The sequence below is a fragment of the Natator depressus genome, chromosome 1 (assembly GCF_965152275.1).
Source record: "Natator depressus isolate rNatDep1 chromosome 1, rNatDep2.hap1, whole genome shotgun sequence".
Classification (NCBI taxonomy): domain Eukaryota; kingdom Metazoa; phylum Chordata; order Testudines; family Cheloniidae; genus Natator; species Natator depressus.
Genome location: NC_134234.1, coordinates 656,646 through 796,118, shown reverse-complemented (window position 1 = coordinate 796,118; position 139,473 = coordinate 656,646). Strand labels below are relative to the sequence as shown.

Here is a 139,473-nt window from a genome sequence, read left to right as displayed (position 1 = left end):
TGTTTTCCAACCAGCCTGGACGCACTAATCTGACTGTCCACCGGGTGCAGACAGGGTCGCACCCGCCGATAAGATGCTCCCCCTTCCGAGTCACAGGGAAAACTGCTCAGGACCTGGAAAGAGAGGTCCGGGACATGCTGGCTTTGGGGGTGATCCAGCCATCGGCCAGCCCTTGGGCCTCGCCGGTGGTGCTGGTCCCCAAAAAGGATGGGTCAGTCCGGTTCTGTGTGGACTATCGGAAGCTCAATGCCATCACTGTATCGGATGCCTACCCCATGCCCAGGCCGGACGAGCTCCTAGACAAGCTGGGAGGAGCTCGGTACCTTACCACCATGGACCTTACAAAGGGCTACTGGCAAGTGCCGCTGGATGCAGATGCCCGGCTGAAATCGGCCTTTATCACCCCTCTGGGGCTCTATGAGTTTCTGACCCTGCCTTTCGGCCTCAAGGGAGCGCCGGCCACCTTCCAGCGCCTGGTGGACCAGCTCCTGAGGGGGATGGAGAGTTTTGCCGTGGCGTATATTGACGACATCTGTGTCTTTAGCCAGACCTGGGAGGACCACGTGTCCCAGGTTAGACAAGTGCTGGACCGACTCCAGGGGGCTGGGCTGACTGTCAAAGCGGAGAAGTGCAAGGTGGGGATGGCTGAAGTATCTTACCTGGGCCATCGGGTGGGGAGCGGCCGCCTAAAGCCGGAACCGGCCAAGGTGGAGGTGATCAGAGACTGGCCCGCTCCCCACACCAAAAAGCAGGTCCAAGCCTTTATTGGGATGGCAGGATACTACCGAAGATTTGTGCCCCACTTTAGCGCCATAGCCACCCCCATCACTGAGCTATGCAAGAAGGGGAAGCCAGACAAGGTGGTCTGGACCGAGCAGTGCCAGGAGGCTTTCCGGGCGCTGAAGGAGGCTCTGGTCAGTGGCCCAGTTCTAGCAAACCCAGACTTTGACAAGCCCTTTGTGGTGTTCACCGACGCCTCCGACACGGGACTGGGGGCGGTGTTAATGCAGGAGGATGAAAAGGGGGAGAGACACCCCATCGTGTACCTGAGCAAGAAGTTGCTACCCCGGGAGCAACACTACGCGGCCATCGAGAAGGAGTGCCTGGCCATGGTGTGGGCCCTCAAGAAACTAGAGCCCTATCTCTTCGGGCGACACTTCACCGTCTACACCGACCACTCTCCCCTGACCTGGCTGCACCAGATGAAAGGAGCCAACGCCAAGCTCCTGAGGTGGAGCCTGCTCCTGCAGGATTACGACATGGACGTGGTCCATGTGAAGGGAAGTGCCAACCTGATAGCGGATGCGCTGTCCCGGAGAGGGGGCCCCGAACTTCCCCAGGTCACTGGTCACAGTGACCCCGCTCAGTTCAGTCTCGAAGGGGGGAGAGATGTGACGATGTGACGCAGCAGGGAGGGGGGAGTGTTGACCTGGGAATGTGCCCTGGGGACGGGAGACCTGAGAGCCTGTCACCTGAGCCGGGAGGGGGAGGGGGAGGTGACACCTCTGCCCAGGAATGTGGATGGAGGCTGCAGCAGGGAACCTGCTGGGTGGGTTTAGTTTCAGTTTGGGGCTGGGTGGAGGAACACAGGGAACCCCAGGGCTGGGGTCTAAGCTCCCTGCTCCCCCAGAAGGACTTCACTGAGGGGTCCTGGGTGTACCCACAAGCTCTGTTTTGGACTGTGTTCCTGTTGTCCAATAAACCTTCTGTTTTACTGGCTGGCTGAGAGTCTCAGTGAATCCCAGGAAGAGGGGTGCAGGGCCTGGACTCCCCCACACTCCGTGAAAACCTCACGGCCATATACAAGTTCAAATGGGGAAAACCCTAAACTGGGGTGTGGTACAGCTCTGTAGGCAAAGAGCAACTGCTGCAACACTAGGTCCCAATCATTGGAGTGCTCATTTACGAATTTACCTATCATGGCCCCCAAAGTTCCATTAAACTCCTCCACCATGCCATTTGTTTGATGGTGGTAAGGAATGGCAACCAAGTGATTTACCCCATGAGCTTCCCAAAGGTTTTTCATAGTTCCTGCCAGGAAATTAGTCCCTGCATCTGTGAGGATGTCGGAGGGCCAACCTACCCTGGCAAAAATGTCTGCTAGTGCCTGGCACACACTGTTAGCCCTGGTGTTGCTTAGAGCTACTGCTTCCGGCCATCGGGTGGCAAAATCCATGAAAGTCAGTATGTACTGCTTTCCTCTGGGTGTCTTTTTCGGAAAAGGACCCAGAATATCCACAGCTACTCGCTGAAATGGAACTTCAATGATGGGGAGTGGCTGGAGAGGGGCTTTGACCTGGTCTTGGGGCTTTCCCACTCTTTGGCACACCTCACAAGACTGGACATAGGTAGAAACATCCTTGCCCATTCCCTCCCAGTGGAATGACCCCCCAAACGGTCTTTGGTCCTGTTCACCCCAGCATGGCCACTAGGGTGATCATGGGCTAAGCTCAAAAGCTTGGCCCGGTATTTAGTTGGAACTACCAACTGTCTCTGAGGATGCCAGTCTTCCTGGTGTCCACCAGAAAGAGTTTCCTTGTATAAAAGTCCTCTTTCTACAACAAACCTGGATCGATTAGAAGAGCTGAGAGGCGGTGGGTTGCTCCGTGCCGCCGTCTAAGCTCTCTGGAGGCTTTCATCTACTTCCTGTTCGATCTGGAACTGTTCCCTTGATGCTGGAGACATCAGTTCCTCATTGGATTGTGGACCTAGGCTTGGTCCCTCTGGAAGCGATATAGGGGATGGAGCTGTTTCTGTTGACTGTGAACCGCTCTCCGCTGGTGCACTATGTTGGGGTTCAGGCTCCGGCTGAGCCTCTTGTGTCGGGTTATCGGCTGCTGCCAGTTCAGGGTCGGTGGGGCCCTCTGGTGTTGAGGTTGCAAGTACTGGATTCAGTGCTGGCAATGGGTCTGGTGTTGGTTGTTCGGCTGGTTCCGGTTCTGGGACTGGTTCCGTCTGGGTCTCTGGGACTGGATCCACTACTGCTGTTGCAGACATTGGTCTGGGGTCCGGGTCCATCACCTCTGACCGGGTCCTGATAGAAGTTTTCGGAACAGAGCTAGGCCTCACGGCTTGTTTAGCCTGGCTGCGGGTGACCGTTCCCACCCTCTTGGCCTGCTTCACATGATTGGCCAAGTCTTCCCCCAACAGCCTGGGGATGGGATAATCATCATAGACTGCAAAAGTCCATGTTCCGAACCAGCCCTTGTACTGGACAGGCAACTTGGCTGTAGGCAAATCGAAAGAGTTGGACTTGAAGGGTTGAATCGTCACTTGGATCTCTGGGTTGATTAAATTGGGGTCCACTAAGGAAGCATGGATAGCTGACACTTGTGCTCCGGTGTCCCTCCACGCGGTGACCTTCTTCCCGCCCACACTCACAGTTTCCCTCCGCTCCAAGGGTATCTGGGAGGTATCTGGGCCTGTGGACCTCTGGTGTGATTCCGGTGCAATGAACTGTAATCTGTTGGGGTTCTTGGGGCAGTTGGCCTTTACACGCCCCAGCTCGTTACATTTAAAACATCGTCCAGCTGATGGGTCACTGGGGCGAGGAGGGTTGCTGGAGAACGGGGTGGTGGGACGATAAGGGGTCTGGAGGGTTCTTTGGGAGGTAGGTGGGGCTTTGGGCGGCCCCCGGTAATAGGGTGTGGTCTGGGGTTGTCCCTTCTGGTCTCCGCTCCAACTGCGACCAGTTTTTTTCTTCTCTGCCACCTCCACCCATCTGGCTCCAATCTCTCCTGCCTCGATTACAGTTTTGGGCTTCCCATCTAGGATGTATCTTTCTATTTCCTCAGGAACACCCTCTAAGAACTGTTCCATTTGCATTAGGAAGGGCACATCTACTGGAGATTCAACACTTGCTCCTGATATCCAGGCATCCCAATGTTTCACAATGTGGTAGGCATGTCGGGTAAATGACACGTCTGGTTTCCACCTTAGGGCTCTGAACCTCCGACGAGAATGCTCGGGTGTTATCCCCATTCTGACTCTCGCCTTGGATTTAAACAGTTCATACTCATTCATGTGTTCTCTAGGCATTTCAGCCGCCACCTCAGCTAAGGGTCCACTGAGCTGTGGCCTCAGCTCTACCATGTATTGGTCGGTAGAGATGCCGTACCCAAGGCAGGCCCTTTCGAAGTTTTCTAAGAAGGCCTCAGTATCATCACCTGCCTTGTAGGTGGGGAACTTTCTGGGATGGGAAGTGGTACCTGGAGAAGGATTGTTAGGGTTTGTTGGTATATTCTGCTGAGCCTTTATCTTCTCTACCTCCTCCACATGCTTCCTCTCTTTTTCCTTCTCCTCCTCCACATGCTTCCTTGCCTCCATTTCCCTCTTGTGGGCAGCCTCCTGTACCTCCTTCTCCAGCCGCATGAGTTCTATCTGTCTTTCATGTTCCCTTTGTTTTTCCTCAGCCTGAAATTTGGCTAATTCCAGCTGTAGTCTAGCCGCAGATTTTGTCATTCTAACCTCTCTGTTTTTAACTAACTTTACACCCGAGGTTTAGAAATAAACAAACAAAACTTGGCTGTAAAATTTTGCTGTGCTGGAATAGAATACCTATTCTCTGATAGTGATTGTCAGCCTACAGAAAAAGACAATTCCCTTGTCTCTGCTCTGGGCCCAAATCAAAGCAAAAACTTCCAACTACTTGGAAACCTGTTTACCCAGCCCAAAGAAAAAACAAGTTTCCTTTTTAAACTTGTGCTCCTTGTAAAAAATCAAAATCCAAAAAAAAAAAAACCCTGCCACTTTTGTCTCCAGGCAAATGGGTAGAACACCCCTCCTTCTATTTACTTTTAGGGAAACAAAAAACTCTGGGTTGGAAGACTCTGAATTTCCCTGCAGGAGTTAAGTACCCTGCCTCCAGGCAAAGAAAACCTGCAATTCACAAAGATAATCCCCTTTTGTCTCTGCTTGGCCACAAAGCAGAGAAAAACAAGCTGCTTTCAGTTTCAGCTGCTTCTGGACTTCCTTTTTTTTTAAAATCTGTATTTCTAGTTCAAAAAAATCTCAACTGGATCTCAAAATGATTTCAGGTTAATCCCACCACTCTGCCACCATGTCAAGGTTCCTCCCCCACTCTGAACTCTAGGGTACAGATGTGGGGACCTGCATGAAAAACCTCCTAAGCTTATCTTTACCAGCTTAGGTCAAAACTTCCCCAAGGTACAAAATATTCCACCCTTTTGTCCTTGGATTGGCCGCTACCACCACCAAACAAATACTGGTTACTGGGGAAGAGCTGTTTGGACACGTCTTTCCCCCCAAAATACTTCCCAAAACCTTGCACCCCACTTCCTGGACAAGGTTTGGTAAAAAGCCTCACCAATTTGCCTAGGTGACTACAGACCCAGACCCTTGGATCTTAAGAACAATGAACAATCCTCCCAACACTTGCACCCCCCCTTTCCTGGGAATTGTTGGATAAAAAGCCTCACCAATTTGCATAGGTGACCACAGACCCAAACCCCTGGATCTGAGAACAATGAAAAAGCATTCAGTTTTCTTACAAGAAGACTTTTAATAAAAATAGAATTAGAAATAAGAAATCCCCCCTGTAAAATCAGGATGGTAAATACCTTACAGGGTAATTAGATTCAAAACATAGAGAACCCCTCTAGGCAAAAACCTTAAGTTACAAAAAAGATACACAGACAGAAATAGTTATTCTATTCAGCACAATTCTTTTCTCAGCCATTTAAAGAAATCATAATCTAACACATACCTAGCTAGATTACTTACTAAAAGTTCTAAGGCTTCATTCCTGGTCTATCCCCGGCAAAGACAAAATGTAGACAGACACACAAACCCTTTGTTTCTCTCCCTCCTACCAGCTTTTGAAAGTATCTTGTCTCCTCATTGGTCATTGTGGTCAGGTGCCAGCGAGGTTACCTTTAGCTTCTTAACCCTTTACAGGTGAGAGGAGATTTCCTCTGGCCAGGAGGGATTTTAAAGGGGTTTACCCTTCCCTTTCTATTTATGACAGAGGTGTACAGCCGAATGACAGGGGCGGAGGCAGGGGACTATGAACTGTTCAAACAGGCCCTGCTCTGTGAGTTTGGGCTGACCCCCGAGATGTACCGGAGAAGGTTCCGGAGTCAGCGTAAAATGCCTGAGGTCACCTACTTACAACTGGTCAACCGGATGCAGGGATATGCCCACAAGTGGACAGCGGGGGCCCAAGCTAAAGAGGACCTGCTTGACCTGTTTGTACTGGAGCACCTGTATGAACAGTGCCCTTCCGACCTGAGGCTGTGGCTGGTGGACAAAAAGCTCGCGAACCCCCAGCATGCAGGGCAGCTGGCCGACGAGTTTGTGAACAGTCGGTCAGGGGGTAGCGGGGAGGAGTCCCAAAAGAACAGGCTCCCCCCGATGCAGAGAGAGAGTCACCATGGGGCCTCCCAGCGGGGAAATAGGGAGAACCCCCTCCAAAGGGGAACGCCTGGTGTCGGGCCCCTCCGACCCGTTCGAGGGGACCAACGTGACCTGAGCTGCTATCACTGTGGCCAGAGAGGCCACGTACGGACCCAGTGCCCCGGGCTCAGGGACAAACTGAGCAGACCCAACTTACCCAGGGTTAACTGGGTAGGGACTCAGCTGGACGAGGGGCAGACGACCCAGGAAAGGGGGGCTACCAGTTTACCACCTGCGCAGGAGGGAAGAGTACCCCCGGCCAGCTCCGCCAGAGGGCTGGGTGCTCTGGACTCAGGGTGCTCGGTTTACAGGGTGGGTGCGGGGCTGTCCCTCCGGAGAGAGTGCCTTGTTCCCCTGGAGGTGGATGGGAGGAAGGTCAATGGATACTGGGATACGGGCGCGGAGGTGACGCTGGCCCAGCCCGAGATGGTGGCCCCAGATCGGGTGGTGCCCAACACCTACCTGACCCTGACGGGGGTGGGCGGGACCCCATTTAAGGTGCCCGTGGCAAGGGTACACCTGAAATGGGGGGCCAAGGAGGGCCCCAAGGATGTGGGGGTACACCACCATTTGCCCACTGAGGTTTTGATGGGGGGAGACCTAGAGGACTGGCCAAGCAAGCCCCAGACCGCCCTGGTTGTGACCCGTAGCCAGAGCCGGCGAGGGGCACTGCGCCCTGACCTTGGGGAGGGTACCACACCGGAGGCGCGAGACCCTACTCTGGTGGGGAGGGAGCGCCGAGGGGCACGGCTCAGAGAGGCTGAGGCCTCAGACCTGACCACTGAGGGGGAACCGGGCCCCATCCCTTCCCCAGCCTCTGACTTCCAGGCCGAGTTGAGGAAAGATCCCTCCTTGCGGAAGCTCAGGGACCTGGCCGACCTCAGTGTGGGACGGACCATGAGGAGAGGCTGCCAGGAGAGGTTCCTGTGGGAGAAGGGGTTCCTGTACCGAGAATGGGCTCCCCCAGGGGAAGGGGAGTCCTGTGGGATCAGGAGGCAGCTGGGGGTCCCCCAGAAGTATTGCCGCAAGCTCCTGTCCCTGGCCCATGACATCCCCCTCGCAGGGCACCAGGGAATCCGGCGCACCCGGCAGAGGTTGCTACAGAACTTTTACTAGCCCGGGGTCTTTACCACCGTCCGGCAGTATTGCCGATCCTGCGACCCCTGTCAGAGGGTGGGGAAGGCCCGGGGCAAGGAGAAAGCGGCTTTGAGACCTTTGCCCATCATAGAGGAGCCTTTCCAGAAGGTGGCCATGGACATCGTGGGGCCTCTCAGCAAGACGACCCGGTCGGGGAAGAAATACATTCTGGGGGTGGTAGATTTCGCCACCCGCTACCCCGAGGCAGTGCCCTTAGCTTCCATTGAAGCAGACACCGTGGCAGATGCGCTCCTGACCATTTTCAGCCGAGTGGGGTTCCCCAGGGAAGTCTTGACAGACCAAGGCTCCAACTTCATGTCGGCCCTGCTCCGGTGCTTGTGGGAGAAATGTGGGGTCCGGCATGACTGGGCCTCAGCGTATCACCCCCAGTCCAATGGGCTGGTGGAGAGGTTTAACGGGACGCTAAAGATGATGCTGAAAACCTTTATGAACCAGCACCCGCAGGATTGGGACAAGTACTTACCTCACCTGCTGTTCGCGTACAGGGAGGTGCCCCAGGAGTCTACCGGATTTTCGCCTTTCGAACTGTTATATGGAAGGAGGGTGAGGGGCCCCCTGGACCTGATGAGAGACGAGTGGGAGGGGAAGGCCACTCCCGATGGAGAGTCAGTGGTGGAGTATGTCCTGACCTTCCGAGAGAGACTGGCTGAACTCATGGGCCTGGCCAGGGAGAATCTGGCCAGAGCCCAGAGGAAGCAGAAGGTCTGGTATGACCGCACGGCGCGGGCCCGTGCCTACGCCACCGGGGATCAGGTGATGGTTCTCATCCCTGTGAGAAAGAACAAACTACAGGCCGCCTGGGAGGGCCCGTTCAAGGTCGTCAAGCAGCTCAATGAGGTAAACTATGTGGTGGAGCTGTCGAACCGGGCCCACCACCGCCGGGTGTACCATGTGAATATGATGAAGCCATATTATGCCAGGGGGAATGTGGTGTTAGCTGTGTGTGGTCAGTGGGAGGAGCAGGGAGATGACCCTTTAGTAGATCTATTCCCTGGGACCAGAGCTGGTTCCCCCCTGGAAACAATCCCCCTCTCGGATCAGCTCACCCCTGCCCAGCAAGCTGAGGTCAGGGGGGTGCTGCATCCGTACCGACAGCTGTTTTCCAACCAGCCTGGACGCACTAATCTGACTGTCCACCGGGTGCAGACAGGGTCGCACCCGCCGATAAGATGCTCCCCCTTCCGAGTCACAGGGAAAACTGCTCAGGACCTGGAAAGAGAGGTCCGGGACATGCTGGCTTTGGGGGTGATCCAGCCATCGGCCAGCCCTTGGGCCTCGCCGGTGGTGCTGGTCCCCAAAAAGGATGGGTCGGTCCGGTTCTGTGTGGACGATCGGAAGCTCAATGCCATCACTGTATCTGATGCCTACCCCATGCCCAGGCCGGACGAGCTCCTAGACAAGCTGGGAGGAGCTCGGTACCTTACCACCATGGACCTTACAAAGGGCTACTGGCAAGTGCCGCTGGATGCAGATGCCCGGCTGAAATCGGCCTTTATCACCCCTCTGGGGCTCTATGAGTTTCTGACCCTGCCTTTCGGCCTCAAGGGAGCGCCGGCCACCTTCCAGCGTCTGGTGGACCAGCTCCTGAGGGGGATGGAGAGTTTTGCCGTGGCGTATATTGACGACATCTGTGTCTTTAGCCAGACCTGGGAGGACCACGTGTCCCAGGTTAGACAAGTGCTGGACCGACTCCAGGGGGCTGGGCTGACTGTCAAAGCGGAGAAGTGCAAGGTGGGGATGGCTGAAGTATCTTACCTGGGCCATCGGGTGGGGAGCGGCCGCCTAAAGCCGGAACCGGCCAAGGTGGAGGTGATCAGAGACTGGCCCGCTCCCCACACCAAAAAGCAGGTCCAAGCCTTTATTGGGATGGCAGGATACTACCGAAGATTTGTGCCCCACTTTAGCGCCATAGCCACCCCCATCACTGAGCTATGCAAGAAGGGGAAGCCAGACAAGGTGGTCTGGACCGAGCAGTGCCAGGAGGCTTTCCGGGCGCTGAAGGAGGCTCTGGTCAGTGGCCCAGTTCTGGCAAACCCAGACTTTGACAAGCCCTTTATGGTGTTCACCGACGCCTCCGACACGGGACTGGGGGCGGTGTTAATGCAGGAGGATGAAAAGGGGGAGAGACACCCCATCGTGTACGTGAGCAAGAAGTTGCTTCCCCGGGAGCAACACTGCGTGGCCATCGAGAAGGAGTGCCTGGCCATGGTGTGGGCCCTCAAGAAACTAGAGCCCTATCTCTTCGGGCGACACTTCACCGTGTACACCGACCACTCTCCCCTGACCTGGCTGCACCAGATGAAAGGAGCCAATGCCAAGCTCCTGAGGTGGAGCCTGCTCCTGCAGGATTACGACATGGACGTGGTCCACGTGAAGGGAAGTGCCAACCTGATAGCGGATGCGCTGTCCCGGAGAGGGGGCCCCGAACTTCCCCAGGTCACTGGTCACAGTGACCCCGCTCAGTTCAGTCTCGAAGGGGGGAGAGATGTGACGATGTGAGGCAGCAGGGAGGGGGGAGTGTTGACCTGGGACTGTGCCCTGGGGATGGGAGACCTGAGAGCCTGTCACCTGAGCCAGGAGGGGGAGGGGGAGGTGACACCTCTGCCCAGGAATGTGGACGGAGGCTGCAGGAGGGAGCCTGCTGGGGGGGCTTAGTTTCAGTTTGGGGCTGGGTGGAGGAACGCAGGGAACCCCAGGGCTGGGGTCTAAGCTCCCTGCTCCCCCAGAAGGACTTCACTGAGGGGTCCTGGGTGTACCCACAAGCTCTGTTTTGGACTGTGTTCCTGTTGTCCAATAAACCTTCTGTTTTACTGGCTGGCTGAGAGTCTCCGTGAATCCCAGGAAGAGGGGTGCAGGGCCTGGACTCCCCCACACTCCGTGACACATATCTAGGGGTAAAAGCAAAGAAACAGTGAAAGCATATGGCAGTAAAGATTGTCTTTCAAGTTGCTTATTTGTGTTTTAAGGCAGGCATTGGTCCCTGGGAAAGGGAGGTGGGAGGAGGCCACATCATATACTGACATGCTTGGACCTTTCATAAACTCAAGGTTGGACGTGTGGGAAGAACGTCTCCCTACCGAAGAAACTAACACAACAGAAACAGGGCTTCTTTGTTCTATTTGCAACTTTGAATAAGACACAATTATTGCCCCCAACATCTGGCGTTTTGCTGACCAGGCATATCTTAGCAAAAGCAAGGATATCTTTGGTTATTCTGCTTTCTCTTAGCTAATCCCTATTTGCTAGGCCTCTGACCTCTTGACCAAACTCTGGATTTTGGGCCTGTACACAAATCCATATACCAGGTTGTTACACCAGCAATCAATTTTAACCCTTCACCTCAGTGCAGGACTCTGCACTTGTCCTTGTTGAACCTCATCAGATTTCTTTTGGCCCAATCCTCCAATTTGTCTAGGGCCCTCTGTATCCTATCCCTACCTGCCACTGTATCTACCTCTCCTGCCACTTTAGTGTCCTCTGCAAACTTGCTGAGGGTGCAATCCACACCATCCTCCAGATCATTAATGAAGATATTGAACAAAACCGGCCCCAGGACTGACCCCTGGGGCACTCCACTTGACACCGGCTGCCAACTAGACATGGAGCCATTGATCACTACCCGTTCAGCCCGACAATCTAGCCACCTTTCTATCCACCTTATAGTCCATTTATCCAGCCCATACTTCTTTAACTTACTGGCAAGAATACTGTGGGAAACTGTGTCAAAAGCTTTGCTAAAGTCAAGCTATATCACGTCCACCACTTTCCCCTCATCAACAGAGCCAGTTATCTCATCATAGAAGGCAATTAGATTAGTCAGGCATGACTTGCTGTCATAAATATATAGGGAAGGGTAAACACCTTTAAAATCCCTCCTGGCCAGAGGAAAAGCCCTTTCACCTGTAAAGGGTTAAGAAGCTAAGATAACCTCGCTGGCACCTGACCACAATGACCAATGAGGAGACAAGATACTTTCAAAGCTGGAGTGGGGGGAGAAACAAAGGGTCTGGATCTGTCTGTGTGATGCTTTTGCCAGGGACAGAACAGGAATGGAGTCTTAGAACTTAGTAGGTAATCTAGCTAGATATGGATTAGATTCTGATTCCTTTAAATGGCTGAGAAAATAAGCTGTGCTGAATAGAATGGATATTCCTGTCTGTGTGTCTTTTTGTAACTTAAGGTTTTGCCTAGAGGGATTCTCTATGTTTTGAATCTAATTACCCTGTAAGGTATTTACCATCCTGATTTTACACGGGTGATTCTTTTACTTTTTCTTCTATTAAAATTCTTCTTTTAAGAACCTGATTGCTTTTTCATTGTTCTTAAGATCCAAGGGTTTGGGTCTGTGGCCACCTATGCAAATTGGTGAGGATTTTTATCAAACCTTCCCCAGGAAGGGGGTGCAAGGTTTTGGTGAGAATTTTGGGGGGAAAGACGTTTCCAAACAACGCTTTCTCAAAAATAAACCCGGTTAGACGTTTGGTGGTGGCAGCGAAAGTCCAAGGGCAAAGGGTAAAATAGTTTGTACCTTGGGGAAGTTTTAACCTAAGCTGGTAAAAGTAAGCTTAGGAGGGTTTCATGCAGGTCCCCACATCTGTACCCTAGAGTTCAGAGTGGGGAAGGAACCTTGACATGGTGGCAGAGCGGTGGGATTAACTTGAAATCATTTTGAGATCAATTTGAGATTTTTTGAACCAGAAACACAGATTGTAAAAGATTTTAAACTGAAAGCAGTTAGAGTTTTTTTGTCTCTGCTTGGGGGCCACAGCAGAGACAAAAGGGAATTATCTTTTGTGAGCTGGAGTTTTCTCTACCTAAAGGCAGGGTAGTTAACCTCCTGCAGGGAAATTCACAAGTCTTCACAGACCTGAAGTTTTTTGTTTTTTTTTCTTCTCCAAAAAGCAACTAGAGGGGTTTTCTGTCTATTTGCCTGGAGACAAAGGTGTTAGGGGTTTTTTTTAGGATTTCTCTGTAGGCTGACAATCATTATCAGAGAACATAATTGTGACGATGTGACACAGCAGGGAGGGGGGAGTGTTGACCTGGGAATGTGCCCTGGGGACAGGAGACCTGAGAGCCTGTCACCTGAGCCAGGAGGGGGAGGGGGAGGTGACACCTCTGCCCAGGAATGTGGACGGAGGCTGCAGCAGGGAACCTGCTCGGTGGGTTTAGTTTCAGTTTGGGGCTGGGTGGAGGAACACAGGGAACCCCAGGGCTGGGGTCTACGCTCCCTGCTCCCCCAGAAGGACTTCACTGAGGGGTCCTGGGTGTACCCACAAGCTCTGTTTTGGACTGTGTTCCTGTTGTCCAATAAACCTTCTGTTTTACTGGCTGGCTGAGAGTCTCAGTGAATCCCAGGAAGAGGGGTGCAGGGCCTGGACTCCCCCACACTCCGTGACAACTGGTGGCAGTGGTGGGATCTACTGCACCCCGTGAACGGCGCTTCCTGCAGTAAGTGACTGGGGAACAGTAAAACGAAGGGGGATTGACGGGGACCAGGCGTGCTGAAGATTCAGAGAGAGACGGTTTCAGGGGGCGGTTAACCCCTGGGAGTGTGTGACCAGAGAGAAGGACTTTTGCAGTAACAGGGTCCCCCGGGGGATTGCAGCGAGCGGTCCCAGGGGCGGAGGAGTCTGCAGCTCGACCCTGGCAAAGAGGTGGTGACCTCAAGAAGGACTGGCACACTAGGGGCTTTTCCTGGAAACCGTGGACAGCTGCCCGGCCTGCGAGTGGCCAGCCGGGAGATGTACGCTAAACGCCTTAAGAGCGACCTGGTGGAGCTGTGCAGGCAGAGGGGGCTGCGCGTCGGGAGGTCCACCAAGGAACAGCTGATTGCCCAGCTGGAGGAGAGGGATCGCTTGGATGACCCGATCCCTGTCCCTGAGGGAAGCCGCCCGGCGGACGCAGCGTGGGCCCTGGGGCCTGACCAGGCTGGGAGGGGTCAGACTGCTGCCCAGGACACCCCGAGACCCTTCCTACCTATGCCTGGGGGAGGGGTTGTGGGAAGCCCAGCGAATACCGAGGGCCCCCTGACCCCAGCAGCCAGCAGGGGATCCTCCCAGCGGAGCTCCCCATCCCTGGAGCGGATGCGGCTGGAATGGGAGAGGGAGAGGAAAATGAGGGAGCTGGAGGATCATGAAAAACAACGTCAACATGAGGAGAAACAACGTCAACATGAGCAGGCGGAGAAGGAGAAACAACGTCAACATGAGCAGGAGGAGAAGGAGAGGGAGCGTCAGGAGAAGGAGAGGGAACGTCAGGAGAAGGAGAGGGAGCGTCAGGAGAAGGAGAGGGAACGTCAACATGAGCAGCAGGAGAAGGAGAAACAAAGACAGCATGAACTGGAGCTGGCCAGGCTGAGGAGCAGTGGGGCCCCGGCTGCGGTGAGTGAGGGGGGACCCAAGACTGCAAGGAGCTTTGATAAGTGCTTCCTGGCCCAGCGGAAGGAGGGGGAGGACATGGATAGCTTCCTGACGGCCTTTGAGAATGCCTGCGAGCTGCACAGGGTTGACCCTGCAGACAGGCTCCAGTTCCTCACCCCCTTACTGGACCCCAAAGCCGTGGAGGTCTACAGCCGGATGACAGGGGCAGAGGCAGGGGACTATGAACTGTTCAAACAGGCCCTGCTCCGTGAGTTTGGGCTGACCCCCGAGATGTACCGGAGAAGGTTCCGGAGTCAGCGTAAAACGCCTGAGGTCACCTACCTACAACTGGTCAACAGGATGCAGGGATATGCCCGCAAGTGGACAGCGGGGGCCCAAACTAAAGAGGACCTGCTTGACCTGTTTGTACTGGAGCACCTGTATGAACAGTGCCCTTCCGACCTGAGGCTGTGGCTGGTGGACAAAAAGCTCGCGAACGCCCAGCATGCAGGGCAGCTGGCCGACGAGTTTGTGAACAGTCGGTCAGGGGGTAGTCGGGAGGAGTCCCAAAAGAACAGGCCCCCCCCGATGCAGAGAGAGAGTCACCATGGGGCCTCCCAGCGGGGAAATAGGGAGAACCCCCCCCAAAGGGGAACGCCTGGTGTCGGGCCCCTCCGACCCGTTCGAGGGGACCAACGTGACCTGAGCTGCTATCACTGTGGCCAGAGAGGCCACGTACGGGCCCAGTGCCCCGGGCTCAGGGACAAACTGAGCAGACCCAACCTACCCAGGGTTAACTGGGTAGGGACTCAGCTGGACGAGGGGCAGGCGACCCAGGAAAGGGGGGCTACCAGTTTGCCACCTGCTCAGGAGGGAAGAGTACCCCCAGCCAGCCCCGCCAGAGGGCTGGAGGCTCTGGACTCAGGGTGCTCGGTTTACAGGGTGGGTGCGGGGCTGTCCCTCCGGAGAGAGTGCCTTGTTCCCCTGGAGGTGGATGGGAGGAAGGTCAATGGATACTGGGATACGGGCGCGGAGGTGACGCTGGCCCGGCCCGAGGTGGTGGCCCCAGATCGGGTGGTGCCCAACACCTACCTGACCCTGACGGGGGTGGGCGGGACCCCATTTAAGGTGCCCGTGGCAAGGGTACACCTGAAATGGGGGACCAAGGAGGGCCCCAAGGATGTGGGGGTACACCACCATTTGCCCACTGAAGTTTTGATGGGGGGGGACCTAGAGGACTGGCCAAGCGACCCCCAGACCGCCCTGGTTGTGACCCGTAGCCAGAGCCGGCGAGGGGCACTGCGACCTGACCCTGGGGAGGGTACCACACTGGAGGCGCGAGACCCTACTCGGGTGGGGAGGGAGCGCCGAGGGGCACGGCTCAGAGAGGCTGCGGCCTCAGACCTGGCCACGGAGGGGGAACCGGGCCCCATCCCTTCCCCAGCCGCTGAGTTCCAGGCCGAGTTGAGGAAAGATCCCTCCTTGCAGAAGCTCAGGGACCTGGCCGACCTCAGTGAGGGACGGACCATGAGGAGAGGCTGCCAGGAGAGGTTCCTGTGGGAGAAGGGGTTCCTGTACCGAGAATGGGCTCCCCCAGGGGAAGGGGAGTCCTGTGGGATCAGGAGGCAGCTGGTGGTCCCCCAGAAGTACCGCCGCAAGCTCCTGTCCCTGGCCCATGACATCCCCCTCGCAGGGCACCAGGGAATCCGGCGCACCCGGCAGAGGTTGCTACAGAACTTTTACTGGCCCGGGGTCTTTACCACCGTCCGGCAGTATTGCCGATCCTGTGACCCCTGTCAGAGGGTGGGGAAGGCCCGGGACAAGGGGAAAGCGGCGTTGAGACCTTTGCCCATCATAGAGGAGCCTTTCCAGAAGGTGGCCATGGACATCGTGGGGCCTCTCAGCAAGACGACCCGGTCGGGGAAGAAATACATTCTGGGGGTGGTAGATTTCGCCACCCGCTACCCCGAGGCAGTGCCCTTAGCTTCCATTGAAGCAGACACCGTGGCAGATGCGCTCCTGACCATTTTCAGCCGAGTGGGGTTCCCCAGGGAAGTCTTGACAGACCAAGGCTCCAACTTCATGTCGGCCCTGCTCCGGTGCTTGTGGGAGAAATGTGGGGTCCGGCATGACTGGGCCTCAGCGTATCACCCCCAGTCCAATGGGCTGGTGGAGAGGTTTAACGGGACGCTAAAGATGATGCTGAAAACCTTTATGAACCAGCACCCGCAGGATTGGGACAAGTACTTACCTCACCTGCTGTTCGCGTACAGGGAGGTGCCCCAGGAGTCTACCGGATTTTCGCCTTTCGAACTGTTATATGGAAGGAGGGTGGGGGCCCCCTGGACCTGATGAGAGACGAGTGGGAGGGGAAGGCCACTCCCGATGGAGAGTCAGTGGTGGAGTATGTCCTGACCTTCCGAGAGAGACTGGCTGAACTCATGGGCCTGGCCAGGGAGAATCTGGCCAGAGCCCAGAGGAAGCAGAAGGTCTGGTATGACCGCACGGCGCGGGCCCGTGCCTACGCCACCGGGGATCAGGTGATGGTTCTCATCCCCGTGAGAAAGAACAAACTACAGGCCGCCTGGGAGGGCCCGTTCAAGGTCGTCAAGCAGCTCAATGAGGTAAACTATGTGGTGGAGCTGTCGAACCGGGCCCACCACCGCCGGGTGTACCATGTGAATATGATGAAGCCATATTATGCCAGGGGGAATGTGGTGTTAGCTGTGTGTGGTCAGTGGGAGGAGCAGGGAGATGACCCTTTAGCAGATCTATTCCCTGGGACCAGAGCTGGTTCCTCCCTGGAAACAATCCCCCTCTCGGATCAGCTCACCCCTGCCCAGCAAGCTGAGGTCAGGGGGGTGCTGCATCCGTACCGACAGCTGTTTTCCAACCAGCCTGGACGCACTAATCTGACTGTCCACCGGGTGCAGACAAGGTTGCACCCGCCGATAAGATGCTCCCCCTTCCGAGTCACAGGGAAAACTGCTCAGGACCTGGAAAGAGAGGTCCGGGACATGCTGGCTTTGGGGGTGATCCAGCCATCGGCCAGCCCTTGGGCCTCGCCGGTGGTGCTGGTCCCCAAAAAGGATGGGTCAGTCCGGTTCTGTGTGGACTATCGGAAGCTCAATGCCATCACTGTATCGGATGCCTACCCCATGCCCAGGCCGGACGAGCTCCTAGACAAGCTGGGAGGTGCTCGGTACCTTACCACCATGGACCTTACAAAGGGCTACTGGCAGGTGCCGCTGGATGCAGATGCCCGGCTGAAATCGGCCTTTATCACCCCTCTGGGGCTCTATGAGTTTCTGACCCTGCCTTTCGGCCTCAAGGGAGCGCCGGCCACCTTCCAGCGCCTGGTGGACCAGCTCCTGAGGGGGATGGAGAGTTTTGCCATGGCGTATATTGACGACATCTGTGTCTTTAGCCAGACCTGGGAGGACCACGTGTCCCAGGTTAGACAAGTGCTGGACCGACTCCAGGGGGCTGGGCTGACTGTCAAAGCGGAGAAGTGCAAGGTGGGGATGGCTGAAGTATCTTACCTGGGCCATCGGGTGGGGAGCGGCCGCCTAAAGCCAGAACCGGCCAAGGTGGAGGTGATCAGAGACTGGCCCGCTCCCCACACCAAAAAGCAGGTCCAAGCCTTTATTGGGATGGCAGGATACTACCGAAGATTTGTGCCCCACTTTAGCGCCATAGCCACCCCCATCACTGAGCTATGCAAGAAGGGGAAGCCAGACAAGGTGGTCTGGACCGAGCAGTGCCAGGAGGCTTTCCGGGCGCTGAAGGAGGCTCTGGTCAGTGGCCCAGTTCTAGCAAACCCAGACTTTGACAAGCCCTTTGTGGTGTTCACCGACGCCTCCGACACGGGACTGGGGGCGGTGTTAATGCAGGAGGATGAAAAGGGGGAGAGACACCCCATCGTGTACCTGAGCAAGAAGTTGCTACCCCGGGAGCAACACTACGCGGCCATCGAGAAGGAGTGCCTGGCCATGGTGTGGGCCCTCAAGAAACTAGAGCCCTATCACTTCGGGCGACACTTCACCGTCTACACCGACCACTCTCCCCTGACCTGGCTGCACCAGATGAAAGGAGCCAGCGCCAAGCTCCTGAGGTGGAGCCTGCTCCTGCAGGATTACGACATGGATGTGGTCCATGTGAAGGGAAGTGCCAACCTGATAGCGGATGCGCTGTCCCGGAGAGGGGGCCCCGAACTTCCCCAGGTCACTGGTCACAGTGACCCCGCTCAGTTCAGTCTCGAAGGGGGGAGAGATGTGACGATGTGACGCAGCAGGGAGGGGGGAGTGTTGACCTGGGAATGTGCCCTGGGGACGGGAGACCTGAGAGCCTGTCACCTGAGCCAGGAGGGGGAGGGGGAGGTGACACCTCTGCCCAGGAATGTGGACGGAGGCTGCAGCAGGGAACCTGCTCGGTGGGTTTAGTTTCAGTTTGGGGCTGGGTGGAGGAACACAGGGAACCCCAGGGCTGGGGTCTACGCTCCCTGCTCCCCCAGAAGGACTTCACTGAGGGGTCCTGGGTGTACCCACAAGCTCTGTTTTGGACTGTGTTCCTGTTGTCCAATAAACCTTCTGTTTTACTGGCTGGCTGAGAGTCTCAGTGAATCCCAGGAAGAGGGGTGCAGGGCCTGGACTCCCCCACACTCCGTGACAATAATATCCGGACAGCACAGCAAAATTTTACAAGCCAAGCTTTTTTGTTTTGGTTTTCTTTCTAACTCTCGGGTGTAAAGTTAGTTAAAAACAGAGAGCTTAGGATGACAGACTCCACGGTTCAACAAAAGCTGGAATTAGCCAGATTTGAGGCTGAGGAAAAACAAAAGGAATATGAAAGACAGATAGAACTCATACGGAAAGAAATGGAGACAAGGGAAAAAGAAATGGAGGAGAAAGAAAAAGAGAGGAAGCACGTGGAGGAAGAGAAGGAAAAAGAGAGGAAGCATGCACTGGAGATGGACAAGGCAAAGGCTCAGCAGAATATACCAACAAACCCTAGCAATCCTTCTCCAGGTACCACTTCCCATCCCAGAAAGTTCCCCACCTACAAGGCAGGCGATGATACTGAGGCCTTCTTAGAAAACTTTGAAAGGGCCTGCCTTGGGTACAGCATCTCTACCGACCAATACATGGTAGAGCTGAGGCCGCAGCTCAGTGGACCCTTAGCTGAGGTGGCGGCTGAAATGCCTAAGGACCACATGAACGAGAATGAACTGTTTAAAACCAAGGTGAGAGTCAGAATGGGGCTAACACCCGAGCATTCCCGTCGGCGATTCAGAGCCCTAAGGTGGAAACCAGATGTGTCATTTGCCCGACATGCCAACCACATTGTGAAACATTGGGATGTCTGGATATCAGGAGCAAGTGTTAAATCTCTGGAAGATTTGCCCTTCCTAATGCAAATAGAGCAGTTCTTAGAGGGTGTTCCTGAGGAAATAGAAAGATACATCTTAGATGGGAAGCCCAAAACTGTAATCGAGGCAGGGGAGATTGGAGCCAAATGGGTGGAGGTAGCAGAGAAGAAAAAAACTGGTCGCAGTGGGAGCGGATACCAGAAGGGACAACCTCAGATCACACCCTACTACCGGGGGCAGCCCAAGGCCCCACCTACCCCCTAAGGAACCCTCCAGCCATCTTATCGTCCCACCACCCCATTCTCCAGCAACCCCCCTCACCCCAGTGACCCGTCAGCTGGATGATGTTTTAAATGTAACAAGTCGGGGCATGTAAAGGCCAACTGCCCCAAGAACCCCAATAGATTACAGTTCATTGCACCGGAATCACCCCAGAGGTCCTCAGGCCCAGATACCTCCCAGATACCCTTGGAGCGGAGGGAAACTGTGAGTGTGGGCGGGAAGAAGGTCACCGTGTGGAGGGACACCGGAGCACAAGTGTCAGCTGTCCATGCTTCCTTAGTGGACCCCAACTTAATCAACCCAGAGGCCCAAGTGACGATTCAACCCTTCAAGTCCAACTCTTTCGATTTGCCTACAGCTAAGTTGCCTGTCCAGTACAAGGGCTGGTCAGGAACGTGGACTTTTGCAGTCTATGATGATTATCCCATCCCCATGCTGTTGGGGGAAGACTTGGCCAATCAGGTGAAGCGGGCCAAGAGGGTGGGAATGGTCACTCGCAGCCAGGCTAAGCAAGCCGTCAGGCCTACCTCTGTTCCGGAAACTTCTACCAGGACCCGGTCAGAGGTGATGGACCCGGACCCCAGGCCAATGTCTGCAACAGCAGTAGTGGATCCAGTCCCAGAGACCCAGACGGAACCAGTCCCAGAACCGGAACCAGCCGAACAACCAACACCAGACCCATTGCCAGCACTGAATCCAGTACTTGCAACCCCAACACCAGAGGCCCCCACCGAACCTGAACCGGCAGCAGCCGATAACCCAACACAAGAGGCTCAGCTGGAGCCTGAACCCCAACATAGTGCACCAGCGAGAGCAGTTCACAGTCAACAGAAACAGCCCTGATAAAGAAAAGAACCAGAAAACAACCCTATAATCATGCAAAGCTAGGCTTCTGTCTGTTTTTCTATGCTTATCTGTCCTTTCCCTATGTTTATGGGTAGAAAGAATTTGAACTATGTGTAACCTGTACTCCCCGTTTGGGGAAAGAATTCCTTATACGGATGGGCCTCCATGTTCATACCTCAGGACTCAGACCAAGAGGGGTTGACCGGTTTGAACTGGAAGAGATATCACAAAGTATGTTGAACCAAACTATAAAAGCTCTACCTTGTTCTTTGTTCTGGGCTTCGCCATTTTCCTCTGTGTAGGAATTGGTGAGCCCTTCAGCTGTCGTACTTGCTAGCATTAAAGTGCCTCATTTTATCTAAGAGTCCTGACTCTGTGTGTGTTTGGCTAATACAGAAGTCCAGGGAAGGCTACCCTCCCAACCCTAGATGGGAGGGAAACCCTTTTTCCCTAACATTTTTTGGGGGCTCATCCAGGATTGCTGCTTCTCCGGACCAGTGGACGGTCGGGACTCTGAATCCTTCTTGCTGGCACCTGGGTTGCTTTAACCCTGAAGACTTCCCGTCTCGCCTCCACCCGCCGTTTCAGCAAAATAAGGCGTCCCTCAAGGCACTAGGGTCCAGACCTATTGGTGAACACCGGCCGGTGGGAACTTGGTGAGTTCTGAATTTTTCTTTTGTGATTGTCTAGACAACAGTCAGGGGTTCTGTCTTTGGGAAAAGATGGGAGGGGGGTCCAGTAGAACTGTCAATCCTTCTACGCCCCTGGGCTATGTGTTAAAACATTATGATAGGGATATCAAGGCCTTACAATCGGATAGCAACAAAGCTGTGTATAAGTTTATATTTTTGTGTCAAGGTCCCTGGGTGGGAATGACGCAAGACGACCCGGAGCCAGGAAATCGCTGGCCGGGGGAAGGAACATTTGAGTTACATACTGTTGTTCAATTACGGAAAGCACTGTATGATTTGAAACCGCGGCACCTTACGTATTCTGATGTATGGATAAGAGAGGCCGAACGGCGCAAAAGCACCAGTGTAACGACTAGTTTACGAATTGAGGTAGAAAAACTTAAAGCCGTGCGGCCTCCACCCTATAATCCAGGATCCAGTGATGCTGACCGGAAGCCAAAAACACCAAAGTCTATTTATCCCCAACTCCCATTGAAAGAAGCAGGGGATCCTATACCATTGGAAGAATGTACCTGGCTATGGGGTGGGTACCGCCGCCCGGCCCCGACGCACCCACGTCCCCGGAGAGTGACCGGGCGCGCTACAGGGAGAGGAGCGGCCCCGCTCTCCCGCTAGCTACTCATGCACCCACATCCGACACAGAGCAGGGGGATGCTCAGGAGGCTGGCACCTCTACAAGGGAGGTGACACGTCTTGATCCGCGACATCCCAGTGACACGACGCCCGCTAAAACCCGCTCTCAAGACACACCTCAGGCAAAAGTTATTGGTGCTGTGATGGCTAGTGCAGTCCAAATGCCTATGCGACAACTACCAAGTGGTAGGGGGGAACGCAAATGGTGTATGTCCCTTTTACCAGCACGGATCTAATGAATTGGTCAGCTACTTTCCCCCATTTTGAAAGTGTCCGGAAGAATTTATTAAAAAGTTGAAGGGTATTTTCACAATGTATAATTGTAACTATGATGATGTGGAGATAGTTTTGAATCAAGTGCTAAGTGAGGGTGAGAAGGCAACGGTGTATAAGAAAGCCAAAGAGACGGTACAAGGCAAGGAGGCTTATCCGCAAGAGAAACCTGAAATGGATTGGGATGTTCCAGAAAATGTTCATATGTGGGATAATATGAGAAAGCGATTTTTAGAAGCATTAGAGGCGATATCTAAGCCTGTTTATGATTGGGGAAAGGTGGATGCATGTGTTCAGAAGCACAATGAACACCCAGGGGAATTTTTCCACCACCTGTGTAAGGTTTTGAAAAACCATGGCGGCTTAGATCCAACCTCCCCTGTAGCAAAAACACAAGTGTTCGGCCAGTATGTAGAAAACTTATTGTCATTCGCTCGGAATCATAGAATCATAGAATATCAGGGTTGGAAGGGACCTCAGGAGGTCATCTAGTCCAAACCCCTGTTCAAAGCAGGACCAATCCCCAATCAAATCATCCCAGCCAGGGCTTTGTCAAGCCTGACCTTAAAAACTTCTAAGGAAGGAGATTCTACCACCTCCCTAGGTAACACATTCCAGTGTTTCACCACCCTCATAGTGAAAAAGTTTTTCCTAATATCCAACCTAAACCTCCCCCACTGCAACTTGAGACCATTACTCCTTGTCCTGTCCTCTTCTACCACTGAGAACAGTCTAGAACCATCCTCTTTGGAACCACCTCTCAGGTAGTTGAAAGCAGCTATCAAATCCCCCCTCGTTCTTCTCTTCCACGGACTAAACAATCCCAGTTCCCTCAGCCTCTCCTCATAAGTCATGTGTTCCAGTCCCCTAATCATTTTTGTTGCCCTCCGCTGGACGTTTTCCAATTTTTCCACCTCCTTCTTGTAGTGTGGGGCCCAAAACTGGACACAGTACTCCAGATGAGGCCTCACCAATGTCGAATAGAGGGGAACGATCACGTCCCTCGATCTGCTCGCTATGCCCCTACTTATACATCCCAAAATGCCATTGGCCTTCTTGGCAACAAGGGCACACTGCTGACTCATATCCAGCTTCTTGTCCACTGTCACCCTGAGGTCCTTTTCCGCAGAACTGCTGCTGAGCCATTCGGTCCCTAGTCTGTAGCTGTGCATTGGGTTCTTCCATCCTCAGTGCAGGACCCTGCATTTATCCTTATTGAACCTCATCAGGTTTCTTTTGGCCCAATCCTCCAATTTGTCTAGGTCCCTCTGTATCCTATCCCTGCCCTCCAGCGTATCTACCACTCCTCCCAGTTTAGTATCATCCGCAAATTTGCTGAGAGTGCAATCCACACCATCCTCCAGATCATTTATGAAGACATTGAACAAAATTGGCCTTCTTGGCAACAAGGGCACACTGTTGACTCATATCCAGCTTCTCGTCCACTGTCACCCCTAGGTCCTTTTCTGCAGAATTGCTGCCGAGCCATTCGGTCCCTAGTCTGTAGCGGTGCATGGGATTCTTCCGTCCTAAGTGCAGGAAGTATGTGTGTAGTCAACCAGGTTATGAAAACAAAACGCTGGAGGAGGTGGTGGGTTTAGCAGCCCATGCTTGGAGGAATAGAAAGGAATTAGACACTAGGAGGTCCGAAAAGCTTCTTAATCTGCAGTTGCAAGGGCTCCAAGACGGCTCTCGGGGACGAGACGCCAGCTGTAGGAGGGGAGGCTTTCGGGGACGAGGCGGAAGGGAAGGCAGCTCTACCCAGGGATGGGAACCACAAGGTCAGAACTTCCAGCCACGGCCCGGGAGGGCAGGGCCAGATGAGTGCCGGCGGTGCCGGCAAAAGGGACACTGGGCTGCCCAGTGTCCGAATTACCCCCCCCCCAGTCAGCTGACCCTCTTATGCAAGCCTACCAGAGGGTTCAGGAAAGGGGGCAAGAAGAAGGAGGTACTGATTGAAAGCTAGCCGCCCACAATGCCTCGCTCCCCCCGCCAGAAACCCCCTCCACTTCTTGGACAGTGCAGCTGGATGCAAACCGTCCGGAACTTCCCGCTGTGGTGGGAGGAAAAACTTATTCGATGTTAGTTGACGCCGGAGCAGACAGAAGCACTCGACAGGACCCCAACCATCCTACCGCTGCTGCAAAGGCTATAGGTGCTGATGGCACCGTGTGCGCCCGTCCTCTAACTGCGGAGCAAACCGTCCAGCTTGGCCCGTTATCGGAGGACCATAGCTTTTTAATTGCAACCTCCTGTCCTGCGAATCTACTAGGCAGAGACTTGCTAGGTAAACTACGAGCAACTGTCTTTTGCAGCCCGGATGGGCTATCCCTCTCAGTCCCTACTTCTGTCCCTGAAGCACGGTAATGGCATTGTTAGCTACCACAACTGCCCCACTGCCCCTGTGGAGTTATCTGATATTCCTGAAGCCTTGTGGGCCACAACTTCCACTGGAACTGGACTTCTAAAGTCAGCGGAAGCAGTTTATATCACTTACCATACAGACATCCCTCTGCCCCGAAAGATGCAATATCCATTACCCAAAGCGGCCATAGAGGGCATTCGGCCAGCCTTACAACAGCTTTTAACCCAAGGAATCGTTAAAGAAACTACCAGCTCCTGTAATACACCGATCCTTCCTCTTAGGAAACCCAAGCCTGGCCCTGATGGCAAGCCGGTTTACCGCTTCGTGCATGACCTCCACTTGATTAATGCTATTGTGATTCCGAGAGCTCCGGTTGTTCCCAATCCTGCAACTGTTTTGACTGCTATTCCCCCAGGAGCTACTTATTTCACCGTGATTGATCTGTCTTCAGCATTTTTCAGCATCCCTGTGCACCCAGACTCGCAGTTCCTATTTGCCTTTACCTTTGACGGACGTCAATATGTGTGGACCCGCCTCCCCCAGGGATACAGGGAGAGCCCTACCATCTTCAGCCAGTATTTAAAACGAGATCTGGACTCTATTTCATTGGCTATGGGTTCTACTTTGATACAATATGTTGATGATCTGCTATTATGCTCTACAGCCAAGGATGCCTGTGCACAAGACACTTGAATCCTTCTCTTTGCATTGGCCAAAAAAGGTCACAAGGTGGCGCTTTCCAACCTACAGTTTGCCCAACTGGAGGTGGAATATTTAGGGCACCGTATTTCTTATGCCTCTACTGGGCTCACTCAAGACAGGATTGACGCGTTCTGGGCATGTCTAGGCCTACCACAAAAAAACAACCCCGCCAGTTACTAGGGGCAAGTGGCTATCGTAGAGCCTGGATTCCGGCTTATGCGGAGATAGGGCACCCCCTCACCGGTTTGCTGCTGGATTCCGTTCCCGAGCCCCTGCCATGGACGGCTCTACATGACAATGCCCTCACAGCCCTCAAACAAGCATTAACTTCTGCACCAGCTCTGGGCAGACCGGATTACGCGAAGCCTTTAACCTTATTCTGCCATGAACGAGATGGCACGGCGTCTGGAGTGCTAACTCAGCCCTTTGGACCTGGCCAGTGACCGGTGGCTTATTTTTTGGTCCTTCTTGACCCAGTTGCTCAGGGTCTTCCGCCTTGTCTCCGCGCTGTTGCGGCTGCCGCCGTGTTGGTTGAAAAATCTTCGGGGCTTACCTTGGGTCACCCTCTTCTAGTTCCGGTGCCTCACGCCGTTGCAGCGCTTCTCAATCGTGGATCCACGCAGCACCTCACAGCAGCCAGGTTGGCCAAGGACGAGTTGGCCTTGCTCGCCAATCAGACTGTCACCTTACGCCGCTGCGAAGTCCTGAATCCTGCAACCCTCTTGCCTCTGCCTGAGGACGGGGAACCTCATAATTGCCTGCACTTGGTGGATTTGATCTCCACGCCCCGTCCCGATCTCCCAGACGTTCCATGGCAGAATCCTGACCTCCAACTGGTTTGTGATGGATCTGCCCGTCGGGACAAGTTTGGAGCCGTACAAGTTGCTATGCAATTGTTACCCTGACGACCACGCTGAAGCACATTCCTCACCTACTCGTGGCCCTTGTGCGAGCCCACCAATTAGCTGAAACCAGGCCTGTGGCCGTCTACACCGATTCTAAATATGCCTTTTCAGAGGGCCACTCTACTGGACAACTTTGGAAACATCGTGGGTTCCTGACTTCCTGTGGTTCCCAGATCTCCCATGCCGCCCTGATCTCTGCCTTGTTAGAGGCTATTCAGCTTCCTGCGGCTGTTTCAGTTACGCACTGTAAGGGCCACTCCCGCGCGCCAGATGAGGGTTCCAAGGGAAATGCTGCAGCCGATTCGGCGGCCCGTATGCTGCCCTCCACGGGGTTCCAGCCCCTTTCCCCTTTTTGGCCCCCCCTGCTACTGCAACCAGTGACGCCAGCTGTTTTACTCTCTGCCCAGCAGACAACACCCCTGGCCGAAGTTAGCCGTTGGAAGTCCATTGGATGCCACCGGAATGAGAACAACCTCTATGTCAGCCCGGATGGTTGTCCGGTTCTTCCAAGACAACTCCTCCCTCAGGTTTCCCCGGCACTCCATTCAGCCTCACACCTGGGAAAGGGGGGATTGGTGGCTCAGATGGAGAAACTGTTTTTTGCTCCGGGGGTCCATGCAGCTGCGAAGGCCGTCACAGCACAGTGTGGGCTGTGTCAACGATATAATCATCAGGGAGCAATCAAACCACAAGTTATGGGACATTGCAAACTACCTGAGTACCCATTTGCTGTGGTCCAGATGGACTTCATGGATTTACCACCAGTGACAGGACTAAAACACTTGCTTGTCCTGGTTGACCTTTTTTCAGGATGGGTTGAGGCATTCCCCACTCGAAAAGCAGATGCAATATCCGTAGCAAAGTGTCTCCTCAAGGATATTATTCCCCGCTTTGGAGTAATGACTCGTTTGGAAAGTGACCAAGAATCCCATTTCACTTCCCAAATTATTCCACACTTAGCGAAGGCCCTAGGCATAAAACAGGCCTTGCATACCCCCTATCATCCACAAAGTTCAGGAAAAGTGGAAAGGGTGAATGGGCTGATAAAAACCCAATTAGCAAAGCTATGTGAGCAGACTGGATTACAGTGGCCTGAAGTGTTACCTATAGTGTTAACCAACCTGCGTAATACACCCCATTGGAAACACTCATTGACACCGTTCGAAATTCTATTTGGCCGACCCTTGCCAATCCCCCTAACCAGTACAAACGGGTTTGTTCCAGCGAAAACTTCATTAATGGCGGGACAAGATAAGTTGGCAGGTTACTGTCGCATGTTGCAAGATGTGTTGCGTGATGCGTGGGCCAAAGTAAGGGATGCCCAAACTTTACCACTTGATACTTGTGCACGCTCTCTTTTTCCAGGTAACTTTGTCTGTGTTAAAATCCATCGAAGGAAGCATTGCCTGGAACCACGGTGGTCAGCCCCTGCTCAAGTCCTTCTGACTACTCCGACTGCGGTAAAGATTGAGGGCATTGATAGATGGGTGCGCTGCAGCCACTGTAAAAGGGTTCCTGCTCCAACGTCTCCAACGACTGCCATCGCAACCGCCGCTCCTACATGAACTGTGTACCGGTCGGTCAGCGGGATCAGAAGCAGGTACAGAATTCTGGGGCATTGGTTTTGTTTGTAGTTGTTAGTGTTTACAATGTATATATGGTTATGGGCATTAACCTGGAACCTTGCCCTAGGGGGTTGGGATAAAAATATGTTTTTACAATTAGCCCAAAATCTAACCAACTCCTGGAATGTTAGTGATTGTTGGGTGTGTTCCCACTTCTCCTCGCATTCATTGCAAGGGTTCCCCATTTTGCCGGTTCCAGTACTCCTTGATTCTTGGCAAAATGGTTTGGCATGGTACGGCCAAAAGGGAAAAAGGGGCAGGGGACCCATGGATTTTAGGAAGTGGATCCCAAACCATCGCCCAGACTTGCTTGTTAAGGCCCCCTTGTGCGTAGAGAAAAGGTCACTGCACTCTCAAGGTAAAACCACTCTGGGAAAATACCCAAAAGCCCCCACTCTGGGAAAATACCCAAAAGCCCAATGTGAGAAAATTCTACTTTGGGGAACGAATGCAAGTACTACCCTCTTGCAGTATCCCAATGGTACTGAGGTGACCAACTATAACCAAGCTGGTGGCTATGTGGGGTACATCCTCCGAGAAAATACGACCCAGTTCACCAACCTTACATTGTGGAATCAGGGAGGCATAGGAACCAATCATGATGATGCTTCGTCCCTGATAGGACGATTGCAGGACGTTTCTCAGAACTCAGGGGGCAAGAAAGGCAACTATAGCATAGTATTAGGAGATCACCATTTATGGTGGGTATGTGGCACCTGGGCAGGAAAAACCTTGCCCCCAAATTGGTTAGGAAGATGCATGGTGGCCTTTGCCTGGCCAGGAGGGATGCATCGTAGAAATTTAATGAACATCAAAGACACAACTCGAAGAACCCGTCGAGATACCAGTTATAATCCTATTGTCGAGGAAGGCAGTGCAGGCATGCGAGCCTTCCGTATTCTTTTTCCGTGGGTGGGGGTGGGCCAACTTGAATATGCTCTAAAAAATATGGTCAGCTGAAATGGAAATATTTGCGAACGCCACTCGAGATGCACTCCAAGCTCTGCAAGAAGAAATAAACTCACTAGCTCGCTACAGTATGCAGAATAGGTTGGCCCTGGATCAACTTTTAAGTGCGCAGGGAGGGGCGTGCACATTTCTCAATGCCTCATGCGCCTTTATGTGAATCAAAGCGGACGCATAGTCACGGATACAAATATAATTGCAAACGTGTCAGCCTTCTTCCATAAGCAGGCCTATATTTCTCCCAGTGTGGGCATTGATTTATGGGGCTGGCTTACCAGCTGGTTGCCTAACTTTGGATGGCTAGAAACCTTGTTTGTGTATGGAATGGGATTCCTGATGATTGTGGGTCTGCTGTTCTGCTGTGTGTCCAGTTGTTGTGCCCTCTTCCACCAGGTATGTACCAAAGCCATGAGCCCAGTGAAAATATTATATGTAAGGAAGGGTGGCGTTAACCAAGATGAAAAGCATATGAACATGTTAAACAATGAATAATGAGCCATGTAAGATAATTATGTTTAGGCTCAAAGGGGGCAACTGATAAAGAAAAGAACCAGAAAACAACCCTATAATCATGCAAAGCTAGGCTTCTGTCTGTTTTTCTATGCTTATCTGTCCTTTCCCTATGTTTATGGGTAGAAAGAATTTGAACTATGTGTAACCTGTACTCCCCGTTTGGGGAAAGAATTCCTTATACGGATGGGCCTCCATGTTCATACCTCAGGACTCAGACCAAGAGGGGTTGACCGGTTTGAACTGGAAGAGATATCACAAAGTATGTTGAACCAAACTATAAAAGCTCTACCTTGTTCTTTGTTCTGGGCTTCGCCATTTTCCTCTGTGTAGGAATTGGTGAGCCCTTCAGCTGTCGTACTTGCTAGCATTAAAGTGCCTCATTTTATCTAAGAGTCCTGACTCTGTGTGTGTTTGGCTAATACAGAAGTCCAGGGAAGGCTACCCTCCCAACCCTAGACGGGAGGGAAACCCTTTTTCCCTAACAGCCCCATCCCCTACATCACTTCCAGAGGGACCAAGCCCAGGTCCACAATCCAATGAGGAACTGATGTCTCCAGCATCAAGGGAACAGTTCCAGATCAAACAGGAAGCAGATGAAAGCCTCCAGAGAGCTTGGACGGCGGCACGGAGCAACCCACCGCCTCTCAGCTCTTCTAATCGATCCAGGTTTGTTGTAGAAAAAGGACTTTTATACAAGGAAACTCTTTCAGGTGGACACCAGGAAGACTGGCATAGAATCATAGAATAGAATCATAGAATATCAGGGTTGGAAGGGACCTCAGGAGGTCATCTAGTCCAACTCCCTGCTCAAAGCAGGACCAATCCCCAATTAAATCATCCCAGCCAGGGCTTTGTCAAGCCTGACCTTAAAAACTTCTAAGGAAGGAGATTCTACCACCTCCCTAAGTAACGCATTCCAGTGTTTCACCACCCTCCTAGTGAAAAAGTTTTTCCTAATATCCAACCTAAACCTCCCCCACTGCAACTTGAGACCATTACTCCTTGTCCTGTCCTATTCTACCACTGAGAATAGGCTAGAACCATCCTCTCTGGAACCACCTCTCAGGTAGTTGAAAGCAGCTATCAAATCCCCCCTCATTCTTCTCTTCTGCAGACTAAACAACCCCAGTTCCCTCAGCCTCTCCTCAGAAGTCATGTGTTCCAGACCCCTAATAATTTTTGTTGCCCTTCGCTGGACTCTCTCCAATTTATCCACATCCTTCTTGTGGTGTGGGGCCCAAAACTGGACACAGTACTCCAGATGAGGCCTCACCAATGTCGAATAGAGGGGAACGATCACGTCCCTCGATCTGCTCGCTATGCCCCTACTTATACATCCCAAAATGCCATTGGCCTTCTTGGCAACAAGGGCACACTGCAGACTCATATCCAGCTTCTTGTCCACTGTCACCCCTAGGTCCTTTTCCGCAGAACTGCTGCCTAGCCATTCGGTCCCTAGTCTGTAGCTGTGCATTGGGTTCTTCCGTCCTAAGTGCAGGACCCTGCACTTATCCTTATTGAACCTCATCAGATTTCTTTTGGCCCAATCCTCCAATTTGTCTAGGTCCCCCTGTATCCTATCTCTGCCCTCCAGCGTATCTACCACTCCTCCTAGTTTAGTATCATCCGCAAATTTGCTGAGAGTGCAATCCACACCATCCTCCAGATCATTTATGAAGATACTGAACAAAATATCCTCAGAGACAGTTGGTAGTTCCAACTAAATACCAGGCCAAGCTCTTGAGCTTAGCCAACGATCATCCTAGTGGCCATGCTGGGGTGAACAGGACCAAAGACCGTTTGGGGGGGTCATTCCACTGGGAGGGAATGGGCAAGGATGTTTCTACCTATGTCCAGTCTTGTGAGGTATGCCAAAGAGTGGGAAAGCCCCAAGACCAGGTCAAAGCCCCTCTCCAGCCACTCCCCATCATTGAAGTTCCATTTCAGCGAGTAGCTGTGGATATTCTGGGTCCTTTTCCGAAAAAGGCACCCAGAGGAAAGCAGTACATACTGACTTCCATGGATTTTGCCACCCGATGGCCGGAAGCAGTAGCTCAAAGCAACCCCAGGGCTAAAAGTGTGTGCCAGGCACTAGCAGACATTTTTGCCAGGGTAGGTTGGCCCTCCGACATCCTCACAGATGCAGGAACTAATTTCCTGGCAGGAACTATGGAAAACCTTTGGGAAGCTCATGGGGTAAATCACTTGGTTGCCATTCCTTACCACCATCAAACAAATGGCATGGTGGAGGAGTTTAATGGAACTTTGGGGGCCATGATAGGTAAATTCGTAAATGAGCACTCCAATGATTGGGACCTAGTGTTGCAGCAGTTGCTCTTTGCCTACAGAGCTGTACAACTCCCCAGTTTAGGGTTTTCCCCATTTGAACTTGTATATGGCCACGAGGTTAAGGGGCCATTACAGCTGGTGAAGCAGCAATGGGAGGGATTTACACCTTCTCCAGGAACTAACATTCTGGACTTTGTAACCAACCTACAAAACACCCTCCGAACCTCTTTAGCCCTTGCTAAAGAAAACCTACAGGATGCTCAAAAAAAGCAAAAAGCCTGGTATGATAAACATGCCAGAGAGCGTTCCTTCAAAGTAGGGGACCAGGTCATGGTCTTAAAGGCGCTCCAGGCTCATAAAATGGAAGAGTCATGGGAAGGGCCATTCACGGTCCAGGAGCGCCTGGGAGCTGTTAATTATCTCCTAGCATCCCCCACCTCAAACCAAAAGCCTAAGGCGTACCATATTAATTCTCTAAAGCCCTTTTATTCCAGAGAATTAAAGGTTTGTCAGTTTACAGCCCAGGGAGGAGAGGACGCTGAGTGGCCTGAAGGTGTCTACTACGAAGGGAAAAGTGGTGGTGGCTTGGAAGAGGTGAACCTCTCCATGACCCTTGGGCGTATGCAGCGACAGCAGATCCAGGAGCTGTGCACTAGCTACGCGCCAACGTTCTCAGCCACCCCAGGACTGACTGAACGGGCGTACCACTCCATTGACACAGGTAATGCTCGCCCAATTAGAGTCCAACCTTACCGGGTGTCTCCTCAAGCTAAAACTGCTATAGAACGGGAGATCCAGGATATGTTACAGATGGGGGTAATCCGCCCCTCTGAAAGTGCATGGGCATCTCCAGTGGTTCTAGTTCCCAAACCAGATGGGGAGATACGTTTTTGCGTGGACTACCGTAAGCTAAATGCTGTAACTCGCCCAGACAACTATCCAATGCCACGCACAGATGAACAATGAGAGAAACTGGGATGGGCCCAGTTCATCTCTACCTTGGACTTAACCAAGGGGTACTGGAAGGTACTGCTAGATGGATCTGCCAAGGAAAGGTCAGCCTTCACCACACAGGTCGGGCTGTCTGAATTTAATGTACTCCCTTTCGGGCTACGGAATGCACCCGCCACCTTCCAAAGACTTGTAGATGGTCTCCTAGTGGGATTAGGAGAATATGCAGTCGCCTACCTTGACGATGTGGGCATATTTTTGGATTCCTGGGCAGAACACCTGGAGCATCTACAAAAAGTCTTTGAGTGCATAAGGGAGGCAGGACTAACTGTTAAGGCTAAGAAGTGTCAAATAGGCCTAAACAGAGTGACTTACCTTGGACACCAGGTGGGTCAAGGAACTATCAGCCCCCTACAGGCCAAAGTGGATGCTATCCAAAAGTGGCCTGTCCCAAAGTCAAAGAAACAGGTTCAATCCTCCTTAGGCTTGGCCGGTTATTACAGACGATTTGTACCACAATACAGCCAAATCACCGCCCCACTGACAGACCTAACCAAAAAGAAACAGCCAAATGCCGTTCAGTGGACAGAAGCGTGTCAGAAGGCCTTTAACCAGCTTAAAGCGACACTCATGTCTGACCCTGTACTAAGGGCCCCAGACTTTGACAAACTGTTCCTAGTAACCACAGATGCGTCCGAGCGTGGCATGGGAGCAGTTTTAATGCAGGAAGGACCGGATCAAGAATTCCACCCTGTTGTGTTTCTCAGCAAGAAGCTGTCTGAGAGGGAAAGCCACTGGTCAGTCAGTGAAAAAGAATGTTACGCCATTGTCTACGCTCTGGAAAAGCTACGCCCATATGTTTGGGGACGGTGTTTCTACCTGCAAACCAACCATGCTGCGCTACAGTGGCTTCATACCGCCATGGGAAATAACAAAAAACTTATTCGGTGGAGTTTAGCTCTCCAAGATTTTGATTTCAACATCCTACACATCTCAGGAGCTCCTTACGAAGTGGCTGATGCACTCTCCCGTGAAAGTTTCCCAGAATCAACTGGTTAAAATCGTCCTTGAGATGTGGAAAATATTGTTAGTCTTTATGTACTTGGTAGTATATTTAGAGGTGGATGTGTCTTATTAACTCTGTTTTTTCCTAGAGCTCCAGGGAAGAAATCCCAGCCAGCGTTTCACCCTAGCTGAGATTTGGGGGGCGTGTCATAAATTTAAAGGGAAGGGTAAACCCCTTTAAAATCCCTCCTGGCCAGAGGAAAAACCCCTCTCACCTGTAAAGAGTTAAGAAGCTAAAGGTAACCTCGCTGGCACCTGACCTAAAATGACCAATGAGGAGACAAGATACTTTCAAAGCTGGAGTGGGGGGAGAAACAAAGGGTCTGGGTCTGTCTGTGTGATGCTTTTGCCAGGGACAGAACAGGAATGGAGTCTTAGAACTTAGTAGGTAATCTAGCTAGAGATGTGTTAGATTCTGATTCCTTTAAATAGCTGAGAAAATAAGCTGTGCTGAATGGAATGGATATTCCTGTTTTTGTGTCTTTTTGTAACTTAAGGTTTTGCCTAGAGGGATTCTCTATGTTTTGAATCTAATTACCCTGTAAGGTGTTTACCATCCTGATTTTACAGGGGTGATTCTTTTACTTTTTCTTCTATTAAAAATCTTCTTTTATGAACCTGATTGCTTTTTCATCGTTCTTAAGATCCAAGGGTTTGGGTCTGTGGTCGCCTATGCAAATTGGTGAGGATTTTTATCAAACCTTCCCCGGAAAGGGGGTGTAAAGGTAAGGGAGGATTTTTGGGGAAAGACGTTTTCAAATGGACCCTTTCCTAGTAATATACTGGTTAGATGTTTGGTGGTGGCAGCGAAAGTCCAAGGGCAAAGAGTAAAATAGTTTGTACCTTGGGGAAGTTTTAACCTAAGCTGGTAAAAGTAAGCTTAGGAGGTTTTCATGCAGGTCCCAACATCTGTACCCTAGAGTTCAGAGTGGGGGAGGAACCTTGACACTTGCCCTTGGTGAATCCATGCTGACTGTTCCTCATCACTTTCCTCTCCTCTAAGTGCTTCAGGATTGATTCCTTGAGGACCTGCTCCATGATTTTTCCAGGGACTGAGGTGATGCTGACTGGCATGTAGTTCCCAGGATCCTCCTTCTTCCCTTTTTTAAAGATTGGCACTACATTAGCCTTTTCCAGTCGTCCGGGACTTCCCCGCATCGCCATGAGTTTTCAAAGATAATGGCCAATGGCTCTGCAATTACATCCGCCAACTCCTTTAGCACTCTCGGATGCAGCGCATCCGGCCCGATGGACTTGTGCTCGTCCACCTTTTCTAAATAGTCCCAAACCACTTCTTTCTTCACAGAGGGCTGGTCCCCTCCTCTCCATGCCATGCTGCCCAGTGCAGCAGTCTGGGAGCTGACCTTGTCACTAGGTTGCCTCCCTCATTCAGTAAGGGGCCCACACTTTCCTTGACTTTCTTCTTGTTGCTAACATACCTGAAGAAACCCTTCTTGTTACTCTTAACATCTCTTGCTAGCTGCAACTCCAGGTGTGATTTGGCCTTCCTGATTTCACTCTTGCATGCCCGAGCAATATTTTTATACTCTTCCCTGGTCATTTGTCCAATCTTCCACTTCTTGTAAGCCTCTTTTTTGTATTTAAGACCAGCAAGGATTTCACTGTTAAGCCAAGCTGGTCGCCTGCCATATTTATTATTCTTTCTACACATCGGGATGGTTTGTCCCTGCAACCTCAATAAGGATTCTTTAAAATACAGCCAGCTCTCCTGGACTCCTTTCCCCCTCATGTTATTCTCCCAGGGGATCCTACCCATCAGTTCCCTGAGGGAGTCTAAGTCTGCTTTTCTGAAGTCCAGAATATTTTTTATGAATAAACCTTTAGATTTTAGATTCGAAAGGATTGGCAACAGCGTGATTTGGGGGTAAGATCTGATTTGTATATTGACCTGCGTCTGGGGCTTGGTCCTTTGGGATTGTGAGAACCTTTTTCCTTTTACTGGGGTATTGGTTTTCATAACCATCTGTCCCCATAACGAGGAGCCCTGGTGGGGATACTGGGAAACTGGAGTGTCTAAGGGAATTGCTTGTGCGACTTGTGGTTAGCCAGTGGGGTAAAACCAAAGTCTTCTCTGTCTGGCTGGTTTGGTTTGCCTTGGTGTGCACAGAAACCCCAGCCTGGGGCTGTAACTGCCCTGCTTGAAGCAATCTGTCCTGAATTGGCGCTCTAAGCTGGGTCCCGCCAGAACCAGCCTCATTACAACCTTCAACTTGCACCTTTGCAGGGGGAAGGGCCAGGCCCTCAGTGGCCAGGAGACAGGGTGTCGGCCATTCTCTGTGCAGACACCATTACACTGGCCCTCTAGGGCTCTGCGACAATCACACCCCCTTATCCCCCCACCTAGAGACTTAAGAAACGCACAGGGGAAACTGAGGCACCCACCCAGTATTTGGAGAAAACATTAAGGACAGTCCCGCTTCCTCACAGGCTGTGACCCCAGGGCCCACCGGGGAGGGGAGTTGGGTCCCTCAGGCCCAGAGAGCCCACGAGAAGCGGGAGCCCAAACTGCTGCAGGTAACAGAGCACCTGGTAGAAGCAAATCCCAGGCTGGGATTCAATGAGACACTACAGCCCCCACAATGCCCCTCGGTGCCCCCCCAGTGACCCCCACAATGCCCCTCGGTGCCCCCCCAGTGACCCCCACAGCCCCACAATGCCTCTCGGTACCCCCCCAGTGACCCCCACAGCCCCCACAATGCCCCTCGGTGCCCCCCCAGTGACCCTTCAGCCCCCACAATGCCCTGCGGAACCCCCCCCGTGACACCAGACCCCCCAAAATGCCCCTCGGTGCCCCCTTGTGACACTACAGCCCCCACAATGCCCTGCGCTGCCCCCCCAGTGACACTACAGCCCCCACAATGCCCTGCGCTGCCCCCCCGTGACACTACAGCCCCCACAATGCCCTGCGCTGCCCCCCGTGACACTACAGCCCCCACAATGCCCTGCGCTGCCCCCCCGTGACACTACAGCCCCCACAATGCCCTGCGCTGCCCCCCAGTGACACTACAGCCCCCACAATGCCCTGCGCTGCCCCCCCGTGACACTACAGCCCCCACAATGCCCTGCGCTGCCCCCCCACTGACACTACAGCCCCCACAATGCCCTGCGCTGCCCCCCCACTGACACTACAGCCCCCACAATGCCCTGCGCTGCCCCCCCGTGACACTACAGCCCCCACAATGCCCTGCGCTGCCCCCCCAGTGACACTACAGCCCCCACAATGCCCTGCGCTGCCCCCACCTGACACTACAGCCCCCACAATGCCCTGCGCTGCCCCCCCGTGACACTACAGCCCCCACAATGCCCTGCGCTGCCCCCCGTGACACTACAGCCCCCACAATCCCCTGCGCTGCCCCCCAGTGACACTACAGCCCCCACAATGCCCTGCGCTGCCCCCCCAGTGACACTACAGCCCCCACAATGCCCTGCGCTGCCCCCCAGTGACACTACAGCCCCCACAATGCCCTGCGCTGCCCCCCCGTGACACTACAGCCCCCACAATCCCCTGCGCTGCCCCCCGTGACACTACAGCCCCCACAATGCCCTGCGCTGCCCCCCGTGACACTACAGCCCCCACAATGCCCTGCGCTGCCCCCCCAGTGACACTACAGCCCCCACAATGCCCTGCGCTGCCCCCCCAGTGACACTACAGCCCCCACAATGCCCTGCGCTGCCCCCCCACTGACACTACAGCCCCCACAATGCCCTGCGCTGCCCCCCGTGACACTACAGCCCCCACAATGCCCTGCGCTGCCCCCCGTGACACTACAGCCCCCACAATCCCCTGCGCTGCCCCCCAGTGACACTACAGCCCCCACAATGCCCTGCGCTGCCCCCCCACTGACACTACAGCCCCCACAATGCCCTCCGCTGCCCCCCCACTGACACTACAGCCCCCACAATGCCCTGCGCTGCCCCCCCGTGACACTACAGCCCCCACAATGCCCTGCGCTGCCCCCCCAGTGACACTACAGCCCCCACAATGCCCTGCGCTGCCCCCCAGTGACACTACAGCCCCCACAATGCCCTGCGCTGCCCCCCCAGTGACACTACAGCCCCCACAATGCCCTGCGCTGCCCCCCCGTGACACTACAGCCCCCACAATGCCCTGCGCTGCCCCCCCACTGACACTACAGCCCCCACAATGCCCTCCGCTGCCCCCCCACTGACACTACAGCCCCCACAATGCCCTGCGCTGCCCCCCCGTGACACTACAGCCCCCACAATGCCCTGCGCTGCCCCCCCAGTGACACTACAGCCCCCACAATGCCCTGCGCTGCCCCCCAGTGACACTACAGCCCCCACAATGCCCTGCGCTGCCCCCCCAGTGACACTACAGCCCCCACAATGCCCTGCGCTGCCCCCCCGTGACACTACAGCCCCCACAATGCCCTCCGCTGCCCCCCCACTGACACTACAGCCCCCACAATGCCCTGCGCTGCCCCCCCAGTGACACTACAGCCCCCACAATGCCCTGCGCTGCCCCCCAGTGACACTACAGCCCCCACAATGCCCTGCGCTGCCCCCCCAGTGACACTACAGCCCCCACAATGCCCTGCGCTGCCCCCCCGTGACACTACAGCCCCCACAATGCCCTGCGCTGCCCCCCCGTGACACTACAGCCCCCACAATGCCCTGCGCTGCCCCCCCAGTGACACTACAGCCCCCACAATGCCCTGCGCTGCCCCCCCAGTGACACTACAGCCCCCACAATGCCCTGCGCTGCCCCCCCGTGACACTACAGCCCCCACAATGCCCTGCGCTGCCCCCCCAGTGACACTACAGCCCCCACAATGCCCTGCGCTGCCCCCCCGTGACACTACAGCCCCCACAATGCCCTGCGCTGCCCCCCCAGTGACACTACAGCCCCCACAATGCCCTGCGCTGCCCCCCCCGTGACACTACAGCCCCCACAATGCCCTGCGCTGCCCCCCCGTGACACTACAGCCCCCACAATGCCCTGCGCTGCCCCCCCGTGACACTACAGCCCCCACAATGCCCTGCGCTGCCCCCCGTGACACTACAGCCCCCACAATGCCCTGCGCTGCCCCCCCGTGACACTACAGCCCCCACAATGCCCTGCGCTGCCCCCACCTGACACTACAGCCCCCACAATGCCCTGCGCTGCCCCCCCAGTGACACTACAGCCCCCACAATGCCCTGCGCTGCCCCCCCGTGACACTACAGCCCCCACAATGCCCTGCGCTGCCCCCCCGTGACACTACAGCCCCCACAATGCCCTGCGCTGCCCCCCCGTGACACTACAGCCCCCACAATGCCCTGCGCTGCCCCCCCGTGACACTACAGCCCCCACAATGCCCTGCGCTGCCCCCCCAGTGACACTACAGCCCCCACAATGCCCTGCGCTGCCCCCCCGTGACACTACAGCCCCCACAATGCCCTGCGCTGCCCCCCCGTGACACTACAGCCCCCACAATGCCCTGCGCTGCCCCCCCGTGACACTACAGCCCCCACAATGCCCTGCGCTGCCCCCCCGTGACACTACAGCCCCCACAATGCCCTGCGCTGCCCCCCAGTGACACTACAGCCCCCACAATGCCCTGCGCTGCCCCCCGTGACACTACAGCCCCCACAATGCCCTGCGCTGCCCCCCCGTGACACTACAGCCCCCACAATGCCCTGCGCTGCCCCCCCGTGACACTACAGCCCCCACAATGCCCTGCGCTGCCCCCCCGTGACACTACAGCCCCCACAATGCCCTGCGCTGCCCCCCCAGTGACACTACAGCCCCCACAATGCCCTGCGCTGCCCCCCCGTGACACTACAGCCCCCACAATGCCCTGCGCTGCCCCCCCCGTGACACTACAGCCCCCACAATGCCCTGCGCTGCCCCCCCGTGACACTACAGCCCCCACAATGCCCTGCGCTGCCCCCCCAGTGACACTACAGCCCCCACAATGCCCTGCGCTGCCCCCCCGTGACACTACAGCCCCCACAATGCCCTGCGCTGCCCCCCCGTGACACTACAGCCCCCACAATGCCCTGCGCTGCCCCCCCCTGACACTACAGCCCCCACAATGCCCTGCGCTGCCCCCCCCGTGACACTACAGCCCCCACAATGCCCTGCGCTGCCCCATGCCCTGCCTGCCCCCCCGTGACACTACAGCCCCCACAATGCCCTGCGCTGCCCCCCCGTGACACTACAGCCCCCACAATGCCCTGCGCTGCCCCCCCAGTGACACTACAGCCCCCACAATGCCCTGCGCTGCCCCCCCGTGACCTACAGCCCCCCACAATGCCCTGCGCTGCCCCCCCGTGACACTACAGCCCCCACAATGCCCTGCGCTGCCCCCCCGTGACACTACAGCCCCCACAATGCCCTGCGCTGCCCCCCCCGTGACACTACAGCCCCCACAATGCCCCTGCGCTGCCCCCCCAGTGACACTACAGCCCCCACAATGCCCTGCGCTGCCCCCCCGTGACACTACAGCCCCCACAATGCCCTGCGCTGCCCCCCCCGTGACACTACAGCCCCCACAATGCCCTGCGCTGCCCCCCCGTGACACTACAGCCCCCACAATGCCCTGCGCTGCCCCCCCGTGACACTACAGCCCCCACAATGCCCTGCCTGCCCCCCCCGTGACACTACAGCCCTCCACAATGCCCTGCGCCGCCCCCGTGACACTACAGCCCCCACAATGCCCTGCGCTGCCCCCCCCAGTGACACTACAGCCCCCACAATGCCCTGCGCTGCCCCCCCGTGACACTACAGCCCCCACAATGCCCTGCGCTGCCCCCCCGTGACACTACAGCCCCCACAATGCCCTGCGCTGCCCCCCCGTGACACTACAGCCCCCACAATGCCCTGCGCTGCCCCCCCAGTGACACTACAGCCCCCACAATGCCCTGCGCTGCCCCCCCGTGACACTACAGCCCCCACAATGCCCTGCGCTGCCCCCCCAGTGACACTACAGCCCCCACAATGCCCTGCGCTGCCCCCCCGTGACACTACAGCCCCCACAATGCCCTGCGCTGCCCCCCCGTGACACTACAGCCCCCACAATGCCCTGCGCTGCCCCCCCGTGACACTACAGCCCCCACAATGCCCTGCGCTGCCCCCCCGTGACACTACAGCCCCCACAATGCCCTGCGCTGCCCCCCCGTGACACTACAGCCCCCACAATGCCCCTGCGCTGCCCCCCCGTGACACTACAGCCCCCACAATGCCCTGCGCTGCCCCCCCGTGACACTACAGCCCCCACAATGCCCTGCGCTGCCCCCCCCGTGACACTACAGCCCCCACAATGCCCTGCGCTGCCCCCCGTGACACTACAGCCCCCACAATGCCCTGCGCTGCCCCCCCGTGACACTACAGCCCCCACAATGCCCTGCGCTGCCCCCCGTGACACTACAGCCCCCACAATGCCCTGCGCTGCCCCCCACGTGACACTACAGCCCCCACAATGCCCTGCGCTGCCCCCACCGGGACACTACAGCCCCCACAATGCCCTGCGCTGCCCCCCCGTGACACTACAGCCCCCACAATGCCCTGCGCTGCCCCCCCGTGACACTACAGCCCCCACAATGCCCTGCGCTGCCCCCCCGTGACACTACAGCCCCCACAATGCCCTGCGCTGCCCCCCGTGACACTACAGCCCCCACAATGCCCTGCGCTGCCCCCCCGTGACACTACAGCCCCCACAATGCCCTGCGCTGCCCCCCCAGTGACACTACAGCCCCCACAATGCCCTGCGCTGCCCCCCCAGTGACACTACAGCCCCCACAATGCCCTGCGCTGCCCCCCCAGTGACACTACAGCCCCCACAATGCCCTGCGCTGCCCCCCCCGTGACACTACAGCCCCCACAATGCCCTGCGCTGCCCCCCCGTGACACTACAGCCCCCACAATGCCCTGCGCTGCCCCCCCGTGACACTACAGCCCCCACAATGCCCTGCGGCTGCCCCCCCGTGACACTACAGCCCCCACAATGCCCTGCGCTGAGCCCCCCCCGTGACACTACAGCCCCCACAATGCCCTGCGCTCACAATGCCCTGCGCTGCCCCCCCGTGACACTACAGCCCCCACAATGCCCTGCGCTGCCCCCCCAGTGACACTACAGCCCCCACAATGCCCTGCGCTGCCCCCCCGTGACACTACAGCCCCCACAATGCCCTGCGCTGCCCCCCCGTGACACTACAGCCCCCACAATGCCCTGCGCTGCCCCCCCGTGACACTACAGCCCCCACAATGCCCTGCGCTGCCCCCCCGTGACACTACAGCCCCCACAATGCCCTGCGCTGCCCCCCCGTGACACTACAGCCCCCACAATGCCCTGCGCTGCCCCCCCGTGACACTACAGCCCCCACAATGCCCTGCGCTGCCCCCCCCGTGACCCCACAGCCCCCACAATGCCCTGCGCTGCCCCCCCCGTGACACTACAGCCCCCACAATGCCCTGCGCTGCCCCCCCCGTGACACTACAGCCCCCACAATGCCCTGCGCTGCCCCCCCGTGACACTACAGCCCCCACAATGCCCTGCGCTGCCCCCCCCCGTGACACTACAGCCCCCACAATGCCCTGCGCTGCCCCCCCGTGACACTACAGCCCCCACAATGCCCTGCGCTGCCCCCCCGTGACACTACAGCCCCCACAATGCCCTGCGCTGCCCCCCCGTGACACTACAGCCCCCACAATGCCCTGCGCTGCCCCCCCGTGACACTACAGCCCCCACAATGCCCTGCGCTCCCCCCCCGTGACACTACAGCCCCCACAATGCCCTGCGCTGCCCCCCCAGTGACACTACAGCCCCCACAATGCCCTGCGCTGCCCCCCAGTGACACTACAGCCCCCACAATGCCCTGCGCTGCCCCCCCAGTGACACTACAGCCCCCACAATGCCCTGCGCTGCCCCCCCCGTGACACTACAGCCCCCACAATGCCCTGCGCTGCCCCCCCCGTGACACTACAGCCCCCACAATGCCCTGCGCTGCCCCCCCCGTGACACTACAGCCCCCACAATGCCCTGCGCTGCCCCCCCGTGACACTACAGCCCCCACAATGCCCTGCGCTGCCCCCCCAGTGACACTACAGCCCCCACAATGCCCTGCGCTGCCCCCCCGTGACACTACAGCCCCCACAATGCCCTGCGCTGCCCCCCCAGTGACACTACAGCCCCCACAATGCCCTGCGCTGCCCCCCAGTGACACTACAGCCCCCACAATGCCCTGCGCTGCCCCCCCGTGACACTACAGCCCCCACAATGCCCTGCGCTGCCCCCCCCGTGACACTACAGCCCCCACAATGCCCTGCGCTGCCCCCCCAGTGACACTACAGCCCCCACAATGCCCTGCGCTGCCCCCCGTGACACTACAGCCCCCACAATGCCCTGCGCTGCCCCCCCGTGACACTACAGCCCCCACAATGCCCTGCGCTGCCCCCCCGTGACACTACAGCCCCCACAATGCCCTGCGCTGCCCCCCCCGTGACACTACAGCCCCCACAATGCCCTGCGCTGCCCCCCAGTGACACTACAGCCCCCACAATGCCCTGCGCTGCCCCCCCAGTGACACTACAGCCCCCACAATGCCCTGCGCTGCCCCCCAGTGACACTACAGCCCCCACAATGCCCTGCGCTGCCCCCCCGTGACACTACAGCCCCCACAATGCCCTGCGCTGCCCCCCCGTGACACTACAGCCCCCACAATGCCCTGCGCTGCCCCCCCGTGACACTACAGCCCCCACAATGCCCTGCGCTGCCCCCCCGTGACACTACAGCCCCCACAATCCCCTGCGCTGCCCCCCCGTGACAGTACAGCCCCCACAATGCCCTGCGCTGCCCCCCGTGACACTACAGCCCCCACAATGCCCTGCGCTGCCCCCCCGTGACACTACAGCCCCCACAATGCCCTGCGCTGCCCCCCCGTGACACTACAGCCCCCACAATGCCCTGCGCTGCCCCCCCGTGACACTACAGCCCCCACAATGCCCTGCGCTGCCCCCCCCGTGACACTACAGCCCCCACAATGCCCTGCGCTGCCCCCCCCGTGACACTACAGCCCCCACAATGCCCTGCGCTGCCCCCCAGTGACACTACAGCCCCCACAATGCCCTGCGCTGCCCCCCCGTGACACTACAGCCCCCACAATGCCCTGCGCTGCCCCCCCGTGACACTACAGCCCCCACAATGCCCTGCGCTGCCCCCCCGTGACACTACAGCCCCCACAATGCCCTGCGCTGCCCCCCCAGTGACACTACAGCCCCCACAATGCCCTGCGCTGCCCCCCAGTGACACTACAGCCCCCACAATGCCCTGCGCTGCCCCCCGTGACACTACAGCCCCCACAATGCCCTGCGCTGCCCCCCCGTGACACTACAGCCCCCACAATGCCCTGCGCTGCCCCCCCGTGACACTACAGCCCCCACAATGCCCTGCGCTGCCCCCCCAGTGACACTACAGCCCCCACAATGCCCTGCGCTGCCCCCCAGTGACACTACAGCCCCCACAATGCCCTGCGCTGCCCCCCCAGTGACACTACAGCCCCCACAATGCCCTGCGCTGCCCCCCCGTGACACTACAGCCCCCACAATGCCCTGCGCTGCCCCCCCACTGACACTACAGCCCCCACAATGCCCTGCGCTGCCCCCCAGTGACACTACAGCCCCCACAATGCCCTGCGCTGCCCCCCGTGACACTACAGCCCCCACAATGCCCTGCGCTGCCCCCCCCACTGACACTACAGCCCCCACAATGCCCTGCGCTGCCCCCCAGTGACACTACAGCCCCCACAATGCCCTGCGCTGCCCCCCCGTGACACTACAGCCCCCACAATGCCCTGCGCTGCCCCCCCCGTGACACTACAGCCCCCACAATGCCCTGCGCTGCCCCCCAGTGACACTACAGCCCCCACAATGCCCTGCGCTGCCCCCCAGTGACACTACAGCCCCCACAATGCCCTGCGCTGCCCCCCAGTGACACTACAGCCCCCACAATGCCCTGCGCTGCCCCCCCGTGACACTACAGCCCCCACAATGCCCTGCGCTGCCCCCCCAGTGACACTACAGCCCCCACAATGCCCTGCGCTGCCCCCCCCGTGACACTACAGCCCCCACAATGCCCTGCGCTGCCCCCCCGTGACACTACAGCCCCCACAATGCCCTGCGCTGCCCCCCCAGTGACACTACAGCCCCCACAATGCCCTGCGCTGCCCCCCCCGTGACACTACAGCCCCCACAATGCCCTGCGCTGCCCCCCCAGTGACACTACAGCCCCCACAATGCCCTGCGCTGCCCCCCCAGTGACACTACAGCCCCCACAATGCCCTGCGCTGCCCCCCCGTGACACTACAGCCCCCACAATGCCCTGCGCTGCCCCCCCGTGACACTACAGCCCCCACAATGCCCTGCGCTGCCCCCCAGTGACACTACAGCCCCCACAATGCCCTGCGCTGCCCCCCAGTGACACTACAGCCCCCACAATGCCCTGCGCTGCCCCCCCGTGACACTACAGCCCCCACAATGCCCTGCGCTGCCCCCCCAGTGACACTACAGCCCCCACAATGCCCTGCGCTGCCCCCCCCGTGACACTACAGCCCCCACAATGCCCTGCGCTGCCCCCCCCGTGACACTACAGCCCCCACAATGCCCTGCGCTGCCCCCCCAGTGACACTACAGCCCCCACAATGCCCTGCGCTGCCCCCCCCGTGACACTACAGCCCCCACAATGCCCTGCGCTGCCCCCCCAGTGACACTACAGCCCCCACAATGCCCTGCGCTGCCCCCCAGTGACACTACAGCCCCCACAATGCCCTGCGCTGCCCCCCCGTGACACTACAGCCCCCACAATGCCCTGCGCTGCCCCCCCGTGACACTACAGCCCCCACAATGCCCTGCGCTGCCCCCCCAGTGACACTACAGCCCCCACAATGCCCTGCGCTGCCCCCCAGTGACACTACAGCCCCCACAATGCCCTGCGCTGCCCCCCCAGTGACACTACAGCCCCCACAATGCCCTGCGCTGCCCCCCCGTGACACTACAGCCCCCACAATGCCCTGCGCTGCCCCCCCAGTGACACTACAGCCCCCACAATGCCCTGCGCTGCCCCCCCGTGACACTACAGCCCCCACAATGCCCTGCGCTGCCCCCCCGTGACACTACAGCCCCCACAATGCCCTGCGCTGCCCCCCCAGTGACACTACAGCCCCCACAATGCCCTGCGCTGCCCCCCCAGTGACACTACAGCCCCCACAATGCCCTGCGCTGCCCCCCCAGTGACACTACAGCCCCCACAATGCCCTGCGCTGCCCCCCCGTGACACTACAGCCCCCACAATGCCCTGCGCTGCCCCCCCGTGACACTACAGCCCCCACAATGCCCTGCGCTGCCCCCCCAGTGACACTACAGCCCCCACAATGCCCTGCGCTGCCCCCCAGTGACACTACAGCCCCCACAATGCCCTGCGCTGCCCCCCCAGTGACACTACAGCCCCCACAATGCCCTGCGCTGCCCCCCCAGTGACACTACAGCCCCCACAATGCCCTGCGCTGCCCCCCCAGTGACACTACAGCCCCCACAATGCCCTGCGCTGCCCCCCCGTGACACTACAGCCCCCACAATGCCCTGCGCTGCCCCCCCGTGACACTACAGCCCCCACAATGCCCTGCGCTGCCCCCCCGTGACACTACAGCCCCCACAATGCCCTGCGCTGCCCCCCCGTGACACTGCAGCCCCCACAATGCCCTGCGCTGCCCCCCCAGTGACACTACAGCCCCCACAATGCCCTGCGCTGCCCCCCCGTGACACTACAGCCCCCACAATGCCCTGCGCTGCCCCCCCGTGACACTACAGCCCCCACAATGCCCTGCGCTGCCCCCCAGTGACACTACAGCCCCCACAATGCCCTGCGCTGCCCCCCAGTGACACTACAGCCCCCACAATGCCCTGCGCTGCCCCCCCAGTGACACTACAGCCCCCACAATGCCCTGCGCTGCCCCCCCCGTGACACTACAGCCCCCACAATGCCCTGCGCTGCCCCCCAGTGACACTACAGCCCCCACAATGCCCTGCGCTGCCCCCCCAGTGACACTACAGCCCCCACAATGCCCTGCGCTGCCCCCCCGTGACACTACAGCCCCCACAATGCCCTGCGCTGCCCCCCCGTGACACTACAGCCCCCACAATGCCCTGCGCTGCCCCCCAGTGACACTACAGCCCCCACAATGCCCTGCGCTGCCCCCCCCAGTGACACTACAAACCCCCGCGCTGCCCCCCAGTGACACTACAGCCCCCACAATGCCCTGCGCTGACCCCCCAGTGACACTACAGCCCCCACAATGCCCTGCGCTGCCCCCCCAGTGACACTACAGCCCCCACAATGCCCTGCGCTGCCCCCCCCGTGACACTACAGCCCCCACAATGCCCTGCGCTGCCCCCCGTGACACTACAGCCCCCACAATGCCCTGCGCTGCCCCCCAGTGACACTACAGCCCCCACAATGCCCTGCGCTGCCCCCCCGTGACACTACAGCCCCCACAATGCCCTGCGCTGCCCCCCGTGACACTACAGCCCCCACAATGCCCTGCGCTGCCCCCCCGTGACACTACAGCCCCCACAATACCCTGCGCTGCCCCCCAGTGACACTACAGCCCCCACAATGCCCTGCGCTGCCCCCCCGTGACACTACAGCCCCCACAATGCCCTGCAGAGCCCCCCGTGACCCCACAGCCCCCACAATGCCCTGCGCTGCCCCCCCAGTGACACTACAGCCCCCACAATGCCCTGCGCTGCCCCCCCGTCACACTACAGCCCCCACAATGCCCTGCGCTGCCCCCCCGTGACACTACAGCCCCCACAATGCCCTGCGCTGCCCCCCCGTGACACTACAGCCCCCACAATCCCCTGCGCTGCCCCCCCCAGTGACACTACAGCCCCCACAATGCCCTGCGCTGCCCCCCAGTGACACGACAGCCCCCACAATGCCCTGCGCTGCCCCCCCGTGACACTACAGCCCCCACAATGCCCTGCGCTGCCCCCCCGTGACACTACAGCCCCCACAATGCCCTGCGCTGCCCCCCCAGTGACACTACAGCCCCCACAATGCCCTGCGCTGCCCCCCGTGACACTACAGCCCCCACAATGCCCTGCGCTGCCCCCCCGTGACACTACAGCCCCCACAATGCCCTGCGCTGCCCCCCCCGTGACACTACAGCCCCCACAATGCCCTGCGCTGCCCCCCCGTGACACTACAGCCCCCACAATGCCGTGCGCTGCCCCCCGTGACACTACAGCCCCCACAATGCCCTGCGCTGCCCCCCAGTGACACTACAGCCCCCACAATGCCCTGCGCTGCCCCCCAGTGACACTACAGCCCCCACAATGCCCTGCGCTGCCCCCCAGTGACACTACAGCCCCCACAATGCCCTGCGCTGCCCCCCCAGTGACACTACAGCCCCCACAATGCCCTGCGCTGCCCCCCCAGTGACACTACAGCCCCCACAATGCCCTGCGCTGCCCCCCCAGTGACACTACAGCCCCCACAATGCCCTGCGCTGCCCCCCCGTGACACTACAGCCCCCACAATGCCCTGCGCTGCCCCCCCGTGACACTACAGCCCCCACAATGCCCTGCGCTGCCCCCCAGTGACACTACAGCCCCCACAATGCCCTGCGCTGCCCCCCCGTGACACTACAGCCCCCACAATGCCCTGCGCTGCCCCCCCGTGACACTACAGCCCCCACAATGCCCTGCGCTGCCCCCCCGTGACACTACAGCCCCCACAATGCCCTGCGCTGCCCCCCGTGACACTACAGCCCCCACAATGCCCTGCGCTGCCCCCCAGTGACACTACAGCCCCCACAATGCCCTGCGCTGCCCCCCCGTGACACTACAGCCCCCACAATGCCCTGCGCTGCCCCCCCGTGACACTACAGCCCCCACAATGCCCTGCGCTGCCCCCCCGTGACACTACAGCCCCCACAATGCCCTGCGCTGCCCCCCAGTGACACTACAGCCCCCACAATGCCCTGCGCTGCCCCCCCGTGACACTACAGCCCCCACAATGCCCTGCGCTGCCCCCCCGTGACACTACTGCCCCCACAATGCCCTGCGCTGCCCCCCCAGTGACACTACAGCCCCCACAATGCCCTGCGCTGCCCCCCCGTGACACTACAGCCCCCACAATGCCCTGCGCTGCCCCCCCGTGACACTACAGCCCCCACAATGCCCTGCGCTGCCCCCCCGTGACACTACAGCCCCCACAATGCCCTGCGCTGCCCCCCCAGTGACACTACAGCCCCCACAATGCCCTGCGCTGCCCCCCGTGACACTACAGCCCCCACAATGCCCTGCGCTGCCCCCCCGTGACACTACAGCCCCCACAATGCCCTGCGCTGCCCCCCCAGTGACACTACAGCCCCCACAATGCCCTGCGCTGCCCCCCCGTGACACTACAGCCCCCACAATGCCCTGCGCTGCCCCCCCGTGACACTGCAGCCCCCACAATGCCCTGCGCTGCCCCCCCGTGACACTGCAGCCCCCACAATGCCCTGCGCTGCCCCCCCGTGACACTACAGCCCCCACAATGCCCTGCGCTGCCCCCCCGTGACACTACAGCCCCCACAATGCCCTGCGCTGCCCCCCAGTGACACTACAGCCCCCACAATGCCCTGCGCTGCCCCCCCAGTGACACTACAGCCCCCACAATGCCCTGCGCTGCCCCCCCGTGACACTACAGCCCCCACAATGCCCTGCGCTGCCCCCCCAGTGACACTACAGCCCCCACAATGCCCTGCGCTGCCCCCCCGTGACACTACAGCCCCCACAATGCCCTGCGCTGCCCCCCAGTGACACTACAGCCCCCACAATGCCCTGCGCTGCCCCCCCGTGACACTACAGCCCCCACAATGCCCTGCGCTGCCCCCCCGTGACACTACAGCCCCCACAATGCCCTGCGCTGCCCCCCCGTGACACTACAGCCCCCACAATGCCCTGCGCTGCCCCCCCGTGACACTACAGCCCCCACAATGCCCTGCGCTGCCCCCCCGTGACACTACAGCCCCCACAATGCCCTGCGCTGCCCCCCCAGTGACACTACAGCCCCCACAATGCCCTGCGCTGCCCCCCCGTGACACTACAGCCCCCACAATGCCCTGCGCTGCCCCCCCGTGACACTACAGCCCCCACAATGCCCTGCGCTGCCCCCCCAGTGACACTACAGCCCCCACAATGCCCTGCGCTGCCCCCCAGTGACACTACAGCCCCCACAATGCCCTGCGCTGCCCCCCCGTGACACTACAGCCCCCACAATGCCCTGCGCTGCCCCCCCGTGACACTACAGCCCCCACAATGCCCTGCGCTGCCCCCCCAGTGACACTACAGCCCCCACAATGCCCTGCGCTGCCCCCCCGTGACACTACAGCCCCCACAATGCCCTGCGCTGCCCCCCCGTGACACTACAGCCCCCACAATGCCCTGCGCTGCCCCCCAGTGACACTACAGCCCCCACAATGCCCTGCGCTGCCCCCCCGTGACACTACAGCCCCCACAATGCCCTGCGCTGCCCCCCCGTGACACTACAGCCCCCACAATGCCCTGCGCTGCCCCCCCGTGACACTACAGCCCCCACAATGCCCTGCGCTGCCCCCCCAGTGACACTACAGCCCCCACAATGCCCTGCGCTGCCCCCCCGTGACACTACAGCCCCCACAATGCCCTGCGCTGCCCCCCCCGTGACACTACAGCCCCCACAATGCCCTGCGCTGCCCCCCCGTGACACTACAGCCCCCACAATGCCCTGCGCTGCCCCCCAGTGACACTACAGCCCCCACAATGCCCTGCGCTGCCCCCCCAGTGACACTACAGCCCCCACAATGCCCTGCGCTGCCCCCCCGTGACACTACAGCCCCCACAATGCCCTGCGCTGCCCCCCCAGTGACACTACTGCGCTGCCCCCCCGTGACACTACAGCCCCCACAATGCCCTGCGCTGCCCCCCCAGTGACACTACAGCCCCCACAATGCCCTGCGCTGCCCCCCCGTGACACTACAGCCCCCACAATGCCCTGCGCTGCCCCCCCGTGACACTACAGCCCCCACAATGCCCTGCGCTGCCCCCCCAGTGACACTACAGCCCCCACAATGCCCTGCGCTGCCCCCCCGTGACACTACAGCCCCCACAATGCCCTGCGCTGCCCCCCCGTGACACCACAGCCCCCACAATGCCCTGCGCTGCCCCCCAGTGACACTACAGCCCCCACAATGCCCTGCGCTGCCCCCCCGTGACACTACAGCCCCCACAATGCCCTGCGCTGCCCCCCCAGTGACACTACAGCCCCCACAATGCCCTGCGCTGCCCCCCCGTGACACTACAGCCCCCACAATGCCCTGCGCTGCCCCCCCGTGACACTACAGCCCCCACAATGCCCTGCGCTGCCCCCCAGTGACACTACAGCCCCCACAATGCCCTGCGCTGCCCCCCCAGTGACACTACAGCCCCCACAATGCCCTGCGCTGCCCCCCCGTGACACTACAGCCCCCACAATGCCCTGCGCTGCCCCCCCAGTGACACTACAGCCCCCACAATGCCCTGCGCTGCCCCCCCGTGACACTACAGCCCCCACAATGCCCTGCGCTGCCCCCCCGTGACACTACAGCCCCCACAATGCCCTGCGCTGCCCCCCCGTGACACTACAGCCCCCACAATGCCCTGCGCTGCCCCCCCGTGACACTACAGCCCCCACAATGCCCTGCGCTGCCCCCCCAGTGACACTACAGCCCCCACAATGCCCTGCGCTGCCCCCCCGTGACACTACAGCCCCCACAATGCCCTGCGCTGCCCCCCCGTGACACTACAACCCCCACAATGCCCTGCGCTGCCCCCCCGTGACACTACAGCCCCCACAATGCCCTGCGCTGCCCCCCCGTGACACTACAGCCCCCACAATGCCCTGCGCTGCCCCCCGTGACACTACAGCCCCCACAATGCCCTGCGCTGCCCCCCCAGTGACACTACAGCCCCCACAATGCCCTGCGCTGCCCCCCCGTGACACTACAGCCCCCACAATGCCCTGCGCTGCCCCCCCGTGACACTACAGCCCCCACAATGCCCTGCGCTGCCCCCCCGTGACACTACAGCCCCCACAATGCCCTGCGCTGCCCCCCCGTGACACTACAGCCCCCACAATGCCCTGCGCTGCCCCCCCGTGACACTACAGCCCCCACAATGCCCTGCGCTGCCCCCCGTGACACTACAGCCCCCACAATGCCCTGCGCTGCCCCCCCGTGACACTACAGCCCCCACAATGCCCTGCGCTGCCCCCCCGTGACACTACAGCCCCCACAATGCCCTGCGCTGCCCCCCAGTGACACTACAGCCCCCACAATGCCCTGCGCTGCCCCCCCAGTGACACTACAGCCCCCACAATGCCCTGCGCTGCCCCCCAGTGACACTACAGCCCCCACAATGCCCTGCGCTGCCCCCCAGTGACACTACAGCCCCCACAATGCCCTGCGCTGCCCCCCAGTGACACTACAGCCCCCACAATGCCCTGCGCTGCCCCCCCGTGACACTACAGCCCCCACAATGCCCTGCGCTGCCCCCCCGTGACACTACAGCCCCCACAATGCCCTGCGCTGCCCCCCCAGTGACACTACAGCCCCCACAATGCCCTGCGCTGCCCCCCCGTGACACTACACCCCCACAATGCCCTGCGCTGCCCCCCGAGTGACACTACAGCCCCCACAATGCCCTGCGCTGCCCCCCAGTGACACTACAGCCCCCACAATACCCTGCGCTGCCCCCCCGTGACACTACAGCCCCCACAATGCCCTGCGCTGCCCCCCCAGTGACACTACAGCCCCCACAATGCCCTGCGCTGCCCCCCCGTGACACTACAGCCCCCACAATGCCCTGCGCTGCCCCCCGTGACACTACAGCCCCCACAATGCCCTGCGCTGCCCCCCCGTGACACTACAGCCCCCACAATGCCCTGCGCTGCCCCCCCGTGACACTACAGCCCCCACAATGCCCTGCGCTGCCCCCCCAGTGACACTACAGCCCCCACAATGCCCTGCGCTGCCCCCCCAGTGACACTACAGCCCCCACAATGCCCTGCGCTGCCCCCCCGTGACACTACAGCCCCCACAATGCCCTGCGCTGCCCCCCCAGTGACACTACAGCCCCCACAATGCCCTGCGCTGCCCCCCCCGTGACACTACAGCCCCCACAATGCCCTGCGCTGCCTCCCCAGTGACACTACAGCCCCCACAATGCCCTGCGCTGCCCCCCCGTGACACTACAGCCCCCACAATGCCCTGCGCTGCCCCCCCAGTGACACTACAGCCCCCACAATGCCCTGCGCTGCCCCCCCGTGACACTACAGCCCCCACAATGCCCTGCGCTGCCCCCCCAGTGACACTACAGCCCCCACAATGCCCTGCGCTGCCCCCCCAGTGACACTACAGCCCCCACAATGCCCTGCGCTGCCCCCCCGTGACACTACAGCCCCCACAATGCCCTGCGCTGCCCCCCCAGTGACACTACAGCCCCCACAATGCCCTGCGCTGCCCCCCCGTGACACTACAGCCCCCACAATGCCCTGCGCTGCCCCCCCAGTGACACTACAGCCCCCACAATGCCCTGCGCTGCCCCCCCGTGACACTACAGCCCCCACAATGCCCTGCGCTGCCCCCCCGTGACACTACAGCCCCCACAATGCCCTGCGCTGCCCCCCAGTGACCCCACAGCCCCCACAATGCCCTGCGCTGCCCCCCCGTGACACTGCAGCCCCCACAATGCCCTGCGCTGCCCCCCCAGTGACACTACAGCCCCCACAATGCCCTGCGCTGCCCCCCGTGACACTACAGCCCCCACAATGCCCTGCGCTGCCCCCCCAGTGACACTACAGCCCCCACAATGCCCTGCGCTGCCCCCCCCGTGACACTACAGCCCCCACAATGCCCTGCGCTGCCCCCCCAGTGACACTACAGCCCCCACAATGCCCTGCGCTGCCCCCCCAGTGACACTACAGCCCCCACAATGCCCTGCGCTGCCTCCCCAGTGACACTACAGCCCCCACAATGCCCTGCGCTGCCCCCCCAGTGACACTACAGCCCCCACAATGCCCTGCGCTGCCCCCCCGTGACACTACAGCCCCCACAATGCCCTGCGCTGCCCCCCCGTGACACTACAGCCCCCACAATGCCCTGCGCTGCCCCCCAGTGACACTACAGCCCCCACAATGCCCTGCGCTGCCCCCCCAGTGACACTACAGCCCCCACAATGCCCTGCGCTGCCCCCCCGTGACACTACAGCCCCCACAATGCCCTGCGCTGCCCCCCCGTGACACTACAGCCCCCACAATGCCCTGCGCTGCCCCCCCCGTGACACTACAGCCCCCACAATGCCCTGCGCTGCCCCCCCCGTGACACTACAGCCCCCACAATGCCCTGCGCTGCCCCCCCAGTGACACTACAGCCCCCACAATGCCCTGCGCTGCCCCCCAGTGACACTACAGCCCCCACAATGCCCTGCGCTGCCCCCCCAGTGACACTACAGCCCCCACAATGCCCTGCGCTGCCCCCCCAGTGACACTACAGCCCCCACAATGCCCTGCGCTGCCCCCCCGTGACACTACAGCCCCCACAATGCCCTGCGCTGCCCCCCCGTGACACTACAGCCCCCACAATCCCCTGCGCTGCCCCCCCAGTGACACTACAGCCCCCACAATGCCCTGCGCTGCCCCCCCGTGACACTACAGCCCCCACAATGCCCTGCGCTGCCCCCCCCGTGACACTACTGCCCCCACAATGCCCTGCGCTGCCCCCCAGTGACACTACAGCCCCCACAATGCCCTGCGCTGCCCCCCCAGTGACACTACAGCCCCCACAGTGCCCTGCGCTGCCCCCCCGTGACATTACAGCCCCCACAATGCCCTGCGCTGCCCCCCAGTGACACTACAGCCCCCACAATGCCCTGCGCTGCCCCCCCGTGACACTACAGCCCCCACAATGCCCTGCGCTGCCCCCCCGTGACACTACAGCCCCCACAATGCCCTGCGCTGCCCCCCCGTGACACTACAGCCCCCACAATGCCCTGCGCTGCCCCCCCGTGACACTACAGCCCCCACAATGCCCTGCGCTGCCCCCCCGTGACACTACAGCCCCCACAATGCCCTGCGCTGCCCCCCGTGACACTACAGCCCCCACAATGCCCTGCGCTGCCCCCCCCGTGACACTACAGCCCCCACAATGCCCTGCGCTGCCCCCCCGTGACACTACAGCCCCCACAATGCCCTGCGCTGCCCCCCCGTGACACTACAGCCCCCACAATGCCCTGCGCTGCCCCCCAGTGACACTACAGCCCCCACAATGCCCTGCGCTGCCCCCCCCGTGACACTACAGCCCCCACAATGCCCTGCGCTGCCCCCCAGTGACACTACAGCCCCCACAATGCCCTGCGCTGCCCCCCCCGTGACACTACTGCCCCCACAATGCCCTGCGCTGCCCCCCCAGTGACACTACAGCCCCCACAATGCCCTGCGCTGCCCCCCCGTGACACTACAGCCCCCACAATGCCCTGCGCTGCCCCCCCCGTAACACTACAGCCCCCACAATGCCCTGCGCTGCCCCCCCAGTGACACTACAGCCCCCACAATGCCCTGCGCTGCCCCCCAGTGACACTACAGCCCCCACAATGCCCTGCGCTGCCCCCCCGTAACACTACAGCCCCCACAATGCCCTGCGCTGCCCCCCGTGACACTACAGCCCCCACAATGCCCTGCGCTGCCCCCCCAGTGACACTACAGCCCCCACAATGCCCTGCGCTGCCCCCCCGTGACACTACAGCCCCCACAATGCCCTGCGCTGCCCCCCCGTGACACTACAGCCCCCACAATGCCCTGCGCTGCCCCCCCGTGACACTACAGCCCCCACAATGCCCTGCGCTGCCCCCCCCGTGACACTACAGCCCCCACAATGCCCTGCGCTGCCCCCCAGTGACACTACAGCCCCCACAATGCCCTGCGCTGCCCCCCCGTGACATTACAGCCCCCACAATGCCCTGCGCTGCCCCCCAGTGACACTACAGCCCCCACAATGCCCTGCGCTGCCCCCCAGTGACACTACAGCCCCCACAATGCCCTGCGCTGCCCCCCCAGTGACACTACAGCCCCCACAATGCCCTGCGCTGCCCCCCCGTGACACTACAGCCCCCACAATGCCCTGCGCTGCCCCCCCGTGACACTACAGCCCCCACAATGCCCTGCGCTGCCCCCCCGTAACACTACAGCCCCCACAATGCCCTGCGCTGCCCCCCCAGTGACACTACAGCCCCCACAATGCCCTGCGCTGCCCCCCAGTGACACTACAGCCCCCACAATGCCCTGCGCTGCCCCCCCGTAACACTACAGCCCCCACAATGCCCTGCGCTGCCCCCCCGTGACACTACAGCCCCCACAATGCCCTGCGCTGCCCCCCCAGTGACACTACAGCCCCCACAATGCCCTGCGCTGCCCCCCCGTGACACTACAGCCCCCACAATGCCCTGCGCTGCCCCCCCGTGACACTACAGCCCCCACAATGCCCTGCGCTGCCCCCCCGTGACACTACAGCCCCCACAATGCCCTGCGCTGCCCCCCCCGTGACACTACAGCCCCCACAATGCCCTGCGCTGCCCCCCAGTGACACTACAGCCCCCACAATGCCCTGCGCTGCCCCCCCGTGACATTACAGCCCCCACAATGCCCTGCGCTGCCCCCCAGTGACACTACAGCCCCCACAATGCCCTGCGCTGCCCCCCAGTGACACTACAGCCCCCACAATGCCCTGCGCTGCCCCCCCAGTGACACTACAGCCCCCACAATGCCCTGCGCTGCCCCCCCGTGACACTACAGCCCCCACAATGCCCTGCGCTGCCCCCCGTGACACTACAGCCCCCACAATGCCCTGCGCTGCCCCCCCTGACACTACAGCCCCCACAATGCCCTGCGCTGCCCCCCAGTGACACTACAGCCCCCACAATGCCCTGCGCTGCCCCCCCGTGACACTACAGCCCCCACAATGCCCTGCGCTGCCCCCCCCAGTGACACTACAGCCCCCACAATGCCCTGCGCTGCCCCCCCAGTGACACTACAGCCCCCACAATGCCCTGCGCTGCCCCCCCAGTGACACTACAGCCCCCACAATGCCCTGCGCTGCCCCCCCGTGACACTACAGCCCCCACAATGCCCTGCGCTGCCCCCCCGTGACACTACAGCCCCCACAATGCCCTGCGCTGCCCCCCCGTGACACTACAGCCCCCACAATGCCCTGCGCTGCCCCCCCAGTGACACTACAGCCCCCACAATGCCCTGCGCTGCCCCCCCGTGACACTGCAGCCCCCACAATGCCCTGCGCTGCCCCCCCGTGACACTGCAGCCCCCACAATGCCCTGCGCTGCCCCCCCCGTGACACTACAGCCCCCACAATGCCCTGCGCTGCCCCCCCGTGACACTACAGCCCCCACAATGCCCTGCGCTGCCCCCCCAGTGACACTACAGCCCCCACAATGCCCTGCGCTGCCCCCCCAGTGACACTACAGCCCCCACAATGCCCTGCGCTGCCCCCCCGTGACACTACAGCCCCCACAATGCCCTGCGCTGCCCCCCCCGTGACACTACAGCCCCCACAATGCCCTGCGCTGCCCCCCAGTGACACTACAGCCCCCACAATGCCCTGCGCTGCCCCCCAGTGACACTACAGCCCCCACAATGCCCTGCGCTGCCCCCCCAGTGACACTACAGCCCCCACAATGCCCTGCGCTGCCCCCCCGTGACACTACAGCCCCCACAATGCCCTGCGCTGCCCCCCAGTGACACTACAGCCCCCACAATGCCCTGCGCTGCCCCCCCAGTGACACTACAGCCCCCACAATGCCCTGCGCTGCCCCCCCGTGACACTACAGCCCCCACAATGCCCTGCGCTGCCCCCCAGTGACACTACAGCCCCCACAATGCCCTGCGCTGCCCCCCCGTGACCCCACAGCCCCCACAATGCCCTGCGCTGCCCCCCCGTGACACTACAGCCCCCACAATGCCCTGCGCTGCCCCCCCCGTGACACTACAGCCCCCACAATGCCCTGCGCTGCCCCCCCGTGACACTACAGCCCCCACAATGCCCTGCGCTGCCCCCCCCGTGACACTACAGCCCCCACAATGCCCTGCGCTGCCCCCCCGTGACACTACAACCCCCACAATGCCCTGCGCTGCCCCCCCGTGACACTACAGCCCCCACAATGCCCTGCGCTGCCCCCCCGTGACCCCACAGCCCCCACAATGCCCTGCGCTGCCCCCCCGTGACACTACAGCCCCCACAATGCCCTGCGCTGCCCCCCAGTGACACTACAGCCCCCACAATGCCCTGCGGCGGGTTCTCTCGAACAGGGAGGGGCACCAAGTTTTAAATTCATGATAAATAGTTGCAAACAGGGTCTTGTTGGAGAGTTCCCCCTCCCCCCCTCTCGGAGAGAACCCAGGAGTCCCAGCGCCCAGCCCCCACCATGAGTTCCCGCTCCCTCTCCGCCTGGTGAGAACCCAGGAGTCCTGGCGCCCAGCCCCCGAGTTCCCCCTCCTGGAGAGAACCCTGGAGTCCCGGCTCTATCCCACCGCCCCCCCAGCCGGGGACGGAACCCAGGAGTTCTGGTTCCCACCCCCCTCCAGCCCTCCCACAGCTGAGGGGGAGGCCGGAGTCCCGCGCCCCCCCCCCGGGGGCTGCAGCCAGGTGGGGTGATGGGAGCCGGGGCGTCGGGGTCGGGCCAGCGGGAAGCAGTTCTGGTCCGAGGCCACGTGCAGGGGGGAAGCTCCTGGGGGGGGCGGGGAGCGGCGGGGGGGTGGGGTGGGAGGTCCCGGGCGGGGCCCGGCGGGGAGCTCCTGGGGGGCGGGAGCTGGGGGGGGAGGTCCCGGGCGGGGCCCGGCGGGGAGCTGGGGGGGGGAGGTCCCGGGCGGGGCCCGGCGGGGAGCTCCTGGGGGGCGGGAGCTGGGGGGGGAGGTCCCGGGCGGGGCCCGGCGGGGAGCTCCTGGGGGGCGGGAGCTGGGGGGGGCGGTCCCGGGCGGGGCCCGGCGGGGAGCTGGGGGGGGGAGGTCCCGGGCGGGGCCCGGCGGGGAGCTCCTGGGGGGCGGGAGCTGGGGGGGGAGGTCCCGGGCGGGGCCCGGCGGGGAGCTCCTGGGGGGCGGGAGCTGGGGGGGGCGGTCCCGGGCGGGGCCCGGCGGGGAGCTGGGGGGGGCGGTCCCGGGCGGGGCCCGGCGGGGCGCTTCCTGGGCGGGCGCTGTGGGCTCCGGCGCTGCTGCCGGACTCGCCATGGCCGGGGCCGCCCGGCTGCTGCTGGCGCTGGCCTGGCTGGTGCCGCTGGCCCGGCCCGGCTCGGCCCGGCCCGGCGCCTGGGGCCCGGCCCCGCTGGGGGAGCAGCTGGCGGCCGCGGGGGCGCAGTTCGGCTGGAGGAACCTGAGCTGCGCGGCCTGCCGCGTCCTCTTCTCCGCCATCGACCTGGGCGTGCAGGTAGCGCCCGGCGCCCCTCACCGCCGCCTCGGGCCGGACCCCCGGGCCGGGACCTGCCTCTGCTCCGCTCCGAAGGGAACCGCCGGTTCCGGAGAGTGTCATTCCGCCTCCCCCTCCCCCACCGGATGCCTGGGTTCCCTCCCGGCTCTGGGTTGGGAGCGAGGTCTGATGGGGTAGAGCAGGGGGCTGGGAGCCAGGATGCCTGGGTTCCCTCCCGGCTCTGGGTGGGGAGCGAGGTCTGATGGGGTAGAGCAGGGGGCTGGGAGCCAGGATGCCTGGGTTCTCTCCCCGGCTCTGGTGTTAGCGTCTGACAGCGGTGTGAGGTGCCTGTCCCAGCTTTGGTACGAGATACAATCGTCCGTGGGGCTGGGCAGCCTGCTCCATGGGGGCTCCGGGATCGGGACCCGCTGCCTGCCTCGCTGCCCCCCGCTGCCCCCCAACCCCTCCCCCCCAGCGCCTGCCGGGAACAGATTTTCCTCCCAGCCCCCGGAGTCTGTCCTCGCTTCCCCTGTGTTACAGAGGGAAACTGAGGCTGCTGGATGGGACAGGGCTGGGTACCCTGTGGGTCTGTGGCAGAAGCCAGGATCTGAACCCAGCCCCCCCCGCCCCCGTTCTTGGAGCGTGACGTCTTTGCTGTCACCCGTGGCACAGCTGTGTCTCCCCGTGTGCAGAGGCCGGCAGGCTGGTGGGAGAGCGGGGCAGAGTTAAGGGTGTCTGCCCGCCTGGTGCCCCTCGCTCTGAGCCCCACAGCAGGGTCCTATCCCAGCGATCCGGCCCTCAGGCCAGGTGTCCTGGGTCCTGCCCCAGCAGCAGAGAAATTCTGGGCCCCAGCTGCCAGGACAGTTGCCCAGAGCCCCTTGTGCCCTGAGCATATGGTCCCCCGGCAGTGCCGCAGTGACACACCCCCCCCCCGGAGCCCCTCGACAGGTCCCCTGCCCCCCTGCTGGTCCAGCCCCAGTGCGGTGCCTGCGGCATCGGGCACGGCCAGCTCTGCCTGGCTGTGTGGGGCAGGACCCTTGGCTCGGCCTCCACATGCGGCCCCCCCGCCACATCTGCCGGTGGCTGACCCCCGTGGGGCCGTGCCGATGGGGGGCTGACTGGCCCTGTGGTCCTTGTCGAGGGCAGAGCCTGCCCCGCTTCCCTCCCCTTCCCGGGGCCTTGACCCTCTCCTGCGCCCCCCACAAGGCCTGGGGACCCTTGAGCAGAGATGCCAGGGCTGCGGGCGAGTCTGGCGGGGAGCCAGCCCCTGCCCTGGGCTGAGAAGCCTTGAGACAAGGGGAGTCCCCACCCTGCCCCGGGGTCAGCGTATGGGGCTGCGGCAGGGCGTCCCGTGGGTGTGGGGGCTGGATCACAGCGCCCGGGGGCTGGGCTGCGGGCAGAGCCCAAGTGCAGAGGGAGCCTTGTGAGGGACACCAGAGGCTGGGCGCGTGCCCTGACCCCGCGGCATCTTGCAGATGCAGTCGAGCGAGGCCCGCATCGGGCGCCTGGCGGCGAGCGTCTGCACGGAGCTGCGGCTGGCGCGGCGGGAGGTCTGCCGGGACGCCATCCAGCTCTTTGAGAAGGACATGGTATCGGCCTGGGTGCGCTCGGTGCTGCGGCCGGCCGAGATCTGCGGGCTGCTGGTGGGCGCCGGCTGCGGGCACTGGGACATCCTCTCCGACTGGAACGTGACGCTGCCCGGCACGCCCAAGCCGCCGGTGCAGCCGCCCGTGCCCCCCCCGCCCGGCGCCCCCACCGCCCGCCTGCTCTTCCTCACCGACCTGCACTGGGACCGGGCCTACGCGCCAGGCAGCGACCCGGCCTGCAAGGACCCGCTGTGCTGCCGGGGGGGCCGGGCGCAGGGGCCCCCCCACGCAGGCGCCGGCTACTGGGGCGAGTACGGCAAGTGCGACCTGCCGCTGCACACCATCGAGAACCTGCTGCAGCACCTGGCGCGCGGCCCCCCCTTGCAGCTGGCCTACTGGACGGGCGACCTGCCCGCCCACAACGTCTGGCAGCAGAGCCGCGCCGACCAGCTCCTGGCGCTGCGCACCCTCAGCGCCCTTCTGCGCAAGTACCTGGCGCCCCTGCCCGTCTACCCCGCCGTGGGCAACCACGAGGCCGCGCCGGTCAACGGCTTCCCCCCGCCCTACATCCACGGCAACCAGTCCTCCGCCTGGCTCTACGGCGCCATGGCCAAGGCCTGGGAGGACTGGCTGCCCCCCGAGGCGCTGGAGACCCTCAGGTGGGGCAGCGGCTGGGGGGCATGGAGAGATAGGGGAACTGGCTGGTGAGGAAAGGGGGCCGGGGGGCAGGGCCCTGAGGGCTGCGGGAGGTGGGGGCAGCCGGTGCCCGGGGGGCAGGGCCCCGAGGACTGGGGGAGGCGGGGGGGCTGGGGCTGGGGGGGGGCAGGGCCCCGATTGGGGGGCGGGGCTGGCGCTCAGGGGGGCGGAGCCCCGAGGACTGGGGGAGGCTGGGGCTCGGGGGGGCGGGGCCCTGAGGACTGGGGGAGGTGGGGGGGCTGGGGCTCGGGGGGGCGGGGCTGGGGCTCGGGAGGGCGGGGCCCCGAGGACTGGGGGAGGCTGGGGGGCTGGTGCTCAGGGGGGCAGGGCCCCAATGGGGGGGGCGGGGCTGGCGCTCAGGGAGGCAGGGCCCCGAGGACTGGGGGGGGCTGGGGCTCAGGGGGGCAGGGCCCCCCCAGCCGGGATCTCACCCCCCCACCCTGCAGGCTCGGCGGGTTCTACACCCTGCGGCTCCGGCCAGGCCTGCGGCTCGTCTCCCTCAACATGAATTTCTGCTCCGAGGCCAATTTCTGGCTCCTGATCAACGCCACCGACCCGGCCGGGCAGCTGCAGTGGCTGGTGGGGGTCCTGCAGGCGGCCGAGGGGCGGCAGGAGAAGGTGAGGGGTCTGCGGGGGCTGGGAATGGGGCACGGTGATTGGGGGCCACTGCCCCTCCCCCAACCTTGCTGGCTGACTCCAGGGTTGCAGCTTCAACCCCTCCCCCAGTGACCCCCGGGCTCCCCTCCTCCAGCCTGCCCCCCCGCCATGAGAACCCCTCCCCCAGTGACCCCCGGGCTCCCCTCCCCTAGCCTGCCCCCCCCCGCAATGGGAACCCCTCCCCCAGCCTGCCCCCCCGCAATGGGAACCCCTCCCCCAGTGACCCCCGGGCTCCCCTCCCCCAGCCTGCCCCCCCCGCAATGGGAACCCCTCCCCCAGCCTGCCCCCCCTGCAATGGGAACCCCTCCCCCAGTGACCCCCGGGCTCCCCTCCCCCAGCCTGCCCCCCCGCAATGGGAACCCCTCCCCCAGTGACCCCCAGGCTCCCCTTTCCCAGCCTGCCCCCCCCCGCAATGGGAACCCCTCCCCCAGTGACCCCCGGGCTCCCCTCCCCCAGCCTGCCCCCCCGCCATGAGAACCCCTCCCCCAGTGACCCCCGGGCTCCCCTCCCCCAGCCTGCCCCCCCGCAATGGGAACCCCTCCCCCAGTGACCCCCGGGCTCCCCTCCCCCAGCCTGCCCCCCCCGCAATGGGAACCCCTCCCCCAGTGACCCCCGGGCTCCCCTTTCCCAGCCTGCCCCCCCCGCAATGGGAACCCCTCCCCCAGTGACCCCCGGGCTCCCCTCCCCCAGCCTGCCCCCCCGCAATGGGAACCCCTCCCCCAGTGACCCCCGGGCTCCCCTCCCCCAGCCTGGGCCCTCACCCCTCCTGCTGGGGCCAGCCTGGTACCGGGGCTGGGGTCAGGCAGGGCCCTTTGCTGTTTGGCCCCAGCTGCCCCGCGGTGTCACTATTCCCCGGGTGGGGGCTGGTCACTGTGGGGGGGCCCTGTTCTGGGGGGGCCTGTCTGTGCAGGTCCCACTCACACCCCTGGCCCCCCCAGGTGCACATCATTGGGCACATCCCCCCCGCGCACTGCATGAGGAGCTGGAGCTGGAACTATTACCGCATCATCAACAGGTGAGCCCCGCCCGGACGCCTGGGTTCTCGCCCTCCCCCAGGAGCCCCGCCCGGACGCCTGGGTTCTCGCCCTCCCCCAGGAGCCCCGCCCGGACGCCTGGGTTCTCGCCCTCCCCCAGGAGCCCCAACCCGGACGCCTGGGTTCTCGCTCTGCCCCTAGGGCTGGGAACCTCGTGACCAGCCCCTCCCAGAGCCCCCCCGGCTGACCGGTCACGGAGCCACTGGACCAGCCCCAGGCTCTCCACCTGGCATGGACCAAGCTGGGGTGTCCTCGGGGGGGCCCTGGCCCTTAAGGCTCCATCTCTGCCTGCTCGTAACCCTCCTGCTGGGGCCTTCGCTCTGCTCCCTGGGCCTGGAGGTGTGGGGGTGCCGCAGCCCCTCCCCCCGCCCGGGGGCCTGGCCGCCCCCACAGGGATGTGGCTCTCAGGGCAGGGTGGGCCCAGCAGCACAGGGCCTCTCGGCGCCAGGCACCCGCAGCGCCAGTGCCAGCCGAGGCCTCTGCAGCGGGTGCTGGGCTTGGGCCCTGCAGGGGGCCCTTGGGAATGGCCGAGCAGCCGGCTGGCAATGGAGGGCACCCGCCCCGCCCCCTTCCAGAGCTCCTGGAGCCGCTGGCCCCCCGCCGGAGCGCAGCAGGGCTGGGCTCAGCCCCCCACGGGCAGCCCCCCACGGGCAGCCCCCGGCCCAGCTGCGGGGCCCCGCGGTGAGCAGCCCGGCCCCCCGACTTCCGTCTCCGCCCACGGCAGGTTCGAGGGCACCATCGCGGCTCAGTTCTTCGGGCACACGCACGTGGACGAGTTTGAGATGTTCTACGACGAGGAGACGCTCTCGCGCCCCGTCTCCGTGGCCTTCGTGGCCCCCAGCGTCACCACCTACATCAACCTCAACCCCGGTGAGTCCAGCCCCCGAGCCGCGGCCTCCCGCCCGGTTCCCCGCCGGCCCGCAGGGGGTGACTCTCTGCTCTCCCCAGGCTACCGCGTTTACCAGCTGGATGGCGACTACCCCGGCAGCTCCCACATGGTCCTGGATCACGAGACCTTCATCCTGAACCTGACGGAGGCCAACGCGCCGGGGGCCGAGCCGCGCTGGCAGCCGCTGTACCGGGCCCGCCAGGCCTACGGGCTGCCCAGCCTCTTCCCGGCCGACTGGGACAGGCTCCTGCGGCGCTTCCAGGCCGACGAGCAGCTCTTCCAGCGCTTCTGGTTCCTCTTCCACAAGGGCCACCCGCCCCGGGAGCCCTGCCGCGAGGCCTGCAAGGCCGCCCTGCTCTGCGCCCTGCGCACCGGCCGCTCCGCCGACCCCGGCCTCTGCCACGCCCTGAGCCCCCGCCTGCCCTTCCACCGCGTCCAGGCCCTCTGGCGGCAACGCCGGCTCTGCTGAGCTGGGGGGCGGGGGGCTGAGCCGAGCCGGGGGGTGGCGGGTGCCGGGCTGAGCCGGGCCGGGGGGGCGGGGGCCGCACTGAGTGACGGGGTGGGGGCCGGGGTGAGCTGGGCTGGGGGCTGAGCCGGGCATGGGGCCGGGGGGGCTGAGCTGGGCTGGGGGGCGTGCGTGCTGAGCTGGCACTCGGTGGGGGGGACTCCGGCCCCTCAATAAAAGCGAAGAGAAATACAGACATGCTGCTGGTGACTGCTAGTGACAGGGAGCTGAAACAGGCCTGGGGTGGGGCGGGGCGGCTGAGTCAGGCCGGGGGGGCGGCTGAGCCGGGCATGGGGCCGGGGGGGCTGAGCCAGGGCTGTGGCTGCCCAAACTTCCTGGAGTTCTCGGCCGTGTGGCCTGACCCCAGGGCGGGTCTGTGACGAAGTGGGACTGTTCTTAATGGTTCCTCTGAATAGTGTGGGGATGCCAGACCAGACGAGGGTCTTCACGATCGGGTTCCCCATCCGGGGATCGGAGACGGACGGGATTGGAGCTGAGTCCGAGAGAGCAAGAGGACTGTGAGAGACAGCGAGAGCCCAAGAAAGAGCTGCAGAAGCAGCAGCAGCATGAACTGGCGGTGGGGGAGCGGAGAGGCCTAGGGGACCTCCCAGGGGTGAGGGGGGATAGACCCCGGGGGGCCAGTTCCGCAGGGAACCTCGAGACTAAATTGCTGCCCCTGGTTAAGGAGGTGGGGATGTGGATGTCCACCTCACTGCCTTTGAGCAGGCTGGCGATTTGAACCAGGGGGACCCTGCGGAAAAGCCCCGGTGTCTAGTTCCCTTGCTGGGTCCCAAGGCCATAGACTCCGTCAGCCAGATGGGTGGGGAGGTGGACAGGCTCCCACTCCTGACCCCAACCTATATGGTCCTGCACTTAGGATGGAAGAATCCAATGCACAGCTACAGACTAGGGACCGAATGGTTAGGCAGCAGTTCTGCAGAAAAGGACCTAGGGGTTACAGTGGACGAGAAGCTGGATATGAGTCAACAGTGTGCCCTTGTTGCCAAGAAGGCCAATGGCATTTTGGGATGTGTAAGTAGGGGCATTGCCAACAGATCGAGGGACGTGATCGTTCCCCTCTATTCGACACTGATGAGGCCTCATCTGGAGTACTGTGTCCAGTTTTGGGCCCCACACTACAAGAAGGATGTGGATAAATTGGAGAGAGTCCAGCGGAGGGCAACAAAAATGATTAGGGGGCTGGAACACATGAGTTATGAGGAGAGGCTGAAGGAACTGGGGATGTTTAGTCTACAGAAGAGAAGAATGAGGGGGGATTTGATAGCTGCTTTCAACTACCTGAAAGGGCGTTCCAAAGAGGATGGATCTAGACTGTTTTCAGTGGTAGCAGATGACAGAACGAGGAGTAATGGTCTCAAGTTGCAGTGGGGGAGGTTTAGGTTGGATATTAGGAAAATCTTTTTCACTAGGAGGGTGGTGAAACACTGGAATGCGTTACCTAGGGAGGTGGTGGAATCTCCTTCCTTAGAAGTTTTTAAGGTCAGGCTTGACAAAGCCCTGGCTGGGATGATTTAGTTGGGGATTGGTCCTGCTTTGAGCAGGGGGTTGGACTAGTTGACCTCCTGAGGTCCCTTCCCACCCTGATATTCTATGATAAGGGTGTATGATCATTGCAGAGCCCTAGAGGGCAGGTGTGTGCAGGGGTCTGGACACAGAGAATGGCCGACACCCTGTTTCCTGGCCACTGATGGCCTGGACCCTTCCCCCCTGCAAGGTGAGAGCTAAAGGGTTGGAGAACAAAGGAACCAGGTGACCTCCTGGCCCAGGAAAGGGGAAAGCCCAGAGGAGGAGGGGCTGGAGGGTGAGTGAGTTTGGGGCCGGCTGGGGACATGGAGTGAAGAGCAGGCGGGGTTGTCTGGCTCACTGCTCCCCAAAATGGACCCGGCTGAGGGGTCCTGTTCTCTGCATCTGCAAGCTCTGGTTTAGACCACGTTCCTTTGTCTAATAAACCTCTGTTTTACTGGCTGGCTGAGAGTCCCGTCTGACTGCGGAGTTGGGGGGCAGGACCCTCTGGCTTCCCCAGGACCCCGCCTGGGTGGACTCGCTGTGGGAAGCGCACGGGGGGCAGAGGAGGCTGAATGCTCCGAGGTCAGACCCAGGAAGGTGGAGCCGGGTGAGCTGTGTGTCCTGCAGACAGTCTGCTCACAGAGAGGAGACTTCCCCAGAGTCCTGCCTGGCTTCGTAGGGAGCAGTTCCAGAGCATCGCCCGGGGACCCCGTGACAGGGTCGTAGCGGCCTGGGATCCCCTGCAGGATCGGGGCCTGGCCCCAATCATGCCAGCCCCAGAGCCCCCTCCCCCTGCCAGCCAGTGATGGGGGTGGGGCAGGCCCCGGGGCACAAGGTACCCACAGGCCAGCGCAGGAGGCAGCGGGGCCAGGTTTGTGCCAGGGCGGCTGCCCACACGACTGAGCCGCGGGTGCCAGATTCAGAACAGGGTCGGCCCTGCCCCCCGGGCCCTGCTCCCCTCTGCCCCGATTCCGGCGCTGCGTTGGCGAACTGCCCCCCCACACCCTCCCCCAGGCATTCGCAGCGCCCCCCCCCCACATGGGCGAGGCTGGCGAGTTCACACACGCACCCCGGTGGTGCACAGAGCGAGCCGGGCCGGTCGGGCCGGCCGGGTTTATTAACGAGTTAGTACAACACCGACCGCGTGACAGCCTAGACGCAGCTCCCAGGGCCCCCCCACCACTAACCAGCGGGTCACATGCAGGGGGGCGGGGCCCCATGGGCCGGAGGGTGGGGGCTGAGCCAGGATCCCTGTCTCAGGGCCCAGAACAGAGCCGGGGCGGGAGGGGTCGGGGCCTGCAGATGGGGGGAGGGCGGCAGCCCAGGTGCCGTGGGGCCGCTGCCGTGGGCCCAGCCATGGCCTGTTCCCTGCGTTGTGCCCGTAGCCCTGGCAGGCTGCCCGCGGGCGCTGCCCCCAGCGGGGTCGCCCCGGCTCACGGCGTCTGCGCCCCGAGGCGCGCGGGCTTCAGGCTCCCCAGCAAGCTCCGGACGCCCCTGCGGACGCTGGACCCCACGCGCCGGGCCACGGAGTCAGCGGGCGGCGCGGGCAGGCAGGAGCTGGGCGCCTGGGGCCGGGCGTCTAGGCACTTCTGATAGCGCAGCTGGGGGGAGACGGGGGTTACCAGCTGGGGAGAGAAACCCAGAAACACCCCACCCACCCAGAGGGAGGGGCGCCTGCCCCCTGTGGGCCCTGGGGTCCCAGGGCAGGGATGGGGCAGGCCCTGAGTGCATGGTCCCGGGGGGCAGGGCTCAGGTACAGCACCCTTTTGGTTGGGGGGGCAGGGCCCCGTGGGTTGGGGAGCAGGGCTGGGGGGCAAGGATGGGAGGCAGGGAGCAGGGCTCTGGAGGGCAGGGCCTCAGGGGGCAGGGATGCGGGGACAGGAGGCAGGGCTCTGGGGGACAGGCCCCATGTGTCTGGGCAGCAGGGCTCTGGAGGGCAGAGCCCCTGGGGCAGGGTTGGGGAGCAGGGCTCTGGAGGGCAGGGCCCAAGGGGGCAGGGCAGGGAGCGGGGCTCTGGAGGGCAGGGTTGGGGGGCAGGGCAGGGAGCAGGGCCCCGGGGGCCAGGGCAGGGAGCAGGGCTTTGGGGGCAGAGTTGGGTGGCAGGGCACGGAGCAGGGCTCTGGAGGGCAGGGCTCTGGAGAGCAGGGCCCCAGGGGGCAGTGTTGGGGGGCAGGACACGGAGCAGGGCTCTGGAGAGCAGGGCCCCAGGGGGCAGTGTTGGGGGGCAGGACACGGAGCAGGGCTCTGGAGGGCAGGGCCCTGGGGGGCAGGGTTGGGGGGCAGGGCGGGGAGTGGGGAGCAGGGCCCCGGGGGGCAGGGTTGGGGGGCAGGACACGGAGCAGGGCCCTGGAGGGCAGGGTTGGGGGGCGGATCAGGGAGCAGGGCCCCGGGGGGCAGGGTTGGGGGGCAGGGCGGGGCTCACCATGCAGGCGGCCTGCAGGGCCTCGCTGAGCCCGGCGGCGTTGGGCCGGCACCAGACCATGTGGCAGTGGAAGGCGCCCGGGGCGCTGGCCGTGATGAAGGCGAAGGAGCGAACGTCCCGGCCCACGCCCATGAAGGAGAGAAACCGCACCCGGCACTCGCACAGCACCGCCTCCGTCTGGGGGGAGAGCAGGGGTCAGGGGCCGGACCCCCACGGCATGGCTCCCGGGGGGGGGGGGGGGCGCAGCAGGGGCCGGACCCCCACGGCATGGCTCCCAGGGCCGGGGGGAGAGCAGGGGTCAGGGGCCGGACCCCCACGGCACGGCTCCCGGGGGGGGGGGAGAGCAGGGGTCAGAGGGCGCGTGGGGCAGGCCTGGGCATGGGAGAAGGACCCTGCCCCACGCAGGGGGGGCGGAGCAGAGAGTGGGGCGCACTGACCTGGGGATGTTACTGGGACTGGCTGGGTCGGTGCGGGCTGGTGGGGGGGTTTCGGGGGTGACGTCACTGCCGGGACGATACCTGCGCAGGTGACCTGGGCTGGGGGGGGCTGGGCAAGATGGCTGTTGGGGGGGGTTTCAGTTTGGAGCTTGCTGGGGAAATGGAGGGAGGCCCAGATGGGGCTCTGGGCTCCCTGCCCCCAAAGTGGACCCGGCCTGTTCTCTGCACCTACAAGCTCTGTGTTAGACCATGTTCCTGTCGCTTAATAAACCTGCGCGTGGGTGACGCTGAGTGTGCAGGGGCGGGGGGGTCTCACCTGCGCGTGGGTGATGCTGAGTGTGGCGGGGGCCACGTGGACGTGGCTGGGGGTCCAGTGGTCCCGGCTGGGGGCCGCCAGCGCCGAGTCCAGGGCCGCGTTGATCACGTCCATCCCTGGGAACGGGCCAATCACAGCGACCGTCAGGCCCTGCCCCGAGCCCCATGGAGCCGCTGCGGGAGCCCGCCCAGGGGGCCCTGCCATGGGGTGACCCCCGGCCCCGCTTCCCCCAATCCCTAGGCCAGCGGCAGGCAGAGGCTGGAGCCCCAGCCATTAACCCCTTGTGGACAGGAGCCCGCTGGGCTCAGCCCGAGGGGGCAGCGTGCGCCGTGGGCCCCCCAGCCCCCCACGCGGGCCGTACCCACAGGCCTGGCGACGGGCGCGCTGCCCAGGTAGGAGACCTGGAACTTCTGCACCAGCTCAGTCTTGGGGGCCGGGAACTCCACTGCCGAGAGAGAGACAGGGGTCAGACGGGGGCGCCCGGAGACTGGGCTGGCAAAGCCGCATAGCCCCCCCAGGACCCTGCCCCCCAGCCCAGCCTGGCCCCACCCTGCCCCCCACTGCCCAGCCCCCCCGTACCCCCAGCCCAGCCTGGTCCCACCCTGCCCCCCACTGCTGAGCCCCCCAGTACCCCAGCCCACCCATACCCCCAGCCCAGCCTGGCCCCACCCTGCCCCCCCAGCCCAGCCCCCTCTGTACCCCCCAGCCCAACCTGGCCCCACACTGCCCCCCTCTGCCCAGCCCAGCCTGGTCCCACCCTGCCCAGCCCCCCAGTACTCTGTCTCCCCAGCCAAGCCTGGCCCCACCCTACCCCCCACTGCCCAGCCCCCCTGTACCCCACCCCTCCAGCTCCCCTATGCCCCCACCCTCTCCCTTTAACCCCCCCCGTGCCCCATGACCCTGCGCCCACCCCCACTCTATGACCCCACCGTATGCCCCACTCCCAAACCCCACCCCCAGGCCCCCACCCCACCACTGACCCCGCCTGGCCCCAGCCATGCCACCCCCCAGCACTTGTGTGTCCCCCCCCCGGCTACCTTGGAAGGGAATCTCCACCATCTTGGCGTGCTCCAGTGCGAGGCTGTTCACCAAGGCCCGGGTGCTCTGCTGCTGCGCCATCATCTAGGGGAGGGGGGTCACAGCGGGTCCGGCTGCAGGCGACCCCCCCGCAGGCACCGCGACCCCCCACAGGCACCGTGCCCAGGCCCCCCGCCAGGCACTGCGTCCAGCCCCCCCAGTCACCAACACACACGCTGGGGTGGATCCCTGCCCCCCACCCCAGCCCAGCCAGCCCCACACGCTGGAGCTGGGAGCCGTTCCCACAAGCCTGGTGTGATGGGGCCCGGGGGCGACACACCCAGACACACCACACGCTGTCTGACCGGTGGGGACTGGCGCCGGGCGAGCCTCTGCCCCGGGTCCACAGCCCAGCCCAGGGGCTGGCAGAGACCCCAGGAAACCTCTGCCCAGGGCCCTCGGGGCCGACCCACCCGGCTGGCAGCAAGGGCCAAACCGGGGGCTGCATGAGAGGACGGGTCTCATCTGGGAGCAGACGCCATGCAGGCTGGTGGCCATGGGGGAGGTTGGGGGTGATCAGGGGGGCCGGGGAGGTCGGGGGGGGTCTCACCTGGGAGCAGACCCCCTGCAGGCTGGTGGCCATGGGGGGAGGTTCGGGGGGGTTAAGGGGGCCCCGGGGAGGTCGGGGGGGTCTCACCTGGGAGCAGACCCCATGCAGGCTGGTGGCCATGGGGGGAGGTTCTGGGGGGCTAAGAGGGGCCCGGGGAGGTCGGGGGGTCTCACCTGGGAGCAGACCCCCTGCAGGCTGGTGGCGATGCGCTTGGCTGGCGTCTCGCACCGGAACACGTGGCATTTCAGCATCTGTGTCAGTGGGTCCCGGGCCACGTAGGCAAAGTCCCTGCGGGGGGAGACCCGGAGGGTCAGAGTCCCCTGCTGAGCCCTCACCCTGAGCACTGATCAGAGGGGTCAAGGCTGAGTTCTGGAGGTCACGACCTCTGACCCTGCCTGCCAAACTGAGCCCTGCAGCATCTTCCCACCCACTCGGCCGGGGGGTAGGGATCCACGGCCCCCCCCAGCCCTGGGCTCTGCGCCAGCCTGGCGGGCTGGACTGGACCCAGATCGACCTGAGGCCAGATCCCGTCCACCCAGGGGCCAGACGAGACAGGTGTCAGCTGAGATGTGCAATGAGTCTGGAGCCAGTTTCCCCTCACCAAGGGGGGCCCCCATGGGGCTGGCAGCAGGGCGCAGAGCCCAGAGCCCCCCAGTAGCGGGGTGCAGAGCCCAGTGCCCCCCGTCAGTGGGTACAGAGCCCAGTGCCCCCCAGCAGTGGGGTTGACATAGTGGGGATTTTCCCTTGTTATGCTGTATGTGAGTGTGATGCTCTGTACCTCGGGGGAACACCCAGCACCCCCATGTTCGTCTTTATAAAATGAGTGCGTGGTATCCAGTGCAAAGTTTGCCATGCTCGGGGTCTTCGGAAGTCCCATGATGCCCTGAGCATTGTTGTTATCGTGATGCTACAGGTGTAATTTCATGTCTATAGTTAAGAGGCTGGAAATGTGTCCTCGTGGCTTAAAGCAAGCCCAGGCAAAACTCTCCAAGAGCAGAGAGGCCGTTCACACCTCATCAGGACAAACCTGGCCCAGCCTCACAGGGACAAAGGACACTGGCCTAGGCAGCAACAAATGATCTGTTGGTCTCTCGAGTGAGTCACCCCCCTTCCCTTGGTCAGTTTGGGACTGTGATGAGGTAACGCTCACCTGACCCTGAAGGGGCGGGGGCAAAGCCAAGAGTGAGGAAAGGACATGATAAAAGGAAGAGACGTTTGCCAGGCTCTTCCTCTCTCTTCCACCTCCATCTACAGACACCACCACCAAGCCACTGAAGCGCTGATGAAAGGGGAGAGCCTGGCTGAAGGGCATCAGCCAGCCTGTGGTGAGACGCATCTAAGTTTGCAAGGGCACTGAAAGTGTTAAGATCAGCTTAGAATGCGTTTTGCTTTTATTTCATTTGATCAAATCTGACTTGTTTTGCTCTGACTTATAATCACTTAAAATCTATCTTTTTAGTTAATGTTTGTTCTACCTGAAGCCGTGCGTCTGGCCTGAGGCGTGTCAGAGCCTCCCCTTAGCATAACAAGCCTGGTGCATATCAATTAATTTGTTAAACTGACAAACTCATATAAGATTGCAGTGTCCAGTTGGCATAACGGGATGCTGCAAGACAGAGGATCCTAGGGTTGTGTCTGGGACCGGAGCTATTGGCTAGTGTCATTCGGTTGCACAGTCCAAGGAGCAGCTTACATGCAGAGGCCGTGCGTGACCAGCCCAGGAGTGGGGGTTCTCACAGCAGAGCAGGGTCAGGCTGGCTCCCAGAGTCAAGGCTTGGAGTGACCGAGTGTGACAAATTGGGGATTTTCCCTTGCTATGCTGTATGTGAGTGTGACATTATGAAAGGTGACACAGGGCCAGAAAGAGTTAATTAACTCACAGACTGACCTGACCCAGGGCCGAACTGTAAAGACTGGCTGGGAAGAGATGTAAATGAACAGAGCTTTGAAATGCAGCCGGCATTGTTAGAGAAGGGCAGAGGTTTGCTCAGGTCTTGTGATGTCAGCAAACAAGTGGGGGAGGTCGAGGCTTGACAAAGCCCTGGCTGGGATGATTTAGTTGGGGATCGGTCCTGCTTTGAGCAGGGGGTTGGACTAGATGACCTCCTGAAGTCCCTTCCAACCCTGATATTCTATGATTCTAAGCCTTGTCTATGGCTATAGCTTTGATTCAAAGATCAAAAAAGGAGTATTAATATTTCAGAAGATACTTGAGTGAAATAGTGTTATTGTCTACATGTCTCTTTGAAGGTTGTGGTAACCTGTATGTGAACTGTTCAATGGATAAATTACCCTATGCTAATTGCCAGGATGTTTGGGAGAAGGAAAGTTAAGCCTATTGTCTTCTCAGGCCAAAAGGCTGCAGGAAATGTATAAAAACCCTGGGACACGATCCTTCTTCATCCCAGATCTGCTTTGGGTTTCAAGAGGGGGAACCCTGAGCCATAAGGATTGAGATCCCCAGTCACTGACTGGAGTCACCCTGAACATGGACATTGGACTATAACCTCTGGACTATTTCTAAAAGGGCTTTTGGCCACGACAAACTCATCTCCGCTCTGTATCTGGACCTCAAGAATTGAATTCAAGTCTGTCTGTATATTGATCTTTTCTTTTTAAATAAATTTTCGTTTAGTTAACAAGAATTGGCTAGAAGCGTGTATTCTGGGTAAGATCTGAGTTCTAATTGGACCTGGGTCTGGGGCTTGATCCTTTGGGGTCAGGAGAATCTTTTCTTTTCTATGATGTGATCAGATTTTCAGTAATCATCATCATACCTGACAGGTGTGTCTGGACGGAGGCCGGGCACGTTGAGGGAACTGCGCTGTTTGGACGTCTGAGTAACCAGGGAGGTACTGCATGTAGATAAATCTCCACATTAAGCATCTTCGCAGAACTTCCACACGACTTCGTGTCAGGCCTCTTCGTACAACCTTGTCTTGGGTCTGTCCATGCGCGGCCTCTGTTTTCATGCAACTTTGTGTCAAGTCCTTTGATATGGGAACTTTGTATCAAATCCTGATATAGAAACCTTGTATTGAGCTTGGTATAATGTCATAGCCCCTAAGGACAGTTAAGGTAGAAGAAAAATGTCTTTTCCCGAGGAGCAGGACAAACTTCCCGCCCCCCGTTTTAGTCCATTGCCCCGTTGGATGAACGAGGTGTGAACGAGGGTGGTGGAAGGCCGGCACCTCCAGACAGCCGCAACCCTCGGAGAGGGGATGGGAGCCAGGGCCAAGGACAGCAAAACCGGCCCAGTGGGCTCACGGCGGAAGAGCAGACGTGTTGACGGCCTTGGGGGTTAGACGCGGCGCCTTCTTTTGAAAACGCCCTCTCTGGACGCAAACGTGGGGCAGTGGGACAGCGCCCAGAAGGAAGCGCCGCCGGGGACCCACAGACACAGATTTTGACGCTGGGCTCGATTTGCAGGACAGGGAAGCGGCTATACGTGCGAGGTGTCGTGCAGAGGACCCCGGGTCTCGTCTTGTCAACATGGGAGCATCGATCCGGATCGGCGGGAGCCCGGCTCCACCCCTCCCCCGTCGAACTCACCTGGCCAGTGAAGTTCAGGGGAGCAACGAGCTGGTAACGAGGAGACGGCGTGTGCGTGTGTGTGAGTGCGGGAGTGTAATATCCACCCTGTGCCGATGACACAGTGGGGATTGATACATGGATTCCTTGTCCCCCCCGAAAAGATCCTGTCCAGAACTCGAAGTACCACACACAGAGGCTGGTTTGGGCTGGCTGGGTAAATCTCAGTAGTGGAATTGTCTGCCCCGGTCTGTTTGCAGTTCGCGCTGATGGAGTGCCCTCAGCTGGCTCCATGGGCAGCACCGTCTCAGTGAGTCTGACTGTTTTGCATGAATGCTGGTTGTGCCTCAGTTTCCCTGTGTATTGCACCAGTGCCTGGGTGGTGGGAATAAGCATGTGTGACTTTTGCCGGAGCTGCTCCAGCTGCCTGCAGGGATGCTGTGGCCGCCCCTTCATAACCTGAGACACCGGAGGGGGATGCGACCAGATGACTCTGGCCCAAGAAGTGAGAGAAAGGCCAGAGGAGGAGCAACGGGCAGGTCAGGAGCCAGGCAGCTGGAAGAGAGTCGGTCTCCGCTGGCTTGGGGCGCAGCGGGGGCGGGGGGGGGAACCAGAGCCCTGGCTCTGGGCTCCACTTGCCCCGGCTCTGGGCTCCACTTGCCCCAAGATGGACTTGGCTGAAAGTCACTGATTTATGTGCTAACAAGTTCTGCCCTACGCTGTGGTTCCTGTCGCCTAATAAACCCTCTGTTTTCCCGGCTGGCTGAGAGTCCCGTCTGACTGCGGAGTTGGGGGGCAGGACCCTCTGGCTTCCCCAGGACCCCGCCTGGGAGGACTCGCTGTGGGAAGCGCACGGAGGGGCAGAGGAGGCTGAATGCTCCGAGGTCAGACCCAGGAAGGTGGAAGCTGTGTGAGCTGTGTGTCCTGCAGACAGGCTGCTCACAGAGAGGAGACTCCCCCAGAGTCCTGCCTGGCTTCGTAGGGAGCAGTTCCAGAGCATCGCCCGGGGACTCTGAGACAGGGGTGCAGAGCCCAGCGCCCCCCCAAGCAGCGGCTGTTCCTCTGAAGGCCTTTTCAGATTCCAAGCAGTTTCCCCCCACATCCCAAACCCCAAGGGACAGCGCCTCCTCCCCAGACTGCTGGAGGCCCCTTGGAGAGCAGGGGGGCCCAGTGGCAGTGGGGAACGGGACTGAGGTACAAGGGGGCACAAGGGGGGCAAGATAGCATGTGGTGGGGGGGTGACAAAGTGTGAATGTTCTTAATGTTTTGCCTGAACACTGTGTGTGCCTCAGTTTCCCCATGTGTTACTCAAGTACCGAGGTGGTGGGACAAGGGTGTGTTATCATTGCAGAGACCCCCAGAGGGCAGGTGTGGCTGCAGAGAACGGCCGACAATCAGTAGCCTGGTGTCACAGAGTGTGGGGGAGTCAGGGCCCCGCACCCCCCACTTCCTGCGATTCACCGGGACTCTTAGCCAGCCAGTAACACAGAAGGTTTATTAGATGGCAGGAACATGGTCTAAAACAGAGCTTGTAGGTAGAGGGAACAGGACCCCTCAGTCAGGTCCATCTCGGGGAACAGGTAGCCTAGACCCCGGCCCCGCAAGTGACGTCACCCCCTGATACCCCCCCACCATCCAGCACCAATGCAGCCAGTCCCAGTAACATCCGCAGGTCAATGCTCCCCACTCCCGGCTCCCTCACACCTGGCAGCTGCTGGCCAGGCCCCCTCCTCTGCAAGGAGCAGCCGGGGCTGTTGGTGCAGCTGGGGTGACCTGCTGGACCGGGGAAAGGGACAAAGGACGGAGGACGGCAATGGGTGTGATGGGGGCCGGGCAGCTGGAAGCGAGTCATTCTCCTGGTTGGGGACTCAGGGGCGAGGGCTCAGGGCTCTGCCCCCCACCAGATGGACTTTGCTGAGGGTCCCTGGTCCCAGTGCTACCAAGCTCTGTTCTACGCTGGGTTCCCGATGATAATAACCCGTCTGTGTCACACGCAGGCTGGGAGTCACGGCTGGCTGCGGCGTGGGGGGCAGGGCCCTTTGGGGGTGAGGCTCCCCAGGGGTCCCGCCCAGGGGGACTCGCTGCGGGGAGCTCATGGGGTGACCAGGGGGCTGAACGCTCCGAGGCCAGACCCAGGAAGCCCCGAAGCGGAGCAGGGTCCTTGCCCTGGGACAGGTGCCCTGAGGGCAGACACTGCCCCAGAGTCCTGCCTGGCGTCACTCAGAGCAGAGCCAGCGCCCCCAGCCTGGGCGCTCAGGAAAGAGGGCTGACGGGGGTGTGACGTTATTGACATAATCTAGGACCATATAGATCATTGTTGCAACCAAGGTCCCGTAGTGGCACCAAATCTTGTATAAAGGGAGTCAAAGAACGCATCTAAGACAAGGTGATGGTTTGCTGGTTAGGATTATGCTGTCTATATGTATGTATCATTTCTGTACTTAAAGATATAGGTATTGGCTCTGTACTGTCTGTATTTCAAACTTGTGCTCTGCTTCTGGGTGACACCGCAGACAAGTTGGTGTCAGCTCTGCCCAGCCTGCTGGATGGGCCATTAAGGACCATCAGCGATACAATTGCACGGACTTGCCCGTGTGACTCCAAACTCCATTTTGCTGTAACTTCCCACAGTAAGAACAAAGAGGGGTTCGTACACCTGGAAAAGACTATAAAAGGGTGATGTCTCATCTCCATCTGGTCTTCAGTCCTGCTTCTTGCCTCTGGAGGGACTTTGCTACAAACCAAAGCTTTGAACCAAGGACTGAATGACCCACCCCAGCTGGGGATGTTCTCCAGAGACTTGACTTGAACCTGTCGTTTATTCCATCACTGCTGCAAGCCTGAACCAAAAACTTCGCCGTTACTGTCTGTCATTGATTCCATTGAACCCATTCTAGCTCTCATCTCTATCTTTTCCTTTTATGAATAAACCTTTAGATTTTAGATTCGAAAGGATTGGCAACAGCATGATTTGGGGGTAAGATCTGATTTGTATATTGACCTGGGTCTGGGGCTTGGTCCTTTGGGATCGAGAGAACCTTTTTCCTTTTACTGGGGTATTGGTTTTCATAACCATCTGTCCCCATAACGAGGGGCCCTGGTGGGGATACTGGGAAACTGGGGTGTCTAAGGGAATTGCTTGTGTGACTTGTGGTTAGCCAGTGGGGTGAGACCAAAGTCCGCTCTGTCTGGCTGGTTTGGTTTGCCCCGGTGTGCACAGAAACCCCAGCCTGGTGCTGTAACTGCCCTGCTTTGAGCAGTTTGTCCTGAATGGGCACTCTCAGCGGGGTCCCGCCAGAACCAGCCTCGTTACAGAAGGCCAGACGGGGAGAGCACACGGAGTCCATGGCACATGGCGGGCCGACGAGGGCAGACGGTGGCCATGGCACACTGGGGGCAGATGTGGTGCAGACGGAGGGGCACATGGGGGGCAGATGGCACACGGGGGGGCAAAGGGGGCAGTCGGGGGCCATGGCACATGGGGGCCAGACGGGGGGGCACACCGGGGCCATAGCACATCGGGGGCAGATGGAGGTCATGGCACATGGGGGGCACACGGGAGGACACACCGGGGTCAGACGGGGGCCATGGAACACGGGGGGACACACAGGGCCGGTACTGTACCGCTCCGTGTCCCGGAGCGTTAGGGTGGCCGGGCGAGGGGGCCCCCAAGCTGCGCCCTGCAGGGGCACGGCCGGTTGCCCAGGGCCACCTACCTGCCATCGTCCCGGCCGACGCCCCACACGCGGATGGTGGCCACGGGCTGGGCGTGCAGCAGCGTCCGCTCCACCGGCTCCACCAGCTGCAGCGTCTCGTGGTCCAGGAACATCAGCATGGCCCGGCCCTAGGGGGAGAGCTGGGTCAGCGGGGGGCAGGGCCGGGGAGGGGCTCAGAGCCCGGGGTCAGCGGGGGGCAGGGCGGGGGAGGGGCTCAGAGCCCCGGGTCAGCATAGGGTCAGAGGTCAGACCTGGGGCAGGGCAGCAGTGGGGGGATGCCTGGCTGGGCATTAGCCCTATGGGGACCCCATTCCCTGCAGCTCACTGCCCAGCCCAGCCCGCGCCCCCAGGGACTGGCCCCGCCCCTCCCCCCCCCCCCGGCTGCCCCGCTCACCTGGTCCCAGCCCCCCGGCGGGGAGGGCCCGCGGGGGGCCAGCTGGCGGATGCAGGAGTTCACAGCCGCGCTGCTCTTGCCTGGCCCCAGCTCCTCCTCGCTCATCTCCACCCAGCCCAGCGACCGCACCGGGAAGCTCTGGGGAAGGGGACACGCCATGGGGCCGCTGCCAGCCCCCCAAACAGCCCCCTCAAGGCACAGCCTCCCCAGCCAGTCCCCCCCAAATAGCCACCCCGCCAGGCACAGCATCGCCGCCAGCCTCTCCCAAACAGCCCCACCTCCTGGCAGAGCCCCACCGCCAGCCCCCCACCTGGCACAGCCCCCCGGCAACTACCCACCGACTCTTCCCCTCCTGGCAGAGCCCCACCACCAGCCCCCCCACCTGGCACAGCCCCCCGGCCACCCCCCCACCGACTCTCCCCCTCCTGGCAGAGCCCCACCGCCAGCCCCCCCACCTGGCACAGCCCCCCGGCTACCCCCTCACCGACTCTCCCCCTCCTGGCAGAGCCCCACCACCAGCCCCCCCACCTGGCACAGCCCCCGGCCACCCTCCACCGACTCTCCCCCTCCTGGCAGAGCCCCACCACCAGCCCCCCCACCTGGCACAGCCCCCGGCCACCCTCCACCGACTCTCCCCCTCCTTGCAGAGCCCCACCGCCAGCCCCCCCACCTGGCACAGCCCCCCGGCCACCCCCCACCGACTCTCCCCCTCCTGGCAGAGCCCCACCGCCAGCCCCCCCACCTGGCACAGCCCCTTGGCAACCCTCCCACCAACTCTCCCCCTCCTTGCAGAGCCCCACCGCCAGCCCCCCCACCTGGCACAGCCCCCCGGCCACCCCCTGTGACGATGTGACGCAGCAGGGAGGGGGGAGTGTTGACCTGGGAATGTGCCCTGGGGACGGGAGACCTGAGAGCCTGTCACCTGAGCCAGGAGGGGGAGGGGGAGGTAACACCTCTGCCCAGGAATGTGGAGGGAGGCTGCAGCAGGGAACCTGCTCGGTGGGTTTAGTTTCAGTTTGGGGCTGCGTGGAGGAACACAGGGAACCCCAGGGCTGGGGTCTAAGCTCCCTGCTCCCCCAGAAGGACTTCACTGAGGGGTCCTGGGTGTACCCACAAGCTCTGTTTTGGACTGTGTTCCTGTTGTCCAATAAACCTTCGGTTTTACTGGCTGGCTGAGAGTCTCAGTGAATCCCAGGAAGAGGGGTGCAGGGCCTGGACTCCCCCACACTCCGTGACAACTGGTGGCAGCGGTGGGATCTACTGCACCCCGTGAACGGCGCTTCCTGCAGTAAGTGACTGGGGAACAGTAAAACGAAGGGGGATTGACGGGGACCAGGCGTGCTGAAGATTCAGAGAGAGAGACGGTTTCAGGGGGCGGTTAACCCCTGGGAGTGTGTCACCAGAGAGAAGGACTTTTGCAGTAACAGGGTCCCCCGGGGGATTGCAGCGAGCGGTCCCAGGGGCGGAGGAGTCTGCAACTCGACCCTGGCAAAGAGGTGGTGACCTCAAGAAGGACTGGCACACTAGGGGCTTTTCCTGGAAACCGTGGACAGCTGCCCGGCCTGCGAGTGGCCAGCCGGGAGATGTACGCTAAACGCCTTAAGAGCGACCTGGTGGAGCTGTGCAGGCAGAGGGGGCTGCGCGTCGGGAGGTCCACCAAGGAACAGCTGATTGCCCAGCTGGAGGAGAGGGATCGCTTGGATGACCCGATCCCTGTCCCTGAGGGAAGCCGCCCGGCGGACGCAGCGTGGGCCCTGGGGCCTGACCAGGCTGGGAGGGGTCAGACTGCTGCCCAGGACACCCCGAGACCCTTCCTACCTATGCCTGGGGGAGGGGTTGTGGGAAGCCCAGCGAATACCGAGGGCCCCCTGACCCCAGCAGCCAGCAGGGGATCCTCCCAGCGGAGCTCCCCATCCCTGGAGCGGATGCGGCTGGAATGGGAGAGGGAGAGGAAAATGAGGGAGCTGGAGGATCATGAAAAACAACGTCAACATGAGGAGAAACAACGTCAACATGAGCAGGAGGAGAAGGAGAAACAACGTCAACATGAGCAGGAGGAGAAGGAGAGGGAGCGTCAGGAGAAGGAGAGGGAGCGTCAGGAGAAGGAGAGGGAACGTCAGGAGAAGGAGAGGGAACGTCAACATGAGCAGCAGGAGAAGGAGAAACAAAGACAGCATGAACTGGAGCTGGCCAGGCTGAGGAGCAGTGGGGCCCCGGCTGCGGTGAGTGAGGGGGGACCCAAGACTGCAAGGAGCTTTGATAAGTGCTTCCTGGCCCAGCGGAAGGAGGGGGAGGACATAGATAGCTTCCTGACGGCCTTTGAGAATGCCTGCGAGCTGCACAGGGTTGACCCTGCAGACAGGCTCCAGTTCCTCACCCCCTTACTGGACCCCAAAGCCGTGGAGGTCTACAGCCGGATGACAGGGGCAGAGGCAGGGGACTATGAACTGTTCAAACAGGCTCTGCTCCGTGAGTTTGGGCTGACCCCCGAGATGTACCGGAGAAGGTTCCGGAGTCAGCGTAAAACGCCTGAGGTCACCTACCTACAACTGGTCAACAGGATGCAGGGATATGCCCGCAAGTGGACAGCGGGGGCCCAAACTAAAGAGGACCTGCTTGACCTGTTTGTACTGGAGCACCTGTATGAACAGTGCCCTTCCGACCTGAGGCTGTGGCTGGTGGACAAAAAGCTCGCGAACCCCCAGCATGCAGGGCAGCTGGCCGACGAGTTTGTGAACAGTCGGTCAGGGGGTAGCCGGGAGGAGTCCCAAAAGAACAGGCCCCCCCCGATGCAGAGAGAGAGTCACCATGGGGCCTCCCAGCGGGGAAATAGGGAGAACCCCCTCCAAAGGGGAACGCCTGGTGTCGGGCCCCTCCGACCCGTTCGAGGGGACCAACGTGACCTGAGCTGCTATCACTGTGGCCAGAGAGGCCACGTACGGGCCCAGTGCCCCGGGCTCAGGGACAAACTGAGCAGACCCAACCTACCCAGGGTTAACTGGGTAGGGACTCAGCTGGACGAGGGGCAGGCGACCCAGGAAAGGGGGGCTACCAGTTTGCCACCTGCTCAGGAGGGAAGAGTACCCCCAGCCAGCCCCGCCAGAGGGCTGGAGGCTCTGGACTCAGGGTGCTCGGTTTACAGGGTGGGTGCGGGGCTGTCCCTCCGGAGAGAGTGCCTTGTTCCCCTGGAGGTGGATGGGAGGAAGGTCAATGGATACTGGGATACGGGCGCGGAGGTGACGCTGGCCCGGCCCGAGGTGGTGGCCCCAGATCGGGTGGTGCCCAACACCTACCTGACCCTGACGGGGGTGGGCGGGACCCCATTTAAGGTGCCCGTGGCAAGGGTACACCTGAAATGGGGGACCAAGGAGGGCCCCAAGGATGTGGGGGTACACCACCATTTGCCCACTGAGGTTTTGATGGGGGGAGACCTAGAGGACTGGCCAAGCGACCCCCAGACCGCCCTGGTTGTGACCCGTAGCCAGAGCCGGCGAGGGGCACTGCGACCTGACCCTGGGGAGGGTACCACACTGGAGGCGCGAGACCCTACTCGGGTGGGGAGGGAGCGCCGAGGGGCACGGCTCAGAGAGGCTGCGGCCTCAGACCTGGCCACGGAGGGGGAACCGGGCCCCATCCCTTCCCCAGCCGCTGAGTTCCAGGCCGAGTTGAGGAAAGATCCCTCCTTGCAGAAGCTCAGGGACCTGGCCGACCTCAGTGAGGGACGGACCATGAGGAGAGGCTGCCAGGAGAGGTTCCTGTGGGAGAAGGGGTTCCTGTACCGAGAATGGGCTCCCCCAGGGGAAGGGGAGTCCTGTGGGATCAGGAGGCAGCTGGTGGTCCCCCAGAAGTACCGCCGCAAGCTCCTGTCCCTGGCCCATGACATCCCCCTCGCAGGGCACCAGGGAATCCGGCGCACCCGGCAGAGGTTGCTACAGAACTTTTACTGGCCCGGGGTCTTTACCACCGTCCGGCAGTATTGCCGATCCTGTGACCCCTGTCAGAGGGTGGGGAAGGCCCGGGACAAGGGGAAAGCGGCGTTGAGACCTTTGCCCATCATAGAGGAGCCTTTCCAGAAGGTGGCCATGGACATCGTGGGGCCTCTCAGCAAGACGACCCGGTCGGGGAAGAAATACATTCTGGTGGTGGTAGATTTCGCCACCCGCTACCCCGAGGCAGTGCCCTTAGCTTCCATTGAAGCAGACACCGTGGCAGATGCGCTCCTGACCATTTTCAGCCGAGTGGGGTTCCCCAGGGAAGTCTTGACAGACCAAGGCTCCAACTTCATGTCGGCCCTGCTCCGGTGCTTGTGGGAGAAATGTGGGGTCCGGCATGACTGGGCCTCAGCGTATCACCCCCAGTCCAATGGGCTGGTGGAGAGGTTTAACGGGACGCTAAAGATGATGCTGAAAACCTTTATGAACCAGCACCCGCAGGATTGGGACAAGTACTTACCTCACCTGCTGTTCGCGTACAGGGAGGTGCCCCAGGAGTCTACCGGATTTTCGCCTTTCGAACTGTTATATGGAAGGAGGGTGAGGGGCCCCCTGGACCTGATGAGAGACGAGTGGGAGGGGAAGGCCACTCCCGATGGAGAGTCAGTGGTGGAGTATGTCCTGACCTTCCGAGAGAGACTGGCTGAACTCATGGGCCTGGCCAGGGAGAATCTGGCCAGAGCCCAGAGGAAGCAGAAGGTCTGGTATGACCGCACGGCGCGGGCCCGTGCCTACGCCACCGGGGATCAGGTGATGGTTCTCATCCCCGTGAGAAAGAACAAACTACAGGCCGCCTGGGAGGGCCCGTTCAAGGTCGTCAAGCAGCTCAATGAGGTAAACTATGTGGTGGAGCTGTCGAACCGGGCCCACCACCGCCGGGTGTACCATGTGAATATGATGAAGCCATATTATGCCAGGGGGAATGTGGTGTTAGCTGTGTGTGGTCAGTGGGAGGAGCAGGGAGATGACCCTTTAGTAGATCTATTCCCTGGGACCAGAGCTGGTTCCCCCCTGGAAACAATCCCCCTCTCGGATCAGCTCACCCCTGCCCAGCAAGCTGAGGTCAGGGGGGTGCTGCATCCGTACCGACAGCTGTTTTCCAACCAGCCTGGACGCACTAATCTGACTGTCCACCGGGTGCAGACAGGGTCGCACCCGCCGATAAGATGCTCCCCCTTCCGAGTCACAGGGAAAACTGCTCAGGACCTGGAAAGAGAGGTCCGGGACATGCTGGCTTTGGGGGTGATCCAGCCATCGGCCAGCCCTTGGGCCTCGCCGGTGGTGCTGGTCCCCAAAAAGGATGGGTCAGTCCGGTTCTGTGTGGACTATCGGAAGCTCAATGCCATCACTGTATCGGATGCCTACCCCATGCCCAGGCCGGACGAGCTCCTAGACAAGCTGGGAGGAGCTCGGTACCTTACCACCATGGACCTTACAAAGGGCTACTGGCAAGTGCCGCTGGATGCAGATGCCCGGCTGAAATCGGCCTTTATCACCCCTCTGGGGCTCTATGAGTTTCTGACCCTGCCTTTCGGCCTCAAGGGAGCGCCGGCCACCTTCCAGCGCCTGGTGGACCAGCTCCTGAGGGGGATGGAGAGTTTTGCCGTGGCGTATATTGACGACATCTGTGTCTTTAGCCAGACCTGGGAGGACCACGTGTCCCAGGTTAGACAAGTGCTGGACCGACTCCAGGGGGCTGGGCTGACTGTCAAAGCGGAGAAGTGCAAGGTGGGGATGGCTGAAGTATCTTACCTGGGCCATCGGGTGGGGAGCGGCCGCCTAAAGCCGGAACCGGCCAAGGTGGAGGTGATCAGAGACTGGCCCGCTCCCGACACCAAAAAGCAGGTCCAAGCCTTTATTGGGATGGCAGGATACTACCGAAGATTTGTGCCCCACTTTAGCGCCATAGCCACCCCCATCACTGAGCTATGCAAGAAGGGGAAGCCAGACAAGGTGGTCTGGACCGAGCAGTGCCAGGAGGCTTTCCGGGCGCTGAAGGAGGCTCTGGTCAGTGGCCCAGTTCTAGCAAACCCAGACTTTGACAAGCCCTTTGTGGTGTTCACCGACGCCTCCGACACGGGACTGGGGGCGGTGCTAATGCAGGAGGATGAAAAGGGGGAGAGACACCCCATCGTGTACCTGAGCAAGAAGTTGCTACCCCGGGAGCAACACTACGCGGCCATCGAGAAGGAGTGCCTGGCCATGGTGTGGGCCCTCAAGAAACTAGAGCCCTATCTCTTCGGGCGACACTTCACCGTCTACACCGACCACTCTCCCCTGACCTGGCTGCACCAGATGAAAGGAGCCAACGCCAAGCTCCTGAGGTGGAGCCTGCTCCTGCAGGATTACGACATGGACGTGGTCCACGTGAAGGGAAGTGCCAACCTGATAGCGGATGCGCTGTCCCGGAGAGGGGGCCCCGAACTTCCCCAGGTCACTGGTCACAGTGACCCCGCTCAGTTCAGTCTCGAAGGGGGGAGAGATGTGACGATGTGACGCAGCAGGGAGGGGGGAGTGTTGACCTGGGAATGTGCCCTGGGGACGGGAGACCTGAGAGCCTGTCACCTGAGCCAGGAGGGGGAGGGGGAGGTAACACCTCTGCCCAGGAATGTGGAGGGAGGCTGCAGCAGGGAACCTGCTCGGTGGGTTTAGTTTCAGTTTGGGGCTGCGTGGAGGAACACAGGGAACCCCAGGGCTGGGGTCTAAGCTCCCTGCTCCCCCAGAAGGACTTCACTGAGGGGTCCTGGGTGTACCCACAAGCTCTGTTTTGGACTGTGTTCCTGTTGTCCAATAAACCTTCGGTTTTACTGGCTGGCTGAGAGTCTCAGTGAATCCCAGGAAGAGGGGTGCAGGGCCTGGACTCCCCCACACTCCGTGACACCCCCCCACTGACTCTCCCCCTCCTGGCACAGCCCCCGGCAACCCCCCCACCTGGCACAGCCCCCCGGCTACCCCCTCACCGACTCTCCCCCTCCTGGCAGAGCCCCACCGCCAGTCCCCCCACCTGGCACAGCCCCCCGGCCACCCCCCCACCGACTCTCCCCCTCCTGGCAGAGTCACCACCGCCAGCCCCCCCACCTGGCACAGCCCCCCGGCTACCCCCCACTGACTCTCCCCCTCCTGGCAGAGCCCCACCGCCAGCCCCCCCACCTGGCACAGCCCCCCGGCTACCCCCCACCGACTCTCCCCCTCCTGGCAGAGTCACCACCGCCAGCCACTGGAGGGCCCGGGGTCTGACCGAGGGGGGCGGAGGGAGACATGGGCTGGCTGGGCCCAGGGTCTGACCCAGGGGTGAATCATACCAGGCTAAATGGATTCACTTGCTGTACTTAGCTGGCAGCTCCTCCCAGCGCCATGACGACCGTAACCCAGCATCTCCTGCTGCCCCAGCGCCATGACGACAGTAACCCAGCAGCCCCTGCTGCCCCGGCGCCATGACAACCGTAACCCGGCAGCCCCTGCTGCCCCGGCGCCATGACGACCGTAACCCGGCAGCCGTACCTTGGAGCCCAGGGGCGAGCCCAGATGCAGCGTCTGTTCCTCGGCTTTCGGGGCGCTGAGGAAGAGCAAGAGAGGCTGGTGATGCCCTGGGCACTGCCTGGCGCCTGGCCCCCCGCACCCCACAGGACGGGCCCCTGGGCTGATCTCCGTCACCCCCAGCCCATGGGTCCTGCAGCCCTGCCCTACTCACGTGAGGCTCAGCAGTGCCAGGTGCAGGGTGGGCTGCTCCAAGCCCTGCTGCCCGGGCTCCGGGGTCCCCTCCTCCGACGGGACGTCCTGGGCAAGGAACAGAGAGTCACAGCGTGTCAGGATGGACAGACCCTGCTCTGGGACCCCTCGCAGCCCTGCCCTGCCCTGGGACCCCTGGCGACCCTGCCCTGGGACCCCTCGCGGCCCTGCCCTGCCCTGGGACCCCTGGCGACCCTGCCCTGGGACCCCTCGCGGCCCTGCCCTGCCCTGGGACCCCTGGCAACCCTGCCCTGGGACCCCTCGCGGCCCTGCCCTGCCCTGGGACCCCTGGCGACCTGCCCTGGGACCCCTCGCGGCCCTGCCCTGCCCTGGGACCCCTGGCGACCCTGCCCTGGGACCCTTCACGGCCCTGCCCTGCCCTGCCCTGGGACCCCTCGTGGCCCTGCCCTGCCCAGGGACCCCTCGCAGCCCTGCCCTGCCCCTGGCGGCCCCGCCCTGCCCCTGGGACCCCTCACAGCCCTGCCCTGGGACCCCTGGCAACCCACCCTGGGACCCCTCGTGGCCCTGCCCTGCCCAGGGATTTTCCCTTGTTATGTTGTATGTGAGCCTATGTGAGTCTTACTGTTTTGCATGAATGCTGTGTGCCTCAGTTTCCCTTTGTATTGCACCAGTGTCTATGTGGTGCGTATGATGCAGCAGAGAGTGGGGCGCATTGACCTGGCGATGTTGGGGGGAATTTGACTGGGACTGGCTGCGTTGGTGCTGGATGGTGGGGGGGTATCAGGGGGTGATGTCGAGGGACGATACCTGAGCAGGGGCCCTGAGCCCAGGAAGGGGTTGGGGCCAGGTGACACGTGCCCAGGAACCTGGACAAAGGCTGGAGGAAGGACCGGGGGGTGGGGGGGTGGCTGGATGTGAAGGCTGGAGGGGGTTTCAGATTGGAACTGGCTGGGGAAATGGAGGGAGACCCGGGGTCGGGGTCTAGGCTCCCCACCCCCAAGACGGACCTGACTGAGGGGTCCTGGTCTCTGTACCTACAAGCTCTGGTTTGGACCAGGTTCCTGTCGCCTAATAAACCTTCTGTGTTACTGGCTGGCTGAGAGTCCCGGTGAATCGCAGGGAGTGGGGGGTGCAGGGCCCAACTCCCCCACACTCTGTGACACTAGTCCCCTCCCCTCGCCCCATTGCCCGGTCCCCTCGCCCCCACTGTCTGCCACACTCAGGGTCACAGCTCAGGCCTCCCTGCCCCTCAGAATCCAGGTCTGCTCTGTGCCCGGCCTATGCCAGGCCTTGGGGGTGACCCCTGTACTGGGCCGGGCCCCAGGCCCCCGCAGCTCATAGGGGAGGCCCGTGGCCTCCGAGGCTGGTGTGAAGTGGGACTGTTCTTAATGTCTCCTCTGAATACGTGGGGGTGCCTCAGTTTCCCCTCAGCATTTCTTAAGTCTCTAGGGGGTGGGATAAGGGGGTGTGATTGTTGCAGAGCAAAGGGCCAGGGTACATAAATGGCCGACACTCTGTCTCCTGGCCACTGATGGCCTGGGCCCTTCCCCCCTGCAAGGTGAGAGCTAAAGGGTTGGAGAACAAAGGAATCAGGAGACCTCCTGGCCCGGGAAAGGAAAAAAGCCCAGAGGAGGAGGGGCTGGAGGGAGTTTCAGTTTGGGGCTGGCAGGGGACATGGAGTGAAGGGCAGACGGGTTGTCTGGCTCACTGCCCCCCAAGATGGACCCGGCTGCGGGGTCCTGTTCTCTGCACCTACAAGCTCTGTGTTAGACCATGTTCCTGTCATCTAATAAACCTTCTGTGTTACTGGCTGGCTGAGAGTCCCGTCTGACTGCGGAGTTGGGGGACAGGACCCTCTGGCTTCCCCAGGACCCCGCCTGGGCGGACTCGCTGGGGGAAGCGCACGGAGGGGCGGAGGAGGCTGAATGCTCCGAGGTCAGACCCAGGAAGGTGGAGCCGGGGGAGCTGTGTGTCCTGAAGACAGTCTGCTCACAGAGAGGAGACTTCCCCAGAGTCCTGACTGGCTTCGTAGGGAGCAGCTCCAGATCATCGCTCGGGGACCCCGTGACAGCTGGGCTGTTGGCACCAGCGACCCGTCTCTATCCGGGGCTCCCTGCCGCAAATCCGGCCCAGCCAAGCCCTGGCGAGGGGCTGGTGCGTCCCCGTGAGGGCGCGATGCTCCCCGGGACCCCGGCAGGTCCCCTTGACCAGTCACCTGGCTACTGGCTGCCAGGCCGTGGCTGGTTAGGGGTGGGGCTAAGCCACGGGCCAGAGGCAGGGGTGGGGGGCTAATCCATGAGACATCAGAGGAAGCCAGTGAGAGGAGCCAGCCCAGCTGTGGGACACCAGCCCAAGCTCTGTTCCCCTGTCCCCTCGCTCCCTGGCCCCGCGTCCCACCCTCTTAGAGGGGATTGTTCAGGGCTTCGTCTTTCTGATCCTCTGAAGATCTGAGTTCGTTTCCCCCGCATCCTTCTGCCCAGACAGGGGGCGACTCCCCCACACCGCTCACTGGGTGGCCGTGCAAAGAACAGAGGGAAACTGAGGCACACAAGGGCTTAATACAAATATTACAGAATGCCCCCGCCCCCAGGACACAGGCCTGGTCCCTGCCCCCCCAACGGGACGTGGTGCCCACAGCGACCTGGCCTGTGCTTTGCTGCCGTTCTCCAGCCAGTGGCTGGGTGGTGAGCACCCCGATTGCTGCCCGGCCTGCCCTGCCCGGCCTGGGCGCCCCGGACACCGGCCCTGCCCCGCAGTGCTGCACTCACCTTCCAGCCCTCGGCATCCGCCAAGCGCTCGGCCTCCACAAAGCCCGTCCAGGTGAGCTGAACAGCGGGACAGAAACCAGCCAGTGCGGATCAGTGGCCTGCCCCAGGGTTAGGGGGTGTCTGTCTGCCCCTGATGGGTATCGCCCTCTGCCTCGTGGGGGGAATTCCCAGGGCTGCCCAGAGGTAGGGGGACACCAGGGCAGCATCTCTTTGTCCCCTGATGAAGTGAACTGTAGCCCACGAAAGCTTATGCTCAAATAAATTGGTTAGTCCCTAAGGTGCCACAAGTCCTCCTTTTCTTTTTGCGAATACAGACTAACACGGCTGCTACTCTGAAATTTGTCCCCTGAGGGGTCGAGGATCCCCAGGGCACCTGAGGCATGGCCCTCTGCACCCCAGGGGTGGGGGGGTCCCCGGGGCACTGGCAGCGTCTCCCCAGGGTGGGGGGTCCCTGGGGCCCTGGCAGCGTCTCCCCAGGGTGGGGGGTCCCTGGGGTGCCAGCAGTGTCTCCCCTGAAGGAGGGGTGGCCCCTAGGATACTGGCAGCATCTCCCCAGGGTGGGGGGCATCCACGGGGCTCTCACCTGCTGCTCTTCGGTGGGCGTGTTCCCCTGGGAGTCACGGTCGGGGCCGCGGCCCCCCTCGCCCTGCCCCAGGTCTGTGGGCGGCTCCCACTGCGTGGTGCCCGTGGGGATATGCCAGTAGTAGGTGCCCGAGGCGTCCTGCACCCTCACCCATCCGGCCGGCAGGTCTGAGTCCGTCTCGAAGGCGTTGTGGGCCCAGGAGGCGTCTGTGGAGGGTGGGGGGTAAGTGGGGCCAGGCACCCCGGGGGAGTTGGCATGGGCCGGAGCCGGGGCAGGACGAGGCCCCAACATCGGCCCAGGCTCCAGCCCAGCCGCCACCCCACCGCCCTGTCCCTCACTCTGCCCACTCGTCCCCCCAGGGCCACCCTCAGCTCAGCCCCCCAGCCCTTTCCAGGGTGGCTGCTTCCCAGGACCAGCCCCCAGCCAGGCCCGGGGCTCCCCGGCGTGACCTGGGCTCGGCTCGATCAACTCGCATGGCCCCAGCGCCAGCTCGCTCGGGGCACAGCCAGCCCCCCGTTACCCCCCCATTTCCCGGCGGTGACGGGATCGCCGCCTGCAGCCCAGGCCAGCGCGTGGCGAGCACCGGGCTGGTAACAGCCCCTGCGGGACCCCGGGAACAGCCCTGGAACCCGGGGCCCCCGTTACAACGATGGGCGGTGCCCGGGCAGAGCCTCGTCCGGACGGCACCAAGTCAGACGCCTCCGAGCCTCTGCCTACGACACAGTCCCCTTGTCGTCCCCGCCAGCCACACCCAGCCAAGCCGGGCACCAGACCCAGCCAAGCCGGGCACCAGACCCAGCCAAGCCCAGACCCAGCCAAGCCGGGCACCAGACCCAGCCGAGCCCAGACCCAGCCGAGCCAGCCACCAGACCCAGCCGAGCCAGGCACCAGCCAGACCCAGCCGAGCCCAGACCCAGCCGAGCCGGGCACCAGACCCAGCCGAGCACCAGACCCAGCCGAGCCGGGCACCAGACCCAGCCGAGCCCAGATCCAGCCGAGCTGGGCACCAGCCAGACCCAGCCGAGCCCAGACCCAGCCGAGCCGGGCACCAGCCAGATCCAGCCGAGCCCACAGTGATAGTGATCATTGGGCCGAATGCGTCCCAGCTTAGCCTCCCCATGAGCAAGGGGGACGCAGCCGCCTGCCCCTCCCCCTGCACGGCCCAGCACTGACGAGCAGCTCCTGCCATGGGCTGCCCCACCCACAGGGACAGACCGAGAAACCCAGCCGGGGGTGCAGCCCCCCCCACCCCGCCAGAAGCTGCAGGGCCCCCTCCCCCAAACCCAGCCAGGGCTGCAGGGCCACCTCCCCCACCCGGAGCTGCAGCCCCTCCACCAGCCTTTGTCCTCTGCATCCCCCCATGGGACGGGCACTTGTCAATTTGGGTGAGTTTCAAGCACTTTAATGACTCCTCAGTCCCCCCAGACAAGCAGGTGACCCCCACCTGTGTTCCTTCGCCTCCCCAAGAGCAAACTCAGTCCCTTCCCTCCCGCCCGGGAAACAACGAGGCACACCAGGGAAACTGAGGCACACCGAGGCTTCATATAAATATTGCCAACAAATGCCCGTGTTGTCCCCCTGCACTGAGCCCAGAGACTCGGGTTGGGCTGAAGCCTCTTCCCAGGAGGCCTCCAGCCCGGCTTGAGGGGCACCAGGGGCCAGCGACCCCAGCAGTGCCCCCGGCAGAAGCCATGACACAGGGGGACTTTCCATAACATCCTCACTAGGTGGGGAAAGGTGGCTGGCAGAGACCCAGAGATCGGCTGTGACAGCGCCTGGCTGCCTGGGGCCCACGGCCATGGGGAGCCCCACAAGACAACGGCCCCTCCAACTGCCCGGACATTTGGCACCTAGCAACTAACGCCCAGGGATGAGTCCCGCTCGGCAGGGAGCCAGCCCCTGCGACCAGCCGGAGAGCAAAGGGTGGAGGAGGGGCTGGAGAGAGGGGTTGGGAAGTGGGGGGCTGCCGGAAGCAGGAGACGCTCCTGGACAGGGATTACAGAGGGGCCGGGGGGCTCTGGGCTCTGATCCGACCCGGCTGGCCCAGGCTCTAACTCTCTGCGCTGGGTCCAGACCCCCAGGCACCCCCCTGCTGCTACCCGCTGGCTGAGTCACTGCAGAGTCAGGCAGGGGGGTGCCTGGCTCCCTTGGGGCACAAGTCTCCCGCCGGGGTCCCACCCAGGGGGACTCGCCGAGGGAGCTCCCGGCGTGAGGTGGGGGCTGGGGGCTCCGAGGGTCGGTCCCGGGAAGGGGGGAGCCAGGGGCTGACCCCAGCGAGTGTGACCCGCAGGGGGCCTGCCAGGGCCTGTCCTGGAGCCGGGCAAGAGCTGGTGGAGCTGTGACAGACGGTTCCACTGATCATGCATGTCCCTGGATTCAGCTTCCAGCCCTTCTTGGCCGGCCTGTCCCCCCAGAGCCAGCCGGTGCCCCTGTGACGAAGCGGGAATGTTCTTAATGTTTTCTCTGAACACTGTGGGGGTGCCTCAGTTTCCCCTGTGCATTTCTTAAGTCTCTAGCTGGTGGGATCAGGGGGTGTGATTGCTGCAGAGCCCCAGAGGGCCAGTGCGATGGTGTCTGCACAGAGAATGGCCAACACCCTGCCTCCTGGCCACCAATGGCCTGGTGCTGACTGAAGGGGCTGGAGAACAAAGGGATCAGGTGGCCTCTTGGCCCGGGAGAGAGACAAAGGCCAGAGGAGGGGCTGGAGAGTTTCAGTTTGGAGCTGGCTGGGGAAACGGAGGGAGGCCCAGTTGGGGCTCTGGGCTCACTGCCCCCCAAGACGGACCCAGCTGAGGGGTCCTGTTCTCTGCACCTACAAGCTCTGGTTTGGACCATGTTCCTGTCGTCTCATAAACCTTCTGTGTTAGTGGCTGGCTGAGAGTCCCGGGGAATCGCAGGAAGTGGGGGGTGCAGGGCCCAACTCCCCCATGCTCCATGACACCCCCAGAGCATGGAGCCCCCGGGGCCGGCCTGTTCCCCCACAGCACAGAGCCCCCAGCGCAAACCAGCCGATGCTCCTTTGTCCTTAAGGCACCATAGACACAGACCCCCCACCACACTGAGCTCAGGGCCCCGACACACCAGGCACCCCACAGAGCCCCCCAGCCGACGCCCCAGGCGCTGTACAGTCTCTGTGGACAGTCCCTGCACACCCAGACAGATGTGCGGGGCAGAGGGCCTGAGGATCACGCCGGGCGCCCCGGCAGAGCCCGGCCCTGCACCCAGCCCATGGCCCGGGTCCGAGCCCTGGCCCCAAAGCAGCCTGCAAACAAGCCCAGGCCCCGTGACGCAGCCCCTGAGAGCTCACCCTGCCCGGGGCTCCTCTGGTGTTGGGACAGGCGGGCAGCGTCCGCGGTCGCTCCCAGAGCCTGGCTGTGCCCCGCTCCCAGCTCCCTTCCCGGGCGAGCAGCCAGCGAGCGACGGCCTGGCAGGGATCCGAGCTGTACGTGGTGCTGGCAGCCGGTGCCACCCGCCCCCGTGGGCACAGCTGGCCGGGAGCAGCGTAAACAGCCTCCTGCCTGGCTCTGCGCAGCACCGTGCCCTCCCCGGTGCCTCCGGCTGCCTCCCCCGGGACGGGGGCCCTGCGAGCTGCATGGAGCTCGCTGCAGCTGGCTTCCACACACCGTCCCCGCCCCCCTCCAACGGAGCTCAGTGGGGGGGTCTGGGTCGCCTCCCGGGCAAAGGAGCGTTGGCTGGTTTGCACTGGGGGCTCCCTGCTCTGGGGGGACAGGCCAGCCCGGGGGGGGCTCCGTGCTCTGGGGGGGACAGGCCAGCCCGGGGGGCTCCATGCTCTGGGGGAACAGGCCAGCCCGGGGGGGGGCTCCGTGCTCTGGGGGGGACAGGCCAACCCGGGGGGGGGCTCCGTGCTGTGGTGGAACAGGCCAGCCCGGAGGGGCTCCGTGCTCTGGGGGGGGACAGGCCAGCCCGGGGGGGCTCCGTGCTCTGGGGGGGGACAGGCCAGCCCGGGGCCCAGGGGTGTCCCTAGCCTTTGTTTGCCAGAAGCTGGGAACGGGGGTGTCACAGAGTGAGGGGGAGTCACGACCCTGCACCCCCCTCCTGGCTCAGGTGACAGGCTCAGGTATCGTCCCTCCAGTGACGCCCCACTTCTATCCCATCCCCAATGCAGACAGTCCCAGCAAAACTCCCCTGCGACACCCCCAGGTCAATCCGCCCCCCTCAGTCCCTGCTGCGTCGCAGGGGGACAGGGGACGGGACACTGGGCTGGATGGACCGTCGCGCTGACCCAGTCTGGCCGTTCTCATGTAACTACTCCTGTGCCCCACATAGTATCTTCCCCCCCAGCCCTGCCGGTGCCCCTCACTCCCGACCCACAGCCCTGGGCTCCCCCAGCTCTGCCAGTGCCCCTCTAGGGGCCCCCATCCCTCATCCAGGCCCAGGGCGGGGACTGGCTGGCTGTGGGGCCAGGAATGAGACATGAGGCCTGTCCCCTCTGGGGGGCACCAGTCCTGTGGGGGAGTGGGGTAAGGTCCATGGCTCCTGTCTGATCTGGAAGGGACCCAGGAGTCCTGACCCAGCTCCCCCGCCCACCTACTCAGCGAGGCGACTCCTCTGGTGAAGCTGGCCAGAGACTGCCGGGGCCCCAGCTCCTACGGTGGGTGCTGCGGCCCTGGGCCCCCCGCTCCATGCGGCTGGCCAGGTCACAGCACCCCCCCGCCACTGACTGGGCAGTGGGAGGTATGTGGGGAGGGGGTCCATATGGGGGGGCAGCAGGATGTGGGGGGAAGGGGTCCTTGCCCTGGGACAGGTGCCCTGAGGGCAGACGCTGCCCCAGAGTCCTGCCTGGCGTCACTCAGGGCGGGGCCAGCACCCCCAGCTTGGGGCTCCCTGCGGGGCCCCCGGCAGAGTCAGGCGTGCTGGAGGCTCCGATGTTCGGTCCCAGGGGGCCGAACCCCAGAGAGAGCCCCCCTCGCTGTCACGGCGCCCGGGCAGCCAGTAGCCAGGTGACTGGTCAAGGGGGACCTGCCAGGGTCCCGGGGAGCGTCGCGCCCTGACAGGGACGCACCAGCCCCTCGCCGGGGCCTGGCCGGGCCTGATTCGCAGCAGGGAGCCCTGGACAGAGACGGGTCGCAGGTGCCAACGGCCCAGCCTCGGAGGCCATGGGCCTCCCCTGTGAGTTACGGGTGCCCAGGGCCCAGCCCAGTACAGGGGTCCCCCCCATGGGCCTGGCAGGGACACCCCCATTGATCTGTCCATCCGCCCGTGCAGAGCTTCGCCCCCCCCTCCATCCGCCCGTGCAGAGCTCCGCCCCCTGCATCCAACCGTGTAGAGCTCCGCCCCCTGCATCCATGCATCCGTGCAGAGCTCCGCCCCCTCCATCCAACCGTGTAGAGCTCCGCCCCCCCCCCATGCGTCCGTGCAGAGCTTCCCCGCGTCCCCGCAGCGTCTGGCGGTTCTGCCCCCCAGTGCCGGGCCAGCAGAGGAGCTGAGCGAGCCCGTGGGCCCCGGCCTGCCCCTACCTGTGTCGTCGGGGGAGCTGCAGGCCGGGCTGCCCTGGCTCAGCGTGGCCCAGCTGGAGTCCTCGTCGCTGGGGGCGCTGGCCCGCGGGCCGAAGAGCAGGCTGGCGCTCTTGCCGGGCTCGCGGGGCGCGCGCTCCGAGCTCTGCTCCGACTCAGCCGTGATGGGGTCGCTCTGCACCGGGGTGGAGTCGGCGTCGTCCTCCTCCTCCTCCGAGCCCCCCAAGGGCAGGTCACTGAGCAGCGCCGTGGCCAGGGGGCCAAGCTCGTTGCGGTTCTGGTCCTGCTCGGCCGCCTGGCGCAGCTGGTTCTGCCCGTCCTTCACCCACTTGGCGTTGGCGGGCTCCTCCGCAGGCGGGGGGCCCGGACCCAGGGCGCTGTGTAGGGCGGGGCAGGCGCAGGGGCGGTGCCCCGGGGGCGAGGCCTGGCACAGCAGTGTGCCATTCAGCAGCTCGCTGTGGGGCGCCCGCAGCGCCAAGCTCAGCCCCGGGCAGCTGTTGTCATTGGCCAGGTCGCTCCTCTGGCTCAGCGGCCGCGACATAGCCCCAGGCACCCTGGGAAGGGAGAGATGCTGGCGTGAAGGCCGGCCCGGCACAGAGCACACGGCTGGGCCTGGCCCTGGCCCTGGGTGCAGCCAGCCAGGGGCACATCCATAACAACACAAGAACAGTCCTACTGGGTCAGAGCAAAGGTCCATCTAGCCAAGTGTCCTGTCTCCCAACAGTGGCCAATGCCAGGTGCCCCTGAGGGAGTGAACAGAACAGGGCATCATCCAGTGATCCATCCCCTGTGGCCCACTCCCAGCTCTGGCAAACAGAGGCTAGAGACACCATCCCTGCCAATCCTGGCTGATAGCCATTGATGGACCTATCCATGAATGTATCTAATTCTTTTCTTGAACCCTGTTATGGTCACAACATCCTCTGGCAAGGAGTTCCACAGGTTGACTGTGCGTTGTGTGAAGAAATACTTCCTTTTGTTTGTTTTAAACCTGCTGCCTGTTAATTTCATTTGGTGACCCCTAGTGGTTTTTTACCTATGAAAGCTTATGCCCAAACAAATCTGTTAGTCTTTAAGGTGTCACCAGACTCCTTGTTGTTTTTGTGGATACAGACAAACACGGCTACCCCCTGATACTTGATACAGTTCTTGTTGTATGAGGAGTAAACAACACTTCCTTATTCACTTTCTCTGCACCAGCCACAATTTCATAGACCTCAATCATATCTCCCCTTAGCCGTCTCTTTTCCAACCTGAAACGGGTAGTGATCAATGGCTCCATGTCTAGTTGGCAGCCGGTATCAAGCGGTGTGCCCCAAGGGTCGGTCCTGGGGCCAGTTTTGTTCAATATCTTCATTAACGATCTGGAGGATAGTGTGGATTGCACCCTCAGCAACTTTTGCAGATGACACTAAGCTGGGAGTACAGGTAGATACGCTGGAGGGTAGGGATAGGATACAGAGGGACCTTGACAAATTAGAGGATTGGGCCAAAAGAAATCTGATGAGGTTCAACAAGGACAAGTGCAGAGTCCTGCACTTAGGACGGAAGAATCCCATGCACCGCTACAGACTAGGGACCGAATGGATCGGCAGCAGTTCTGCAGAAAAGGACCTAGGGGGTACAGTGGACGAGAAGCTGGATATCAGTCAACAGTGTGCCCTTGTTGCCAAGAAGGCCAATGGCATTTTGGGATGTATAAGTAGGGGCATAGCGAGCAGATCGAGGGATGTGATCGTTCCCCTCTATTCGACACTGGTGAGGCCTCATCTGAAGTACTGTGTCCAGTTTTGGGCCCCACACTACAAGAAGGATGTGGATAAATTGGAGAGAGTCCAGCGAAGGGCAACAAAAACGATGAGGGGGCTGGAGCACATGACTTATGAGGAGAGGCTGAGGGAACTGGGATTGTTTAGTTTGCGGAAGAGAAGAATGAGGGGGGATTTGATAGCTGCTTTCAACTACCTGAAAGGGGGTTCCACAGAGAATGGATCTAGACTGTTCTCAGTGGTAGCTGATGACAGAACAAGGAGTAATAGTCTCAAGTCGCAGTGGGGGAGGTTTAGGTTGGATATTCGGAAAAACTTTTTCACTAGTGGGACTGTTCTTAATGTTTCCTCTGAATAGTGAGGGGGTGCCTCAGTTTCCCCTAGGCAGTTCTTAAGTATCTAGGGAGTGGGATAAGGGTGTATGATCATTGCAGAGCCCTAGAGGGCAGGTGTGTGCAGGGGTCTGGACACAGAGAATGGCCGACACCCTGTTTCCTGGCAACTGATGGCCTGGGCCCTTCCCCCCTGCAAGGTGAGAGCTAAAGGGTTGGAGAACAAAGGAATCAGGTGCCCCCCTGGCCCGGGAAAGGGACAAAGCCCAGAGGAGGAGGGGCTGGAGGGGGAGGCAGTTTGGGGCTGGCTGGGGACATGGAGTGAAGGGCAGACGTGGCTCACTGCCCCCCAAAATGGACCCAGCTGAGGGGTCCGGTTCTCTGTACCTACAAGCTCTGTGTTAGACCATGTTCCTGTCATCTAATAAACCTCTGTTTTGCTGGCTGGCTGAGAGTCACGTCTGACTGCGGAGTTGGGGGGCAGGACCCTCTGGCTTCCCCAGGACCCCGCCTGGGCGGACTCACTGTGGGAAGAGCACAGAGGGGCAGAGGAGGCTGAATGCTCCGAGGTCAGACCCAGGAAGGTGGAAGTTGTGTGAGCTGTTTGCCCTGGGGACAGGCTGCTCTCACAGAGGAGGTTTCCCCAGAGTCCTGCCTGGCTTCGTAGGGTCAAAGAATTCTAGCAGATTGGTGAGGCATGATTTCCCTTTACAAAAACCATGTTGACTCTTTCCCAATAAATTATGTTCATCTCTGTGTCGGACAATTTTGTTCTTTACAATAATTTCAACCAGTTTGCCCGGTACTGAAGTGAGGCTTACCAGCCTGTAATAGCTGGGATCACCTCTGGAGCCCTTTTTAAAAATTGGCGTCACATTAGCTATTCTCCAACCATCTGGGACAGAAGCTGATTTAAGCAATAGGTTACCTACCACAGTTAGTCGTCCTGCAATTTCACATTTGAGTTTGTTCAGAACTCTTGGGTGAATCCCATCGGGTCCTGGTGATTTATTACTGTTTAGTTTATCAATTTGTTCCCAAACCTCCTCTAATGACACCTCAATCTGGGACAGTTCCTCAGATTTGTCACCTAAAAAGAATTTGGCTAGCTGTTCTTCAAAATTTTTTTTGGCCTTCCTAATTATATTCTTACACTTCACTTGCCAGTGTTTATGCTCTTTTCTATTTTCCTCACTAGGATTTAATTTCCACTTCTTCAAGGATGCCTTTTTGCCTCTCTCTGCTTCTTTTACTTTGTTGTTAGCCACGGGGACACTTTTTTGGTTCTCTTACTATGTTTTCTAATTTGGGGTATACACTTAAGTTGAGCCTCTGTTATGGTGTCTTTAAAAAGTTTCCATGCAGCTTGCAGGGATTTCACTTTTGGCGCTGGACCTTTTAATTTCTGTTTAACTAAGCTCCTCATTTTTGTGTAGTTCCCCTTTCTGAAATTAAATGCTACAGGGTTGGGCCACTGGGGTGTTTTCCCCACATAGGGATGTTAAATTTAATTATATTATGGTCACAATTACCAAGCAGTCCAGCTATATTCACCTCTTGGACCAGATGCTGTGCTCCACTTAGGACTAAATCAAGAATTGCCCCTCCTCTGGTGGGTTCCAGGACTAGCTGCTCCAAGAAGCTGCCATTTAAGATGTCAAGAAACTTCCTCTCTGCATCCTGTCCTGAGGTGACATGTAGCCAGTCAATATGGGGGTAGCTGAAATCCCCCATTATTATTTATTATTATTATTATTGAGTTTTTTATTTTCTAGCCTCTCTAATCTCGCTGAGCATTTCACAGTCACTCTCACCATCCTGGTCGGTAACAGCTCCCTCCTGCTATCGTCTTATTATTAGAGCCTGGAATTACGATCCATAGAGACTCTATGGCACAGTCTGGTTCATTTAAGATTTTTACATCATTTGATTCTACTCTTTCTTTCACATACAGCGCCACTTCCCAACCAGCACAACCTGTTCTGTCCTTCCGATATGTTTTGTACCTTGGTATTACTGTGTCCCATTGATTATCCTCATTCCACCAAGTTTCTGTGATGCCGATTGTATCCATATCCTCATTTAATACGAGGCACTCTAGTTCACCCATCTTATTATTTAGACTTCTAGCATTGCATATAAGCACTGTAAAAACGTGTCACTTTTTAGCTGTCTGCCATTACACAATGTAATTGAAAGGGACTCTTTTTCATTTGACTGTTTCTCATCAGATCCTACGCATATTTTATCATCTTCCATCCTCTCCTCCTTACTAGGACATAGAAAATTTCCATTAATAGAGCCTCCCCTAAGGGATGTCGCTGTTCAAACCACATGTTCCTCCACACCTGTCGGCTTTCCCTTAGTTTAAAAACTGCTCTACGATCTTGTTAATTTGACATGCCAGTAATCTGGTTCCGTTTTGGTTGAGGTGGAGCCCATTCTTCCTGTATAGGCTCCTCCACTCCAAAAGTTTCCCCAGTTCCTAATAAATCTAAACCCCTCCTCCCTACACGATGGTCTCACCCATGCATTGAGACCCTGCAATTCTGCCTGTCTACCTTGTCCTGAATGCTACCATGGAGTTCCTGGACTTCAGTCTCTTACCTAGCAGCCTAAATCTGGCCTCCAGGACCTCTCTCCTACCCTTCCCTATGTCACTGGTACCTCCATGTACCATGACCACTGGCTTCTCCCCAGCTCTACTCATAAGTCTATCTAGATGTCTCAAGAGATCTGCAACCTTCGCACCAGGCAGGCAAGTCACCATGCGGTTCTCCCCGTCATCGCAAACCCAGCTATCTATGTTTCTCATGATCGAATCCCCCAGTACAAGAGGATACCATAACATCTTCTGGAAGGAGGGTCCCAACTATGGGATCGTTTCCCTCTGCTCCAGTTGGATGTTCTCCTTCCCTGGGACTTTCATCCTCCTCAACAGCACAGGGGCTGTCAGACCGGGGGTGGGACCATTCTACTGCATCCCGGAAAGTCTCATCTATGTACCTCTCTGTCTCCCTTAGCTCCTCCAGCTAGCCAGCCTGGTCTCCAAAGCCTGTACGCGGTCTCTGAGGGCCAGGAGCTCCTTGCACCGAATGCACACATACGCCTACAGGGCAGGTAATCAGACACGCTGCATTGGCGGCAATATTCTGGGATATATACACGGTATATCCAGAACCACATGCCCTGACAGCCCAGCTCCTGGCCTCAGGCCCCGCCACGCTCCCTCAGCAAGGGTAGGGGCACCACGACCGAACTGCGAGAGCCCGGGGCCGGGTGACGCTCAGCCACAGGGGGACGAGGGAAGCTGCTGAATGCAACCGCACCCTGGCCAGGCACCCCAGCGCGGGCACCCCGGGCATCTCCAGGACGGGCACCCTCGGCCTCTGCTCACACCGGGGGCCCCTGTGCACAACGGCACCTCTGCGATCCGAGCCTGCCAGAGGTGGCCAGGGACCCTGGATTTGCTGTAGCAGCTTGGGCAACAGGCCCATCTACCTGGGCATCCTGTCCTAGAACCACCGCCCCAAAGGGCTAGAAGGGACCGCAGGGGTCAGCTAGTCTGGCCCTGCTGAGATGATGCAGGATTGGTGGGTTCTGACCGATCCCAGACAGACCCAGCCTCCTCTGGAAAACCTCCACTGAGGGAGCTTCCCTGACCTCCCGAGGCGTCTGGTCCATTGTCCTCCTGGTCTTACAGTTAGAAAGTCCTTCCTGAGACTTCATCTAAACCTGCTCTGCTGGAGTTTGATCCCATCGCCTCCTGCCCTGCCCTCTGTGGCCAGAGAGAACAATTTTTCTCCACGTTTCTGTGGCGTCCTTTCAAGGATCTGAAGACCACGGTCACGTCCCCCCTCAATCTCCTCTCTTCCAGACTAAACATGCCCAGTTCCTTCAGCCTTTGCTCGTATGGCTTGTATTCCACCCCTTGGATCCTCTTTGACACTCGCGTCTGGATCCTTTCCGGTTTCTCTCCATCCTTCCTAGGCACTGGTGACCAAACTGGACACCGTGCTCCAGCCGAGGCCTGGCCAGCAGCAGAGTGGTGCTCTCCCCTCCCGTGACTCGCACGCACTTCCTCTGTTACTGCAACCGGACATGGCATTTGCTTTTAACAGCATCGCACTGCTGACTCGTGCGGAGGCTGCGACCCACCCCTGCTCCCAGCTCCTCAGCCGCGCTGCTGCCAGGCCAGCTCTCCCCCAGGCTGCATTGGTGCGTTCGGTTTCTCTTCCCTAGGCGGAGCACCCTACATTTGTCTTTCTTGGCTTTCTATAAAATTTTAGTTTTATCCTCCGAAGTGTCAGTGCCCCCCCACACCAGGTTTGTGTCATCTGCATATTTGATCAGTACGCTCTCTCATCCAGCTCATTAATACAGACCAGCCCCAGAACCGATCCCCGTGGAACCCCACTCAAGACCTCCCGCCAACCCGACCTCAGTCCATTCATAGTCCATCTTTCCTGGATCAGACCCACGGCCTGTCCAGCCCGGGATCCCATCCGCCCCTCCTAGCTCACTGGGCACCACTCTGCAGGCCCAACAGCGCCCCCGGATGGCGCCCTTACCCTCTGGCTGCAGGCCGAGGGTGCCCCTGAGGACCGGGACATCCGTGTCAATGCGGGGGTGCTGCGGGGGACCAACTCCCAGTACCTGGAGACAGAGGAACAGGAGAGGGGGTCACTCGGGAGGGCAGCGGGGTCAGACCAGATCCCAAGGGCAGGCGAGATGGACGGGATCAGCTGATCTGACGCCCTGCCGAGCACAGGCCACAGGACGCCCCGAATTCCCCCCATCAGACTAGAGCCGTTCTAGGCAAACGTCCCAGCGGGACTCAAAGCCAGTTGTGGGGGACAATCCAGGCCGACCCTGGGAAATGCCCCAGCAGCTAATTCACCCCACCCCAGGGAAACTGGCTCGGGTCAGACCTTCGTCTGCCAGGCTCAGGAGCGCAGCCCGGACTGTGATCCCCCGAGGGCTCAGGATTCGGGACTCCTGGGCCTGCCCCTGCTTTGGGGGGGTTTCTGGGCGCTCGGCAGCACATGGGCTGAGCTCAGGCGCCATCCCAACCTCCCGCATGTGGATCACGTCTGGGTATCACTGGCCAAGGAGTCCAGCCACCGCTCAGCCCAGCCCCGACGGGGGTGACTAGCCGCAGAGCTAAGCTGCAGCCAGCACTGCTCACCCGCACGTGTGCCCCACGCCTGGCAGGGCCTGACCCACAGCCCCACAGACACGTAACTCCACACCCTAGGCTCCCCCGGCCCCGCTGGTGCACCTCACTCCCGACCCGCAGCCCCCTGCACCCCTCACTCCCGACCCGCAGCCCCCCGCCCCCCCACACTCCCGAACCAGAGCCCCCTGCTCCCCCCAGTGCCCCTCACTCCCGACCCGCAGCCCCCTACACCCCTCACTCCCGACCCGCAGCCCCCCGCCCTCCCACACTCCCGAACCAGAGCCCCCTGCTCCCCCCAGTGCCCCTCACTCCCGACCCGCAGCCCCCTGCACCCCTCACTCCCGACCCGCAGCCCCCCGCCCCCCCACACTCCCGAACCACAGCCCCCTGCTCCCCCCAGTGCCCCTCACTCCCGACCCGCAGCCCCCCGCCCCCCCACACTCCCGAACCAGAGCCCCCTGCTCCACCCAGTGCCCCTCACTCCCGACCCGCAGCCCCCTACACCCCTCACTCCCGACCCGCAGCCCCCTGCTCCCCCCAGTGCCCCTCACTCCCGACCCGCAGCCCCCAGCCCTCCCACACTCCCGACCCGCAGCCCCCTGCACCCCTCACTCCCGACCCGCAGCCCCCTGCACCCCTCACTCCCGAACCAGAGCCCCCTGCTCCCCCCAGTGCCCCTCACTCCCGACCCGCAGCCCCCTACACCCCTCACTCCCGACCCGCAGCCCCCCGCCCTCCCACACTCCCGAACCAGAGCCCCCTGCTCCCCCCAGTGCCCCTCACTCCCGACCCGCAGCCCTCCGCCCCCCCACACTCCCGAACCACAGCCCCCTGCTCCCCCCAGTGCCCCTCACTCCCGACCCGCAGCCCCCCGCCCCCCCACACTCCCGAACCAGAGCCCCCTGCTCCACCCAGTGCCCCTCACTCCCGACCCGCAGCCCTCCGCCCCCCCACACTCCCGAACCAGAGCCCCCTGCTCCCCCCAGTGCCCCTCACTCCCGAACCGCAGCCCCCTACACCCCTCACTCCCGACCCGCAGCCCCCCGCCCCCCCACACTCCCGAACCACAGCCCCCTGCTCCCCCCAGTGCCCCTCACTCCCGACCCGCAGCCCCCTACACCCCTCACTCCCGACCCGCAGCCCCCCGCCCTCCCACACTCCCGAACCAGAGCCCCCTGCTCCCCCCAGTGCCCCTCACTCCCGACCCGCAGCCCCCTGCACCCCTCACTCCCGACCCGCAGCCCCCCGCCCCCCCACACTCCCGAACCACAGCCCCCTGCTCCCCCCAGTGCCCCTCACTCCCGACCCGCAGCCCCCCGCCCCCCCACACTCCCGAACCAGAGCCCCCTGCTCCACCCAGTGCCCCTCACTCCCGACCCGCAGCCCCCTACACCCCTCACTCCCGACCCGCAGCCCCCTGCTCCCCCCAGTGCCCCTCACTCCCGACCCGCAGCCCCCAGCCCTCCCACACTCCCGACCCGCAGCCCCCTGCACCCCTCACTCCCGACCCGCAGCCCCCTGCTCCCCCCAGTGCCCCTCACTCCCGACCCGCAGCCCCCTACACCCCTCACTCCCGACCCGCAGCCCCCCGCCCTCCCACACTCCCGAACCAGAGCCCCCTGCTCCCCCCAGTGCCCCTCACTCCCGACCCGCAGCCCCCTGCTCCCCCCAGTGCCCCTCACTCCCGAACCACAGCCCCCTGCTCCCCCCAGTGCCCCTCACTCCCGACCCGCAGCCCCCTGCTCCCCCCAGTGCCCCTCACTCCCGACCCGCAGCCCCCTACACCCCTCACTCCCGACCCGCAGCCCCCCGCCCTCCCACACTCCCGAACCAGAGCCCCCTGCTCCCCCCAGTGCCCCTCACTCCCGACCCGCAGCCCCCTGCACCCCTCACTCCCGAACCACAGCCCCCTGCTCCCCCCAGTGCCCCTCACTCCCGACCCGCAGCCCCCCGCCCCCCCACACTCCCGAACCAGAGCCCCCTGCTCCACCCAGTGCCCCTCACTCCCGACCCGCAGCCCCCTGCACCCCTCACTCCCGACCCGCAGCCCTCCGCCCCCCCACACTCCCGAACCACAGCCCCCTGCTCCCCCCAGTGCCCCTCACTCCCGAACCGCAGCCCCCTACACCCCTCACTCCCGACCCGCAGCCCCCCGCCCCCCCTCACTCCCGACCCGCAGCCTCCCGCCCCCCCTCCCGAACCAGAGCCCCCTGCTCCCCCCAGTGCCCCTCACTCCCGAACCGCAGCCCCCTACACCCCTCACTCCCGACCCGCAGCCCCCCGCCCCCCCTCACTCCCGACCCGCAGCCTCCCGCCCCCCCTCCCGAACCAGAGCCCCCTGCTCCCCCCAGTGCCCCTCACTCCCGACCCGCAGCCCCCCCGGCCCGGCCGGTACCTGCCGCGGCTCGGCTCGGCTCGGCTCGGCGCTGGGGGAGGAGCCGCCGCTTCCGCTTCCGAGAGACTCGGCCCCGCCCGGGGGCAGCTGGGGGGCAGGTTGGGGGCAGGTGGGCGCTGGGGGGCTGCCGGGGCCGGTGGAGGCAGGTCCGGGCCCCCCCGGACCCGGCCAGGCCCCTCCGGCCCCCCCCGGTCCGGGCCCCCTGAGCCAGCAGCGGGGTGACCCCGCTGGGGGCAGCCGGACGGGCCGCTCGGGCTGGGGGCCGGGCGGGGGCTGGGCTGGGGGCCGCCGGAGGCTCAGCCCGGTGCGGGTCCCCCACGCTCCCAACGCACGTGTCTGGCTGAGGGTCATTCGCCAGGGGCAGGACCGGGGGGTTCCCCCTGCGGGGGGGCGAAGTGGGGGGCGCTTGGTTGTCAGTGGTTTGCAGGCCGAGGGGTGGGACTCAGTTTCCCTGGGTGTTGCTGGTTTAAGGGGGGGAGGGGAGAGGGGCTTGTGGGGACACAGGGCTGGGGGGAACAAAGGGCGGAGGAGAGGGGCCCCAGCGACCGAGACAAAGGGCAGAGGCGGGGCTTGGGGGAGGTGATATGGGGGCTCAGCTGGGGGGAGGGAGCAGGCAGAGCCCCCCTGGATGGGCTGGGGGAGGCCAGGCCTGAGGCTGGGGAGTTTCCTGTGCTGGGTTCAGACACTCACGGACCCTCCTGAGTTGCGCTGGCTCAGAGTCGCTCAGGGCTAGAAAATGGGGGGGGGGGGGCATTATTCCCTCTGGGGGTGGGGACTCTGGGGGGCCAGAGCGAGGGGGCTCCCTGAGGGGGCCCATGGCAGAGACAGGTGGGCTAAGGCTCAGAGAGGTGCAGTTCCAGGAGGTGGAGGGGCTGGACTCCTGAGAGAGAGTGGCCCCCCAAGAAGGGCTGTCGCACTGAAGGGGGCTCCCCCCAGGGACTGCACGGGGCCAAGAGTGGGCATGACCTGGGAGTCTGTGACAGGGGGTCAGTGGATCCCCGGTGCAGTGGGGGGTTCCCCTCCCTGGGGGTTGGTGGATCCGTGGGGGAGTGGTGGTGTCACGGAGTCCCTGGGCGATGCTCTGGAACTGCTCCCCATGAAGCCAGTCAGGACTCTGGGGCAGTCGCCTTTCCGTGAGCAGCCTGTCTTCAGGACACACAGCTCACACTGCTTCCACCTTCCTGGGTCTGACCTCGGAGCATTCGGCCTCCTCTGCCCCTCCGTGCGCTTCCCACAGCGAGTCCGCCCAGGTGGGGCTCCTGGGGAAGCCAGAGGGTCCTGCACCCCAACTTCGCAGTCAGACGTGACTCTCAGCCAGCCAGTAAAACAGAGGTTTATTAGATGACAGGAACATGGTCTAAAACAGAGCTTGCAGGTGCAGAGAACAGGACCCCTCAGCTGGGTCCATTTTGGGGGGGCAGTGAGCCAGACAACCACGTCTGCCCTTCACTCCATGTCCCAGCCAGCCCCAAACTGAAACTCCCTTCAGCCCCTCCTCCTCTGGGCTTTGTTCCTTTCCCGGGCCAGGAGGTCTCCTGATTCCTTTGTTCTCCAACCCTTTAGCTCTCACCTTGCAGGGGGGAAGAGCTCTGGCCATCAGTTGCCAGGAAACAGGGTGTCGGCCATTCTCTGTGTCCAGACTCCTGCACACACATGCCCTCTAGGGCTCTGCAATGATCATACACCCTTACCCCACCCCCTAGATACTTAAGAACTTCATAGGGGAAACTGAGGCACCCCCACACTATTCAGAGGAAACATTAAGAACAGTCCCACTTCGTCACATCTCTCCCCCCTTCGAGATCGAACTGAGCGGGGTCACTTTAGCCAGTGACCTGGGGAAGTTCGAAGCCACCAACGTTCCCATGGATGCCCCAGCATCTCTCCCATTTCTTGGTAGGAGTTACACCAGGCCCTTCCAGTTTCATGCCCTCCCTTAGGTCGGGGGTGGTCGATAGCACTCGCAGGCCGCATGTGGGAAGGGAAGGTTTATGCGGCCTGTGCCCTTTGGCCACCCCAAAACCCCAGGGGGTCAAACTGGGATTGGGTCTTCTCCCCATCAAGCTGGCCAAACACAGCCACTTGGTTATAGGACGGTTTAACTTTCTTAACAGCTTTCACTTCATCTGAGACCTTCTCAAAGCTCTCCACACTGGATCTTTCAACGGGAAAGTCAGTGGATCCATTCACAACAGAAAATTTCTGGCTGTTAGGAACTGAAACTCTCTTGATTAAATCACTTTCACACCCTTCAGTGGCAGTAAACTGCTTGCAAAGACTCCATGAGGATTCCTTTCCCGAGGGCTTTTCTATGCAACAATTCACCCCTCCCAGAAATTCTGCTCTTACCCTCTTTCCCTAAGGCTTGCTCTAGAGGAACATTTTCCTGAGCAACAACAGACTCTTTCTGGGTCTCCCTTACATCCAGAATTACCTCTGGCCCATCCGGCGGATTCCTACACAATCCCCTTTCAGGCAAACTCACAGACTTCCTAGAGAAAAGGTCAGAAGCATTCTCCTTCCCTTTGCCACACACAAGTTCAGGAATCTTTTCCTTCTTGCTACAGGTTTCCACACCCTCAGTAGGTAACACAATCACATCACCTTCATGCTCTCCTTGTGCCCTGGCTAGGATCTCACCCTGATTAGACAGAGTTGCGACACCCTTTCCCAGCAACACACTAGCAACAGGCAAAATACAAGCACCAGAATTGTCTGGGCTCTGGGATTTTACATAGTCACTAACTGGATGCGACCTAGTTACAGGGCCATTCTCCCGAGCAGACACAAACTTAGGACCCTTCCCTTCCTGGGCTTTAGCTGAATCCAGAACCAACTCTGAGACAACTGCACTATTCTCAACCGTCACAAGCTGAAAGGCCCCTTCTGTCTGCTCCACAGACAAAGAAGAGCCAGACACACTTTCTCCTTTCCCAGACACACAGCTTGGGATCTCATTCCCCTGGTCCCAGCACACAGGGCTGTTCACAGACAACTGCTTGGAGACCGGGGTAGCTGCCTCCACAGGCAAGTCAATACCCCTGACAGACACAGGCACGTTTCCTTCCCTGTCACAATTCTCCACCCAGCTAACAGGTAAGGTCCAGGGACACTCATCTTCCACTCTCCTCGCCTTCCCACCCTGCTGACTAGACACAGCCATCAGCTCACAAGGCTGCCTAGGCTCATCCCCCCACTCAGCTGGGGTCTTATCTTCCCCCTGGCTCAGCACTGCCCTTGCTGTCCCAGTGGGGTAGGCAGCGAGCTCGCTGCTTTCCTCACAGCATCAGAGCCAGCGTGAGCCCCTTCTCCAGTGTGCAAGGGGGCGGGGAGCATCTCTCTGTCCCACCCAGCCCCAGGGGTCTGCTTACAGGCAGGCAGGTAGCCTGAGCCTAGCCGCTCCTCCCCCATGCCAGCCAGGTCATCTGCATTTTCACTGACCATTTACCTCTCCACCAATTGGTTCTCTGGATTCAAATTCAAACCCTTGGCCGTTACAGGAGCAGGGCCTGGATCCTGTCCCAAAGAGACACAGTCACCCCACAACAGGGTCTCGCAGCCGATATCCCAGAGAACCCCAACAACCAGCCAGCCTGACCCCTCCTGGGTCTGCACAGGGATCTGGGCCATAGGCAGGGCAAGGGGCTTCGTCCCTGGGACCCTCACCCAGCTCACCCAGCCCCTCAGCCTCTGGGGCTGCACCACCCAGGGCCTGACAACAGTTCTCTCTGTCCCCGGATCTCGCCACCCCAGGAATGTCTCCCCATTGACCATCACCTTCTGCTCCCACTGGAGGTCCGAGGGGCCTGGCCCAAGGAAACTCCACACAGACATACAGGTTGGGACCAGGAGTGGGAGCCTGTCCACCTCCCCACCCATCTGGCTGACGGAGTCTATGGCCTTGGGACCCAGCAAGGGAGCTAGACACAAGGGCTGTTCCGCAGGGTCCCCTGGTTCAAATCGCCAGCCTGCTCAAAGGCAGTGAGGTGGACATCCACATCCCCACCTCCTTAACCAGGGGCAGCAATTTAGTCTCGAGGTTCCCTGCGGAACTGGCCCCCCGGGGTCTATCCCCCCTCACCCCTGGGAGGTCCCCTAGGCCTCTCCGCTCCCCCACCGCCAGTTCATGCTGCTGCTGCTTCTGCAGCTCTTTCTTGGGCTCTCGCTGTCTCTCACAGTCCTCTTGCTCTCTCGGACTCAGCTCCAATCCCGTCCGTCTCCGATCCCCGGATGGGGAACCCGATCGTGAAGACCCTCGTCTGGTGGGGGACAGGAGTCTTGGCGATGCCTGGCTACTACTCCAGCTGCTCCCAGATCCTGCTCTAGCCCCATTTGGGGTCAGGAATCTGTTCCTTAGAGCGGTCATCCTCCTCCAGCTGCACGATGAACTGTGCTTTGGTGAACTTTCCAATGCTCAACCCTCTCTTTCTGCACAGGGTAAAAATGTCCTTCTTAAGGAGACGGTGACAGGCCATCACTCCGCTCTTCCCAAGTTGTTGTGGACTCACAGGCCTGTGTGCTCTCAGCTCCCCACGATTTCCAGGGAGAGCCCCTAGTGTGCCAGCCCTTCTCGAGGTCACCACCTCTTTGCCAGGGTCGAGCTGCAGACTCCTCCGCCCCTGGGACCGCTCGCTGCAGTCCCCCGGGGGACCCTGTTACTGCAAAAGTCCTTCTCTCTGGTCACACACTCCCAGGGGTTAACCGCCCCCTGAAACCGTCTCTCTCTGAATCTTCAGCACGCCTGGTCCCCGTCAATCCCCCTTCGTTTTACTGCTCCCCCGTCACTTACTGCAGGAAGCGCCATCCACGGGGTGCAGTACATCCCACCGCTACCACCAGTTGTCACGGAGTCCCTGGGCGATGCTCTGGAACTGCTCCCCATGAAGCCAGTCAGGACTCTGGGGCAGTCGCCTTTCCGTGAGCAGCCTGTCTGCAGGACACACAGCTCACCCGGCTCCACCTTCCTGGGTCTGACCTCGGAGCATTCAGCATCCTCTGCCCCTCCGTGCGCTTCCCACAGCGAGTCCGCCCAGGCGGGGTCCTGGGGAAGCCAGAGGGTCCTGCCCCCCAACTCCGCAGTCAGACGTGACTCTCAGCCAGCCAGGAAAACAGAGGTTTATTAGATGACAGGAACATGGTCTAAAACAGAGCTTGCAGGTGCAGAGAACAGGACCCCTCAGCTGGGTCCATTTTGGGGGGCAGTGAGCCAGACAACCACGTCTGCCCTTCACTCCATGTCTCCAGCCAGCCCCAAACTGAAACTCCCCCCAGCCCCTCCTCCTCTGGGCTTTGTTCCTTTCCCAGGCCAGGAGGTCACCTGATTCCTTTGTTCTCCAACCCTTTAACTCTCACCTTGCAGGGGGGAAGAGCTCAGGCCATCAGTTGCCAGGAAACAGGGTGTCAGCCATTCTCTGTGTCCAGACTCCTGCACCCACATGCCCTCTAGGGCTCTCCAATGATCATACACCCTTATTGCACCACCTAGATACTTAAGAACTTCATAGGGGAAACTGAGGCACCCCCACACTATTCAGAGGAAACATTAAGAACAGTCCCACTTCGTCACAGGTGGGTTCCCCTCGCATGGGGTCAGTGGATCCGCAAAGGAGGGGGGGTTCCCCTCACTGGGAGTCGGTGGATCCCCGGGGAGGTGGGGGGTTCTCCTCACTGGGGGTCAGTGGATCCCCGGGGAGGTGGGGGGTTCTCCTCACTGGGGGTCGGTGGATCCCCGGGGAGGTGGGGGGTTCCCCTCACTGGGAGTCGGTGGATCCCCGGGGAGGTGGGGGGGTTCTCCTCACTGGGGGTCGGTGGATCTCCGGGGAGGTGGGGGGTTCCCTCACTGGGAGTCGGTGGATCCCCGGGGAGGTGGGGGGTTCTCCTCACTGGGAGTCGGTGGATCCCCGGGGAGGTGGGGGGTTCCCCTCACTGGGAGTCGGTGGATCCCCGGGGAGGTGGGGGGGTTCTCCTCACTGGGGGTCGGTGGATCTCCGGGGAGGTGGGGGGTTCCCTCACTGGGAGTCGGTGGATCCCCGGGGAGGTGGGGGGTTCTCCTCACTGGGAGTCGGTGGATCCCCGGGGAGGTGGGGGGTTCCCCTCACTGGGAGTCGGTGGATCCCCGGGGAGGTGGGGGGTGTGACGATGTGACGCAGCAGGGAGGGGGGAGTGTTGACCTGGGAATGTGCCCTGGGGACGGGAGACCTGAGAGCCTGTCACCTGAGCCAGGAGGGGGAGGGGGAGGTGACACCTCTGCCCAGGAATGTGGACGGAGGCTGCAGCAGGGAACCTGCTCGGTGGGTTTAGTTTCAGTTTGGGGCTGGGTGGAGGAACACAGGGAACCCCAGGGCTGGGGTCTAAGCTCCCTGCTCCCCCAGAAGGACTTCACTGAGGGGTCCTGGGTGTACCCACAAGCTCTGTTTTGGACTGTGTTCCTGTTGTCCAATAAACCTTCTGTTTTACTGGCTGGCTGAGAGTCTCAGTGAATCCCAGGAAGAGGGGTGCAGGGCCTGGACTGACCTGAGCGGGGTCACTGTGACCAGTGACCTGGGGAAGTTCGGGGCCCCCTCTCCGGGACAGCGCATCCGCTATCAGGTTGGCACTTCCCTTCACATGGACCACGTCCATGTCGTAATCCTGCAGGAGCAGGCTCCACCTCAGGAGCTTGGCGTTGGCTCCTTTCATCTGGTGCAGCCAGGTCAGGGGAGAGTGGTCGGTGTAGACGGTGAAGTGTCGCCCGAAGAGATAGGGCTCTAGTTTCTTGAGGGCCCACACCATGGCCAGGCACTCCTTCTCGATGGCCGCGTAGTGTTGCTCCCGGGGTAGCAACTTCTTGCTCAGGTACACGATGGGGTGTTGTGACGAAGTGGGACTGTTCTTAATGGTTCCTCCGAATATTGTGGGGGTGCCTCAATTTCCCTTATGCAGTTCTTAAGTATCTAGGTGGTGGGGTAAGGGTGTATGATCACTGCAGAGCCCTAGAGGGCAGGTGTGTGCAGGGGTCTGGACACAGAGAATGGCCGACACCCTGTTTCCTGGCAACTGATGGCCTGGACCCTTCCCCCCTGCAAGGTGAGAGCTAAAGGGTTGGAGAACAAAGGAATCAGGTGACCTCCTGGCCTGGGAAAGGAACAAAGCCCAGAGGAGGGGGGGCTGGAGGGAGTTTCAGTTTGGGGCTGGCTAGGACATGGAGTGAAGTGCAGACGTGGTTGTCTGGCTCACTGCCCTCCAAAATGGACCCAGCTGAGGGGTCCTGTTCTCTGCACCTGCAAGCTCTGTTTTAGACCATGTTCCTGTCGTCTAATAAACCTCTGTTTTACTGGCTGGCTGAGAGTCCCGTCTGACTGCGAAGTTGGGGTGCAGGACCCTCTGGCTTCCCCAGGAGCCCCGCCTGAGCGGTCTCGCTGTGGGAAGCACACGGAGGGGCAGAGGATGCTGAATGCTCCGAGGTCAGACCCAGGAAGGTGGAAGCCGTGTGAGCTGTTTGCCCTGCGGACAGGCTGCTCACCGGAAGGCGACTGCCCCAGAGTCCTGACTGGCTTCATGGGGAGCAGTTCCAGAGCATCGCCCGGGCACTCCGTGACAACTGGTGGCAGCGGTGGGATCTACTGCACCCCGTGGATGGCGCTTCCTGCAGTAAGTGACTGGGGAGCAGTAAAACAAAGGGGGATTGATGGGGACTAGGCGTGCTGAAGATTCAGAGAGAGACGGTTTCAGGGGGCGGTTAACCCCTAGGATTGTGTGACCAGAGAAAAGGACTTTTGCAGTAACAGGGTCCCCCGGGGGACTGCAGCGAGCGGTCCCAGGGGCGGAGGAGTCTGCAGCTCGACCCTGGCAAAGAGGTGGTGACCTCGAGAAGGGCTGGCACACTAGGGGTTTTCCCTGGAAACCGTGGGGAGCTGCGAGCACACAGGCCTGTGAGTCCACAACTTGGGAAGAGTGGAGTGATGGTCTGTCACCGTCTTCTTAAGAAGGACATTGTAACCCTGTGCAAAAAGAGAGGGTTGAGCATTGGAAAGTTCACCAAAGCACAGTTAATCGTGCAGCTGGAGGAGGATGACCGCTCTAAGGGACAGATTCCTGACCCCAAATGGGGCTATAGCAGGATCTGGGAGCAGCTGGAGTAGTAGCCAGGCACCCCCAAGACTCCTGTCCCTGACCAGACGAGGGTCTTCACGATCGGGTTCCCCATCCGGGGATCGGAGATGGACGGGATTGGAGCTGAGTCCGAGAGAGCAAGAGGACTGTGAGAGACAGCGAGAGCCCGAGAAAGAGCTGCAGAAGCAGCAGCAGCATGAACTGGCGGTGGGGGAGCGGAGAGGCCTAGGGAACCTCCCCGGGGTGAGTGGGGATAGACCCCGGGGGGCCAGTTCCGCAGGGAACCTCGAGACTAAATTGCTGCCCCTGGTTAAGGGGGGGGGGGGATGTGGATGCCCACCTCACTGCCTTTGAGCAGGCTGGAGATTTGAACCAGGGGGACCCTGCGGAAAAGCCCCGGTGTCTAGCTCCCTTGCTGGGTCCCAAGGCCATAGACTCTGTCGGCCAGATGGGTGGGGAGGTGGACAGGCTCCCACTCCTGACCCCAACCTATATGTCTGTGTGGAGTTTCCTGGGGCCAGGCCCCTCGGACCCCCAGTGGGAGCGGAAGGTGATGGTCAATGGGGAGACATTCCTGGGGTGGCGAGATCCTGGGACAGAGAGAACTGTTGTCAGGCCCTGGGTGGTGCAGCCTCAGAGGTTGAGGGGCTGTGTGAGCTGGGTGAGGGTCCCAGGGACGAAGCCCCTCGCCCTGCCTATGGCCCAGATCCCTGTGCAGACCCAGGAGGGGTGGGGCTGGCTGGTTGTTGGGGTTCTCCAGGATATCGGCTGCGAGACCCTGTTGTGGGGTGACTGTGTCTCTTTGGGACAGGATCCAGGCCCTGCTCCTGTAACGGCCAAGGGTTTGAATTTGAATCCAGGGAACCAATCGGTGGAGAGGGAAATGGTCAGTGAAAATGCAGATGACCTGGCTGGCAGCAGGGAGGAGCCGCTAGGCTCAGGCTACCTGCCTGCCTGTAAGCAGACCCCTGGGGCTGGGTGGGACAGAGAGATGCTCCCTGCGCCCTTGCACTCCAGAGAGGGGGCTCACGCTGGCTCTGATGCAGTGAGGAAAGCAGCGAGCTCGCTGCCTACCCCCACTGGCACAGCAAGGGCAGCGCTGAGCACAGGGGGAGCTGAGACCCCAGCTGAGTGGGGGGAGACACAGGCAGGGGAGGGGATCTGTGGGGAGTGGCAAGGTGCTTGGTAAGGAAAGTTTGGATGAGCCTAGGCAGCCTTGTGATCTGATGGCTTTGTCTAGTCAGCAGGGTGGGAAGGCGAGGAGAGTGGAAGATGAGTGTCCCTGGACCTTACCTGTTAGCTGGGTGGAGAATTGGGACAGTGAAGGAAACGTGCCTGTGCCTGTCAGAGGTATTGACTTGCCTGTGGAGGGAGCTACCCTGATCTCCAAGCAGGTGTCTGTGATCAGCCTTGTGTGCTGGGACAAGGGGAATGAGATCCCAAGCTGTGTGTCTGGTAAAGGAGAAAGTGTGTCCGGCTCTTCTTGGTCTGTGGAGCAGACAGAAGGGGCCTTGCAGCCTGTGATGGTTGAGCGTTGTGCAGTTGTCTCAGAGCTGGTTCTGGATTCAGCTAAAGCCCAGGAAGGGAATGGTCCTAAGTTTGTGTCTGCTCAGGAGAATGGCCCTGTAACTAGGTCGCATCCAGTTAGTGTCTATGTAAAATCCCAGAGACCAGACAATTCTGGTGCTTGTATTTTGCCTGTTGCTCGTGTGTGGTTGGGAAAGGGTGTCGCAACTCTGTCTAATCAGGGTGAGATCCTAGCCAGGGCACAAGGAGAGCGTGAAGGTGATGTGATTGTGTTACCTATGGAGGGTGTGGAAACCTGTAGCAAGAAGGAAAAGATTCCTGAACTTGTGTGTGGCAAAGGGAAGGAGAAGGCTTCTGACCATTTATCTAGGAAGTCTGTCAGTTTGCCTGAAAGGGGATTGTGTAGGAATCCACCGGACGGGCCATAGGTAATTCTGGATGTAAGGGAGCCCCAGAAAGAGTCTGTTGTTGCTCAGGAATGTGTTCCTCTAGAGCAAGCCCTAGGTAAAGAGGGTAAGAGCAGAATTTCTGGGAGGGGTGAATTGTTGCATAGAAAAGCCCTAGGGAAAGGAATCCTCATGGAGTCTTTGCAAGCAGTTTACTGCAACTGAAGGGTGTGAAAGTGATTTAATCAAGAAAGTTTCAGTTCCTAACAGCCAGAAATTTTCTGTTGTGAATGGATCCACTGACTGTCCTGTTGAAAGACCCAGTGTGGATAGCTTTGAGAAGGTCTCAGATGGAGTGAAAGCTGTTAAGAAACTTAAACAGTCCTATAACCAAGTGGCTGTGTTTGGCCAGCTTGTTGGGGAGAAGACCCAATCCAAGTTTGACCCCCTGGGGTTTTGGGGTGGCCAAAGGGCGGGCCGCAGAAACCTTCCCACATGCGGCCTGCGAGTGCTATCGACCACCCCCGACCTAAGGGAGGGCGTGAAACTGGAAGGGCCTGGTGTAACTCCTACCAAGGAATGGCAGAGACGCTGGGGCATCCATGGGAACGTTGGTGGCTTCGAACTTCCCCAGGTCACCGCCTAAAGTGACCCCGCTCAGTTCGATCTCGAAGGGGGGAGAGATGTGACGAAGTGGGACTGTTCTTAATGGTTCCTCCGAATATTGTGGGGGTGCCTCAATTTCCCTTATGCAGTTCTTAAGTATCTAGGTGGTGGGGTAAGGGTGTATGATCACTGCAGAGCCCTAGAGGGCAGGTGTGTGCAGGGGTCTGGACACAGAGAATGGCCGACACCCTGTTTCCTGGCAACTGATGGCCTGGACCCTTCCCCCCTGCAAGGTGAGAGCTAAAGGGTTGGAGAACAAAGGAATCAGGTGACCTCCTGGCCTGGGAAAGGAACAAAGCCCAGAGGAGGGGGGGCTGGAGGGAGTTTCAGTTTGGGGCTGGCTAGGACATGGAGTGAAGTGCAGACGTGGTTGTCTGGCTCACTGCCCTCCAAAATGGACCCAGCTGAGGGGTCCTGTTCTCTGCACCTGCAAGCTCTGTTTTAGACCATGTTCCTGTCGTCTAATAAACCTCTGTTTTACTGGCTGGCTGAGAGTCCCGTCTGACTGCGAAGTTGGGGTGCAGGACCCTCTGGCTTCCCCAGGAGCCCCGCCTGAGCGGTCTCGCTGTGGGAAGCACACGGAGGGGCAGAGGATGCTGAATGCTCCGAGGTCAGACCCAGGAAGGTGGAAGCCGTGTGAGCTGTTTGCCCTGCGGACAGGCTGCTCACCGGAAGGCGACTGCCCCAGAGTCCTGACTGGCTTCATGGGGAGCAGTTCCAGAGCATCGCCCGGGCACTCCGTGACAGGTGTCTCTCCCCCTTTTCATCCTCCTGCATTAACACCGCCCCCAGTCCCGTGTCGGAGGCGTCGGTGAACACCACAAAGGGCTTGTCAAAGTCTGGGTTTGCTAGAACTGGGCCACTGACCAGAGCCTCCTTCAGCGCCCGGAAAGCCTCCTGGCACTGCTCGGTCCAGACCACCTTGTCTGGCTTCCCCTTCTTGCATAGCTCAGTGATGGGGGTGGCTATGGCGCTAAAGTGGGGCACAAATCTTCGGTAGTATCCTGCCATCCCAATAAAGGCTTGGACCTGCTTTTTGGTGTGGGGAGCGGGCCAGTCTCTGATCACCTCCACCTTGGCCGGTTCCGGCTTTAGGCGGCCGCTCCCCACCCGATGGCCCAGGTAAGATACTTCAGCCATCCCCACCTTGCACTTCTCCGCTTTGACAGTCAGCCCAGCCCCCTGGAGTCGGTCCAGCACTTGTCTAACCTGGGACACGTGGTCCTCCCAGGTCTGGCTAAAGACACAGATGTCGTCAATATACGCCACGGCAAAACTCTCCATCCCCCTCAGGAGCTGGTCCACCAGGCGCTGGAAGGTGGCCGGCGCTCCCTTGAGGCCGAAAGGCAGGGTCAGAAACTCATAGAGCCCCAGAGGGGTGATAAAGGCCGATTTCAGCCGGGCATCTGCATCCAGCGGCACTTGCCAGTAGCCCTTTGTAAGGTCCATGGTGGTAAGGTACCGAGCTCCTCCCAGCTTGTCTAGGAGCTCGTCCGGCCTGGGCATGGGGTAGGCATCCGATACAGTGATGGCATTGAGCTTCCGATAGTCCACACAGAACCGGACTGACCCATCCTTTTTGGGGACCAGCACCACCGGCGAGGCCCAAGGGCTGGCCGATGGCTGGATCACCCCCAAAGCCAGCATGTCCCGGACCTCTCTTTCCAGGTCCTGAGCAGTTTTCCCTGTGACTCGGAAGGGGGAGCATCTTATCGGCGGGTGCGACCCTGTCTGCACCCGGTGGACAGTCAGATTAGTGCGTCAAGGCTGGTTGGAAAACAGCTGTCGGTACGGATGCAGCACCCCCCTGACCTCAGCTTGCTGGGCAGGGGTGAGCTGATCCGAGAGGGGGATTGTTTCCAGGGGGGAACCAGCTCTGGTCCCAGGGAATAGATCTACTAAAGGGTCATCTCCCTGCTCCTCCCACTGACCACACACAGCTAACACCACATTCCCCCTGGCATAATATGGCTTCATCATATTCACATGGTACACCCGGCGGTGGTGGGCCCGGTTCGACAGCTCCACCACATAGTTTACCTCATTGAGCTGCTTGACGACCTTGAACGGGCCCTCCCAGGCGGCCTGTAGTTTGTTCTTTCTCACGGGGATGAGAACCATCACCTGATCCCCGGTGGCGTAGGCACGGGCCCGCGCCGTGCGGTCATACCAGACCTTCTGCTTCCTCTGGGCTCTGGCCAGATTCTCCCTGGCCAGGCCCATGAGTTCAGCCAGTCTCTCTCGGAAGGTCAGGACATACTCCACCACTGACTCTCCATCGGGAGTGGCCTTCCCCTCCCACTCGTCTCTCATCAGGTCCAGGGGGCCCCTCACCCTCCTTCCATATAACAGTTCGAAAGGCGAAAATCCGGTAGACTCCTGGGGCACCTCCCTGTACGCGAACAGCAGGTGAGGTAAGTCCTTGTCCCAATCCTGCGGGTGCTGGTTCATAAAGGTTTTCAGCATCATCTTTAGCGTCCCGTTAAACCTCTCCACTAGCCCATTGGACTGGGGGTGATACGCTGAGGCCCAGTCATGCCGGACCCCACATTTCTCCCACAAGCACCGGAGCAGGGCCGACATGAAGTTGGAGCCTTGGTCTGTCAAGACTTCCCTGGGGAACCCCACTCGGCTGAAAATGGTCAGGAGCGCATCTGCCACGGTGTCTGCTTCAATGGAAGCTAAGGGCACTGCCTCGGGGTAGCGGGTGGCGAAATCTACCACCACCAGAATGTATTTCTTCCCCGACCGGGTCGTCTTGCTGAGAGGCCCCACGATGTCCATGGCCACCTTCTGGAAAGGCTCCTCTATGATGGGCAAAGGTCTCAACGCCGCTTTCCCCTTGTCCCGGGCCTTCCCCACCCTCTGACAGGAGTCACAGGATCGGCAATACTGCCGGACGGTGGTAAAGACCCCGGGCCAGTAAAAGTTCTGTAGCAACCTCTGCCGGGTGCGCCGGATTCCCTGGTGCCCTGCGAGGGGGATGTCATGGGCCAGGGACAGGAGCTTGCGGCGGTACTTCTGGGGGACCACCAGCTGCCTCCTGATCCCACAGGACTCCCCTTCCCCTGGGGGAGCCCATTCTCGGTACAGGAACCCCTTCTCCCACAGGAACCTCTCCTGGCAGCCTCTCCTCATGGTCCGTCCCTCACTGAGGTCGGCCAGGTCCCTGAGCTTCTGCAAGGAGGGATCTTTCCTCAACTCGGCCTGGAACTCAGCGGCTGGGGAAGGGATGGGGCCCGGTTCCCCCTCCGTGGCCAGGTCTGAGGCCGCAGCCTCTCTGAGCCGTGCCCCTCGGCGCTCCCTCCCCACCCGAGTAGGGTCTCGCGCCTCCAGTGTGGTACCCTCCCCAGGGTCAGGTCGCAGTGCCCCTCGCCGGCTCTGGCTACGGGTCACAACCAGGGCGGTCTGGGGGTCGCTTGGCCAGTCCTCTAGGTCCTCCCCCATCAAAACTTCAGTGGGCAAATGGTGGTGTACCCCCACATCCTTGGGGCCCTCCTTGGTCCCCCATTTCAGGTGTACCCTTTGTGACGATGTGACGCAGCAGGGAGGGGGGAGTGTTGACCTGGGAATGTGCCCTGGGGACGGGAGACCTGAGAGCCTGTCACCTGAGCCAGGAGGGGGAGGGGGAGGTGACACCTCTGCCCAGGAATGTGGACGGAGGCTGCAGCAGGGAACCTGCTCGGTGGGTTTAGTTTCAGTTTGGGGCTGGGTGGAGGAACACAGGGAACCCCAGGGCTGGGGTCTAAGCTCCCTGCTCCCCCAGAAGGACTTCACTGAGGGGTCCTGGGTGTACCCACAAGCTCTGTTTTGGACTGTGTTCCTGTTGTCCAATAAACCTTCTGTTTTACTGGCTGGCTGAGAGTCTCAGTGAATCCCAGGAAGAGGGGTGCAGGGCCTGGACTCCCCCACACTCCGTGACAGGGGGTTCCCCTCACTGGGGGTCGGTGGATCTCCGGGGGTCTGCTCTGGCTCCGCCGAGGGGGCTGATGCCGGCGTCACTGGGGGTCAGTAAATCCCGGGGTGGATGGATGTGGAGCTCAGCGGGGATCACAATGGCTACAGAAGGGAGCAAACCCCCGAAGGAGCCAGGACTGGGGGGGCCGAGACGCTGGGCCAGGAGCCACGGCACCGAGCTCTGCCCTTGGCAGCCCGGCCCCCGCCCGCCACGTGTGCTCGGCGTGCAGATAAGGCCGGGATATCAGCGGGGAAGGTGCCCGCTGCTCAGTCCTCGAGCCGAGCTGAAGGCAGCATCACCCCTGGGCCCCTGGATCAGGTAGGGGCCACGGACTCGCTGCCGGGGGACCCTGGCTCTGGCCAGCCCAGCCCCTTGCTCCCGGGGCTGCTGGGAGGTGGGACCAGGCTGCTCCAGCCTGAGGTCCCCCCATGCATCCCCAGAGGCAGAGACCCCTCCTGGCAAGGGGGTGTTGGCTGGGGGTCCTGCGGGTGCAGGTCTCTCTGGTCTGGGCAGGGCCTGTTCTGCCCTGGGTGGGCCTGGGGGCCTTGGCAGAACGGGGGAGAAGGGGAGCCCAGCGAGAGGCCCTCTGCAGCCCCTCCTGTCCCAGCTGGGCCGCTCCCTGGGGCTGTTTGCACCCCTGTCCCAGCGCCCTGCCCTTGGAGCTGGCTGCGACCTACCTGGGCTGGGACGTGCGTCTGGTGGGGTCACCTTCAGCAGGTGGCTCCCGCCCAGCTCCCTAGGCCTGCCCCCCCGGAGCCAGCCCGGCTCCCTGCACCCCCCCCTCGCACCCACTTTTCTGACAAAAGGGAGTTTGTCCCGTTCGCTCTTGGTCGGCAGCAAGCAGGACAAATACTCACTTCTGCCGGAGGCTGTCCCGGCCAAAGCGGGAGGTGTGGTCACTCTGCCGCAGGGGGGCTGGCAGAGAGCAGGGCTCAGAGTCCTGGCTGGGGCAGGGGCCCTATAGCACTGGGGCTGGCACATCCCCAAGTGAGATAGGGGGCCCAGGCACTGCACAGACCCTGAATGAGACTCCCCCACACCCAGCCCCTCTGGGCGCCCATCCCCACTGTGCTCACTCACAGCCCCCCATGCATGCCCAGCCCCCACCATGCACCCAGCTCCCCTGTGCGCCCAGCCCCCCCCAGCTTGCGCCCAGCCCCCTCAGCATGCACCATGCCCCCCACCGTGCACACACCCAGCCCCCGCAGCCGGCAGAGGGACGCGCTGTCCCTGGTGGACGTGAACATGGGGTTGGCACAAGGTCGTGGTGGTGACAAGTGGGGCAGCCTGGGTCCCCCCAGTTGCTCACACCCAGCCAGCAGGCCCCAGACTCTGTGAGATCCCATCCTGCCCCCTGACCCGTGGGGGCCCTGCTCCCCTCTCCTCCCACCCCACTGCCGCACCCCCGGGGCGAGAGGGAAGAGGGGCTCCCGGGGCTGACTGTGACCCCCCCCCACAGGCCGCGGCATGGCACTCTTCGGGCAGCTCCTGGAGCCCCACGGCTACCTGCAGTCTCTGCGCTCGCTGGTGCTGGGCGTGGTGGCCCAGCTGCAGGGCACGGCCACGCCCGAGGAGCTGGAGTTCGTGCAGCGGGAGCTGGAGCTGCTGGACCGGGAGCTGGCAGGGGGCCCGGGGCTGCTGGACGACGCGGAGGTGGGGCGCTACGAGGACAGCGTGGCTGCCGTGTACGGGCAGCTGGGGGCGGCCGTGCGGGCGGGCGCTGCCCACGCCCCGCGCGAGCAGGAGCTCTTCCTGCAGAGCTGTGCCCAGTATGAGCTGGAGCGGCAGCTGCTGGGGCTGTGCCGGCGGGTGCAGGGCGTCTCCGTGCTGGTGGGTCGGCCGGCGCTGCTGGAGCAGGCTGTCCAGGCCCACCGGCCCCGCCGCTGGCAGATGGCTCGGTTCTGCCAGCAGCTCAGCCTGGTGGTGGGCGCGGGGCTGCTGTGTCTGCTGACCCAGGCCGGGCTGACGGGGCGGGACGGGGCCCTGCTGCTGGCCCGCTGGGCCGGCCGCGTGGGGGCCCTGCACCAGCGCATGAAGGAGGCCGTGGCCCAGTGCGCCGCCTACTTCCAGGGGCAGGCGCAGGAGGACCTGGCCGGCGTCCTGGCCCAGGCCCCGCTGCCTGGCCCCGCCGAGGTGGCCGCCAGGGTCCTCAAGAAGCTGGAGAAGAACTACGACTGGCTGCGCTGGGCGGTGATGGCGTGGGGCGGGGAGCCGCAGCCCGGCCCGGACGGGGACCGGGTGCTAGCCCAGGGCAACTACATCACGGGCCAGGCGGCCTGCGGGCTCCAGGTGGTAGCCTGCTACAGCGAGAGCCCCTCCTCGCTGGACAAGGGCCGCACCCACCAGCTGATCGGGGAGCTGGAGTGGAAATTGCCCAACCCACCACCCGAGGTCTATGCCAGCCTGGAGGCCGAGCCAGCCCAGGCCCGTGGCTACCTAGCCCAGCGCATGCTGCAGAAGCTGGGTGAGGGGCTGGGGCCCGGCGTCACCGTCCACGTGGTGCCTGGCAAGCTGGAGATGAGGAGCAACTTCCCACCGGCCGCCTGCCTGCTGCACGAATACCGGCACCGCCTGGCCTCCGGCACCGTCTGCATCTTCGGCTGAGCCGGTGCGGCCAGCGGGGGTGGGGCTGTTCTGGGGGCCTCGCCCGCCCAGCTGGGCTAAGCCAATAAAGCTTCAGGTTACAAAATGCTGCCTCAGTCGACCGCGCATCATCCGCCCAGATCTCCCCCGGGCACGTCCTCACGTGGGCACCGCTCCGAGCCGCACCCTCACACCGCCTAGGCTTCTGCTTTAGCCTGGCACGTTTCCAGAACCCCGGCACAGAGCCACAGGGTCGGCACTACCCCCAACTTTCAGACAGGCCCTTGGGGGGGCCCCATAGGTGCGCCGGAGCCCCAAGGGGTCCCGCTCTCCCTTCAGGATAAACACACATGAGGAAGGACTTCACCTGCCACACTGCCAGCCTGGGCAACTCACTGCCCGGGGCTGCTGGGAAGGGCAAAAGTGTAACAGGGTTCAAAGAAGAACTAGCTAAGTGCATGGAGGATGGGTCCATCAGTGGCTATTAGGCAGGGTGGGCGGGGATGGCGTCCCTAGCCTCTGTTTGCCAGACCCTGGCAATGGGCGACAGGGGATGGGTCACTTGAGGATTCCCTGTTCACTGGGCTAGAGGGACCTTTGGTCTGACCCATTAGGGCCGTTTGTATGTTCAGGGCCAGCCACAGGGCCGCGGAGAGATCTGTAAGGGGGGGAATGGTCCTGTTGTGGGGAACACCACCCCGGTGAAATGGGCTAGTGAAAGGATCTGAGTCCTCGCTCCCTTACCCAGAGGCCTGCCTGACTCGAGGGGTCTCCTTCCACTTTCCTGGGTGGCAGAGTCCTCGTAGCCCCGACCAGGGTGGGCCCAGGATTCCTGGGGCTTGACCCCCAATCTGGCTGTTGTACTTAGGACAGGGCTCGAGTGTCCCCACTCCGGGGTGCTCTGTCCACGCCAGGCACTTCCCTGACCCACTCATCATCACAGACGGTTCAAAGAAAACACGATTTATTCCACAGCAAGTCATTAAAAATGAGGAGAAACTGGGAAAGGTGGAAGGAAAAGCCGTCACCCCACTCTGTGGCCCGGGAGAACCCCAGACAGCCGTGGCTGGATGTCAGGGCAGTTCACGGTCTGTCCCTCACACAGCCCAGGCCCTGCCCAGGCCCTGGCTGCGCTGCAGAGATGCCGCAGGTCAGACACTCGCTCTGGCGGTGGCCACACGCCCTCAGGCTCTAGGTGGCAGGGCCCTGCCCCCCAGCATTGCCTTCTCCCCCCCATGGGGGTTACGATCCCCCTCCCAGTCTGGGCTGCGAGGTCTCTTGGCCGGGGGGCGTCTCCCTCGCTGGGGCCGCTGCCCAGGGTCTCTCTCACTCTGCCCAGCTGGCTGCTCACGCACTCGGCTCCAGTCTGCTCCAGCCCCAGCGCCTGCCCCCTGCTCCAGCCCCAGCCCCCAGCTCCTGCCCCCTGCTCCAGCCCCAGCCCCCAGCTCGCGCCCCCAATTCCAGCCCCCAGCTCCAGCCCCCACCCCAGCTTCCAGCCCCCAGCGCCTGCCCCCTGCTCCAGCCCCAGCCCCCAGCTCGCGCCCCCAATTCCAGCCCCCAGCTCCAGCCCCAGCGCTGCCCCCTGCTCCAGCCCCAGCCCCCAGCTCGCGCCCCCAATTCCAGCCCCCAGCTCCAGCCCCCACCCCAGCTTCCAGCCCCTGCTCCTGCCCCCTGCTCCAGCCCCAGCCCCCAGCTCGCGCCCCCAATTCCAGTCCCCAGCTCCAGCCCCCACCCCAGCTTCCAGCCCCAGCTCCTGCCCCCTGCTCCAGCCCCCAGCTCCAGCCCCAGCTCCTGCCCCCTGCTCCAGCCCCAGCCCCCAGCTCGCACCCCCAATTCCAGCCCCCAGCTCCAGCCCCCACCCCAGCTTCCAGCCCCAGCTCCTGCCCCCTGCTCCAGCCCCCAGCTCGCACCCCCAGTTCCAGCCCCCAGCTCCAGCCCCAGCGCTGCCCCCTGCTCCAGCCCCAGCCCCCAGCTCGCGCCCCCAATTCCAGCCCCCAGCTCCAGCCCCAGCTCCTGCCCCAGCCCCAGCTCCTGCCCCCTGCTCCAGCCCCAGCCCCCAGCTCGCGCCCCCAATTCCAGCCCCCACCCCAGCTTCCAGCCCCAGCTCCTGCCCCCTGCTCCAGCCCCCAGCTCGCACCCCCAATTCCAGCCCCAGCGCTGCCCCCTGCCCCAGCCCCCAGCTCGCGCCCCCAATTCCAGCCCCCAGCTCCAGCCCCCACCCCAGCTTCCAGCCCCAGCTCCTGCCCCCTGCTCCAGCCCCCACCTCGCGCCCCCAATTCCAGCCCCCAGCTCCAGCCCCCACCCCAGCTTCCAGCCCCAGCGCTGCCCCCTGCTCCAGCCCCCAGCTCGCACCCCCAATTCCAGCCCCCAGCTCCAGCCCCAGCTCCTGCCCCAGCCCCAGCGCCTGCCCCCTGCACCAGCCCCAGCCCCCAGCTCGCGCCCCCAATTCCAGCCCCCAGCTCCAGCCCCCACCCCAGCTTCCAGCCCCAGAGCCTGCACCCTGCTCCAGCCCCCAGCTCGCACCCCCAATTCCAGCCCCCAGCTCCAGCCCCCACCCCAGCTTCCAGCCCCAGCCCCCTGCTCCAGCCCCAGCCCCCAGCTCGCGCCCCCAATTCCAGCCCCCAGCTCCAGCCCCCACCCCTGCTCCAGCCCCCAGCCCCCAGCTCGCGCCCCCAATTCCAGCCCCCAGCTCCAGCCCCCACCCCAGCTTCCAGCCCCAGCGCCTGCCCCCTGCTCCAGCCCCAGCCCCCAGCTCGTGCCCCCAATTCCAGCCCCCAGCTCCAGCCCCCACCCCAGCTTCCAGCCCCAGCGCCTGCCCCCTGCTCCAGCCCCCAGCTTGCACCCCCAATTCCAGCCCCCAGCTCCAGCCCCAGCTCCTGCCCCCTGCTCCAGCCCCAGCCCCCAGCTCGCACCCCCAATTCCAGCCCCCAGCTCCAGCCCCCACCCCAGCTTCCAGCCCCAGCTCCCGCCCCACTGCTGCTCTCCCTGGCTGCACCCTCTGGCTCTGGCTGCGGCTCTGCTCCCCCCTTAGCTCGCCCCGCTCTGGCCCGGGTAGCCCCAGTTCACACCGAGGATGGGACCCCTGGACTCGTCACTCCCTCATTGGCCTGCTCGCCCTGTCAATCAGGCTGACTGGGAGCACGGGCCTCTCCCCATTGCCCCTGGGGCCTGTCAGTCTCAGGGACCTGGTTTCCCATCGACGCTCCCCCTTCCTTTTGGTGCTGGGGGAGGGCCAATCAACCCCCCCAGTGTCAGTGCAGGGCCAACAGCCCCCCCAACACAGAGCCTCTGCCCCAGCCACCTGCACCCCCCTCAGCTCCTGCATCCGCCCCCCCACACACACCCAGTCGGGAGCCACAGCCCCCCCTGCCCAGCCCTCTGTGCCCCCCCAGCTCCTGCATCCCCCCCACACCCAGTAGGGAGCCACAGGCCCCCCTGCCCAGCCCTCTGTGCCCCCCCAGCTCCTGTATCCCCCCCACATGCCCAGTCGGGAGCCAGAGCCCCCCCCCACACCTGGCGCTCCCACGAGAACCCCCCAGCACCTCCCCCAGCGGGCGCCCTCAGGGGCCTTGTTGCTGGTCGGGACCCACCTGGTCTCAGCTCCCAGCCCTTGGCTCCTGTTCTGGGCCCCTCCTGCCCGGGGGGTCCCCAGGGGAGGTGCTTGGTGTGATCAAGGCACCTGGGAGCTGGGCTGGGGGGCCTCTCCATGCCATGCCTGGCAGCAGTGTCCCACGTTGGGCTCCCCCCACCTAGTGAGGGCAAACCCCCTGCTCCGCCTCACTGCCCCCGGGGCCTGCAGCTGCCAGGCTCCAAGCACCACCCCATCTGCCGCAGCGCCGGGGAGAGCTACAGAGCCCCTCCTGTGGGCAGCTCCCGGGCACCTGCCTGTCCCCTTCCCCTCGCTCCCAAGCCCTTCCTGTCCTGACAGGGCTCCCTGGTTGCGGGGGGCTCGCTGGGGAGCCAGAGTCTCTGTGGATTTGGGTGGGTTTCAACCATTCCTGTGACATCCCCGTCACTACACACACCCAGACACGCAAACTTGCACACATGCAAACACACCCACGTACACGCATGCACATGCAACCGCACAAACACACACATGCAAATTCGCACATATGCAAACACGCATATATATGTGTACGCAAATGCATGCACATGCAAATACACACACACACAACCTTGCACACATGCAAACACGCACAAACACAGAAACATGCAAACTCGCACACATGTAAACACGCACATACAAACACACAAACTTGCACACACGCAGACACATGCACGCACATGCAACTGCACACACAAACACACACACATGCTGTCACAGAGATTGGGGGAGTCAGGGCCCTGCACCCCCAGTTCCTGCGATTCACTGTGACTCTCAGCCAGCCAGTAGAACAGAAGGTTTATTAGAGACGACAGGAACACAGTCCAGACCAGAGCTTGCAGGCAAAAACAGGACCCCTTAGTCAGGCCCTTCTAGAGGGCAGGGAGATTAGACCCCAGCTCTGGGGGCTCCCTCCTCTTCCCCAGCCCACTCCAGCCTCCCCCCAGCTCCTCCTCCAGCCTTTGTCCAGCTTCCCAGGCAAAAGGTGTCACCTTGACCCAACCCCCCTCCCAGCTCAGGTGACAGGCTCAGGTATCGTCCCTCCAGTGACGCCCCCCTTCTATCCCATCCCCATTGCAGACAGTCCCAGTAAAACTCCCCTGCAACACCCCCAGATCAATCCGCCCCACTCAGTCCCTGCTGCATCACACAGACAAACTCGCACATACACGCCTATGCAAATACACGCACATGCAAACACACACACAAACACGCACACATGTGCAAATGCACACAAACACACACACGAACATGTAAACTTGCACACATGCAAATATGCACATACACGCATACACAAATGGATGCACGTGAAATCACACACATAAACATGTAAGAACGGTCTGAATGAACTCTCCCCTGACAGCTAGCTGGGCAGGGGAGAGGCTTCAGGAGCAAACTGTATTTCCGTGAACACACCTACTCTGCGTAGGTATCTAGCAGACAGAGCAGCGTTGCTTTAGCTGGTGTTGGGTCACAGATCACTTTAGTACTGAATGCAGGAGTACGAAATGCTGTTATCAATGTTGTTGATTTATTGTATGAGTAAAGGGGGGCAGAACTGTGCTTAACCTGTCCCAAATGAGGGGGTCACCCTCAGCTGAAAGGACCTCGTTAAGCCAGGGACTCGAATGCCAGAGCCCGGTGACAGTAAGAGGGATGGGGACAGGGGTTCCAGCTAGGAGGTGAGCCCAGTCCATGGTCTGGTTTAACCTGTTTCTCCCCACGGTTCAAAGACACAGCTAAATAAGCTTTATTAGGAGCCTTTTTGTTATTGTAAAGGTTCAAAGGGAGCTGAGGCCGGTTGTGGTGGGGCATGTTTCTGCCCAGTCTGCTCAGCGCTAAAAATCATTAAGAGACTGACCGGCAGAGGTCACAGCAGAGAGGCGACTGGCAGGTAGCCAGTGGAACAGGTGGCTGGTGAGGGAGCCAGCCAGAGCAAATGCTCAAATGGCAGAGCAAGCCAGGTGCCATCTTCCCCGGGTGGGAGGGGAACTCTGAGCCCCGGGGCCTCACTGGCCCAGGACACCCCCTGTGCGTGGGGTGGGTGGAGGGAGACGGGAGGGGCACAGTAAAGGAACCGGGGGGCGGCTGGAAGGTCCCACTCGCCCCCGGGGGTCGGGCAGCTTTGCCCCGTCAGTGGGGGCACCCGAAGAAGACAGCCGTCACGTTCTGTGGGGGGGAGGGCTTGGGGCTGGCCGTGAGCTCGGCCACGCTGGCGTAGCGGTGGAAGGTAGCTCCGTGGAAGAGGTGCACCCCGTCCGCATTGCACATGGCGCTGTCCACCTGGGCGTGGGGAATGGGCCCCTCCAGCCTCTCGCTCCGCGGGCTCAGGTTCAGATCCACCCGCCTCAGGGAGTTTCCTGCAGGGCAGAGAGGAGCCGTCAGAGCCCCCCGGACCAGCCCCGCACGCCCCTCCCCCGGCCCAGCCAGTGCACCCCTCCCCCGGCCATGTGAAAAGGGCCCCCCAGCCCAGCCTTGCCTCAGCGGCCAGGAGACAGGGTGCCCCTCCCTCAGGCGCCCCTCCCCCGGCCACATGAGCAGAGTCCCCCGGCCCAGCTCCAGGTACCCCTCCACCAGCTCAGCCCCGCGCATCCCTCTCCTGTCCCAGCCCCACGCGCGCCTCTCCCCGGCCATGTGAACAGGGCCTCCCAGCCCAGCCCCACGCTCCCATCCCCCAGCGATGTGAACAGAGCCCCCCAGCCCAGCCCCACACGCCCCTCCCCTGATGATGTGAACAGAGACCCCCGGCCCAGCACTGTGCACCCCCACCCCACCTGTTCTGACCCTCCCCTCCCAGAGCCAGGAGAGAACCCAGGAGTCCTGGCTCCCCAACCCCTCCTGCTCCGACCACTAGACCTCACTGCCCTTCTCGCCAGGCCGTGCCCGGCCCACACCTTTGATGACGAAGAGCTCAGCGGAGTGGGGGCAGGTGAAGGTGGCGTCCGCCCCCGTGATGCCCAGCTCCTCCTCCAAGCCCCGGGGGTAGCCCTGCACCAGCGTATAGCCCTGGCCCACCCGGTAGATGTAGACCTTGGAGCCCTGCAAGGCACACACAGACCGGTGGGGTGGGGGTGGGGGACAGACACCCAGCCCCCGCCCTGCCCGGGGGGCGGGGGTCAGACACCCCAGCCCCCCTGCCCTGCCCTGGGGGGGACACAGACACCCCAGCCCCCGCCCTGCCCTGGGGTGGGTCAGATACCCCAGCCCCCACCCTGCCCCGGGGGGGACACAGACACTCCAGCCCCCACCCTGCCCTGGGGGGACAGACACCCCAGCCAAGCAGGCCCTGAGCCGGACGCCCTGCTGTGAGTTGTCCACACAGCTGGGCTTGGCCAGAACACGCCCCCCCGCCCCCCCGTCCCCCGCACCTGGATCAGGTAGAGCTTCTTGTCCCAGCTGAAGGCGCTGTCCACCGGCCCGGCCAGCTCCTGCCACGTGTGGTTGAGAGGCCACGAGTGCCAGCCGTCCCGCTTGGAGTCCAGGCGGAAGTACTGTCCCCCTAGGCCGGGCGAGAACACTCCGCTCTGCACCACTGCTCTGGGGAGGGGGGCTGCTGGGGGTGCTCCCCGGACCATGGCCGGGACGTCCCGGTCACACCTGGAACCAGCAGCCGAGGGGAAGGGGTTTGCCCGCCAGACAAGGGGGGCCTATGGGGAGCGGTGCGGCTCCAGGGTCTCTGGGGAGTGTCCAGACAAGGGGGGGTCAGTGGGGAGCGGTGGGGCTCCGGGGACTGTCCGGACAAGAGGGGTCGATGGGGAGCGATGGGGCTCCAGGAGCTCCAGCCGGGGGGCTGCAGGGCACCAGACAAGTTCTCCCTCCGCAGGCACAGTGGCCCCTCGAGGCCTGAGCGGGCTGGAGCCGTCCTCAGGGTTGGGGCCGGGCTGTGGGGACCCCGGAGGGGGGCCAAGGCAGCAGGTTGGGGACCCCTCTGCCTCCCGGCGCAGCTGCTCCCCACTCACCCCGGAAGGCGTAGGTGCGGTTGGCATCGTCCGTGGTGAAGGCCTGGAAGGCGAGGCCACTGCAGGGGTCCCGGATGGCCATGGCGGTGGCGTTTCTGCGGGCCTCGTGCCCGTGACCTGCACCCGTCGGCAGGGGAGAGAAGGGTCAGGTACACGGCAGGGGGGTGAGATGTCACAGGTGGGTCGGGGGCTGTTGGGGGTCCCAAGTTGGCTGGGGGGAACAGGGGATATCAAGGTCACAGGGTGGCCAGTGGGTCTGGGGTGTTTTGGTGGCAGGGTCACAGGGCCAGGCTGTGTCAGGGGAGCCCGGGACACATTGGGGTCATGGGGCAGCTGGTGGGGGTCCAAGGAGGTTGGGGTCTATGACGAAGTGGGAATGTTCTTAATGTTTTCTCGGAATAGTGTGTGGGTGCCTCAGTTTCCCCTAGGCAGTTCTAAAGTCTCTAGGTGGTGGGATCAGGGGGTGTGATTGTTGCAGAGCCCGAGAGGGCCAGTGCGATGCCGTCTGCACAGAGAATGGCCGACACCCTGTCTCCTGGCCACTGATGGCCTGGGCCCCTCCTCTGCAAAGGTGCCGACTGAAGAGGTTGGAGAACAAAGAGATCAGGTGGCCTCCTGGCCCGGGAAAGAGACAAAGGCCAGAGAAGGGGCGGGGGAGTTTCAGTTTGGAGCTGGCTGGGGAAACGAGGCCCAGTTGGGGCTCTGGGCTCCCTGCCCCCCTAGACAGTCCTGACTGAGGGGTCCTGGTCTCTGCACCTACAAGCTCCGTTTTAGACCATGTTCCTGTCGTCTAATAAACCCTCTGTGTTGCTGGCTGGCTGAGAGTCCCGGGGAATCGCAGGAAGTGGGGGGTGCAGGGCCCTGACTCCCCATAATTCGTTGACAGGGTCATAGGTTGGCCAGGGGGTATTGCAGGGGCTGTTGGGGGATGGGAGTATTATAGAGGGACAGGGGGTCAGAGTCACAGGGTGGCCAGGGGAGTTGGGGGTTGTGGTCCTGGTGAGGCCAGGGATATTGAGGAGCAGCCACAATATCACGGGCGGGGGCTATTGGGGGTATCGCTGGGGGGGGCTGCTGGGAGAATCATGGTGGGATATCACAGGGGGGTTGTAGCCGGGGGTATCATGGGAGGAGCAGCCGGGGGGAATCACGGGGAGCTGTAGCAGGGGGTATCGCGAGGGGCAGCCGGGGGGAATCATGGGGACCTGTGGCGGAGGGCATCGCAGGGGGGGCAGCCGGGGGGAATCAGGGGAGCGGTGGCGGGGGGTATCGTGGGGGGGGCAGCGGGGGGAATCAGGGGAGCTGTGGCAGGGGGCATTGCGGGGGGGCAGCAGGGGGAATCAGGGGAGCGGTGGCAGGGGGTATCGTGGGGGGGGCAGCGGGGGGAATCAGGGGAGCTGTGCGGGGGGCATCGCGGGGGGCAGCTGGGGGGAATCAGGGGAGCGGTGGCGGGGGGCATCGCGGGGGGGGCAGCCGGGGGGAATCACAGGGATCTGTGGCGGGGGGCATCGCGGGGGGGGCACCGGGGGGAATCAGGGGAGCGGTGGTGGGGGGTATCGCGGGGGGGCAGCCGGGGGGAATCAGGGGAGCGGTGGCGGGGGGCATCGCGGGGGGGGCACCGGGGGGAATCACAGGGAGCTGTGGCGGAGGGCATCGCGGAGGGGGCAGCGGGGGGGAATCATGGGGAGCTGTGGCGGGGGGTATCACGGGGGGGCAGCCGGGGGAATCACGAAGAGCTGTGGCGGGGGTCATCGCTGGGGGGGGCAGCCGGGGGGAATCAGGGGAGTTGTGGCGGGGGGCATCGCGGGGGGGGCAGTGGGGGGAATCAGGGGGGCGGTGGCGGGGGGCATCGTGGGGGGGCAGCGGGGGGAATCAGGGGAGCTGTGGCGGGGGGCATCGCGGGGGGGCAGCCGGGGGGAATCAGGGGAGCTGTGGCAGGGGGCATCGCGGGGGGGCAGCAGGGGGGACTCAGGAGAGCGGTGGCAGGGGGCATCGCGGGGGGAGCAGCCTGGGGGAATCAGGGGAGCTGTGGCAGGGGGCATCGCGGGGATAGCGGGGGGAATCAGGGGAGCGGTGGCGGGGGGTATTGCGGGGGGGCAGCTGGAGGGAATCACGGGGAGCTGTGGCAGGGGGCATCGTGGGGGCAGCGGGGGGAACCAGGGGAGCGGTGGCGGGGGGCATCGCGGGGGGGGCAGCCAGGGGGAATCACGGGAGCTGTGGCAGGGGGCATCGCGGGGGTAGCGGGGGGAATCAGGGGAGCGGTGGCGGGGGCATCGCGGGGGCCAGCGGGGGGAATCAGGGGGGCGGTGGCGGGGGGTATCGCGGGGGGGCAGCGGGGGGAATCAGGGGAGCGGTGGCGGGGGTATCGCGGGGGGCAGTGGGGGGAATCACGGGAAGCTCTGGAAGGGGGCATCGCGGGGATAGCGGGGGGAATCAGGGGAGCGGTGGCGGGGGGTATTGCGGGGGGGCAGCTGGAGGGAATCACGGGGAGCTGTGGCAGGGGGCATCGTGGGGGCAGCGGGGGGAACCAGGGGAGCGGTGGCGGGGGGCATCGCGGGGGGGGCAGCCAGGGGGAATCACGGGAGCTGTGGCAGGGGGCATCGCGGGGGTAGCGGGGGGAATCAGGGGAGCGGTGGCGGGGGCATCGCGGGGGCCAGCGGGGGGAATCAGGGGGGCGGTGGCGGGGGGTATCGCGGGGGGGCAGCGGGGGGAATCAGGGGAGCGGTGGCGGGGGTATCGCGGGGGGCAGTGGGGGGAATCACGGGAAGCTCTGGCAGGGGGTATCGCGGGGGCAGCGGGGTGAATCAGGGGGGCGGTGGGGGGGGTATCGCGGGGGCCAGCGGGGGAATCAGGTGAGCGGTGGCGGGGGCATCGCCGGGGGGCAGCGGGGGGAATCAGGGGAGCGATGGCGGGGGGCATTGCGGGGGGGCAGCGGGGGAATCAGGGGGGCGGTGGCGGGGGCATCGCGGGGGCAGCAGGGGAATCAGGGGAGCGGTGGCGGGGGCATCGCCGGGGGGCAGCGGGAGAATCAGGGGAGCGGTGGCGGGGGCATCGCGGGGGCAGCAGGGGAATCAGGGGAGCGGTGGCGGGGGGCATCGCGGGGGCAGCGGGGGAATCAGGGGAGCGGTGGCGGGGGTATCGCGGGGGGCAGCGGGGGAATCAGGGGGGCGGTGGCGGGGGCATCGCGGGGGCCAGCGGGGGGAATCAGGGGGGCAGTGGCGGGGGCATCGCGGGGGCAGCGGGGGAATCAGGGGAGCGGTGGCGGGGGCATCGCGGGGGGCAGCGGGGGAATCAGGGGGGCGGTGGCGGGGGTATCGCGGGGGGCAGCGGGGGAATCAGGGGAGCGGTGGCGGGGGCATCGCCGGGGGGCAGCGGGGGGAATCAGGGGAGCGGTGGCAGGGGGCATCGCGGGGGGCAGCGGGGGAATCAGGGGAGCGGTGGCGGGGGCATCGCGGGGGCCAGCGGGGGGAATCAGGGGGGCGGTGGCGGGGGCATCGCGGGGGCCAGCGGGGGGAATCAGGGGGGCAGTGGCGGGGGCATCGCGGGGGCAGCGGGGGAATCAGGGGAGCGGTGGCGGGGGCATCGCGGGGGGCAGCGGGGGAATCAGGGGAGCGGTGGCGGGGGCATCGCGGGGGGCAGCGGGGGAATCAGGGGGGCGGTGGCGGGGGTATCGCGGGGGGCAGCGGGGGAATCAGGGGAGCGGTGGCGGGGGCATCGCCGGGGGGCAGCGGGGGGAATCAGGGGAGCGGTGGCAGGGGGCATCGCGGGGGGCAGCGGGGGAATCAGGGGAGCGGTGGCGGGGGCATCGCGGGGGCCAGCGGGGGGAATCAGGGGGGCGGTGGCGGGGGCATCGCGGGGGCAGCGGGGGAATCAGGGGAGCGGTGGCGGGGGCATCGCGGGGGTAGCGGGGGGAATCAGGGGAGCGGTGGCGGGGGCATCGCCGGGGGGCAGCGGGGGGAATCAGGGGAGCGGTGGCAGGGGGCATCGCGGGGGGCAGCGGGGGAATCAGGGGAGCGGTGGCGGGGGTATCGCGGGGGGGGCCAGCGGGGGAATCAGGGGGGCGGTGGCGGGGGCATCGCGGGGGCAGCGGGGGCATCGCGGGGGGAGCCAGCGGGGGAATCAGGGGAGCGGTGGCGGGGGCATCGCCGGGGGGCAGCGGGGGGAATCAGGGGGGCGGTGGCGGGGGCATCGCGGGGGCCAGTGGGGGGAATCAGGGGAGCGGTGGCGGGGGTATCGCGGGGGGGCCAGCGGGGGAATCAGGGGGGCGGGGGCGGGGGCAGCGCGGGGGCAGCGGGGGCATCGCGGGGGGAGCCAGCGGGGGAATCAGGGGGGCGGGGGCGGGGGCAGCGCGGGGGCAGCGGGGGCATCGCGGGGGGAGCCAGCGGGGGAATCAGGGGGGCGGGGGCGGGGGCAGCGCGGGGGCAGCGCGATCTCACCTCTCCCGGGGCAGGCCATGAAGTAGTCGCGGGCGTCGTGGGGGTAGCCGGGGGGCACCTGGCCCGTGGCCGGCTGGAAGCGCAGGAAGAGGACGCGCTGGAAGCAGTAGTAACGCTCCAGCCAGCGCACGGCCGCCGAGCAGCTGCCCACCGAGGGCCACGAGCGACGCTTCAGCACCCCCAGGCCCAGGTCGTAGAAAAAGACGTCACCCCCTGCAGGGAGAGACACGGCCCGGGTCAGCGCCCGCCCAGCCCCCGGCCCCCCGGCCCCCCGCACGGCCCGGGTCAGCGCCCGCCCACCCCCCGGACCCCCGCACGGCCCGGGTCAGCGCCCGCCCACCTCCCGGCCCCCCGGACCCCCGCACGGCCCGGGTCAGCGCCCGCCCAGTCCCCCGGACCGCCAGCCACCCACACAGCCTGGGTCAGCGCCCGCCCAGCCCCCCGGCCACCCCACACGGCCCGGGTCAGCGCCCGCCCACCTCCCGGACCCCCGGACCCCCGCACGGCCAGGGTCAGCGCCCGCCCACCCCCCGGCCCCCCGCATGGCCCGGGTCAGTGCCCGCCCACCCCCCGGCCCCCCCCATGGCCCAGGTCAGCGCCCGCCCACCCCCCGGACCCCCGCACGGCCCGGGTCAGCACCCGTCCACCCCCCGGACCCCCGCACGGCCCGGGTCAGCGCCCGCCCACCCCCCGGACCCCCGCACGGCCCGGGTCAGCGCCCGCCCACCTCCCGGCCCCCCAGCCCCCCGCACGGCCCGGGTCAGCGCCCACCCAGCCCCCGGACCTCCGCCCACCCCCCGGACCCCCGCACGGCCTGGGTCAGCGCCCGCCCACCTCCCGGACTCCCGCACGGCCCGGGTCAGCACCCGCCCACCTCCCGGACCCCCGGACCCCCGCACGGCCCGGGTCAGCGCCCGCCCACCTCCCGGACTCCCGCACGGCCCGGGTCAGCACCCGCCCACCTCCCGGACCCCCGGACCCCCGCACGGCCCGGGTCAGCGCCCGCCCAGTCCCCCGGACCGCCAGCCACCCACACAGCCTGGGTCAGCGCCCACCCAGTCCCCCAGCCACCCACATGGCTTGCACAGCTCCCCTCTAACCAAGACCCCTACACAGCACCTTCCCTGAGCCTGCCCCACCTGCCCTCCCCCAGCCCAGCCCCGTACCCTTGAAGAAGAGAACGCTCTCGGCCGTGCAGTCCTCGGGGTGACACTCCACGGCGCTGTCCAGGTCCCCAGGCACCCCCTTGAACTCGTCCCCGATGAGCCGGGGGTAGCCGGGCCGCAGCCGGCCCCCCGCATACACCCAGACCCGCATGCCCTGTGGGCACACACACCTCAGCTGGGACCATGGGGCTGTACGGAGACGGGCCCGGCCTGGCACCTGAGCCAGTAGGACCCCAGGATCCCGGGTACCGGCCTTTCCCGACAGCTACTCTGCCCCCAGCCCGCTTGCACCTCAGCCCCACTGAGCCCCCACCCGGTCCCTGCACCCAGACCCCCCAAGGCCCCCTGCAACACAGCCCCCCACTGAGAGGGAGGGATAGCTCAGTGGTTTGAGCATTGGCCTCCTAAACCCAGGGTTGTGAGTTCAATCCTTGAGGGGGCCATTTAGGGGTGTGGGGCAAAAATTGGGGATTGGTCCTGCTTTGAGCAGGGGGTTGGACTAGATGACCTCCTGAGGTCGCTTCCAACCCTGAGATTCTAGGATTCTATGAGCCCCCACCCCCACCCCTGCAGCCCAGCCCCCCCACTGAGCCCCCACCCCACACTGAGCCCTGCCCGGCACCCCCGCACCTGGAAGAGGTAGACGCTGTCGTGCACACCGGGGGCCTTCTTGTGGTGGATGCGCAGCGCAGCGTCCACGGGGCCCTGGATCTCAGGCCAGGTGGCGTTGATGAGCTGGGCCGGGCCGTGGAAGCCCTTCCAGACGTGGTCACCTGCCGGGCGAGGCCGAGGGAGCCTGAGCAGGGCAGGGCTGGGCCCCGGAGCACGATGGGAAATGGGGAGGGTGACGAAGTGAGAACGTTCTTAATGTCTTCTCTGAACACAGTGTGTGCCTCAGTTTCCCCATGTGTTACTCAAGTACTGAGGTGGTGGGACAGGGTGTGTTATCATTGCAGAGACCCCAGAGGGCAGGCGTGGCTGCTGACGGGCTGCAGAGAACGGCCAACACTCGGCAGCCTGGCAACTGCTGGCCAGGCCCCCTCCTCTGCAAGGACAGGCCAGGGGTGTCGCCTGCTGGACCAGGGAAAGGGACAAAGGACGGAGGACGGCAATGGGTGTGATGGGGGCCGGGCAGCTGGAAGCGAGTCATTCTCCTGGTTGGGGACTCAGGGGCGAGGGCCCAGGGCTCTGCCCCCCACCAGATGGACTTTGCTGAGGGTCCCTGGTCCCGGTGCTACCAAGCTCTGTTCTACGCTGGGTTCCCGACGATAATAACCCGTCTGTGTCACACGCGGGCTGGGAGTCACAGCTGGCTGCGGCGTGGGGGGCAGGGCCCTTTGGGGGTGAGGCTCCCCAGGGGTCCCGCCCAGGGGGACTCACTGCGGGGAGCTCATGGGGTGACCAGGGGGCTGAACGCTCCGAGGCCAGACCCAGGAAGCCCCGAAGCGGAGCAGGGTCCTTGCCCTGGGACAGGTGCCCTGAGGGCAGACACTGCCCCAGAGTCCTGCCTGGTGTCACTCAGAGCGGGGCCAGCGCCCCCAGCCTGGGCGCCCGGGACAGCCTGTGAGGGAAGCCCCTTTCCTTCCCCTGCCCCAGCGAGCCAGAGACCCCCGTACCTCTGAAGAAGAGCATCACGCCGTGCTCGTCCAGTGTGACGGCGTCAAAGCCCCCCTCGTCCGCACACCGGCTCGCCACCTCTGGGGAGGAGAGTACAGTGCAGTCCAGCACAGGGAGCTGGGGGGAAGCCCCCCATCCTGTCCCCCAGGAACTACCCGACCTCCTCCCACCACATTCACTGACCAGACCTGCCTCCACCCCGCCCCCTGCTGCCACATCCCCAGGAACCAACCCTCCCCCTCCCCCCATGAGAATGTGGGAATTTTCCGAGTGTTTTGTACAACAACAGTGTGTGCCTCGGTTTCCCTGTGTGCTGCACGGTTACCTGGGGTTTGGGAGGGGAAGGTGGCTTGCTCTTTGTAGAGACCCAGAGATCCAGGTGGGATGGGCACCTGAGCCCAGACACCGGCCCAGCCCTCGGGTACGTAGCGACTGACAACCCCCCGCCCCCTTGCGGACCAGCTGGAGGACAAGGGCCAGGTGACCAGGTTTGCCCAGGAACTGGAACAAAGCTCGGAGGAGGGCCTGGGGGTAGTGACGGGGGGGCGGCTGGACACACACTCCTGGATGGGGATTACAGAGGGGCCGGGGGGCTCTGGGCTCTGATCCGACCCGGCTGGCCCAGGCTCTAACTCTCTGCGCTGGGTCCAGACCCCCAGGCATCCCCCTGCTGTTACCCGCTGGCTGAGTCACTGCAGAGTCAGGCAGGGGGGTGCCTGGCTCCCTCGGGGCACAAGTCTCCTGTCGGGGTCCCACCCAGGGGGACTCGCCGAGGCAGCTCCCAGCATGAGGTGGGGGCTGGGGGCTCCGAGGGTCGGTCCCGGGAAGAGGGGAGCCGAGGGGCTGACCCCAGCGAGTGTGACCCAGAGGTGGCTGACGCCCGCAGGGGGCCTGCCAGGGATTGTCCCGGAGCTGGGCGAGGGATCTGGGCTGGGGGATCCCTCACACACACCCCGCTGCATCCCGACCCCCCGGCCGCAGGCTGCCCCCCCGGCTGCGTCTCACCTGTGTCGTTGAGGTGGGTCTCAGCCCCATGGTGGAACCGCAGTCCGGCCTCCCCTGGTTTGCCAGGGCTGTTGTGGAGAGAAGGCAGTTTGGATCCCGGTTCACTGAGATCTCCTCCCCAGCTGGATCCTCTCCTTGCTGGGGCAGTGTGTGGGGCGGAGGGACCCCAGACCTCCAACGAGGGGTAGCTTTAGTCTTGGGGCCTGGGCCCTGCTGTGAGCTCCTGGGGGACGGGGCACCTGGGCTCTGGGCACCGGGTCTGGGCAGGTGTGCTTGGGGCAGGGGCTGGTGTGGGGTGAAACACACCCACCTCTCCCTGCCTGCAGGAGCCACACCCGGGGTCTCGGCAGCTGCGCGCACGAACGCCTGCGCCCTCCTGCCATGCACCAGCACCCGTCCCTCTCGCATCAGTGCCCGTCCCTCTCCCACATCTGCCCCTCTTGCACCAACATCTGTCCCTCTCACACCAGCACCCACGCCTGCCCTTCCTCACACAAACGCTTCTGCCAGTGCCATCCCCACCTGCACACACAGCCAGGCCCTGCCCCTCGTACATGGGCCCCCCTCACACCATCCCCCCTCGCACGGGCCCTCTGGCAGTACACGCCCTCGGCCCCCTCTGCACACGCGGCAGGAGCTATGCCCATGCCCAACGCCCCAGCTGTGCCACTCACAGGGAGTGGGCGAGCCCCAGGGCCAGCGCCCAGGCCAGGGACAGGGTGGCCACGGCACCGCGCATGCTGATCTGGCTCAGGGCTCTGGGCTGTCGCCCGCCCCTATATAGAGTGGGAGGCAGGGCCCAGAGCCCATGGCACAGCGCCCACCCCCCCAGCCCGGAGCAGCTCCGATTAACCCTGCACACGCCAGGCTCCCTGCTGCCCCGGGGACCAGCCCCACAGCCCAGAGCCGAGAGCCCCGGAGACCCCCAGAACCCAGCAGTAGCAGCCAGGTGGAATGGGGAGACTCTGCCCCCCTGGAGCCGAGCAGGGTGGGGGTCGTTCACTGTCTGCCCCAGGACTCGGCCCCCGGGGCCTTGCTGGGATGGGGTGCAGGGCTGAGCACAGGTCCACGCCGCCGCTGCCCCCCTCCCAGGGCTGCCCCTGGGTCCCCACTGCGTAAATCCCCTGAGTGCTGGCCAGGGGCCTGGGGAGAGCTGGGGGTGGGGAGGGGGAGCTGCATGGGGCACAGGGACAGAGCGAGGGGGTGGGGGCGCTGCATGGGGCAGAGGGGACTGGGCCGGGGGGTTGCATGGGACAGAGGGACTGAGCTGGGGGGGCTGCATGGGGCAGAGGGGACTGGGCCGGGGGGGCTGCATGGGGCAGAGGGACAGAGCGAGGGGGGGGCGCTGCATGGGGCAGAGGGGACTGGGCCGGGGGGGCTGCATGGGGCAGAGGGACAGGGCAAGGGGGGGTGTGTGCGCGCATGGGGCAGAGGGGACCGCGCCGGGGGGGTTGCATGGGGCAGAGGGGACTGGGCCGGGGGGGCTGCATGGGGCAGAGGGACAGAGCGAGGGGGGGGCGCTGCATGGGGCAGAGGGGACTGGGCCGGGGGGGCTGCATGGGGCAGAGGGACATAGCGGGGGGGGGCGCTGCATGGGGCAGAGGGGACTGGGCCGGGGCGGCTGCATGGGGCAGAGGGATGGGACGGGGGGGTACATTCCTGGCACTGTCCTGCCTGTTTCCCAGCAGCTCCCTGGGGACGCCCCGCAGGGGGGTGACCCTGGCCCCAGCTCTGTTTGCTCAGCTCAGGGCAGCGACCAAAGTGCAGATCAGTGAGCACAGCACCCGGGGGTCAGCGCCCTGCCACCCTCCCCCACCCTGGGCCTGGGCCATACCCCCCCTTACCTGGGCCTGGGCCTGGGCCCTGCCCCCCTTCCCTGGGCACGGGACCCTGCCTCCTTCCTGTCACGCTGGGTACAGGGCCCTGCTCCCTTTCCCTGGGCACGGGACCCTGCCTCCCTCCCCTGCTCTGGGCATGGGGTCCTGCCCCTCTCTCCCCCTCTGGGCACGGGTCCTGCCCCATTCCATTAAACTAGCCAGAGACATAAAGGGTAACAAGAAAA

At 62.4% G+C, this 139,473-nt stretch overlaps 3 protein-coding genes across 5 annotated transcripts; 1 reads left to right on the top strand and 2 right to left on the bottom strand.

The window, feature by feature from the left end:
• The first annotated feature begins 58,714 nt into the window (after window positions 1-58,714).
• Window positions 58,715-64,222, top strand: SMPD1 (sphingomyelin phosphodiesterase 1). Its single transcript, XM_074972569.1, has 6 exons — window positions 58,715-58,912; window positions 60,367-61,136; window positions 61,620-61,791; window positions 62,769-62,845; window positions 63,589-63,734; window positions 63,813-64,222. Exons 1-6 carry the CDS (start codon window positions 58,715-58,717, stop codon window positions 64,220-64,222), a joined length of 1,773 nt encoding a protein of 590 aa, XP_074828670.1.
• Window positions 64,223-67,203: 2,981 nt separating this feature from the next.
• On the bottom strand, window positions 67,204-104,473 carry APBB1 (amyloid beta precursor protein binding family B member 1). 3 transcript variants are annotated; one of them, XM_074953910.1, is made up of 15 exons: window positions 104,411-104,464; window positions 101,408-101,492; window positions 94,739-95,289; window positions 89,262-89,467; window positions 88,679-88,735; window positions 85,912-85,997; window positions 85,722-85,776; window positions 78,229-78,366; window positions 77,835-77,962; window positions 70,761-70,875; window positions 69,998-70,082; window positions 69,322-69,405; window positions 68,961-69,076; window positions 68,208-68,384; window positions 67,204-67,386 (listed from the first exon to the last, which is right to left on the bottom strand). In XM_074953910.1, the coding sequence occupies exons 3-15, from the start codon at window positions 95,274-95,276 to the stop codon at window positions 67,219-67,221; spliced, it is 1,953 nt and encodes a 650-aa protein (XP_074810011.1). In that variant the 5' UTR covers window positions 95,277-95,289; window positions 101,408-101,492; window positions 104,411-104,464; the 3' UTR covers window positions 67,204-67,218. The 3 variants fall into 3 exon arrangements, with proteins under 3 accessions (XP_074810011.1, XP_074810018.1, XP_074810023.1); XM_074953917.1 differs by lacking the exon at window positions 101,408-101,492 and having other exon boundaries at window positions 104,411-104,473; XM_074953922.1 differs by lacking the exon at window positions 78,229-78,366.
• Window positions 104,474-126,770: 22,297 nt separating this feature from the next.
• On the bottom strand, window positions 126,771-138,157 carry HPX (hemopexin). Its single transcript, XM_074963440.1, has 10 exons — window positions 138,086-138,157; window positions 137,412-137,479; window positions 136,406-136,486; window positions 135,420-135,562; window positions 134,790-134,943; window positions 133,624-133,836; window positions 129,188-129,304; window positions 128,597-128,727; window positions 128,123-128,267; window positions 126,771-127,588 (listed from the first exon to the last, which is right to left on the bottom strand). The coding sequence occupies exons 1-10, from the start codon at window positions 138,148-138,150 to the stop codon at window positions 127,362-127,364; spliced, it is 1,344 nt and encodes a 447-aa protein (XP_074819541.1). The 5' UTR covers window positions 138,151-138,157; the 3' UTR covers window positions 126,771-127,361.
• Between the last annotated feature and the right edge of the window lie 1,316 nt (window positions 138,158-139,473).

Bases quoted from the DNA above. Each gene is read 5' to 3' on its own strand.
- APBB1 (XM_074953917.1), bottom strand. From the start codon at position 95,276: ATGTCGCGGCCGCTGAGCCAGAGGAGCGACCTGGCCAATGACAACAGC. The intron at 78,367-85,721 runs GTACGGCTGCCG...CCCCTTCCCCAG, and splicing joins GCTCGCCCCTGGGCTCCAAG to AGCTTCCCGGTGCGGTCGCT. The intron at 68,385-68,960 runs GTGAGACCCCCC...CTCTCCCCCCAG, and splicing joins TCAGCATCACCCACGCGCAG to ACGGAGGCGGTGCTGTGCGA.
- SMPD1 (XM_074972569.1), top strand. From the start codon at position 58,715: ATGGCCGGGGCCGCCCGGCTGCTGCTGGCGCTGGCCTGGCTGGTGCCG. The intron at 61,792-62,768 runs GTGAGGGGTCTG...TGGCCCCCCCAG, and splicing joins CCGAGGGGCGGCAGGAGAAG to GTGCACATCATTGGGCACAT. The intron at 63,735-63,812 runs GTGAGTCCAGCC...TGCTCTCCCCAG, and splicing joins CTACATCAACCTCAACCCCG to GCTACCGCGTTTACCAGCTG.
- HPX (XM_074963440.1), bottom strand. From the start codon at position 138,150: ATGCGCGGTGCCGTGGCCACCCTGTCCCTGGCCTGGGCGCTGGCCCTG. The intron at 133,837-134,789 runs GTACGGGGCTGG...CTCTCCCTGCAG, and splicing joins GAGCGTTCTCTTCTTCAAGG to GGGGTGACGTCTTTTTCTAC. The intron at 127,589-128,122 runs GTGTGGGCCGGG...TCTGCCCTGCAG, and splicing joins TGAGCTCTTCGTCATCAAAG to GAAACTCCCTGAGGCGGGTG.